The 143,710-nt window shown below is 42.9% G+C and overlaps 3 protein-coding genes across 5 annotated transcripts; all 3 read left to right on the forward strand.

Moving 5' to 3' along the window:
- Positions 1 to 5,377: 5,377 nt before the first annotated feature.
- On the forward strand, positions 5,378 to 36,360 carry PNISR (PNN interacting serine and arginine rich protein). 3 transcript variants are annotated; one of them, XM_050893082.1, is made up of 12 exons: positions 5,378 to 5,431; positions 18,959 to 19,077; positions 20,337 to 20,522; positions 23,023 to 23,246; positions 24,930 to 25,116; positions 25,382 to 25,572; positions 26,768 to 26,905; positions 27,954 to 28,053; positions 28,780 to 28,833; positions 30,134 to 30,304; positions 33,010 to 34,111; positions 34,355 to 36,360. In XM_050893082.1, the coding sequence occupies exons 2-12, from the start codon at positions 18,990 to 18,992 to the stop codon at positions 34,383 to 34,385; spliced, it is 2,472 nt and encodes an 823-aa protein (XP_050749039.1). In that variant the 5' UTR covers positions 5,378 to 5,431; positions 18,959 to 18,989; the 3' UTR covers positions 34,386 to 36,360. The 3 variants fall into 3 exon arrangements, with proteins under 3 accessions (XP_050749039.1, XP_050749040.1, XP_050749041.1); XM_050893083.1 differs by having other exon boundaries at positions 33,010 to 36,360; XM_050893084.1 differs by lacking the exons at positions 33,010 to 34,111; positions 34,355 to 36,360 and having other exon boundaries at positions 28,993 to 30,202.
- Positions 36,361 to 39,231: 2,871 nt separating this feature from the next.
- Positions 39,232 to 46,776, forward strand: COQ3 (coenzyme Q3, methyltransferase). The gene is made up of 7 exons (XM_050893089.1): positions 39,232 to 39,319; positions 40,577 to 40,700; positions 41,071 to 41,223; positions 41,386 to 41,485; positions 43,105 to 43,347; positions 44,523 to 44,682; positions 46,126 to 46,776. The coding sequence occupies exons 1-7, from the start codon at positions 39,232 to 39,234 to the stop codon at positions 46,320 to 46,322; spliced, it is 1,065 nt and encodes a 354-aa protein (XP_050749046.1). The 3' UTR covers positions 46,323 to 46,776.
- A 12,741-nt stretch (positions 46,777 to 59,517) lies between these two features.
- FAXC (failed axon connections homolog, metaxin like GST domain containing) lies at positions 59,518 to 81,493 on the forward strand. Its single transcript, XM_050893088.1, has 6 exons — positions 59,518 to 59,792; positions 60,414 to 60,549; positions 66,069 to 66,265; positions 73,292 to 73,509; positions 79,196 to 79,312; positions 80,883 to 81,493. The coding sequence occupies exons 1-6, from the start codon at positions 59,518 to 59,520 to the stop codon at positions 81,164 to 81,166; spliced, it is 1,227 nt and encodes a 408-aa protein (XP_050749045.1). The 3' UTR covers positions 81,167 to 81,493.
- The last annotated feature ends 62,217 nt before the right edge of the window (positions 81,494 to 143,710 follow it).

The following is a 143,710-nucleotide window of genomic DNA, read 5'->3' on the forward strand; positions in this document are numbered from 1 at the left end:
ACCACAGATGGAGTGTATTTCATCCACCTTAAAGCAGACTGACTGACTAGATGAGGCCTGAAGTTCCTAGTTTTGCTGACTTCTGCAAAACTACTGAACTTAAGCACCTATATTAATCTCCTACTTTTTTGCCTAGAACTACCTCCCTAGAGTACAAAACTAGGAGAGAAACAGAACAAGGTTCTTAACCTGTTATTTCTTATTTTTAATGCTATTTTCAGGAAACTCTTGAGGTGGTCTTCGCTTCCCTTTAACCGGAGTTCATACACTGGACTGCTGAAATCTTCCCAAGTGGACATACTGACTAGGATGCCATGAAAGATGCTAGCAGGATTATTTCCTCATTAACAGCCAGGGAACCTTTCCTTGCTATTAAGGTATTTTATGGAACATGGAGGGAAGATGGCATGGAAAAAAAGCCAATGCCTTTATCCGAGATATCCATCACTGCTGCTCCTGGATGAGGCTTCCTGAGTTGAAATAAAAAGCAGTGTTACCAGCAGCTCCAGTAAGTTCAGCGTCAGGAATAGGTATGAAAATATTATAGAAGGAAACATTCTCTAAAAATGAGAGCAACAGGTGAAGTTATGGCTTTAAATGAAGAAATGATGACTAACGCGAGATGTCATACACAATTTTAGATGCAAGTCATGCTTAGTGTGTCCTTTAAGACACAGGGTGGGGTTTTTTTGTGGCAAAATTTGGCTCCAAAGCAAGTGACTGTACATAAATATGCATACTGAAGACTTGTTATAGTTCCTTATGAGGAAGTGCAAGAGAAGATGAGAGTGTTCCAGGAAAACAGGGGTGTACATCCTGTATTTGCTAAAACATTAAGCATGATTCTAGAGGCTATTTGCAAAGTCTAGGAACTCATAGTTTCCTGCAACTGCCAGATGCACGCACGCTACTGAAAAGCTATGTGTTTTCAGAATTTAACTGAAGGGCTCTAAAGTTTAAGACTCTCCTTAAAATATCTTCTGTTACCAGACCAAAAATCTTTTCAGGCCTACAGCATCTACTCTTCATAGAGCTACACCATATCTTTGTGGTTCCTGCCACCCCCCCCCCCCCCCCCAAGAAAGTGCAGTAGCCTGCTTCTTCATGTGGAATAGCTTAGAAATGGCTTTCTCTTCGTCCCACCCTTCTCTTCTGACAAGGGCACCACTGTTTGCATCAGCCTCATCTGTTCTTTATGTTTTCGGCGTCTCTATACGCCTCTGTGTCAGTCTTTTCTTTCATTGATCCTTAACCGTAACATAATGTTTCCCAGTCCCATCACTTGTGTTCCATGAACTAGCAAAACTCTTACTGGAAGAGCTACTGTACTATAGTCTTGCCTCTCCCTACCACCACACTGGCTCTATCTACAAACTGCAATACAGGTATCTGAGAAAAGCTGTGACTCCTGAGCAGCTCTCTCCTGACCAGTCACAAGACAGTGCCTTTAAAACAATGAGAATGAAAGCAAAGTAAATAGTGCCTCACTCTTCAGTAAGTAAACCTAATTTATGAGTAGTACTTGATTTGCCTGTGGACAACTGGAATCCCCTACAAAAGTTTCGCCAGTGCGGAGGCATCAACAAAGACGGCTGTATCACCTAAGGAGTTAGTCCAGATTATAGAGTCTTTCTCCTCAGAAAGAACTTTGTTATCCTTAGACTTATATACCATTTATGCTAAATATGGCAAAAAGTGATGGGGAGAAGATTTATAATACTAATCTATCTACACCAATACATGTACAGACATCATGTTTGTGTAAGTTTGTTCTCCTAAGAGAGGGCTACAAATACTTAGTGGTGAAGGAAAAACAAACCAACCCTAAATTTCTCTGCCCAAAATGTATGTACTGTAATCGTCTTTGTTTATAAAATGAAATCCATGCAGTCTGCCAAACCTCCCCTATTCCCATCTGCACCCTCTGTGTGTATCAATAAAGTGCTCTTGCTTATGGATCTCAAGTGGTAGCAGGTGAGAGTGGTTTATAAATTCATTAAAAGGCTGAAGTGTCTTAACTTCACCATTTGCTTCTCTTCAGACTTCTTTTTTATACTAACGAACTGAATCATAAAGGGACATGAAATTAATGCATCTATGTTCTCAACCCATTATAAAAATCTTATTTGAACATATTAGTAACAAACTAAGATTTGGAAAGGAATACTTTCTTGAGGAGAAACTTTAAGATGTATTAAAATGGGAACAAAGAGAGCATTTGAATACAACTCTTATGTTAGCAAAAATTAGCAAATCCAATTTCAATTAAAAAGTCATAGCATACTTCACAAAACAGCTTCACAGCAGCCCTGATTAAACAAAAATCTTATATTCCTCAGTTTTCATCAGCTGGAAACTTTTGCTGTGCCCTGTACACATTTATGCATTTGTACAAAGCTTTATGTATCTATGTGAAAGAGATGCCACTAATTTTCAATAGAACTATTTCAGTCTAATTATTTTAGAATGGATTATTTTTGCTTCTGTATCTACTTCCTGTGTCTTAGGATGTCATTTTGCAAGCTGTTTTAGCTGTTTGTACCTCTCCCGTTGGTGTATAAATAAACTGCAGAAACAGTGGGAAACTGATTATTCAAAATGATTCAAAATATTTTTTTGGTAAACTGAGATTATAAAATACATTTTCAGACAGAAGTCTGTTAGTGCAAGTCAAAACACTTCCTTTCTACAACATTATATAAAAAGTCTAAGTGAATTTATTTATTTTAATAAAACAATTGCAATGCATTGTAACTACTTTAAGACTACTTGGTATACATTCCATTTATATAAAGTTATAAATACTTCTGTCTTCATTGATATTAGTAGAAAAAGTATTTTTTAAGTGTCAAGAATGTTTCTTACATCTATTGCAGCTTCCAATATTTTCCCAGTTCAAAATATAAAGGTGCAGTACTGCTTTTAAAAGAAAACAGAAAAGCATTTATTTTGAGTAGGTTTATGACTTCTTAACACTTATCTCATTGCTTTGCTAGGTTAGTTTTTTGGTTTTGAGCTGTGTAACTTGGGGGTCACTACAGTGAACTCCGTAATGAAACCACCATGTCAATGGCAGCCATTCCCTATTTAGCCATTTCACAAAGCTGAGTTCTGATTCTACTGTCATTTGGGGATATCCCTAATATGTTCGTATGTGCTTGCACTTATACAAAAGACAATCCCAGTAATCAAAAAACCTGTTGCTAAGTCCGAAATACTTGTGAGCAATAAATCAAGCATGTTAAAAGTTTCATCTTGTTTTTGTTCATTTACTTTTTTCATCTTGTTTTCATTCATTTACTTTTTTCATCTGTTTGAACTAATAGTCTAACTCTACTCTGCAGGTATTTAAATAACAAGTAATATTTTTAGAATTTTACTACAGTACTGATACATTGTACACTTTATTTGTAGATTTCTAATTCCAAATATTACTAAGCAAACAGGGCGTTAAACACAGACTGTATTTAAAAAACAAACAAAAGTCTGATCAGTTTTCCAATCTATCCTAGGTGCTTTAACAAGTTTCTCAGAATAAACCTGCCATTTGTCTTCTACTCATTTTGTGTTTTCATCTATGTTATATATTATTTGACAAATGTATAAATAAAACATTCAACCATTTGGAAAACTATATTGTTTAAATATAATCTGTATGTTGTACAATTGAGTTCACAAAGCTTACATTTTTTCCCAACTAAAGAGAGAGTATTTTTTCCTTTCATCTTGTGTCACCACTGCACTTGGAAGAACTACCCAGAGATGAGTCCATATCCTTGAACACCTAAGCTACACCACTTGTTTCCCCCTGCCTGACCATCTGTGGCATAGGTTATAGATTAAGAGACAGGTTGTTCCTTTTACAAGAACCAAGTTCTGTAATTCTGTGATAAGACCAGGACCAAGAGCGGGTCCCCCCTCACATCCCCAGTTTCAGCAGTAGCTTAAAGCTTGCCCATCCAGAAGTACCACTCCAGGGTTCCAGCTGTGCGTCAGTTGATGCTGGACAGCCTTAAAACTTCCAGAACACTTCTGTCCATGGAAAGCGTTCTCAGTCCAGCCATTCCTTGTGACACAAAAAGGGAATAGTCTAGAACACTTCAGTTAACAGTAATATGTAGCGTAAGTGGCACCAACAAATCTTACAATGAAATCATTACATGAAGTAAAGCAGAAGTTTCTTGAAGCTTTCAATTTTCTACAGATTTACAAAAGTTAATTTATTCTGTTACTCCATGTGGGTATTAATGTTACTTTATCCAATGATCAAAGAGATTATGGTTGTTTCAGGCATTTACATCAGATGACACTAAAGGAAGGAAAGGCAGTGATCACAGCGGGAAGTAATGTGCTAGCTAATGAAAATCTCTGTTCCACAAAAAGCAATGCAACCACTAAGTCCTTGTCTACAGAATCAACCCCAGTGTTGATACAAGAGGAGCTATTTACCAAGGATGATTTTGGTTCATCTTCATACGTTAAAATACAATGATAATTTCAAGGTAAATCTCATAACTTAAAAGTTAATTTCAATATTCTGAATAAACTACTTAAAGAATTGTCCTGCTCCATGAAAGCTCCAGATATGCATACACTGACCTGACTTACTTAGAATGCCGACACCCTGCAGCTATGCAACGTGTAAGTTACTTGTATATTTCAATGCAGTATCACTGCGCAGAGTTACATCCACTTAATGAAGTAGCTTTATATACTTCTTCATGTAGACTCCACGCTCCGCACTGGAACCATGGATCATACTCTCTGACTAGCAGTTACCTGTGGAGGCCACAGAGCTGACGAGCTTCCCATGGGTCTCCTCACACTAACGCGTGCAGGCGGGAAGGTGAATCCCGGTTGCTTCCCACCGCTCCCTGCTGCGCTCCAGCCCCGCGGCGCCCCGCAGGTGGGTGGGCCGAGGGAGGGCCGTCCCGGCGGGGCCTCGCCGGCGGCACACGGCTGCCGGGCCGGGCGGGGCGGGGCAGGGCCTCGGCGCCCCTCAGCGGCGGCCGTTGGCGGGGCGGCGCTGCCGGCCCGGGTCTCTCCCCGCGCAGCGGGAGGCTGGCAGGAGGGCGACCCCGCCTTCCTCCCCCGCCGCGGCTGCCATGGAGAGCGGCGAGCGACAGGAACTTGTATGGCTGCCCACAGTAAAGATGGCGGCGGCGTGGCGTTGCCCGCGGCCGGCCGCTTCCCACCGAGGGAGGGGGGAAGGGAGGCACCGCCCGCCCGCCCGCGAGCCCTTAGCAAAGATGGTGGCGAGAGGCGTTCGCGTGTTCCAGGCAAGGGTCAACACCGTGACGCGTTTTACTTCCGGGTGAGCGCCAGTAGGCGCCATATTGTCTTGTTCGTGAAGACGAGGAGCGAAAGAGGGGAGAAAGCGGCCGCGGCGCGGTAGTAGCGGCAACGCCTGCGGCGGGAGGCGGGGGAGAGTGTAAGTAGCGGGGCAGGCTGCGCTCGCCAGCGCTCCTGGGGGGCCGGCGGGTGTCGAGCTGACCCGATCTTCCCCTTCGCTCCTCCTCCCCGAGCCGAGCCGAGCCGGGAGGCGTTGGAGGGTGCCGCGCGCCGTGGCGGCAGCTCCCCGCCGGGCGTGAGGAGCCGGCGGCGCCGCGCGGCCGCGAGCAGAAACCGCCGGCCTGGACGAGAAGGGAAGACTCGAGCTCCTCGCCCTCCCCCGCCGCCCGGGTGGCCCGCTGCGCATGCGCGGCGGGGGCGCGGGGGGACGAGGGGCGGCCGGTGCCGGGGAGCCCTCGGGACCCCCCTCCCGCCCAGCGCGCATGCGCCGCCGCCCCCCGCCGGGGAGGGGGGGTCCCCGGTGACCGCCGGGGACGGGTCCCGTTACCTGCTAGTGCGCATGCCCCAGGGCCGCGCGGGGGGCCCGGGGCCGCCCGGCGCCGCCTCTGCCGGGGGTGAAGCCGCCGTGGGTGCTGTCGGCCCCGCGGGGTGACCGGGAGAGGCCCGTGAGGAGCGCACGTATGCGGGCCCGGGGGGGAGAGCACGCAGCTGGCCCTGGACCTGCCGAAGGAACGCTGCTCGTTGCTAGTGAAGCAACGCCCCTCGGTGCGCAGGGGAGAAGATCTACTTATTTAGCCAGTAACCTAGTTAGGAAGCAACACGTGCACCAGGATTTGGTAGTTGACTGTGTCAGCAGCCTGGCTCCTGCAGATAAAATGTCTCTGTGGAATATTTGTGCTGTTTCATGGGTTTTGTGGCTATTCTCATGAGTTCGTTCCACTGGAGGGCTCCAGAGAACTAAAATTAACAGTATCATGGCACGCAGCAATATTTGTAAGATACCTGAGCCTGGTTCAGTAGCTTGGCAAATGCAGGATGTTTCTAAATGGATCCTTAAACAGACCGCAGGTTTGCAAGCCTTTTTGCATTAAGCACTTATCCACACAGATTCTTAGTACTTTTTTAGACAGTCCCACAAAGTTCAGTGTTGAACTAAACTTGGGTGGGATGTGCTAGGCTTTACAGTTAAGGATGGGGCCACAAAAATGGTCAGAGGGCTGGAACACCTCTCCTACGAGGAAAGGCTGAGAGAGTTGGGGTTGTTCAGCCTGCGGAAGAGAAGGCTCCGGGGAGACCTTATTGCGGCCTTTCAATATATAAAGGGAGCTTATAAGAAAGATGGAGAGACTTGTTACCAGGGCCTGTAGTGACAGGACAAGGGGCAATGGTTTTCAACTGAAAGAGGGTAGCTTTAGACTGGACGTAAGGGAGAAATTTTTTATAATAACAGTGGTGAGACACTGGAACAGGTTGCCCAGAGAGGTGGTAGATGCCCCATCCCTGGAAACATTGAAGGTCAGGTTGGATGGGGCTTTGAGCAACCTGGTCTAGTGGAAGGTGTCCCTGCCCATGGCAGGGGGGCTGGACTAGATGATCTTTAATGTCCCTTCCAACCCAAACCGTTGGATGATTCTATGATGTGCTACCCCAGCTGAAATTTACCAAGTTTCTGAAACAAATTACTGTACAGAGTATTCAGCCACCTTGGTTGTTGTTCACTTCTTCTCTTACACCTGTAAGAGTGTTTGTATGTCACACCTGTAAATGTTTGTATGCAAACAGTCTTTATTGAAAGCTGTGGGATACAGGGAGCAAGGGATGCCCTAAAGGATTTGGTTTAAGGCACAGTGTCAGCCACCTTTTAAAGACGAGGAATGGTAGTCTTCAAAACATAAGGCATGTCTACCAGCAGACAATATTCAAGCATCATTTTACAAAGACAGGGTTACAAACAGCAGTCCAGTCCACCTGAATAGCTATATCGTGTGTAGGAGTAAGAAGCCCCTTTCGAATTCTAAAGTCAGGCTGCGCTGAGAGATGGTGCCTCTCGCAGAGGTGACAGATGCTGTGGCTCCCCCGATTGTAGAACACAGCGGGAACTAGGAGCCTCGGCTTTGTCCAGGGACAAGTCGCTGGCATTATTGACAATTCAGTGACGAATCAGAAGACAAGCTACTGATTTTTAATTTGTCTGGGGTGGCAGCAGCAAACCTTGTGTCATCTCTGCTATTATGCCATTATGAGACTTCCTGTATTGTCTTTGTCACGTGACGTGCAAATTCCTGCTCCGAAAGAGTGGTTTCTCCGCTTTTGGGCTCAGAGGTATTGCAGGGCTGAAGAGTCCACAAATTTAGCACAGTTCCACAATTTTTTAGTGGACATCTCGCCATATAACCTGTAGTGGTAGAGAGGACTCTTAACCATGTTTGATTTTCAGTTAGGTGCAGGATTATGCAAAGATATTGTGGAGACAGGAGTGTCCAGTCTCCCTTCTTTTCATGATTGAGGTACATGATGATCATAAGCCTGCCTCTGGCAACAAATAACAACTGTGGGTAGGTTTTATTAAACGTTCTTACTTTCATCACTAGCTGATCTCTGTTCCTTAAGTGATAACTGTATTTATCATTGAGGGTAATACCTGCTCATGAGCAGCAAGGAGTAGTTGTTTGTTTATTTAGTTATTGGTACTATTCATTTTTTGTGCAGAGCATGTTCATCAAGGAGGAAGTTGCAGATGGACAGTTCACTTCAGAAGAAAAATAATGCTGAGTTATATGGCTAATTGAAAATCTAGCATCAGGTCTTCTAGTGGAATGATACGTGCAAAAAATAATCAGATCAGACTTTTTTTTTTCCCCAAACCCAATAGAATTTTGACTCAAACTACTTAAGTTACTATGACGTTTCTGTGATAGCAAATGTTTTAGCAGTGGTTTTGGTGCTTTATGATAATCAAAGCATATGTTTGTCCTTATGTCTTCAAAATACAAAAAAATAAGTAAATGATACTTGAGTTGCCAATATCTGGTCCTTTTGTTCTTTTAAAAGGGTTGGCTTCAGCTCAGTGGATATGTGGATTTAAGTTTAAAATAACAGACCTTGGAAGCTACGCTGCTTGAATGACTCACTGAAGAAGTTTTTATAGTACTTTTTTTTTTTTTTTTTTTTTAATTTGGCCTTTGTTCAGCCTTCTTCATCTTGGTAGCACTGTAAATATTAGTCAGACATGCTGACGTGTGAACCAGGTTCTGGAAAACTTTGTAGGTACCGAACAAGCTGTTTTCTTCAGTTCTTTTTCTGGTTCTGTATTTTGGATCTTGGTTACGCATTTAGAAAGCCTCTGTTCTTCAATCTGAGAAAGAGTAGTTCTGATCTTAAAAAAATGCAGTGGAGTAACTGAAGTTGACTTCCAGCATTCTAGTGATACACAACTGTAAATGGGCTGGAAGAATTTTACACATTTTTTGACTGGACATCTTGCTAACAGATCCCAGCAGGCACGTTGGTGTAGCTTCTGGTTCTCAGGAAGTGAAAAGATGCATAGTATCTGGGCATTAAATACCTGCAACAACTTAGGGTGATGCCCGAGGTGATGTATAGAAGTCTTTGGCCAACTAAAAGTGGGATGGGTGAAACAGAGTAGCAGTCAAGATGGTTATTTTAACTTCTTTTTTCTGATTTATTGCGAATTTAACTCACCCCGTAAATGTTTCATTTTCTGATCAGCAGCTCAGTAAAGTATAGTAGTAAATACTCGTTTTCCCAAACAAAATGGAAGCTGGTATGTTTTTGTCTGAGTGATGGTACGCATTTGTTCTGACTCTGAGTGAATGTGTGTCTGCAGCCCTTCTGTAGTAACTTCTAGAGTTCATTCCCATGTGGGTGCATAGGGTGCAGCACTTTTCCGTACTCCTGGATCTTTTCAGCTGCAGAGGTGTTCTGACTTACATGGATCTCCCCCATTAAGACCACCAGCTGGTGATTCTTGTGGTACCCTTTCTACATTAAATTTTTCTTCTTGGTAGAGGGGCTCCTCCGGGTGTGTGAGGCCATTTTTCCTTTGCACCTCTCTTTTCAGTCACAACTGTTGTGTACAGATTCTTTACAGTAAAGTATTCTTTACTGCAGTGACACAGTCATGGAAGAACTGCTCAGTTTACATTTCCTTCCAGTTTGGAGTACATTGAGATAGGTACTCTTGGGGTTTATACAGTCTGTGTCCTTTATTGACTTTGGACTCCAGCTCGGTTGGATGTCGATAATACCATGGATGAGCTGCTCTGTGTAATTCCTTGGGAGAAACATGTGAACTGTTGAGGTTGTATCCCTAGAGTATTTATCCACTAGTCCTTCCAGCCTCATCAGTGATGTCTATGCTATCGTGACTCTGATGAAGCAATAGCATAGTCAGAGGAAGGGGGAGGGGGCGGAAATAGCTCTCAAGCAGCACTGTTCAGCTTGAACTCTTGGTGGCATTGATCTGATTCCTGTCTTTCTACTAACAGCTTTGCTCCAGGTGTTGTGAATGTATGGTTAGATTTATCCTGTTTGCAACTGAACGGTTCCACGAAATTCATCATGGAAATTCACCATAAACCTTCAGTCACTGTGCTAAAACTTCAGAGCCAGTATCAGCTACCTTGAATGAAAGGAAAAGACCTTACTTTAGAACAAGGCGCTTGCACAAAAGATCAAGAGATGAGGCTGTTGCTTTCAAGGACCTCTGCTTCTGAGACATCTCCATTTTCCTTTAGGTCCATCTTCAGAGCCTAAGCCTATATGGGACAGAGAAGCTCTGCCCACAGAGTATGTGGTGCTTTTGAGATCCTTCTCAAAGTGTGACGTGGATGACTCACTGCAGCCCAGGAATTCCAAAAAGAGCACCAAACAGAGACTGATGTACCTTTGCTGTTTGTTTTGTCTTGAGCTCATGCCAAAAGATTACATAGCTAATGACACTGATTATTTAATATTAATTTGTTTCAAAAACAGTACTTGCAGTTTATTACAAACCAGGACTCCTGCCTCTTGGGGTCCTTCCCTTCAGCTACTCTGTAGACCTAAAGATAGTCAAAAAGTCATGGTTGCAATGGCAGGTTATCTTAGAGGAGGTGGGACATCTGTTTTTTTACCTAGATATCTGACCTATGAATGGAATATCAAAAAGAGTGCGTTATCTTTAAACCCTGGGGTCCAAAGACTAGCAGTGTAGGGGTTCTCAAAGCGTGCATGACAGCTTGCGGCTTCAGCCTCTTTGGTTATTTAGATAATGGATACTTGTTCCAATGCCTGTTTGGAAGGCCTGCAAGACAGGATCTTTAGTCACCAGAAAAACTTCTTGTTGTGCTTTAACCCCAGCCAGCAGCTAAGCACCACGCAGCCGCTTCACCCTCTCCCCTCCCAGTGGGATGGGGAGAAGGATCAGAAAAAAAGGTAAAACTTGTGGGTTGAGATAAGAACAGTTTAATAACTTAAGTAAAATAAAATACAATGCTCACCAATAATAATAATGGTAATGAAAAGGCATATAACAAAAAAAAGAGAAATATACCCCAAGAAAAGACAAGTGATGCACAGTGCAATTGCTCACCACCCGCTGACAGATGCCCAAGCAGTGATCTGCCCCTCCCGGCCAACTCCTCCCTGTTTATATACTGGGTATAACATTCTATGGTGTGGAATACCCTTTTGGCTAGTTCGGGTCAGCTGCCCTGGCTATGCTCCCTCCCAGCTTCTTGCACACCTGCTTGCTGGCAGAGCATGGGAAACTGAAAAGTCCTTAGCTTAAGATAAGCGCTACTTAGCAACAACTAAAACATCAGAGTGTTATCAACATTATTCTCACACTAAATCCAAAACACAGCACCGTACCAGCTACTAAGAAGAAAATTAACTCTATCCCAGCTGAAACCAAGACACTTCTGCAGCTATGTGTTAGAGCTCGGATTGCAAGTAAAACTTGTTAGGCCATCTCTCGTCACATGTGGACCTGCCGTTCACGGATGATGAGTAACATTATTAGAAAGGTGATGAAACAGCCTCTCATCTGCATCAGAAAGCACTTGATTATTGGCTCTGGTTCTGTAGACTCCGGAATCATCTGTCATTAGTCTGCCTGTCTACAGGGTTGAATAAACCAGACTGCCAGATAGTGTCCTGGAGGTCTGGTCAAATGATGTTGATGTCTGATGTAGGAGTTCCTAACCTTGATCTTTTCAGCTCGTGACACAGCAGAAGGTGCCTTCTACTTTCCTCCTAGGGACAGCCTGAGTCCTGGGTTGTCTCCTGATTTCTTGGAGTTGAGGTAATCTTGCTTCTAACAAATATCCTATTTAATTTCATCTTCTAAAGAACACTTGTTTTTCATCGCCAAGATATTTCATTTCCACGAATTTCCTGGGACCAGCCGTTCAGAATCTCCAGATCTCCTCTTCTACAGAAGCTGTTGATGTGTAAGGTGTTCTGCGTAGTTCGGATGCTGTGTAACATTCATACCGGGGAGAAGCATGTTGTCACAATGGTGGGAGGTTCTTAGAAGGAGCAAGAAAGAGTCTGCTAGATGTACTCATCTGGCCAACTAGTTGTGGGTAGTTATCTTCCTGATGTTCTTCTGGAGCTGAGCTAACTTTGTAAGTCTCTGTGTTTCTTGTCTTGGACTATCTGCATGAATTGGAACAATTCAGATTATCCATTAGCTCTATAAAATTTTATTTAGGGGCAGGTCTTGCTTATCTTTCTAGGGGAAATGTCTTGATATTTTTCAGTTCTGCTGCAGCCAGTGTCATAAGGCATGTAAGGAAGATAGCATCTCCAGGATGACAAGTGGGCTTTGTCTTTTGACATTCACAGGACTGAGCCTCACTCCCTAAGACTGCTCATCTCCATTGCTGGGAGATCTGAGCATAGTTACCTCTGCACAAGCGCTGTTGAACTGGATTACGGATTTTATGAGCTTACACTATGAAACTGCTGAGGTAGAGTTGTCCGAGGAATCTGAGCGAGTCCGTTAGAGCTCAAGGTCTGTTGGTGGCCTTGTCTAAAAAATGGGCCCATCTTTGACATCAGTGGGCAACTAACTACAGGAGCCTTCACCGAGCACTGTGCTGTTGAGCATGGTTTCTTGACGATTTCCCTACTTGACAGGGTGGCATTCCTATCGATGTGATAGCCTGTAATTTGCTTCAAGGTAACTGTGTTTTGTGGGGAGTGCTGAGGGGAGTCTCCCAGAGTTAAAGGTGAGCATATGAATTATCACTCAAAACTCTAGTTACTGGTAAGTAGCTTCTAATTGTATACTTTTCAGTGTGTGTGGTGTGTCTGGACACATGATACAACCGTGTTGGAAAATATCTTATTTTGCAGACAAATAGGCAGGTTGAAGGAGATGCCTTTTTTCCTGAAAGAACAGGTTAACACTGAGGTGTAATCTATAGCTGAGATGCACATCACAATCAAGGAGAGGAGTGGAAAGGTGCCTTTTAAAATATCTGTTCTTTCTCTTTCTTAACCTAGCTTTTTGTTGGGTAAAATACTAAAGTATAATAGAGAGTTTGACACCAACTTTAAATTTTTCTGGGTGCTGTTGGCTTTCAGAGGTTGCTATCTGCTGGGGATCAAGGTAAGTCCTATCTATGCCACTATGTCAGCTTTTATCACCAGCAGGGGAGCTTTCACCAGCAATCCTCTCAAAGGTGGCACATTTTAGTACCAGTAATTTGCTGTAATAAAACTTCAGCAGATCCTGCCTTTGAATAAAGTTCTAGTAGGTTCAGCCTTTGAATAGGAATCTTTTTTTTTTTTTTTTAAACATACAACAGAACATATTTCTGAACATGTCTGCTCTTAAAAACTCCAGCAAAATTTTGAGGTATCATATTAACTTTTCATAATCTGTTAAGTACCTGTAACTGAAATTAAATGTGAATTGACGGGGTGTTTTTCCCATGTGATTGTGTTTCTGTATAAAGCAAAAAGAATCCTGAATTGGCTTCTGTTTCTTCATTGGTAAACAGATTTTTAATAGATTCGGGTTCCTGTTCTGTGATCTGACATCGGGGAAGGGCTCTTGAAGCACCAGTAAATGTTCTTTTGTTTATTCGTGTTTGCTAGAGAGAGAGAAAACAGAAAGGCTATATCCAATTGAATTGGAGGGTAGAACAGCTAAGTACAAGAACCTTAACCTATCATCATAAGGGAGGGTAGTATCTGCATTTTCCATTGCAAGTAAGTAGCTGTAAAATGGATCCATTCTTTGAACCTGTTTGCTTTTTAAAACCTGTTGTACACACTGGTGACATTGGAACCAGAGTGTCTTAATGACTTCTCAGTTGATGTACCCCTCTGTTAGTAAGTGTCTTGCTAATGTTTGAATTTAGTAGATTTTAGCCATTATTCATCTTCCTCCCCTTTCAGTGGAAAATAAAGCTTATTCCACTGCGATTTGGATGCTCTGCTATGTATTTGGCCTTGTGTCACTAGTGGGAAGTAGGCTTAGAGCTGTCCATTTTGTTAGGTGAAGCCTCTTTGTTTCAGGTGATGCTGATTTGGGAACTTTGTAAGAAATTAAAACTTGTTTATAGTTCATGTGGCAACATATTTTTGGCAATGCAGATTTTAATTAGGTGGGAGAGGACTTTGATTCTCTTTTCTCCATTATTCCTACTTGGTATGTCTCAGGAAAATGTTTGCTTCTTGTCACATACTTTAGTACAAGAGATTTCAGCTGTTTCAAGCCTTTAAGTTACTGATTTGGTGGGGAAGAGGCATTGTTTGTTGGTTTTGGGTTTGGTCCCTGTCCTGTCCCGTCCCGTCCCGTCCCCAGTATTGAGGGTGAATCCCTTGCAGTAAATTTAAAATTGCTGAGAACAGGCTACATTTTCTTTGCTGTGTTTTGTGCTTTCCAGTTTATGGCACTGAGGTTCAAAAGTGTTGTTTTGGTGACTCTCACATCTGGTTTGTTCATTATCGTAGGACTTGCCTTGGTCTGTTTTTATTTTTGACATCTTTAAAATAGCATTATTAGCAAAGGAAAATGTGAGTGATGTCTGATGGGACAATATTGAGATTCTGTTGAAAAGTTCTTAGATACTCTTCTCAGTAAAGTTTCACAAGCAGTGTACAAAGTTACATTACTTTTATGTAAAAAAGAGTAACATCAAATAGCCTACGTGTGAGAAATTTAATAGATGTGTCTGTATATGAGATTTATTTAGTTATCTTTTAGAATATGATAACTTAAAACTAAGAGCTAAAGCCAGTTTCTTTGCCTCTGAAACTTAAAAGCAGATGAAACCATTAAACACTACAGTGCTTAGCAAAACAATTTGTGAAGACAATAAACGACTTTTAAATGCCTGTAGCCTCCCTGTAGTAAGTGAGAAAATTTTACATCAAGTACCTTTTTCATGTTTACCCTATACCAGTTAGTGAAAATTTGGAAAAAGTACAGGAAACCAAGTGGGGAGCAAAAAAGCAGGGAAGTCTGTTTCTCAGAAAGTGATGGTGTCCTGCTGTTCATATAGATGGAGGCCTTAGAACAAACCTCTTTTGTTCACTGGCTCTGAATAGTGCATATTAAAATACATCATTTAGTTTTCAATACTAAAAGCATTTGAATACATGTGGTCTTCTATTTTAGCCAGTGTATCTTAAGGTTAGTTTTATAAACATATTAAGATGCTCATTTTGTTCCTTCCATATCCTATTCCTGTTTCTGTCCAAAAAATAGTACAACAACGAAGATGAGTTGAAATAAATAGAAAATTAGAAATAGTTTTGGCCAGTTTTCACATGATATTTGAAAAAGGGCTTTTGCATATACAGTTGCATAAAGAAAGTGATGTAATTGCTTAAGTATTTGTGTAGTACATATTTCTGATTAGTAAAGTTTTTACACTGAATTTGGTAATAAGTCCGTGTACTTGAAAGTCAGCATGCTTTATAGTTGCCAACCTATGAAAATCAACATTGCTTCAGGAAAACAGTGAAAGTACAAATGCAATACAGAATTAAAAGCTCTCAAATACAGTTCACAAACTAAAATTAGCAGTTTCAAATGGCAGTGATTTTAAATCAGTCTGCTCTGGATGGCATAAATGGACTTAACCAAATGTTGAAGTTCTTCAAGGTTTTACACAGTTGTTACTTTCTTGTCATACTGTTGTGCATCAAAATAGAAATCAACTCCATGTCTTGACCTCTTGCTTTGCACTTCCCCACCTGATTTCTCTCCCCAAAATAGCAATAATAAGGTGAAATAATCTCTCTGGCAAAAGTTGAAGACTCTAGGCCATATTATATTGCAGAGTGATGGAGAAGCAGCTATGTATGCTAACAACTAAAACCCGACTGGGTTTTTTTACTCGGGCCCTGAAGCCAGCTGGCACTGAATTAAAGTTTCTGACCTTCCAAACCAGAACGGACACGTCCTAGCTGCCCGCTGGGTCCCATGTCTGTGCTGACACCTGAAATGTGCTTGGAGCAGCTGGGAGGAGTGCTAGGTGGCCTGGGTCAGTGCTGCTCTCCAATGGGAGATGGTAGAGTCCTTCGGCACCGCTTCCCTTAAGAGTGTGGACTTGGCCTCAGCGTCCTAGGGCATGAGAACTTGCTGAGAGGGAAGCCAGGAGGGGAACGAATGCTGCTGCTGCTGCCTAAAGTCACTGCCTGTCTTCTGTGTCTCTTGGTCACCTTTTCAGATGCCAATTGATATAACTGCAGAATAATTTATCTCCCCCACAAAAAAAGTTGAATTAATTTCTTTGAACACCTTGTAAAATAGTAAGGTAGTTGCTATTTCGGGGGCAGGTTATACAGAGGAGATCTGGAGGCATTTGTTACCTTAGACCTTCTGATGCTCCAAACTAGTGCTTCAGTTTGTCCATAGTGACGATCAGGGCCTCAGAATAAAGAAGAAAAGGCTAGAATACTAAACGTCCTTTTCAGTGCAGAATCCATGAGAAACAGATAACTGATAAGCATTTTAACAGGTACAAAAGTTTATTACAAGCTAATTATGTTAGCTGGAACATGTAAAAAAAAAAAGAAAAAACCAGAACGTCCAAGATTTTAGGACAGAGATATAGCCAGTCCAGTAAATATAAACCTCATCTGATCCAATCAAGCAAAAACTGTATGTAGGAGGTTCCAATTCAGTTGAATTTGTAGAGGTGCTCTTAATATAGTTGCACTTCCATAAGAGAAATTGATATTTCTTTAACTGTTTGAAAATTTGATTTTTTTGGCATTCAGTTATATGCAAACCTGCCTCATATTATTGGTGAAACAATTTAATCTTCTAAATCTTTTGCTGATTCTATTTTAGTGAAATTTCTCAAACTTTTTCCAAGGTATTATGTATTTAGGTAAAAAAAGTACTACCGGAATTACTGAAATACATTTTTGTTATTGCTAGTGTGATTTAACAGCTGGAAACAAAGGGAGCAGCACCGTGAGGCTGTGCAGTGCTTTGAAGGCCAGTGGTTATCTTGAACCACAATTGGTACAACTTTGTTTTAAGATGTAAACAAGTTTATTTTGACAATTGAAAGATTTGGGTTCTGGATGGAAAGATGAACTGAGGGGAGGAAGAAACAGTTACTTACCTTTTTCTTACTTTAGGGTGAAAATAGTGTGTGAGGTTACTTCTTCGTACTTAGTGTATGAAATATGTATATATGAATACTCGGAGAGCTAGGTATGGCAGGGCCACCTTAAATGTTGCATTAAGTGCATTATTGCCACTCTTACACTCAACTGGTGTAAGAAAGTTACTTTCCTAGGTACAGAGCAGAATATTAAAAAAAAAAAAAGGACAAAAGAAGGACACTGTCTTCACCTACTAAAGGTTTGAATATCATAAAGACATCATTGAAATGGAAAAAACACCATACTTAATTTGGCAAGAAAAGATAGTGAAAATAGTAAAGTAGGTTTTGCCCAGTGTTCCCCTCCTGTTCCCAAACTTGATCTGGTCTTGTTTAAAGCCCCCCAAAAAAGGCTTTGGCAACTGAATTTTTCCGAGCCACACATGTGCAATTTTTGTACTGGCTTGAATGTAAGTGATCTCAAAACAAAGGTAATCTACAGTTTTTCAGATTAAAAATAAAATTTGACAGAAGTATGCAAAATATGAGCTTGCATTCATCTCTGCATGACCCAACACCCCACGATGTTACGTACAGCTTTTTTTGTTGGGCATTTTTGTAGTGTGATGCTCTCTTCCTATGCAGTCATGCAATTATTTGTATGAATGTGTAAGCACTAAGCACGAGATCCCTTTGCAAGCAGGATCCACTCTAATTGCTCTTCTTCTGTCTGCCGAAAGCCAGCTCTTTCTGTGGGGCTGCACGCATCCTGCTCAGTAACAACGGTTGGGGTTATGTTGCTGGCTGGCCACCGGAGTGGCACCGGCTGCTTTGAGCTAGTTTCCTCTGAAGCAGACAGGCTGTATTCATCTATTCTGTGTCGCACTTGGCTGTGAGCCACGACTAGGTCTTGTGTGCTGCTCCTGTGACCTCAGGGAATGAATTTTTCTCTGTTTCTTTTAAGTTTGGAGCGTTTGAAACAGCCTACATGGGTGATGTTTTTATAGCATGAAATCAAGGATTGTGTGTTGAATGGCGTGAGGATACATTCACTGAGAGTGAAAAGCCTGTTGAGGAGTTGTTAACAGACTGGGTAGGACAGAGGGAGTCACACTCAGTGCAGGCTTACCCATACTGGTGTTTGGGAACAGTTCCTGGAGTAAAGTGTTCCCAAAACTGTGCCCAGGCTTTGCCTTCAGAAAAGCTGTTTGGAGCAGTGTAGGTTGCTGCTCTCTGGTCCTCCATGTATAGCAGGTTAAGTGTACGCAGAAGGTACAAATGACCGGAAGGAACTGGTATGCCATTATAGGCATACCTACCTGGTAGACTGCTGTGCCTCATCAAATTCTTGCAAAGCTGGTCCTGGAGCTTTACTTAAAGCAGGTTGTGGAGCTCCCATGCCGTCAGGTCCTAGGGCTACTGCTGCCCGCTCAGTGAGGATATACAACACGGCACCAAAAAATGTTTCTCGTGATTTTAAGGGACCATGTGGTAAATGTGCAGTTATGCAGTGGTATTTTTTCTTCTTTCTCAAATTTGAAGGCATATATTATTTAGAAATTATAAAGAGCCTGTACAACGCATAAAATGCATGTGGACACTGTCTTGTACCTGTGCAGTTCTCCAGTGCAATTGTTAACAATGTGTTTTACCATTCGGTGACTTTCCTTTGTCTCGCTTAACAGCCTTGCATGACACTTGTATAGAAAAATACACATCTTTTCCCTAAGAAACAGGCAAGGATATCATTTAAGTAATGTCTTTTATATTTTGACTTACTTTAAATTGCATTTATTGTCAGATTAGTTCTTATCTTACAAACTTGTCATATCTCTCCTTGAACGTCATTTTGTAGTTAATTTCTTTGTGAAAATACAGAGAAAGCATACTAGGCTTCTGAAATCTTACAGTAATATTTTCAGATATTACTCTAAAGGATGAACCATTTTCTCCAGCTTAAAATATTAAGCCAGCATTGCTTCAGCTTGCTTTGCAAGGCTTAACTATATCTGCAGTTATGTAAGTTTCAGTTATGTGATATTTCATGGGCATCTATTTAAACATACAACTATTATTTTTAGTTGAAATATAGACTGTATAAAGACTTAAAAGATGTGGGATCAAGGTGGACAACCTTGGCAGCAATGGCCTTTGAACCAACAGCAGTGGATGCAGTCATTTCAGCACCAGCAAGATCCAAGTAAGTATATAGAAAGCTTTGTGGATTAATTTTTTTTTAATCTGTTGTCATTTGAATTTTTGAATCTTTGTTATAGAGCATGACTGATAGTTGCTTTTTTGTAGCTGCTCTCAAGATAATACATTTATGATGCTTTTCTGAACAACTAGAAAAAATAGAAAACATACATCGATTCCAAATGTTTTGACATAGTTAATATTTAATATGCAAAATACAGGGAAGCAACCTGAGTTATCCTGGACAAATTATCAACATTTTACCAGTCATACAGATCAACATTTGGACCTCATGTACTTTTACAGAATCTGTATCCCTGTCAGTTCTTTAGCCAAGCTGAATCATTTATTTGAGAAAATCCGCTTTTTATTCAGTGCCTGTGTGGCAGAAGTACTAATGCAGATGTATACACAGAAAAGCTCTCACTGGAAGATTAGTATGATACTTGGTTTAGGTTACAGCAGTGATGATCATGATCATTGTTTGGATTTTTTTCTCCCACCAAAAAAAACCCCTTTTAAATAATAGAAAATAATATACCTTAAATTGAGAGTGAGGTGACAACAATTCAAAGTATCAAGAGAAATACAGAAATGGATAAAAAGAGTGGAGGCTTGTATTTAATACTCGGGCAGAGTGATCAGGCACACTCCTTTTACATTGCTTTCTGTCACTTCAATTTCTGTAACTTCACTAGAGAGATTTCCTGACTTGATAATGAGCAGAAGACATTCTAGTGTCCTCATCTGAGAGTGCAATTTATTTACTTACTGATAGGAACGGTAGTAAAGAAAAAAAGGAGAAAGAGAACTGTAACATAAAATAACATTCCAGAAATCAGGGTTTATACGAAGAGTATACATTGCAAAATGTAGTTTTCTAACTGTATCTTTCTTGCACTTGAATCTTCATGAATTTAGAATTTAAGGCTACATATATTTCTTTCTGATATCAAAATTAGTACACTTTTTTTCGTAAGTGAATTACTACCACCCATTCAGTGCTAATGTGAACCTAAAATAATCTGCCTTATGGCATTTTGAACATACGCAGAGAAACTCTACTTCAGCAAGTATGTACACTGACATTTGCGTTCAGTTTGTTTTACTGTACACTGTGAATAAGTTTTAATGGTGCTCATGGTACTTGCTGAAGGTAAACGTTGCCCGTTTCTCTTGAGCAGTGAGACGTGTAATTGAGAAACAGTGTTAAACTTCAGACATGTGAATACTAACCTTTTAAATTTCCTCTGTTTATTTTAGGCCAGATTGACTGGGCTGCATTAGCTCAAGCATGGATTGCTCAGCGAGAAGCCTCAGGGCAACAGAGTGTAGTGGAACAACAAGGAATGATGCCAAACGGACAGGATATTTCAGGAATAGAGTCTGGTCCAAACAACCATAACAATTTTCAGGGGGATCCCAACTTCAACAGAATGTGGCAGCCAGGTTTGTTTTCCTTCCCATTCATTCCTTTTTTTCATGTAATGAAATTTTATTTTTGTCAGACATTTTTGGGTGTAAATATGCCCTGTCCCTCAGGTTTCAAGATGCAAAACTACCAGTAGCATCAACTAATTGAGTATCACAGCTGCTACTTTTCAGTCAGGTGTTCCACAAAATGGGTAGCAGTACAGGCACAAAGGTCTGATAACCCAACTCAGTAATCTCTATATAAAATAAAGAAATTGGTTTTATAATATACATATGCAAAAGACTTGTTCTGTCCCTGAATGTTGTAGAAAGATAAAATGTGAATTGCAGATATATATTTATATCCCTGGATCTTATTCTTATGTGTTATGTGTTTTGTTGCTTATCCCACTGCACTAGGAACAGCAGCACTGAAGGCAACAGGATGTTTCAGAATTAAAGAGCATCTGTTGGCCTCTCCTGTAGTGTAATACCTGCTTCTGGCATGACCTTGACATGTAGAATGAGTTCACAATATAACTGGCAGATGCTGGCTTTAGGTGTCTTAAAATCTTGAAAAAGGAGATGAGCAAAATTCTGTGTGTAAAATATGTTTTTATTACAAGTTTTCTATACTTAGTATTTGCCCTTTTTGACTTAGTATCTGATTGTCATCTGCATAATTTTTCAGTTATTGTAAGTTAAAGTTGGTTGAACGCTTCTGTTAGTATCGATTATTTTCAGTTCTTTATAACTTCCTCAAAACTTCAGTTTTGGCCAAAAATTCATTTTCTTTTTAAAATGTCATAAAATAACACTGGCAACAAGCATGGGGTAGAGATTGGGTATTTTCTGCTAAGAATTTTTCTGAAGTTGTTTTCTGAAAGATTTGTTATGTCACCACACTATAATGCAATTTGAAATGTGTGAGCAAGGTAGTTAGTAAGCCTGCGTGCATGCTTAGATCTAGGAGTGAGAATAATGTAACACCTTTTCTTAACGGAAAACAGTGTGCCAGTGCATTTTGTTATCGTTGGGTATATCATTCAAAGAATATGTTGTTTTCCCAGTTTTTTGGGACACTGATAAAGACCGTGCTGATGCAGATACGACCCAGCTTCCCTTAATTTAGGCAACGTCATTCTTAATGTGTAAAAGTAGTCACAGCAGACAGACTAAATCATAGCATGCATGGCTAGCCAAAGTTCTCTTCACATATTTACTCTGTTTCTAGAAAGCTTCATCTTTCTCCATATCCTTCCAAGTTTCTTTTTGGATCCAAAAGTCCTTTATGCGCTACTAATAAAAAAGCAAAATGGCAATCTGAAAACCGACTGCGTAACTAGCAGACAATTCATTTTGAAGGGATTCGTGTTCCACAAGTGAAAACAGCATCTGTTGTATGCGACTTGCAAGCTTTCAAGTCAGTTGACTTGAAGTGAACTAGGCATTTAAATAGTGTCAATGTTAACACATACATTTATGAACAATAACTCTTGTAAGCTGTACTTAAAGGATAAAGGATTCTATCCCTTAGAATACTTTAGGAGTATTGACTCTGGAAAAAGATTTGATTAATCAGCTAAACATGACCTACCAGGATGACAGTGAGAGTGAAAGGAGTGATACAATCTTTGAACATACAAAAAAAAGAACAATCAAGTAGAAAAACTATGTTAACCCTTTTTAGTTGCTACAGTAATGGATCCAGTTATCATGCCAATGGGAAGGACAGTAAAAATTAGAAAAATGGAAAGAATTGTTAAAGGACTGGATGAAAGGTAGGAGTTAACCTGAGAGGCTAGGTAGTAATTCTGTTACTGGTGAAAGTTACAAGGTAGTTCTGTCATAGTCTATAAATATCTGTATAGTGGACATAATTTTTAGACTGATTTCCTAAGACAACAAAGCTTATGGCCACATGAGCTATTAATTCGTTCCTTAAGTCCTTTTCACTCTATTAGCCAATTTTAACTTGTGTGTGAGGGCTTGTGACTGTAGCTTATGCTGGGACCTCTGCTAGATATTGGAGAATCCAGGGAATCATCCATTATCAAGACACAAGACTTTGGAAAGCAGGTTTCAGTTGTTCTGCTGCTCACAAAACCATTTGCTTTCCATAATAGGTCTTTTAAGTCTATTATGCAAAGGAATAAAATAGCTCATTACTTTGAAAGTTGAAACAGCATAGAAATAGAGAAGTAGGAGCAGTTCTTTAACAGTTTACACAATTTGTAAGTGCTATGGTGGACTCAATATCACTGGAAATTTATAAAAACAAATTTACAGCGTCTCTGTGTCCATCCGGTTCTGCCCCCCCATTTTTTAGTTCAGCTACAGCTATTTGTATTTCCTTCATTTAGTTGAAGAAATTATTGAGACAGTATAATACAGTCTGTAGGTTGATGATTCTTCATAACTTTATCATCTGTGTTGCTTTGAGGAACCTTGTGATAAATACAAGAACACTGAGTGATTGGTGACTCATATAAATCATACTAACTTGGTACTGAATTGTATTCTAAATCCTAAACAGAATGGGGAATGCCTCACCAACCCCCTCACCCACCTCCAGATCAGCAGTGGATGGCTCCAACCCCAGGTCAAATGGAAATTGTTCCTCCATCTGAAGACAGCAACAGTCAGGACAGTGGGGAATTTGCTCCTGACAACAGGCATATATTTAACCAGAACAATCACAACTTTGGGGGACCTCCTGATAACTTTGCAATGGGGCCAGTGAACCAGTTTGACTATCAGGTGAAACATATTTGTTGCTTTAATATTGTAGACGCGCAGAGTCCCTTCCGTGGATGTGTTCCTCTAATATCATCTAGCGGCGACTTTCATTCTTCAGTTCTACAAACATCTACAGAATCTGTTATCTGCTAAGATACATTTTTACCAAATACTTTACAGAAGAGACTTTAGAGTTTTCAGTTCTGTTCTGAGGCGAAAGGGTTTTCTTTCTATACTAGTAATGAGAAATGGCTGTTGTCTGCAATATTAAAATGAATCACCGTGTTCCAGTATATAAATTAACATTATGTAGTTTTGTGTTTAAAAAGAAAAAAAAAGAAGAGGAGGAGGGGAAAAAAAAGATTTCAGAAATATATACTTAAATATACTAGATAATGTACCATAGGGAACAGTCCTGTATTTGCAGGGAGATAGACTGGATGATCCATTGATCTTTTCCATATCTATCTACTGTGATTCTTTGAATAAACAATGGTATTTCTAAAAAATCCACATCCACTTTTTTCTTCATTCTGGCATATAAGTTGCGTAGCATAATAAATCTGTAGGTGGTTTTAGCGCTAATAATTGCAGGGAGCATTGCACAAATCTTTAAACACAAAGAAGTTTTGGATCTTCCCCCTATTTTCAGTATTTTTCTTTCAAAACTCTTGATATAAATGACAAACTGTACCTGTTAAAACACCTACCTCCTGTTCATAAACAAACCCAAGGCAAGATGGGCAGAAATGTATTTCTGTCTTCCGGCTTACTTTTCTCTATTATTAAATTCTCTTGTTCAGCAATATTTTTAGGAAGTGAACCAATAATTTTCAAATACACTAGTTTATTATAATTTCCTTTGTTTGCTATTGTGGGACCAACTCTTAAAATTCATTTCTCTAAATACAACAGAAAACTTGTTTTGCAGTGAATAACAGAGGGATGCTGGACCTGAAATTGTAGTGGAAGAGTGCTTCTAGCACTAGTGACTTAAATAGCCAATAGAATATAATAAAAAAATATTTGATGCTGTAACTTTCTTCCTAAATGCTCTCCTCTTAAATAGTTTCATTAGGCATTTCTGGACAGCAAATATTAAAACAAAAAACCCCTCATGTATGCCTCAAGACTTGTGACTTTTGGATTGTATACAGCTTGCTCAGAACCCAGGGTCTTTACTAAACTTGCATATTTATGCATTTAATATTTTGATCAGCCATACTAATAACATCCGTGAATGATTACTGGAAAGTGCACAGTGCAAAATTCTTTGGTAATAAAAGCTTGAACTTTTCATTCTTGTCCTCATGTTGTAGCTACAAGGAAAGACTGCTAACATAGCTAGACTTTTAAACCTTAGTTTTGTATACTCTTCATTTAACTGCATGCTCTGATGATGATAAGCTGGCAAGGAACTGCTGGAGATAGATGGTGATTATAGGGCTTAATGTTTAGCACAATACGAAAGGAGATTGGTTGAAGCCCTTTCAGCTTCGTTAGTATCCCTGCTTAAATCTAAGTTTACTCATTAAATATTTAAGGAAAACTTGTTTCTTGGGGACCACAGAAAAAGAGATTGAGAGATCTCAGTAGCCTAGAAATCGTGGATTCCTACTTGCATGGATTTCTGTAGACGGACTTGCACACATGCTGTATTTAGTGTTACCATGTGAAGAAAAATAAACTGCATTACTCTTTCAGCATGGGGCTGCTTTTGGTCCACCTCAAGGTGGATTTCATCCACCTTATTGGCAGCCAGGACCACCAGGGCCGCCAGGTCCACCAGCACCTCCTGCACCTCCTCAAAATCGAAGGGAAAGACCCTCATTCAGAGACCGACAGCGTTCACCTATTGCGATGCCTGTGAAGCAGGAGCCTCCACAGATTGGTACATGTTAACCACTCCTTAATGAAAAAACATAAAAGCTATGTTTTAAAAAGAATTGCAAAATTTGAACACTTTTTTAATATATAAAGTGAAAAAGAAGGGAAAGAAAAAGCTATTATAAATGTTTTTTTCCCCACAATCAGATGTGTGGCTTGTTTGGATTGGGGTGGAGGGTTTCCTTCTTTGGTTTTGGGTTTGTTTTTTTTTTTCTTTTTGGGGGGAAGGTGTTTTTCATCTTACAAAACTGTAAACCTTGCTTATGTAGATGCTGTGAAGCGTAGAACTCTGCCTGCCTGGATTCGTGAAGGCCTGGAAAAGATGGAACGAGAAAAACAGAAAAAATTGGAAAAAGAGAGGATGGAGCAGCAACGTTCACAGATGTCTAAAAAAGAAAAAAAGGAAAGTGAGGAGGCTGAAGAAGGGGATGGCCCACGGTTACCTCAGAAAAGTAAATTTGTGAGTAGAAGGGTTTGCTTTTTGCTCAGGTTTGTATTTCCTGAAAGGTATCAACTTTTTGGTCTCTTCAAAAGAGAGACTGTGTATTCCTGGTTTTCTCTTTGTTCTGTCATGGTTTAACCCCAGCCAGCAACTAAGCACCACGCAGCCGCTTCCCCCTCCCCTCTCCCAGTGGGATGGGGAGGAGGATTGGGAAAAAAAGGTAAAACTCGTGGGTTGAGATAAGAACAGTTTAATAACTAAAGTAAAATAAAATACAATGCTAACTAATAGTAATTGTAATGAAAAGGAATATAACAAAAAAAAAGCAATAACACCCAAGAAAAGACAAATGATGCACAGTGCAATTGTTCACCACTCGCTGACCGAAGCCCAAGCAGCGATCTGCCCTGCCCAGCCAACTCCCCCCTGTTCATATACTGGGCATGACGTTCCATGGTGTGGAATACCCTTTGGCTAGTTCAGGTCAGCTGCCCCAGCTATGCTCCCTCCCAGCTTCTTGCACACCTGCTTGCTGGCAGAGCAGGGGAAACTGAAAAGTCCTTAGCTTAAGATAAGCGCTACTTAGCAACAACTAAAACATCAGTGTGTTATCAACCTTATTCTCACACTAAATCCAAAACACAGCACTGTACCAGCTACCAGGAAGAAAATTAACTCTATCCCACCCGAAACCAAGACAGTTTCTATTGCTTAAAGTAAAATTAAGCTGCTGCTTTGTTGATATTTACTTGGTGTTTTGAAGTTGTTAATGTCTGAGATGTAAAAGTATATTATTTGATCTGTAGTAGCAAAGAAACAATGATGAAATTGGGCTTTTTTCTTTTCTGTATTTTGGGAACATACATGGTCTTGAAGGTTTGAATTCTAAATCAGTAGCTGAACAAATTCAAATACCTGTATTTGCTAAACTGAGCCCATTTAGGAAGCCTTGCATTGCCTTCACTTTAGCAGTTATCTCATTTGATTGCAGTTCTAAGTACCTGTCTGGCAGTGAACTGACAACTATATATTTTCTTATCTCGTGGGTAGAGAGGTATCTGGATGTTTATTAGGAGAGGAGAAAAGACATAGAGTTTTATGGTAACTGTAATACAGATTTCAGTACAAAGTAAATCAAGCTGACTATCATAAATAGAAACTAATGAGCCTGACATCTGAGTTTTTCCTGAAATGTATGATGCTGTTCTTGTAGGACAGTGATGAGGAAGACGAAGATGCTGAAAACACAGAAGCTGTAAGCGTTGGGAAAATCAGCAGGAGTCCATCCCCAGCTCCTCAAGAGGAGCAAAGTGAACCAGAAATGACAGAAGAAGAAAAGGAGTATCAAATGGTATTAGTAATGTAGTTCTCACTAAGTATTTCTGTCTATTTGCTTGTATTTTTCAGGCATAGCAAAGTAAAACATTTTTTCTCTGCCTGATACTGTCAATAAAGGTATAGTACACCATACAGTAAAGCAGGGTTATATTCACATGTCTCTCTATAATGCTGTCTTTCTCATATAGACAAGGATATAGGTTATATAACTCATATTTAGCACAATAGTGAAAGAGTGTAATGACTGTAATCTTTACATTGATCGTTATTAATTCTGTGGTTTTGCGTAACTTGTCAAATTTCTGAAAACTTTTACTGATTAAATTCACCCATCTAAAATCTGTGCTTCAACCGCAGTTCCTGTGAAAGGGAATTTAAGAAATGTATTCTTGCAAGAAAGTGCTAGAAACCGAAGTCCTAGACCAGCAGCAATTTCACTGTGTCTGCAGAAACTTTGTACTTTGAAATCACAGTTATATGTTAATCGTACAAGTGAAACCTTGTATATGAAGGCCCTGAATTCCGAACAGTTTGACGAATATATTTTTGTAAAGCACATGGCCAGACTGAGCAGCTTGGAGAACTAGCTACCAGCATTTCAATTTTTGTAGTAAATATGTAATAATAAAATCATATATAAGTAACCTCTGATGATTTTTGCAGAATTGGGGTCAGTAAGACAGCATACCAGACAGAAATGTGCTCTTTATGTTTTTTAAAGAATAAATGGGGTCAGTCTAAGTACATTTCTGATTTACATATTCATTTGTTGTATCATCTTTGACATTAGGAATCAGTGCCCTGGAGAGCTGTCTGTAATACATGTGGATACAGTTCACATTCAAAATACAAACTGTTCTGAAAGTTTTGAAATCGGGTTAAATTTAAACAGTTTCAGACTTATGTTTTTAAGTCATGTCTGTTGAAAGAAGTCATTAAATAAAACGTGCAGGAGAGTACTTTCATAGCCATCAAAAGAAGTGAAGTTCTATGGATGTAATTTGAATGCAGCATTTATTCGAGAAGTTTTGGCCTTTAATTGTATATACAATTTTCTTCAGATGATGCTGACAAAAATGCTGCTGACAGAGATTCTCTTAGATGTCACAAACGAAGAAATTTATTACGTGGCCAAAGATGTTCACCGTAAAGCAACTAAAGGTATGCCGGTTCTTTTTTTTTTTTTTTTTTTTTTTTTTTTTTTAGTTTCTTCTGTGAATATTCTATATTTGCATGTCTCTAGAACATTTAACCTCCATAGTTATCCCCCAAGAACAATTCCAGTATAATGCATCCAACTTGGTAGAGTTCAAATCCAGTAATCATGTACTGTTGTCCTGTGCAGTGTATTGTGAGTTACTTCAGTTATTCCATTTCTTTCATACAGTTCATTTTAGTTAAAATGGTACCTGTGTGTCAATGGCTCTTGAGTTGTAGCTGTTTCTTAATGCTGTCATCTTTATCTCAAGTTCTTAGCTGTTCAGAAGTGAAAAGAGACGCACTTTTGAGTCCTCAACTAGTAATTCATTTGCTTTCACTATTAACATGTATTGCACTTACATAACAGATTTTTTTAACATAACTGAGTTAATTAAATATGTAACTACTGGAACTTGAAAATTATGTGCAGATGCTGTAACTTGGAAAGTGACTTATGAGTATATATTTGTTTTTTTTTCTGTTCACTATTAAATTGCAGTTAAATTCTAAATCTTCGTGGTCAGAAAATCTAGAAGTGGTTTTAAATGGATGATGCGTTTTTAATGTTTCTTCTCTCCCTCCAAAGAACAGCAATAGTAGTAGATTTAACAATACCATAGACTCATGACTATGAAATCGTGGCTATTTGTGTTAACATGTTGTTCCTGTTGTTGATGTGATACAAAGCTCCTGCAAAACAGCTGGCACAGTCCAGTGCACTGGCTTCCCTCACTGGACTCGGTAAGTATGTTCCTTATTTTTGAAAGGGCTTAAAGGGGGAGTTTTACTCTTGCCTTGCATTTCTAGAAATTGCATTTTGAAACTAGATTTTAATTGCCCAGGAGTATGGGTCACTTTCTGATAACTTTATCATTATCAGCACCTTTGTTTGTTCCACAGGTGATCCTACTGATATAAGTGGGATGGTTTTTGGAGTAAAGGACTAGTCAGTGTGAGTTAGTGAATGAGAATCTTGCCCTACTTTTGAAAATACATAAAAACTTTAGATAAATTTACTTTTCAAAGTATGATTGTTTCAGAAGCACACTGCAGTCTTCAGAGAGAGGAATACTGTTTTATATTTTTCTCCTATTTTGATCCATCCAAACAAGAAGGGCAAGTTAATAGAAGAGTAATGTGGAAGTGTATAAATAAAAATATTATAATCTTTGGAATTACTGTTTTATTGAAAAGCTACATAAGCACAGAGGCTCCCATATCATATATTACCTGAAACAACACAGGAAAAAGAGATTGAAATTCCAGCTTGAGACACAACAGCAAAAGATCTTTCCCAACATGCTTTTTATCATCTAAAGCATACTACAGCAGTGTCAGTGATCAGTTATGTGTTCGTTACGTGGAATTCCAATGAATTAGATTGAATGTTATCATCACAAGTATTCACATGTTTTAAAACTAACTCAATAAAGATCATAAGAACCTCAGACTGAAAGAAAGTAAAATATCTCCATGTCAGATGTTTAAATTGACTTTATCTTTCTTATCAGTCCAGTAGTTATTAATATCTCTAGGGGAGAAGAAAGTCCATTTCTGTTCCATCTCCATACCTGTCAAAGTGCAGTGTTTTCTAAATCAATATAGAAAAATTGATATGGCATTCAGAATTTCTGTAGCCTTGGACTACGGAGGCGGCTGAAGTCATTTCAGAGATGTCTTCTGGGAAAGGTCCCAGGCATTTTCTGTCCGGTTGCTGATACAGAGGCAGGCACTGTTACGATCTCCACGGGGAGCTTTTTTGCCCTTCCATACAATGGAAAAAGTACCGTGATCACAGTGGTTGCTTGCCGAAACTAGACGAGCTGTTCCAGAAGGAGTAGAACCAGACAGTGAGCATCAATGCAGATATGGGGCCCTTGATCACACCACTCAAACAACATTGGCACTTACCAGAATACAGTGACTTCTTCAGAGAAGAGGAAGTGAAGGAAGGGCAATGTTACTCTCCTCTTTGCCCCACAGAAATATTAAGAACAAAGCTTAATCTTTCCTCGTGATAGACTGGACTTTATGCACGCAGGTGGACTGGGTGGTTATGGATCAGGAGACAGTGAAGATGAAAGGAGTGACAGAGGCTCTGAATCATCTGATACTGATGATGAGGAATTACGACACAGAATCAGGCAAAAACAGGAAGCGTTTTGGAGAAAAGAGAGAGAACAGCAACTACTACTAGAAAAACAGCTAGAAGGTAAATCATATAATGTCTTCTTACTATGCTGCTGTATATGGAGTTTACTACTTAGTATATGTAAACTGGTGGGAGAGAAAATGCATTTTAAGCCAAAAAATATGAAGCCAAATTTAGAAATAATGTCCTTTAATTAAAAAGTTTCAACAAAAAAGATGTTTAAGCTACTTGATCAAAAAGGGGTTTGCTTGTTTTCTTTCTAATACGAAAAAAATCCATGTAGTGTTTTCCATAAACTATTCTACTTCAGTGTTAAAAGAGCAGACATGGTGCATATATATCTACATGCTATAGATATTGTACTATATAAATAATAGTATGGCTTTATAAAAATGCATGTGTGTGTATAAAGTATTTTTATTTTTTTTTATTTTTTTAATTAAAAATTATTTTTAATTTTTAAAAAAATTTAGAATTTTTAAAATTATTTTAAAAATTATTAGTTTCTCAGTTGTGACTGGGGGATAAACTTCACCTTTCTGCACCAGACTGCAGTTTATATAAACCTGATTCCTTGAAGTTGTATATTCTAAGTATATGAAGCACATTTCATGTCATCTGAAAAGCTTGCTTTTCTGTTACATAATCTTGAGCAGCGTGCCTTTCAGAATGTACAGTGGGAGGCTGCAGTTTCTTTGAACTTGCTGTTCTCAGTTGTAGTTGAGGTTTGTTTCCATATGCTGCATCTTCATAACTGGGTTTTTATACCTAATACCGGGGAAAGATTTTTGAACCCAGTCAGGTCACACTTAGCCTCTGAGAAGGTGGCAGGCTTGATTTAAAAAAAATTAAATCTGTGATTTACTTCTGCTTCTCCATACAAGGTAAGGTTTGTCCTTTTGTACCAATAATGTAGGTCAAAAGGGTATCACAGTCATCATCTTGAACTGCTGAAGAGCAGTCTAGATCAATAGATGAATACAATGGTAAGAAGTCGTGATCTAAGTTCATAAGCTGGAGGAGAAAGAAAGTGCTGTTACGACAGCATACTTTTTTCTTATTTTAAGATGGATGATTTCCTCCTTTTACTTTTTATTTTAAAGGCCTAGAAATAAGACATATGGATCCCTTAATAAAAGGCTGAACTAGCTAAACTTTTGGTTTCCTTAATATTCCTGTCTCTGAGTGTTTTAAGATTATGCATAAAAGGATAGCTGTATGGAGAGTGACTTTATGGTGGCCTATGACCTCTGTCTTCCTAGTGCAGGAAGCCAAATGTCAGTTTGGGGACACCTCCATGGGTCTATTTACAGAAATATAAATCTAGAGTAAAGAAGCTGATTCCATACGTCCAAAATACCAAAGAATAGTAAACGCAGGGTCTCATTTGTAGCAGTGTTTAGGAAAGGCAGAAGATTTCTAATGTACAGTACAGCATCTTCTAACATACATTGGCTTCTGCTTGTATTACCTAATAACTCGGGGACCAGATGGAATTGTTTTCTGGGTTAGATTAGACCATCAGTTGCCATTTGGATCACTGTGGGTTTCTGGATGCAGTTTTATTCTCTAAGTTAATTCAGGAACTGATGGCCCACATCAAAAGGCCATTTTTTGGCTAAAAATGTTGTATGTCAGTTATTTTTTTCTGGGTTCAATTTAAAATAGGAAGGGGACATAAACTTGGCCAGTGATGCAAAGGATCCTAGGTTGAATAGAAATAAGTAAAACTTTTTTAAAGTTGGAAACCTCTAGAAAATGCTCTGAGGGTCTGAATTTCTTTATTTTGCTGTATGAAAATCTTGGCCTGATACTCATGTTACTTTCAAGAAATGTATTTTTAATTTTTCTGTTGTCTTCTTACCATGTTTATAGTATTTGCTGACTACCAAGCTTACATATAATCCCAACTGGCGTTAACTTTTTGTTTTGTAAGAGCTTCACCATCTACCTGTATTAAATGCTGTGGTCTTAACTTTTGAGCTGAGTCTTAAGCAAAGAATTATCTACAAGTCTCTTTTTTTATGCTGTTCCTCCCTTCCTTGGAATTCATTGACTATAAAACCTGTTAAAACCAAGGAAAACTGTAAATTGCTTGTACTAGTTAGCATTTAGGACTAATATAAGTTATCCTTGGAAAACGCCGTAAACCCGTTATTTTCTTTCAAAAAACAAATGTGTGTCACTACAGCAGAAGGCACTCCTCTAAGACTTTTTTGGGTAGTGAGGCCTACAAAACATACAGGTACAGCCAATGTTGTTCTGAGGTTGAGAGGCCACCCATGCACTGTGTGGGACCACTTCAGACCAGCCAGTGATTACTCAAACCCAGATGAACAGGGCTGGAAGGAAGGCAGGAAGCGTAGGTACCGCTAGTGGAGCACTGTAGGAAGGAGAAGAGGAGAATCAGGTGTGTAGAAGGGTTGCAGGAGGAAAAAGTATGTGTGTGTAAATGAATTCTGGAGTCCTGGTGCTCCAGGATATTCATTTGAGAACTTCGTCTTAAACCACTGAAACATCAAGGACTTCTAAAAGTGTCTGGGTTGTACACTTTTTCTAAACCAGGAGGACAACTTTTCTAGAATTATAAAAAAAGAAAATAACAAGTTGTGTGCTAGGTAGTTGGTATGATGGCAGACAGCATATTCTTATGAGTATTACGAAAGGTGCTTGGAAATTTGGTTTTGCCAAAAGTAACAGTATGGAAATTATTGACATATTACTCCAAATTAATTGCATTTTTCTTTTGTATACTTTTTTCCCAGAAGAAAAGCTACAAAATGAAAAAGTTTCAAAAGAGATGAATGAATTTATCAACAAAGAACAAAACAGTAACTCAGCATCGCAGGAAGCAAAAGAAATTGAAGCAGATATGGTTCATGAAAAGAAAAGATCTCCAAATGCAATTGCACCTGATATAGAACTCAAAAAAGAGGGGAAAGAGAGGACAGGAAGGAGCGGGTCAAGAAGCTCTAGCAGTGGTAGCACTAGCAGCAATAGCAGAAGCAGTAGCAGTAGCAGCACTGTATCTAGTTCATCCTATAGCACTAGCTCAGGTAGTAGTCGCAGCTCTTCGCGTTCTTCCTCTCCTAAAAGGAAGAAGAGACACAGTCGCAGTAGGACGCCTTCACATAAAGTTAGGCGCAGCAGAAGCAGGAGTTACTCCCACAGAAATAGGAGAGAGAGGAGTAGGAGCAGAGAGAAAATAAGGGAAAGGAGAAGATCTAGTAGAAATCGCAGTGCTGAAAGAGGGGAGAGGCGAAGAAATCGGAGTCCTTCGAGAGAGAGAAGCTGGGATAGACGTAGAAGTAGTAGCCGTTCAAGAGACAGGCGAGCTAACCGTGCGAGCCGCAGCAGAAGCAGGGATAGACGTAAAACTGAAGACCAGCGTAGAAGCCCTACTGGAAATAGGCACAAACATAAAAGTGAGGGTAAAGATCAAGAAAGGAAGAAGGAGCAGGGCGGAGGTGTAGACAAAGACAGAAAAAAGAACAGAGAAAGGGAGAGAGATCAGGAAAAAAGAAAAGATAAGCCCAAAAAAGAGGAAAAAGAAAGTAAGCCTGGCAATCATGACGACAGTAGATTAAAGAGAAAAAGAGACAGCGAAAGAACTTTCTCTCGCAGTGATTCAATATGTGTGAAAATAATAAGACAGGATTCCAGACAAGAAAGCAAAAAAATTTCTACCAAAGATAGCAAAAAACGGTCAGGCTCCGAATCTAGTGCGAGGAGTAGTTCTGAATCACCAGGAAGCAGTAAAGAAAAGAAGGCTAAGAAATCGAAGCATATTCGGTCATGCTCCATGGAGAAATCTCAAAGGTCTGGTAAGAAGGCAAGCCGCAAACACAAGTCTAAGTCACGATCAAGGTAGTATACTTTTTAAGTATTTTGTCTGACTTTTTTTTTATTTTTTGATATTCGTCTTCATGTGTACGGCATATGAACTTTTTTTTAAATAAAGTATGGTATTTATTAAATTTTTTGTCTTAGGCAAAAGTAACTTTGGAAAATCTTTTAAAACTATTAATTACTAAGCCTAAAGTGTGTGTGGGTTTGGGGGTCTTTTATTTTTTCCAATTAACTTTTTACCCCTTTTCCTTTATTTTTCAGATCAACGACTCCTCTTCGTCGTAAACGCTGAGGAATTTATGGCACCAGTGCTATGACGTTTAAAAATTCCATGAGTTATTAAAGGCTTGTCTCATTATAGAGGCACATTGTGGCTATGTAGGTGAAACCGGAATCCTTTTTTTATCTGTAAATAGGTGTATTTTTTCCAAATGCTGCTCAGAATTAAATACCTAATAGGATTTCTTTGTATTACATTTTTTCAAGAACGGTAGTGCTTATTAAGAATATAAAACAGGCCATTCTCTTTCAGCTGTAATGTTCTTAAAATTACTATTGAATGTACTGTGATGTCAATAAAGCTCTTTAGTTCATTTTTTGTTTAAAATTCTTGCACCTGAATTTTGTGTTAAAATGTAGAAAGTACTTTTTTAAAAAAAAAAAAAAAAGAAAAAGGCAGCTTTTTTGGTATAATAAATTTTTAAAGTCCTTGAAAAAGATTTTAACGTAAAACACTTGTCAAAATATGTAATCCATGGACATGATGAGATTAATCTATTGGGGGGGGTGGAAGAACAAAGAAAAGACATCTTATTTTTTCTTTAGATATGTGTAATAGATTTTTTAATAACCTTTTTATTTGGACTAGCAAGTAATATATGCTGTGTGTGTAAAATATGGGTCACTGTAATACAAGCTATACTTAAACAGACTGAACCCCATTAGGAATATGTGTGACTAACTGATCTTGTGTGACAGTGTTAAGCTCTGGAACTATATTCCTCACCCAGTTTTCAGAGAGAAGTTTCTGAATGTTAAGGGATATTACATGAACAAGACTCAGTATTTTAGATGTATTTATGGAATATATTTATAAATGGCACTCAGTACACATTAGAAAACTGACAACAGGTTAACTTTACATTTTGGCACACGCATTAAATGTGTAGTAAACACTAAAGCTGGTTATTTTTGTTAGTGTTACGAGAACTGTGATTCCTGTAAAGCTAATACATTGATTAGACAGCAATGTAACTAAATTTTTGTTTTTAATATCACCATGAAGTGAAAGAGGTCACTGATTACCTCCTTCTTCAGGAAATGAACTATTGCTGATAGTAACAAGAGTGTGAAATGATACTAGTTAAAAAAAAACCAATACACCACCCTAGGCCCTTGACTGTTACAGAAGAACGTTAATGCAGGAAAAGATTGGAGATCTGTGCCTAGAAGGTCTGCTATGATACCAGTTGTGAAAAAGATAAAAGGCTCAACATCAAAGTAAGATTTCTTTGATGGCTGTATCTTCTAAGAAAAAAATATACTAGTACAGGCAACTTGCAGGGCATGTCTTCATGAACAGATTAATCCATTTAACTAAAATTAGAATTGAGCTATGCGGCATTTTTGCCAGTGTAATTTTTTTCATAAATTAGATGCAGAAGTAAACTGCTTCAGTGCAAAGAATCACATTTTAACTATACATTTATTAAGCAAGCTAATGGCTGGTGAATACATGCATGTTTATCAAAACACTGTTTACAGATAAATAATTAGTTAATCAGTTATAAATAACATTCCCCTCCTCCCCCAATTAAGTCCTTTTACATAGAGTAAGCAGTCATACCTTTTAGCAAAATGAGGCGTTCGCAACACGCTACTTTTACTTGCATTGGTATGGATATAAATAACGATGTATTGATCCAATCTCAGTACACTGTTGGCTCTTGGTAAAAGTGAGGATTTTTTGAAAAGTAGGTAGCAAAACATTTCAGATGTCTTAGAAGGATGTCTTTTGAGAGAAAGAAACTAGAATTAAGTTTAAGAAAAGCTATTGAGGAATACAGTTTCCATGATGCATTGAATTTGATTTTCAGTTCAGATTTTATATTCTCTGTCTAATAATAAAAAAGATTGTGTATGAAAAGCTTTATATACTCTGCCAACAACTGGAATTCCGTCACTTCCTGTAAATATGAAAATTATTTTTTGACACAAATGCACTTATATGGGTAGTGACTGTATGCCAATAAAAAGAGCATACGATCTCTGTATTTAACTGTTTCAGAAATCTTACTAAACAGCATATGCAGCACACCAGTAATTAAAAATACATCGGTACTATGTCAGCTTCACATACATTAGACTTCTTCGTGTTTTAGTAACTCCCTTACGAATGTTTTTCAATGGTAAAGGCTAAAATAACATCCAGTCTTTAATTCCATACATCTGAAGTGATCTTAAATTAAAATGTGCAAATATATACAAAAATGGGAATGTATCATTTTGGAAAAGTCTAAATTGGGTTGTTGCTCTATTCTTTTACATTTTAAAATAAACACTGCAAAAATATTTCAGTGCACTGCAGGACAGCAAGACATACAATTTTGAATGTCATGCAGCAACATGACATTCGGAGGCAGTTCCCTTGAAAACTTTTTTTAATAAATAAGGGATGGTGTGGAATCAAGTGAAAAATGGTTTCCATTCAAAATGTTTTGAAGATGAATACAACAAAACCAAAGTGAGTATGTACCCCAAGCTACCCATTACGCCATCTAAGAACAAGAACCGGCTGTGGCCATGGATAGGCCAAGAAAGAGTAGTTCGGTAAAATATTCTAACTGTAAAGGCTGAGCAACTACACACTTTTTGAAATATGGTATAATAACTGGTTTGGGAAAAAAATCTGTTATTTATGTCTTTGAGGCCCTGTCTTGTGGGAGAGGTTAGAGTCTAGACTGCTGCTTGTAACTGCTCTTAAAGTCTGTGTTTAATAATAGAACAATGGAATAGCTACCTCTAGTTCAACACCAGCTTATCCTGTTAAGTAAAATACTTGCCCAGTGTGCATGGATTTAATTGCTTGTTACTAAATTTTTTAAAATCACAAATATAAAAGCAATGGCAACATAAGGATTGGCTCCCTCTCTCCAGATTTTGTATTTGCTTTGCTAAATAAATGAAAAGTAATGAATTAATTTGCATAAGTAATATGCAGAAGCACACTTTGAAGGAAGGCTTAGTTTTGTGTCTTAAGGAGACTGTGTGTCTTAGCATAAAGGATTTCTTTGAGCTCTGTTTTTTCAGTAGCTCTGAGGTGTTACTAATGACTCGTTAAGTCCACTGCACCATGAGCTTTGCCAGATGGAAAGTAGGTGAGTAGAGAAGCGGTGCACATACACACTAAGCAGGTTTGCCGGATGTTTAATTGCTGCCGAGACAAGCTTTTTTGAGACCTTTCAGTAGTCCTTATTTAGCTTTTTTAAAAAAAAAAGAATCCAAACTAACTACTAGATGAATTATACTGTATTTACAGGAGACCTGTAAATGGGCAGATTTCAAGCAGTGAGGGTTGTAGCACTGAGCAAGGTCAGTTAATAAAATGGACTGGCATTAGACAGAGGGAAGAGTGAGTCAAACCGTGACTTGGTTATACTGCTCCAAACCTCCTGCTGCCTGGAGGATGCTCCTGCCCCTGGCTTTGTGCGGGCCCTGCCTCCCGCTCTGCGGATGCCAGCATCGGCACGGCCGGGCAGGGAACCCAGCCACTGCGATCCATCTGCCTGGAAAGCACGGGAGCACTGCCAGATCCCCACGGGGACCTGAAAATGCCGAGGCCCGCCAAGGGGAAAGAGGAGGGGAAGAAGAGCTCCCTGTGTCTGTCGGCTCTGAACCTCCAGAGCTGCTCGCAGCGGCGCGTGGATTCGAACCCCTCAACTGAACCTCCGTTCAGGGCCCTGGGCAGCAGAGCCTGGGCGAGGGAGCGGGGAAGGCAGCCTTGTCCCCCCTGGGCCACAGCCCGGACTTTGCCTGCAAACCGTGACACGGCAGCCTCTGCAACGGGCAGCAGCAGCAAACCAGCTTCCTCCAAGAGGAAGCGCTCAGGAGTTTGTCTCAAGCCTGGCTACTTGGGGGCCCAAGAGCTCTGCTCCATGCCACAGCGCAGGCTGTTGGGTATCGCTTCTCTCCCGTGCCTCCCCTCTCCCAGAAGTGAGGAGTCTTGTAATTTGGGCCCTCCCCTGCAAGTCCAGTGTGTTACTTGGTAATAAAAGAGACTGAAAGCTGGTAGCTAATCCCTGTGTCATCTGAACAAGCCTCTGCTGCTAAAGGAGTGTTTTCCTGTTCCAAGACACGCAAGGATCAGGTCCACATGCAGGAGTAAGGGGGCATAAATTTAAATAAAACCACTGCGTTAATTTTCAGCAGAGCTTCCAGGTGAAGCCATGGCGACACGTGCCACGATGCACCGTGGGACAATACGGGTTGGCGTTCGTACAGGCCGGGTCTTGCAGGCAGAAAGGGCGCCGAGCCTGCTGTATCGGCAGTGTTGCAATGCAAAATGCATGGGGACGCTGCAGTGCTTCACTGTTGTGAGGGGAAAGGTAAATAAAGCAGTGTTTCTTGCTGCTTGTACCACATCTTCTTAAGCAGGAATCTTTTTTTAAAAAAAAAAGCTTGAATAAGTGCATGTAATGGTCTGTCCAGCGTTTTGTTTTGCTTCCCTCACATTTTATAAAATAAATATTAATAAAATTTTAATAATACATATTATAAATATCTATAAATAGATGTTATAAAATATTCTAAACGGCAGCGTTGCCCCCGGCCGGGCCCGGAGAGAAGAGGCCCCGCGGGGCGGCAGCGCCTCGCCCCAGCCGCTGAAGCCTCACAAAGTTTAACGCAGCAGCCGCCGCTGCCTCGGGCGGCAACAGCAGACCCGGACCGGTACCGCGGTCAAAGGCGAGCGCTGCCGGGCGGCGAGGCCGCTGGCGGGGGCTGAGGGCCAGGCCAGGCCCCAGCGCCGGGCGGAACCAACCTTCCCGGCGCCCGCCCCGAGAGGCCGCCGGCACCGTGTCGCCGCCGCACGCCCGGCGCTGCGAGCGGGGCGGGGCGAGGGCGGCGCGGCGGCGGCGGCGATGTGGGGCGGCAGCGGGGCGGCCCGGGCTCTCACCCGCGCCCTCGGGCGCCGGCGGCCGGCGGCCGCGCTGCCGGGGGCTGCGGGCGGTGAGCAGGCGGGCGGGCGCGGAGGGCGCGGGTGGGACGGCCCCGGGCCGGCGCGGTGCCCGCGGGCGGCGGGGCCTGGCGGGTCCGCGTCGCCCCCCGCGGCTGAGGTGGCCTGACGCGGTGTCGCTTTACCGGTTCCCTCACAGCAGGGCCCCAGCAAACCTCCCACCGGCTTCGACCTGGCCGTTGCTTCTGGCAGCCCCTGGCGGCGTCCCCCGGCCTCGCCGGCCGGCCTGGGCTCGGCGTCCCGGCCGCGGCCCTGTCCCGCTCCGCCCCCGGCCCGGCGGGTGCCCGGCAGCCTCGGCGGGAGCGGCCTGGCCACCGGCGGTCTGCTGCGCTGGAGCATGGCTGCTCTTCTCCCGCGGCAGAGCCGTGAGCGGGTGCGGTTGCACGCACTGGCCTTCCTCACCCAGTTGCACCGTGTCCATGCTCGCCGTCGTGCTGGTAACGCCAAGCCAGCCTAAGGCCAGCCCGTCAGGCCTTGTGCGGCAGGTCCTGGTGGGCTCTCCACACATCTAACAGAGCTCTCCCAAGGGAGACGTTTTCCCCCTGCCACCTCCTTTGCAGCCCTTCAGCCCAGAGGTATCTGTAGGTCTCTCCATCACTCAGTGCAGCCTAAAATCATCTTCAGGGGGCCATTACTCTGGGCGCAGTGAGGTATTGCTGTGGTTTGGGGATTGTCGGTGACCAGGCAGCGGCTGGATCATGAGTGAGCGTGCGTTTGCCTGGGAGAGCCAAGCCGTACGTTGGCAAAGCAGGCGTGGAGAACAGTTTTCAAGATGGTGTCCTTGGCCTGTCTCTGCACCGTCCGTGGGATTTTCTTCCTTACGTTTCCTTACCGGTTCATACAATACAAAATGAGTGTGCAGCTGTATATTTCTTATTCCAGTATGTAATGAAACAGGAATTGGAGCCCAGTGTTGATAACTATAAGCGTGTGTGTGTATGCACAACTTGTGGTCAGAGTAAACATTTTGGTGAAATTCTCACCGGCTGAAACGTTTCAGCTGCGTGAAAAGTTCTTTTTCATTCAGGCTCTGATCGTACGTATTTTGAGAAGTACTGGGGTGGTGAACTAGCATATGCTCTTTTATTTAATCCCCGTGCACTCTCTAAGTATGATAGTGAGCAAACGTGTAAAGATTTGCATGGTTAGTAGTGTTGTTCTAGAGCGGCATTGTTAAACTAGGGTTTTTGCCTGTGAGCTCTCATAAAGCTGATGTTTTCCATTTGATTGTCTCTCTTTTGTTTATGCAGATGACCATGCTGATCTGTCTTGTCAGACAGGCCTGAGAGGTACCCGTCAGAACTACAACTGGAAAATACAGCTGAAATCCAATAGTACTCTGCCTGTCTCTCATACTGAAATAAAAAGCAGCGTGTAAGTATTGTATCTAAAATAATCCTGCGCGACAAGGACTGTCATTTTCTGTAATAATTTAATTTTACTTTGTGACTGTCACACAAAGTCATTTTTAAATCTCACAAATGTTTAAATGTTTGATGTGGCCTATTTTTGTCTTATTAATCACTAACTTAAAAATTACAGGTATGCAGCCATCTGTTTTGGAAGATGTTACATGTACACTGTATAAAATCTGTTTGTTATTAATCAAGTATAACTAGAGTCTCTAAAGGAACATGAGTTTTATCTTTTTTTTCATTTTCTGATGCAGAATTTGTTTTTCCCATATTTCAGCTGACATGAAATATTGGTATTAGTTTCATGACATTCAGCTTTCATTATTTAGGCTCACTGTGAAGAGACTTTTCAGCACTTCGCACCCATCAGTGGATCCAAAGGAAATGAAAAAATTCCAGCTCCTTGCACATAAGTGGTGGGATGAAGAAGGAGAATATTCAGCCCTTCATTCTATGAATGATATTAGAGTGCCATTTATTAGGTATGGTTTTGAAGACAGATTTTTTTTTATATGTACTATTTCTGCATAACCTCAGAAAACATTGTAAAAGGAAAAACAATTACCATTACTTAAGATAACTGCATATTACATCCACTAAACCATCTTGTGTGTTTGCCCTTAATCACATCCCTTTTCTTTCAGAGATACTCTGTTGAACATGAGTAATAATTATCATCTGGGAAATCCACTTTCTGGCATAAAGATTCTTGACATTGGCTGTGGCGGTGGACTACTAAGTGAGGTAAGAAACAGTGTGCCCTGGTTTCTCTTGTTAAAAAGTGTACAAAGTATTTGAATTGTTTTACTATTACACTGCTTAATTTCTAATCCTCCAAGGAGGAGCTTTTCTCTTCTATGATACATTAGTTACTGAATGTTTTGAGGTGCAGTGCGTTCTACAAACCCCATAGAATATTTGGTTAGTATAGTGGTGGTGGTTTACAGAAAAGGAGAGAATTGGTAATGAGAAATTCTAAAATTCTGAGGTTCATCAGAAAAATAAGATTTCAAACACTGTAAAGAAAAGGAGAGGGGAAGAATGATGTAAAAGTCTTTGAGTATTCCTCTGCGCAGTCACAGTATGACAATGGTTTTTTTCTTTCTGTTTTTTTTTTTTTAATTTACAAGTCTAGGCAAGAATACTTTAATCAAGACAATCCTCGTTACCAAAGAAGTATTTTCTATTATAAACTTGTTCTTACACGTTCATTTCTTTGAATTGCTTATCTTCAGTTTTTTATATTGGGGGTGGGGACTCTTGCCTTTGCTTTGATCTCATGGGAAAAGCATGGAATAGTGTCAAACACCTGAGACATACCTCCCCTCTGTCAGGAGAGATTCTCCTGGTACAGGGGCTGATGTTACAGCTGCTTCCCGAGTAGTCTGCACAAACTTGGGACTGAGAAGTAACTATTTGTGGTGGAACCCTTTGGCCGCACAGGCTCTGAGCAGTGCTGTATCCTGTCAATAGACTGGGGCTAGTTTGTGAATTTAGGATTACAGATCTGGCTGACTTGCTCTGGGAACTTCATCAGCATCTGAAACGAGGTGTTACAAAGGGACCCGAATCTCTCCCCATGTTTTCTTTCTTTTTTTTTTTCTTTTCTTTTATTCTGAGCAAAAATCCTGTAGTCTTGTGAGAGCCCGCTCTCCGACAAGGCTGGCAAAGCTGGTGTGCTGCATCACCTTCTCAGGCTGAACAAACGGTGAATTTCAGGTTGGAATAACATACATGTGGTCATGTTCTGCAGCCTGTTTCAGTTTCAAAAGAGGTGATGGCTGAGGTGTTAACCCATGAGTAAGAAGACACTGTAGAAACTTGAGTGACAGCCAAGCCTGATGCTATCCTAGTAAATATCAGTGTTTAGTTCTCAGCAGTGAGAAAGTCACAGAGATAATCATATATTAAGTAACCATTAAAAAGGTATGAGGATTTACCATTACAGGTGGATGTTGAAGAAAGTAATGACAGTAATTAAATACAGCATTGTTTTCCCCCCTTTAAGTACTGTGTTGATTTTCCCCCTTTGTTTTTCTTCTATCAGAGGGTAATAGTGGAGGAAATCTTTATTTGGTGTAACAAAATGGTTTCAGAACAATTTGTTCTAAAAGACAATTTAAATGTGTATATTCCAGTGTATAATTTTCTAAGAAAATTAACACCACCTCCCCCAAATCTAAGGGTTTTCTTGCTTTAATAAAATTTAAACCAAAATTGCCAGATCAGGGCTCATCATTTACTGTTGTTTGTCTTGTTCTCTGACAGATGTTTTCTGCATCATGTATGTACATTGCAAAGTTGCAGACACCTTTAAGTAAATTGTTTTCATGCAGAGAATAAATTATAATCTGTATTATTAGCCTTTAGGTAGACTGGGAGCTTCAGTTACTGGAATTGATCCTCTGGAGGACAACATTAGAACAGCAGATCAGCACAAGTCATTTGATCCGGTCCTGGCCAAGAGAATACAGTACAAGTCCAGTTCACTGGAGGAGATTGTGGAAGAGTCTATGGAAACCTTTGATGTAATTGTAGCTTCTGAAGTAGTGGAGCATGTGGCTGACCTTGGGACGTTTATCAAGTGTTGCTCTCGGGTGTTAAAGGTAAGAGAGTTTTTGCTTTCATTATTGGGAATATTTATTCTCTTTTATTATTAAGGCTTTCATTTGAAGGAATGTGAAAACGCCTACATCTGCATTCATTTCTCCACCTTGAAGTCTGAACTGTGCTCTAGAGGTGCCTTCTATTCTCCTCCATGAAGCAAGTACATCTTCCCAACTGCAATAACTAAAGTTAGAGGAAATTTATTTCCCCAACCCTGCCTTAGAAAAGTGTTAATGGCATTACCCAGCATTGCAGCGTTGCTTTGCATCAAGACCTTATGAAATCTGGTTGCATCTGATCTCACCCAGGTGAGAGAAGACATGGCAGTGCTGCTGTTGATGGACGGCTGTAGCTCAGACTGCATTGAAACTGACTGTAATGAAGTTTCTGACTCACAAGATTCTATTCCAGCTCTAGCATCACATCAGATGTGCTCCTGGATTGCTTTTAAAGGGTCATAGCTATGCTTAGAGATAATCAGGTGTTGTTTTATTCCTCTTGATATTATTTCATTTGTAAAGAAGGATGGTAGGCCCAGTACACAAGCAGCAGCTTTCCTTTAATCTCTTGATTTATCTTTCTGGTCATCAGAAGGAATATTGATTATTTGAACGGAACGCTTAACTAATTTTCAGCTTGCTGGGGACATAGAAATTATCCTTTATTTCTACCAAACAGTCTCTTAAGTACTTAGAATTCATTTCTGGCTTTGTTTTTTGACCCTGTAATCAATCAAACAAGCACAGCATTCATCAGCCTCAAAAATTAGGCAGTATTGCACATTTTACTCTGGTTTTAATTGAAAAAGTGTTTCTTTTTACAATAGATACTGTATATACCTTAATACCTTTTATTTATCCGTTCCCTGGGCAATGTTAGGTTATAAGTGACTTTGTTAGATGTTTTTTGGGCAAGGAAATGGTTTTCAGACTGCCCAAGACTTTGATTATGTTGACTCTTTGAGGACTACTGAGTAATACTGTTAGAACATTATATTCTTTATAGTATTTAAATGGTATACTTGTAAATACCTATCCTGCGACAAAATTAGTTCTTAACTCTTGCAGCATGTAGACTTGTAGATGGGCAAATTATGTGTTTTAATGTGATGAAATTTACAGTTAAAAAAAAATGTAAATATTCTTCTAATTGAACATTTTAATCTTTTAATTAGCCTGAAGGTTCTTTATTCATTACTACAATCAATAAAACACAGTTGTCCTATGTCCTGGGAATTGTGGTTGCAGAAAAAATAATGGGCATAGTACCAGAAGGAACACATGAGTGGGACAAGTTTGTTCCCCCCGAAGAGCTGGAGCACCTCCTGGAATCAAGTAAGTTCCAGGCCAGACGATGGGAATGCAGAGATATTCAAATGGTCCCGGTAGAAATGGCAAGGGGATAAGCTAGGTGGGGTGAGTGCTAGCAACAATACACAGCTTTTCCTGTGTGAGTTAGCAGTCATGTATTATGAGTATCATTTCTGGTTTAAAGACACTACGGCTTACTGGATTTTGCGTAAAATAAATAAACTAAGTGGAGTCCTAAGAATGCAGAGATTACTCAAACAAAATCACTGTTACAGCTGCCCTCCGTTTGATGGCCTAAATGAAAATTCCAAGGTTTTCCATCCTGTTCTGGTGACAGAATGTGTGCTCTGAGGTGGTTCATACACTCTAGGTCAGGTTTGAGAAAATAACTGTATTTGCACTCCAGAGCTGCACTGCTGCCACTCCATTGTTTGTCATCTTTCCCTTGGGAGAAGGTGTTTTTATTTTTGGTTGCTGCTCCATGTTCTTTATTCATATTATGTTACTAAAAGATTTCTTAAAAAATGTGAAGATGAAACCTACCACAAATTCATTAGTCAGTTCTTAAGAAACTGTATGATACTGATTTGAAGAAATAATTCAGTTGCCCTGGTTTGATTGCTTTTAAAATAGCCAAAGCACTGAGCTGGGAAGAGTTCTGCCCATTGCCCTCCTTCCCTGCAGATGTTTTAAAACCCTCTCGCCGAATATTTCACTTTGCTTTAGTTCACTGTAAAGAAGCTGAATGAGTTGAGCTATTCTCTTGGCAAGGTCTTTTCCTGGCACTTTGCAGTTGCCGTAAGGAACGTGACTAATACCGGTTCACATGCTGGTGGTTCTTTCCGTTCTCCCTTCAAAAGGAGAAGCAGGTACAGTGGAGTGATTTGTTTTGATAGGGTATGTGTTTTCTGCCTTCCCTCATGTATCCTGCTGGGACACAGCAGAGCCGTGCAGTGAACTGAGAGCTGCTCAGCAGGGAGTGCTAAATCACTCTTTACTTGCTGAGTCCTTGATAGCATTCTTCTGCCTCTTTCTTATATTTTCTGTTCCTAAGGGGAATCTGCAGAATCCTCCCAAAGATATGCTCAGGTTTTCATTTTGAAGTGTGTGATGTCAATCTGAAGAATGTCTCCACCTCCAGAAAATGTTACCAGTCACCCAGCTGTGGTGTTGTGAAGTTGGTGTTTCTAGCACACCACTTTGTAGTGGCTCACCATGTAGCGTGCTAATGGTATGTGGCCTGGCACAGAGCTGTTGCTGCTACTGCTAATAGCAGGACCCACTGTCACCAGTGATGCCTGTTGCCTCTGCTTGTGGTGCTGTCTGACAAAGGCCAGCTTGTGAAGCACTGCTCCCCAGCTCAGAGGAAGAAGCGTGTTTCAGACTTGCTGTTCTAAAGGGTTTGATGTTGCAGTGACTTACAATATTTAAGAACATCAGTTGCTTGATGGCTTCTTTCTTTTCTAGATGGCTTTTCAGTCAAGACTGTGAATGGGATGTTGTATAATCCCCTCTCGGGGTCGTGGAGCTGGATGGAAAGCACGAGTGTTAACTATGCAGTGCATGCTGTGAAGTCTGGGGCTCAGGGACAGTCAAGCCCGACAGACGCCCTGTCAGAGATGGAAAGCGAACAGCCCTCAGCCACAGCTGGCACTGCCATGTGACTGTCTGAGATGTGTGGTGATGGACTGTCACCAGGAACAGAAAAGAAGGTTTTACCCAGATGGACATAATAAAACCTTTTGTAACAACAAGTTTGCTGTTTGCATTAATAATGCTTATGCTATTTTTGGCCAAGTATTTTAGGGCAGTCTCAGAAAAAAACAAGTGCCCATTATCTCAGGAATCTTTTAAGATTGAAATGAGCAAAGCTTTTAACGAGTAGGTATTTTTTACAAGAAAGTAGTTTCAAATTGTTGGACAGGGAAATGCAAATTATTCTGTCAGTAGCTTGGAGGAAGCTCTTATGTGATGGCATTTTCAGTCCTACCAGGAAAATTCAGATCTCCATAGAATAATAGCTTAAATGTAGAATGAGTTAAAAAGCACAATGATGTATGATAAATAAAATGCCTTAGGTATTTAAGTTACTTGGTTAAAACACATGAAACTCTATATTATGCCTTCTCCCTGAGAGGAGGGGGGGGGGAAAAAAGAGCAGCAAACCTTTTCTGTCGGGTCATGCTATTTGTACAGTTGACATGAGCTAACTGTGCAGTGGAAGAAGAGTCTCCTAGACCCGAGTGCCTCAGCTGTCATAAGCCTCTTCACCATAAAGGTACTTGTTTCAACTTTCTCCCCCTGCCCAAATAAAGGGAAGTAAAGTTGCAGGTAAAATTTTACTAAGCGACCAGAGCTTTATGCTAGAAAAATGATACATTAGCAGTCTGTCCTAGAATTGAAGTGCCATACCTACTCTGTCTTAAAGTCCTAGTGCCAGGGTAAGGAAAAGTGTTGATTTACAATGAAATAGAACTTTCTGAATAAAATGTCTTGTGTGTGTGTCCATGGCTGTATCTCTTTCCTTCTCTCTCCTTTTTCTTTCAGCTTGTGTATAGGTGGAGAGGTGGCCTGGCTGTGTTTGCAGGGATGCAAATGAAACTTTTTTTTCTTTTTTTTTTCTTTTTTTTTTTCTTTTTTCTTTTTTCTTTTTTTCTTTTTTCTCTTTTTTCTTCTTCTTTCTTTTTCTTTTTTCCCTTTCCCCCCCCTTTCCCCCCTCCTTTCCCCCCCTGTAAAACCCCCATGGTTTTACACATTTGCATTCTTGCTGCTTTGCTGTATCTGCATGTTGCCTTGGGATCCCAGTTTCGTGATGGAGCTCATGATGCCTGGAAGAATATGGTTAATTTATAATGGAAATAATAGTAATTCATAGGTATTAAGACTAAAAAGGATTATCTAGTGTGATCATTTCCATGACAGTAAGTTCTGCTTTATAATATTTCTTTGGGCTGTAGCTTGGCTTTGAGAAGAAGATTCATCTTCGTGTAAAGAGTTCAGTGATGGAGAAGCCACTATGTCGATAAGTAAGTTGTTCCAGAAGTTCATCAGTTGAAGTGGTCTAACCTCAGATCGCAGCCAGTGATGTCTTAACATCTTCATTTTTTAGGTTAAGGACCTCTCTATCAGCTGTAGTTTTGAGTCTAGTCACCCCTTAATCTCAGTCCATTTATCTAAGAGAAAATTATCTCTACAGCTATTACCACTACAGTGTAAGTTTCTGAGTTCGTATAAAATTTTGTGGTAAGCATCTTTTCTGAAGCATGACAGTGGAAATGGATGCAGCATTTCAGTAATGGTTTCACTAATGCTGTCCACAGGAGGAATACATCATTCTCTTTCTGCCTGACGTTCTTCTGCATGGGAGTCTCTGCTCCATTGGTCATGCATGCAACGTGGCGCATAGCGTTCAGGAGAGGAGTGACACTGGGAAAAACGTGGAGCCAGAGCAGATAACCAGCGGTCTTCGTTCCTAACAGTGTGTTTAGGCATGTTAAACTGTGCGGCTTGAGTGAGTTCCCCTAACCAAGTTATCAACTTCAATCTAAGTTATTACAACTGTATGACTGTTTCAAATTTTACCAATGGTGAATTGAAAGAAACAGTATCTGAAAAGCACCGAGACCTGGACAGATTCCTGGGGTAGCCCACTAGAAACATCCCCCGAGGGGGACAGTCCCCCCTTCACCTATTTGTTTTGAGACCTGTCAAGTGAAATAAAACTAATGTAGATAAAACTGGAATAGAACAGCTGATTTTTGTTTGCTTTAAAAGCCCTAAATCCAGATGTTTGTGTGACTAGCTGTTATTGTGGCTTTCTCATCCTTTCCTTCCTTCCCACTTGCTTGTTGCTTGCTTGTAGTTTTTCATTAAAATGTGAGCCGCCTGGGGAAGGAACTGGTTTTTTCACTGCTATTTCTATTGCACTTAGCACAAAAAGCCTTTGATGCTGCTTGGGTTCTCTGCCCAGGCTCACAAGAGGGATCACGTACCTAACTAACAATGGCTGGCATTGAAGCAACAAGCACGTGGACCTGGTTGTCCATGGATACCCCTGTTTTTGACAAAAGCCTTATTGCAAGCACCTGACCTTCCGCTTCTACATGTGTATAGGAGCCCTGTCAATCTGGGAGAGTTTAGTGAGCAGTGTGGGCAAAGGAGTGGGGACCGCTTGAAGAGATCCTTGTACCCATGGCATGTCTCCAGATGTCCCGATGTGCTCCATCCTCAGTCTCTAGCCCTCAGTTTTCCTCTCCTGGTGGAGTATCCTAACTATTCTGGCTGTATTTCGTCCCTCTGGTTAAAACAACCTGTTTTGAAGCTAGAAAGTAAATGATTGCACTAGAGATAATTTTAGTGAGATAACAAACAGTGCAAGAATATCCTATACCTTGCTTTTTAGCTGGTTTGGGTTTTTTTTAATCCTTGCATTATTCATAAATGTGCATCTCTGGCACAGCGTAATCAAATTCAGTACTCTGCCCTGAATACGTACTACGTATTCATGCTGCAGAAACTTTTTTCTTAAAATCTGTGCATAGGAAACCAAGATTTCACGCTTTTCTTAGCCCAGTTGCTGTGGAAATTTAAGTTCTGTCCATTTCAATAGCACCTATTAAAGTCAAATAAATTTGCAAATCTTTTGGCTTTCCTGTTGCAAGTTGTTTATGAGTATGGAGCCATAGCTTTGGTGCTTACAGGAATAGTGGGGATAAGAGGTAAAAAAAGTAATGTTATAGCACCAGGCACGCACCTGGGACTAGGGGTGAGGCAAGAGGTGATTCTTGCCTTGAGACTGGGAAAAATTTGTATTTGGGGCTTGCTCTTTTTCAGCCTCTGTGTTTATTTCCGGTTGTAGACCCTTGACTCTCCTGTTCCCAGCCCTTTGTTTCTGCAACACAACAAATCGGAGCAAGGAGCTGATCTGGCCAAAAAAATCCAACAGAGTAAACAGTGGTGTGCTGGGTGGTCTCAGCTATTCAGCTCTGTCGTGGCTCACCATGTTGTCTCATCTCTCCCCTGTTACTCTGCACGGTCCCGGTCCCAGCCCTTTGCCGAGACTGATGCTTGTCCGAGTTGTAAATCTTTTTTTTTTTTTTTTTTTTTTTTTTTCCCTCGGGGCGCTGGTGGTGTTTGTGCTGTTCAGAGAGCTGAATTTTCCCACTGTCGAGGACTAGGGCCACCCAGGAGGTAAGTGGTGGAAGCGCATGGCCAGGGAGAAGGTGGGGCAGAACAGCCCCTTGAGGGGCAGTAGGCTTTTAGGTTGGCTCAACCTGTCTTGTCGAACAGCACTTTCAGATAATAATTGCACATCAGGCCCAATTTGAGTAGTATGAGAGCCTCAGAGGGGACATGCATTTAATTTCTGTTTTAAATAAAAACTGAACTTGAAGTTTCCATGATGTCCTGTTACGCTGTCTCATTGCCCGTTGTTCCTTGGTGATCCAGGGACATTTCATGGCCATTTTTGCAGGACTTTACAATTTCTTTACATCATTTCCACAAACACCCTGTGTCAGGCTCCTAGGGAATGGAAAAAAGGAGGCAGAAAGTAGTGGGAAAGGAAATGTGTAGTGGCTGTGAGTAGAGATAAGAATAAAGACTATCTTGTAGAAAGATTTTCTGAAAATGGCTTCTCAGATTCTTTCACTATGTTGAAATCTCAGTTTTAATTAAAAAAAAAGGCTTATTTTCCACACACTTCTAAGAAATGCTTGAAAGGAATAATCGCATGCAGTCTAGAGGTTCAGAAGTCAAAAGGCTCAGCTTCTGTAATTAGTGAGCCTGATGAAGCAGACTGGAGGAGAAAAAGTGAGACACAACATGAATCATCACATGAGTGTTGATACTGTAGTTGCAGGGATTTGAGAGGCACCCAGGAGTACCCGGAATGGGGGACAGCATTGAAAAGCCAGAAATTGTAGAAGGAAGAAGAGCGATGCCTGGAAGATAAATAGGATTCCAATGGAGACAAGAAAGGTGAAGCAAAGGTATAGAGGGCAGTCAGGTTCAAGTGTGCCTTCAAAGAGGAACTATTGATGGTTGGGAGAGCGGCTCTGTGTCAGACTGAGGCATAATAGTTCAGGTATTCACAGCCTCCCACTTGTTTTTGCATGTTAACCTCCAGTGCCTCGTTCCAAATGCCTACCCCCTTGCTGAGCTCCTGGGAAGGAAAGGTGGGCTCCTCTCCCTTCAAACTGAATATTGGTCACTTAGTAATCATGAGTAGCTGCTAGCTCCCTCATTCATGGTGCTTCCCATGTTTGTATAGAGGATCTCTTACCCTGCTGCGTGCAGATGTATTCCCACTGTACTTCTTTGCATTTAATTGCCTTTTATGAGGAGCATAAGCTAGAGCTTCTTCACTATGGTAGGAACAACTTGTATCCTAAAACTGTAACACTGTTGACTTGAGTCAGCATTTATGTAATAAAATTACTAACATTATCTTGTTAAAGGGAAAAATTCGGAAGCCCAAATGCATAATTTCTCTTTCCCATCACCTCCCATTTGAAGTTCTCAAACTGCTCAACGGCACTGCTTCTCCCTTACTGCCTCTGCTGGGCTTTACTGAGCCTGTGAGGGAGTAGTAACACTTAGTGTACAATCATCCTTCAGTACCTCTAAAGCAGAGTTTGTGGTTTATTCGGTTCTGTGCTGTCTCAGAATAACTTTCTGTTTTTCCAGCTTGGGGTGAATTTTGTTGCATTGTCTCCTGCTTTATTGTTGTGGTTTAACCACAGTCGGCAGCTAAGCACCACAGAGCCGCTCACTCACTCCCCCCTGGTGGGATGGGGGAGAGAATCAGAAGAGTAAAAGTGAGAAAACTGGTGGGTTGAGATAAAGATAGTTTAATAGGTAAAGCAAAAGCTGCACACACAAGCAAAGCAAAACAAGGAATTCATTCACCACTTCCCATGGGCAGGCAGGTGTTCAGCCATCTCCAGGGAAGCAGGGCTCCATCACACATAATGGTTACTTGGGAAGACAAACGCCGTAACTCCGAACGTCCCCCCCTTTCTTCTTCTTCCCCCAGCTTTATATGCTGAGCATGACGTCATATGGTATGGAATGTCCCTTTGGTCAGTTGGGGTCAGCTGTCCCAGCTGTGTCCCCTCCAACTTCTTGTGCACCCCCAGCCTCCTCGCTGGTGGGGTGGTGTGAGAAGCAGAAAAGGCCTTGACTTTGTGTAAGCACTGCTCAGCAATAAGGAAAACATCTCTCTTTTATCAACACTGTTTCCAGCACAAATCCAAAACATAGCCCCATACTAGCTACTATGAAGAAAATTAACTCTATCCCGGCCAAAACCAGCACATTCATGATGAGTGACCAAAAAATAGTTCTTTTTATGTAATGCACTGTGTTGCCATCATAACCACATATCTTCCCCAGCCCCTTCTCCAATGGAAAGTAGAACGCTGCTTTTATAACCCTTTCAAAATCATTTGATTCTGCTTAGACTGAACAGTACTATAAATTTGAATAAAAATAATATTATTTTCAGATGATGTTTTTGTGATAAAAATCAGCCTGCATTTCCCCTGGTTCGTCCAGGTTATAGGACAAAATTCGAATCATTTAAAGTTTGTGCTAACAGTAGACTTTATTTGTATTGACACATGTCCCATTTTCTTGAAGCAATATAAACGATGTCATGTTTTATTCTAACCAGAAGGGCTGGGATTTCACCTAGGTTGTAAAATCACCTGACCTGTCTTGACTTACACATGCATTAATTGCACAGCCACCTCTCAGTGCATTAGGAATTCAGGATATATACTTTGATCTGCATTTCATTGTGCTTTTATTCCCCCATGGAGTCACTCCAGCAATATAATCAATATTCACTTTTTCTAAAATATAATTTTTTTTTTCTGCTTAAAAGGATTGTGAAGACCATTAGTGTTCCATTAATAAATCTGAAACCTCTGTTGCATCCTCATGAGATGTGTTAACTTCAAAAAAAAACCAACCCTGAAACAACTTGGAGATTGAACTGCTAATATTGCCTTGTACAGTAGTTGTATTATAAAAACTTGCAATAACAGAAGATACAGAAAAAGATGTGGTGTTTATTTTCCTGAATTAGAATAAGCACATACAACCTGAAGACATATAAAAATGAAAGTAAACAAAACATACAGTAAAAGGAGACCTCAGAAGAATGTATCCAACTCACATAAATAACTGTCAAAGTTAGCAGATTTACCCTGAATGCCCTCTGATGAAGCATAGCCCCAGCATTGAAACTTGGGGTTTCATTCCCAGCTTTGCCTTCCAGCTGTTGGAGAAGCGGCAGCTCGGCGCCTCGCCTCCCTTGAGCCACCTTGAAGTTACACTTTACAAAACTAACGGGACCTGGCTACCCCAGAGCCCTGGGGATTCTGCCCTTAAGGGTGCTCCCTGCCGCGCTCCCCAGCTGTAACTGAGGAGGTCCTGACCTGGACGGGGAGTCCACAGCCACCGAGTGCCTGCCATTGCCGCAGGAACACTGAGCAGCGTGTCTCTGCCACACCCAGGGATGTTAAAAACCAGTAAACCCCAATGTTGTTCTTTCTAAACAAAGCAGTGCCAGATTTCCTTTCAATGTCCGAGAGAGGTGCCCCTGTGTTCATTACCTGCCTCCTCACCCCTCCCAATCCTAATAGCGAGACCATCTAACTTCTCGAGAGCGCAAAGCTTTTGAACACCGGGGTGGTTCCCTAATTGTGGGCTTGCCCGGAGGCCTCTGCTCTGCAGCCGGGAAAAATGACCCTTTGCATTTTGAATCACCAGAACAGCATTTCTCAGTACACCACAGTAAGAGAAGTCCTGCCAAAGCTGCCAACAAAAGGTGTCCGCTAAGGAGAAATGTGGGTATGGAGGATGAGATCTGGCTCACCCTGCTACAGCTGCTGACAAAGTACTCTGGAGACACCTTGTTTTTCCCTTCTCCAGAGGAAGCGTGAGACCCCGGATGAACCTAGATGCCAAAGTTTCTGAAGCTGTAGTCAGATGAGATGATGGCCCATGAAAGGACGAGAAAGGGAGGAAGCTACATGGGCTGAAGGACTTCATGGCAGGTAATGGAAGAAACTTCAAATGGCCTGTCTAGGCAGGACAGTATTCCCATGCAGGTTGTGCGCATCTCTCCCTTATTGAATCCTACCTGTAGGTAAGAAAAAAGCTCCTGTCTACAGGGCTACTTGACAAGCACCTTTTTCCAGAACCAAATTCACAATGAACCAAAATCCTGCTATCTGCTGCGGTGCTCATCAGTTCGCCTTCTCAGAGGATGCAGACAGCAGGCCATCGGCCCTGCCGCTGTCTCTCCCATCCCTCTGTATTTCCAGAGCTCTCAGGAGATGAAAGCACAGCCTTGGCCTCAGGGACGCGGCCTCTGGAAGGGGGTCTCCTCCTCCCTGTTTCCATCCCTTCTCATTCTCCTCCCACTGCCTTCAGCTGGGAGTCGGTTTGCAGACAAATGTGTCACGCTCGAATGATCTCGTCTTCACATTTTGTGGTCCTAGTGCCCTGGATTGACAGGGTTTGTACTAGCTAATGGTACATTGCTCTGTTTTGCAGGGTCTGCAGCAGCTAGAGCTTTTATCTCTGTCATTACCACCTTAGGCTAGTTGCTAGCTAATCTAAGGCAGATGCATTAAACAACTCATTTTCCCCCCAAAACCAGTGGTTCTTACTTAATGGGGTAAAATCTGAAGACCATATAGATCTTTTGAAAAGAGTAAATACAGTAAAGAAAGGAAATCTGTGTAAGGAAATCTGCAAAAACTTCATACATCTCTATTAATCAAATACTAACTGAGATGCCAACCAGGTCACAGCAGTATGTACTGCAAATCTTACTTCTTTTGATCAGAGGATGCTGTAAATGGGAGAGCACTTACAAATGGGCAAAAACTGGGAGCCACCACACCAGGCTATGGCAAGCGATCTGTAGCTGGTTCCCAACACTATTCTGCTACCAAGAAAGTTTTAAATGAACGATCTGACTAGAAAAGTGTGTGTAACCGCCCCCAGGACATTATGAGGGTTGTCAGTTGTCCAAAAAGCTTGTAAAACAGTGTAGTAAAATTAAAAACAGCTAAAGAATTGTGAGACTGTAGGTCTGTCAACTGAGCAGCAGACAGCTATACTCAGCTGCCAGCCTGAGTATTTCCACCTGCAGAAAGCAGGAGGTTTTACGCAAAGTCATTTTTCTTTTGTGAAAGCAAGGAACCCTGAGTTATTTACATCATTCGGGACAGTCTCAGGGTATGCATCACCTCAGAAAGTGGCTTTGTTTACCAGAAAGTGCAAGGTAAACTTTGGGGAACTGCTGGAATTGCACTAAATGGGAACTTAGATATAGGTACTTCTGTATAGCACAGAAGTAGTAGTTTAGATTCTGGACGTTTTGCATTTCCTATGTATTTGTACCTTTGTATGTCATTAAAGTTATCATTAACGCCTTTTCTAAACCCAAACCGAAACACAGCATGACCATTTTGCAGCTATACCTTGGCTATTTTTACCTGAATAATTAAAAAGACTTGTATATGAAACTCAAGCTGCCCAGAGAGATCATTAATATTCTAACAAAGCCAATTCTGGCAGCAGTCAGCGATTATTTCAGAAGGATCCTGGAGAGCCTGCCGGTGATGAAAAAGCCTTTTTTCCCCCTCTCATAAACTCAGCCCTCACCACAAAACCCTATTAAATTATGTCTTCTGCAGACAAGGGCTCAGTAAGTTTGGGCTATTTCAAAGAGAAGGAAAGCATTTCTGTACCACCAGAGGATGCCCTGCCAGCACACGAAGCGAGAGCCCAACCTGAGCAGCGGTGTCACTTTGGTTGGGGACAGCCGGTCACCATGCATGGGCACGGCGAGGCGCTTTCGCTTCAGGCAGAGCAACCTGTAAAAACAACCCGTACCGATTAATGGAGCTGTTGAAAGCTCCGCGCTGCCCAAACTCTGGCTGCTTGGAAGAGAGAGAGTCAGCAAGTAGGAGCCATGGTTGATAGCAGTGTGGGAGACGAGCGGAAAATGGGTGGCTCCATTTCTTGAAGCCTCAGGGGAGATTTGGCAAGTGAAGCTCCGCTGTTCAAACACAGTTGGCAGCACTACAGGAAAGTAAAACTCGGGGCGAGGCATTCAGCGTGAGCCCTGGTTTTTAAAAAGCTTAGTTAGTTCTCAGCCAAAATACAGACGGGACAGCTTCTGCAGCGGGACTCCGCAAAGACCCATCGCAACCACCAGGTTCAGACTGCGGTTTTGACACCTGCCGCCAGCTCCGCGGGCAGCCCGCCCTGCTAACTGCAGGCTTTTTTTAAGAGGTGCAATGAACCCAAAGACATTACAGAAAAAAAAATAGATTAATGTAATGAAGATCAAGAGTCTTTATACCAACATACAGAATGAGTTTATTAGTGCCTCCCTGCCCCCAAATCAAACTGCAGACTTCAGAAGAAAAATTTGGCTTGCTACATAACAAAGTAGGCTCAGATTTATGTTAATTTATTTTATTTTATTCTGTTATTTTATTCTGTTATTCTCTCTTCCTTTAGGCAGCCGCACTAGAACAGATTACAGATAAAAGTGTACTTTAACGTATTAGATCTTGTTTTGCTCTGCACGATGTATCTGAGGGATGACTGTTCCAGACTGTGCCGTGCTCAGTGTATGTTTGCAGCCAGCCAGGCATGTGGGTGTATCACTGTTAGCTCTTATTTTCCCCACTCAAAAAAATGAAAAGTTGTAATTTAGCAAAGATGCAGAGCTGGATTCCCACCTTCCCTGAGCGAGAGAGCCAGGTGGCTGTCAGTCCGGCGGGCATCACCTGTAAGCTTCTTTGAGGTGAAGGTGGGAAAACCAGACCATATCTCAGGAACCAGCCTGAGACTGCAGCACCTGTGATGCACAGGAGCAGAAAGCAATACCCCCCGGCAGACAAAGTGCTGCGGCTTGGATTCCTGGGCACTACTAGTAAGCCTCTCTAATACAAGTCATTGGCCACAGGCAACAGTGCTGCCTTGCGAGGCTGTGCACCTTCCCTGGAGGAATGGACACTGCCTTCTTCCACAGCCAGGGAAAAAGCGGGCTGAGGACATGCTCTTTGCTGTTTTGCCCGCAGATAAGCTTGGCTGCCAGACTGCCAGGCCAAACGGATTCAGTACCTGCTGGCAGGAGACTTTGAAATGCTGAGGAAGAGAGGCTGGCAGAGCACCGCTAGTGAGTCAAGTGTGTGGGACAGGTATGAGGGTACAGAACTTGTGTTTTATCCATGTTCTTTATTTGCTGTTGTTAAACTCTGCCTACCAAGATGTGACATTGGGATGTGCACCGTTCAAATGCTCAAGTCTGGTCAGTGCCATGCAGGTCATAACCAACCTCTTAAAATCTGGTTTATGAGCAGGACAGCAAGGCTGCTGGGGTGTCTGTGGGGATCTGTATCTGACATACCACGAGGCACACGGGCTCTGCTGCTGAGGCTTCCCATGCTGTGTCCTGGAGGCACCGCTGTGCGCTGGACCCTTGCAGCCTCCGGGCAACACTGCACCCAGAACAGGAGTAACACAGCGTGAGGTCCTTCTCCAAAAGGAGGGTGGCAGTCTCCTTGCTGAACAAATGTTAAACATCTGACCAGAGTACTGCTGTAATAATCCTGGGGCAACCAGTTTGCCTTACAGTCTCCCTTGCATCTGTACAGCATCTTAATGCCAGCAAAGGCACAAGCCGGACTACCAAAACACAGCATCGACTTTCGGAGCATAAATTGCAGTAACGCTTCCTTCACAACACCAGGTTTGCCTGCCTTGCCCGGGGCAGCTCTGGGAGATGAATGATTTACTCCCTCCTTCCCTCTCTCCTTTCCCTCACAGGTCTTCCCCGCTTGTGCCGGCCACTGATTCAAAACGCAGGTTTTACGATAGCTCATTTGCCTCTGAAAGTCAAGTAGTGGCAGCAGCTGGGATGTGGGTTCCCAGGACCTTTCTCTGCCCTCACAGAAGCTTAGATCCCATCTGTAACTGGATCCCTCTTATCGGTAACACAGCAAGCAATTCCCTTGCAGTAGCAAAAGCTGAGACCAGCTACCAGGCTGTGACGGTCCAGATTTATTAGGCTGTCTGCCACTTGAAACAAATCTTCAGCCTGAGATTTGCAGGTGCTGTAGCAGAGAAAAAGCACTTTTCTTCTTTGTCTCTTCATTGCCCTGTCATAAGAATTTAACAAAACCTCATGCTGCAAATGATAAGCTGTGGCATGAAGCGGCTGCTGCTCTCACTTTCCACTCTTACTTCATTACCTGTGCATCATCTGTAGTGTGGAGTGGCCCAAAAGCTGTCAAGAAGGTGCTCAGCCAGCACCTTGCTAAGGATGAGGGCAAAGGAGCGCAGCAGGTTTCGGAGGGAGCAACCTGTTTGTGGAACAAGATTTACCAGGTCCCTGGGACCTCTCTGATCCCATTAATTCCTGAGAGCGGGGTGTCATCACAGTATCAAACACATGCTATGTATTAAACACGGGGCTGTTGTGCTGTAGCCTGTCGTTACTGAATACCCGTAAACAACAAGTTAAAAGTGAGGAATAAAACAAAATGCTGCAAGGAGCTACCGTGGGAAAGTGTCAGAGCACATCAGCCTTCCTGGTGAGTGCAGGCAGGAGGCAGAGACCGATGCTCTCACTGATGTTGCACAGCAAAACTAAACACAGAACTGGCCACCGCTTGCACTTGGAGAAGTCGGCACACGGATCTGTACTCCACGGCTTCGCTCAGGGCTCTCCTCTTCCTCATCTTCCTCCTTTGTTTAATCTGTCCCATACCCTGAGGTAAAGCGTCTACAAGGCTCTGGTCATAGACCTCGTCTATCCCCTACCAGACACTGAAAGTTGCTCCGTTTGTGTGAAGCATCAGGTCACTTCTATTGCCCCTGGTTGTGTAATAAAATATCTAACTTGTGGGAGCTTTTTGGAGCACCTGTGTACACACCACGGCATTTGATGAAGGGCTAAGTATTTGGGCAGTGGTACTCATCACAAAACAAAAAGGGCACTGTTAAGTGTTTTAGGGTCAGTGTGATGCGCAGAGCCGCGGATATTCGGCAGAACATAACGTGAAGTCCTGCTCAGACCATCACGGGGCACCCAAGGGTCCCGCCGCAGCAGGGAGGCTGCGGGCAAGGGAGCGCCGGGACCCTCCGTGCCAGTAAGATCTGGCTACTTTGTGGGCTGGGGGATTTGCCTTGAAGTCACTTTGCTTCCCTTCCCGCGTGTAAAGGCGTTCTCCTCAGCCACCTCATCGAGCATCAGAAAAATAGAGAGAAAATTTGCCGCGGGACGTCAGGTGTTGGGAGCCGCGTGTGGCGATGCTCGGCTGCGGTCAGGCACTGGGGCGTGACGTCGTGGCGTCTTTTGTCCCAAATACGCGATAAAATACGAGGCCTCTGCTCCTCCGTTAAGGAACAGCGCGGCGATGCTCGGAGCAGCAGACCACGGACATTCTAACAGGACCGGCTCACACGCAAAACCCCAGGCGTGAAGCGCGGTCAGCAGCACGGCTTTTCGCCCTGACTTTTGGACAGCGCTTGCCGGAGCCCCGGCCACCTTCCCGGCCGTGCAGACCTCCCGGCCCGGGCCCGGCGGGGGGGAACGCAGGGGCCTCCGCAAGGGCAGGCCCGGCCCACCCCATCCCCTCTCCTCCCCTCCCCGCCGCCTTGCGCAGCCGCGCAGCGACGGCTGAGGGAGCCGCCGGAGCCGCCCAGCGTGGCGCGGCCCTCCCCGCCGCCGCGGCTGGGCAGGGCAGGGCAGGGCAGGACGGGGCAGGGCAGGTGGGGGGGCTGCGCGGTGCGGCGGGGGATGCGGGGCCCGGGCGCAGCATGCTGTGGGGGGTGGGCCTGGCGGCGCCCCGCTCCTGCGTGGCGGACCTGAGCCGCAACCGCAGCCTGTCGCTGGGGTGGTGCGCGGGGCCCGAGGAGCCGCCGCCCGCCCTCTATGGGGGCGAGATCGTCGCCTTCCCGCTGGCGGGCGGGGGCGCGGGCGGCACCATGGCGGCGCTGGGCTCCGACTCCTGGTGGAAGAAGACGCTGTACCTGACGGGCGGCGCCCTGCTGGCCGCCGCCGCCTACCTGCTCCACGAGCTGCTGGCCATACGGTGAGGCTGCGGGAGGGGGGGGGCTCCCGGCTGCGGCGGCAAGGGGAGCGGCGGGCGGGGGGGCCTGCGGCGGCGGGGCCTGCGCGGGGCCCGGCGCTGCCCCCTGACAAGAAGCGGTGGAAGCGAAGGGCGCTCTCACCGCGGGGCTGAGGCGGCGCTTGGAGGCCCTTACCTGAGGGGAGAGGGCGTTGAGGCCTGGTGGGTTGGTTTCTCTGCTTCATCGTGGTTTTGCCATTTACCTTTTTTTTTTTTTTTTTAAGCTTTTTTCCCCTTTGCAGCAGTGCAGGAGGCGGCTCTGAAGGCGTGTCCTGCGCTCGCCTCCACAGGTGGCCCGGGGCGGCCGCGGGGGCTGGCAGCCCCCGTGCTGGCGCTGTGTAGGGCTCTGCCTGCGCTCGGCTGTCTCTGGTGCAGGGTGAGCCGAGGCTGCTGCCTGCCACGGCGGCTCGAGTGCTTCTCGCTGCCTCTGGATCCGATGAATCAAAAACTTGCAGCAGTCCATTAAGGGAGGGTGTGTGTGTTTTGCCTCGGCCAGCATTTCTCCTTTGTGTAATTCGTGTACTGATGTATCATGCACCTGTTCATGTTTTGTTTTTTTTTTTAATTCTATTTTGTTTTTGACAGGAAAGAGCAAGAGCTTGATTCGAAAGATGCTATCATTCTGCATCAGTTTTCAAGGCCTAACAACGGTGTTCCAAGTTTATCTCCGTTCTGTCTGAAAATGGAAACTTACTTGAGGATGGCTGATTTACCCTACCAGGTACATTGTGCAGTTTTCCTTTACGTTGCAGCTTGCTATAATTGCATGAAGTGGCAAACAGGCATCCCGTCTCTCCTCCCCACCAATCTGTCTTGCCCGGGGAGACGTAAACATACACCTACAACTAGGTGGGTACACTGACACTCTTATGTCTCCAGTTAAATTTGGTGTATAACCTTTAAAGAGATGACTTGAATAACATTGGTCTGGAACAGCTCTACATTTAACTGGCAAAGCTAAGTGAATGTTAGAAGCTAACTTGGCTGGAAATGCTGAAGTGGGAGAGTAGTCTGGAGTTTATATAATGCTAAATAACACCCCAGAACTAAAGCATAACATTATTTGGTCTTTGAATTTCACCATGCTAAAGAGATCAAGATTAGGCAGCTGTAGCTTCTTATTTTCCTGGAGGGTTTCTCTCTGGAGCTCTCCTGGGAAGACGTGCTTGCTTTTTGCTTCACCTCCCATCTCCAGTGCTTCTCCTCCAGTGAAGGGAGACAGGTTTGCTTTTAGAGGTTGTGAGTACTGCTCCTTAATTGTGGCTGGGTGCATCCAGTGCCATCTTCCCTCAGGGGACGAAGCCCGAGCTACTCTGGTGAATGAAAGCCAGGAGAGCAGAAATTTGAATCTAGCAGTCTCGCCTGTTAGCGTCAAGGTTTAGTTGTGACGCCGTGAGTCTGGCATGCGCCTCGTTGTGGTGTCGGCAAGCTGTACAGCATGCAAGCTCTTTGAAACACAGGATAGGTTTCTTTTCTGTTTGTGTAAAGCATTGAGTGCATTTAAGATGATAAAACAGTGGTGATAAATATAACGAGGATCTTAGGTAGAAGAAATGTGTCTCTTTTTTCCTCTTTTTGTTTTCCCAAGGGTTGTAAATTTGGCATCTTACTTTGTCTCAAAGAGGCTGAGCTGTGGGTAAGTTGCATGCTCACCCCACCTGGGTTCAAGTCACTTTTTACTGCTGCACACAAAGGTGTTAAGAAGAATGTTTCCTTTATGTCCAGGGTTTTACAGAGGAAAAACAACCGTATTAAAACTTTGGGTTTTTTTACACATTTACGGTTGATATTTGTTCAGCTTCGTTTGCAATTAAACTCCTTTACATTGGAAGTGAAAGAAAACCTAATTAGTACATTGTGCTTAAGTCTTTACAAGCCTGAGTTTAATGTTCATTGTCTTGAGATTTAATGGTACTCGAATCGGATACTTCAGAGCATTAAAGAGGGAGATTTCCATCCTCTGGGATGTATTGTCCTCATTTAGGCTTACAGAACCTGCAAGATACTGAAGTTTGAACATGTCATTGGAGCAGGAGGACTTAGTGCACATTGCTTCTCCACCCAGAGTCATTTGGGTAGAAATTGCACGTTTGAAGGGAAAACTATTTTGATGAGATCTCTTGTCTTTCTAATGGCAGTTGATGCAGTTCAGAGGTTTGCGATGATCAAAGTTGGTCTGGTGGAGAGTAGTTAAAGAAAGCTGCAGTATAAAACATGGTTGTCACAGGATACGGTCACTTCTAAAAGATAACACTGCGCATTTGTGTTACTCAGGATGGAGTCGTTTAGACAGCTAATGCTGGGTAGAAGTGAGTCACCCAGCTTTTCAGAGAGAGAAGGAGTTCCAGAGGGTTATCCTCCCCTCTTTATTTTCTGTATTTTCTGTACTGATGGTCAGCATTACTTTTTGGTGTTGCATTTCTCTCTATCCCTACTCACTAGCTGTGAGCATGCTGAGGTAGTGTATGTCACCAAGACCACGAAAAGCAACAGTCCTACCTTCAGCGGCTCCCTCTTGTCCCTTCCTGCATGTGCTTTTCTGTGCCAGATCAGGCTGGGCCAGAGCTGGCCTAGCTGGAGCCATGAAGGTTTAGTTTATTTGGTTTTGACCCAGCTTGGTTCCCCGCACGCTCCATGTGTGACACTGCAGGAGCAGGAATGGGTCCCACGGGTGCTGGGAACGCCAAGTTACTGCTTTTAGCTGTGCCAGCTTATACGGGCTTCAGGTTTTTGTGGGGTTACTGACCCTATGTAGGGTTTTAGAGCTAAGTTTGGTGGAGCTAAGCTTACGAGCTGAGGACACAGCTTTTTTTCTGGAAGAGGTAGATTCTATTTCTGTCCTTGTGTTAGGAGTACAGTGCTGTGTTTGGCTCCGGCGGGCGGAGGAAGGTATGGATGCTGCCATGGGATTAAGCAGTAGGGGAGCAGGAGGTAGCGGGAGGGGAGCCAGCAGGCAGTGCCGTTCTCAGCTGGAGTTACGAAGTTTCCTGTACTCGGACTACCTGGAGACTTCTATTTTGTTCCCTCCTGGCTGTGTTACCTGTAGGACACTGACAGAGACATCCGATGGCCCCCTTGGTGGGCAGCAGGGTGGGTGTGTAGGGAGGTTTTGGCCGGACGCGGGAGGAAACACCTTGCTTCCCTGCACGCCAGTGGGGTGTGTGATGTGGATGTGGGCTGTGATGGAGAAGCAATGGCACTCTGGGTGGCAGCTGGTGTTGGGGCTCGCCTCTGGAGACTTGCTGTGGTCATCGCCTTCCTGGGGAGGGGATGCTTCAAAGGGAGGGTTGTGAAACGGAGTGAAGAAAAGGCAGCAGGGTGGTCAGACTGCTTTTACTCTTTCGATTCCTTGTGTTTATTATAGTGCATCAGACTATTGAATAACGTGCTGTGTGTTACACAACATCCTTTAATGGCATATGAGAAGTGGAATGGGGTGACACATTCCTACCTTACTCATCTGAATTTCTCCCAACAGATGCGCTCTTGTAATGTGCTTACATTTTCTTGAAGCTGCCTTTCTAGGTGGGAGTTCTCCATCAAAAATAATTTGGGCAGTCCTACCCTGGCTGGGCTGTCATAGTACCTAGCTGTTTTTTCAAAATGTTTGATACTTTTCTTGATAAAGCTTGCTTTGAAAGAGCCCATTCTGGGTGCTTGTGCAGATCTTTTGGGTGTTCCTTGTTCCTCGTGAATATGAAGAGCTGAGCGTTTATGCAATCTGATAAGTAATTAGCACAGCAGAAACGTGCTGTTTTCATGCCAGGTCTGTGAAGATGGTAGCCTCCTTGGGAAGAGACATGAGTAAAAGTAAAAGCATAAGCAGCAGTAATTGAAAATGTGAAACCTAATTTCTTCTGGATAGTACTATAAAATTACCCCAGAAGTGCCCTATGCCATTCTGTTTATAAATTCCTCTATAAATGAGGTTCTGGGGAGCTCTTGTTATTGTTGCTTTACAGGCTACAGTTCAGTTAAATGTACTATGAGGTATGAGGGGGTATTTTGTTGGGTTCTTTTTGTTTTTTTTTAATGATAATACCATAGCTTTTCCCTGCTTTGCAGCTGGAACAATTTTTAAGTGGAAAATTGATAAATATTTAATGGCAATTAGTAGCAGCCATAAGGATACTGAGGTTTCAAGCCTAAAAATACACATTTGAGAACAGTGGATACAAGAACAGTATAACAGATTTGTCAAGAGACTAAGGTTTTCTCAGGTCATTAGAAGATGTTTCCTATTTTGTTTGATACACTGTATGTAATGAAACCTGAAAATCCTGAGAAGGTTTTTTTGAGTTTAGGTAAACCAACTTTTCTATAAGAACTTTAGCTCTCATTTGTGTTTTTGACAGTGTGATATTAATGCATTACTAACAACTTTTTACGCAATTTATTTATATATATTATATATATGTGCTTGAAAAAATGTGCAGTTTAATAAGAACTTGCTTTTTTTCTGGGTTGCAAATGATATGGACTACAGTAATTGCAATATGTAATAAACATATCTTCAAGGCATCATCTTCAATAACATCAGTGTTTGTGCACAAGAAGGGAAATCTCGTTCTGAAAGGGCTTAACAAAGATTAAGCCAGCAATGCTCAGTGCCATATAGACACACTATGTAGTTCCAGAAAAAGCTTATGATTCTGTATTGAATTCATAATGAAAGATTAGGGAAACCTACTGGTCGGTCTCAGTGCTGAAAGAGTCTTTTTGATGAAGGAAAGGTCTGGAAGGTGGAAGGATGGGGCAGCGCTCTCCTTTGTTTCAGGTGTTCAGCATTTTTAGGGTGTCTGCCATGGACCAGAGTAATAACCCCAATGTCACCCACACATGCAAGTGGGGTGGATTCAGTTGCTTTATTCACCCACGCAGGGATGCAGTAGATGAGACATTATATAATCCGGTGTCCCTACCATGCTGTTTGTTTGGGCAGAAATCCCAGAAAAGGCTACAGCCAGAAGGCATTGTTTTCCCAGCAGCATTACCCATTTTGTCTGTTTTCATCCACAAGGGAAGAGCCTCCAGGAATGGGTTCGTAGTGCATTGCACATCTGCGTTTTGAGCGGTAGCCAGGATGCTTGTGCGCTCAGACTGAGCTGGAGGCGTGTTCTGGTGTACACTCCTTGCTGCGAGAGGGCCTTAATCCATCTTTAGTGGATTCAGGAAGGGTAAATACTTGAGACCCAAGCAGGTCAGTCCAGAACTGCTAACCTGAAACCTGCAGCAATTAGGAGCTAGATCCTGAAATGCTTAGGGTGACTGCCAGAGACTGAGTGAAGAGCCTTTATGGTTTGGTTTTCTGAGCTAGGATTTTTCATTCACCAAATAACAGGATGTGAGGACGGGAATCATAGGAAAGGAAGAAAGTTCTGCCGCGTGTCTCTGCCTTCAGGAGTAAGAGAGAATTGAAGTCAAATGTCTGATTACGTTTTGGAAGCCAGCAATTTCTCTCGTGTTTGTCAGATGCGACATAAATTCTCTAATCTCTGCGTTTCACCTTCTCCAACTGTAAAATGGGGAAAATATACTGCTGCTTATGCATGAGTGCTATGCTGAGCAGATATACCAGTATTCAGCGATGCACTAGTACTGTACTGGTGCTGGGCTCTTGGAGACCCAATTGTAACAAGTGTATCTGTAAATGTATAAGAGTTCTAAGTTACGAAGTTGCAGAAGCATATATAAAGGCAGATTTCACTCCTGCTTAGTGAGGGAATGATATGCCTTTCATTATATGCTTGTGATTGTGTGTGTTTTATCCTTGGAGGTAATGCAAGTATCTGAGATAGGTAGTGAATTAATCTCTATAAAGTACTTTTAACATGAAAAGTGCTGCTCTGTGCAAGAGGCAAACGTAGTTGTGAGTCCTGTGATTAAAAACTTGTTTAGAATAACGGACCCAATCTTCCAGGAGATATGAGCATCTCCAACCTTTAAATAACCCGGGTACTTAAATAATATTACATCAGGTGGGATCCAACATAAAAGTGTATAACACCTTGCAGGACCTGGAAATAATTTTATCTGAATTGTCATACAGGGTAAAGCTGTTGCTCTGATTGAACAGCTACCACTAGTCTAGAGTGTTAATTTAAAAAAAAAAGTTTGTTGGATAATGTTGCCTTTAAAAACGCAGAAAAATATTTAAAAAGCTTTATTCTCATTGAAACAAAACCTGAAGGGCCTTTTTTGTCTGTATGTTTGTTTGTTTACTTGCTTTTTTTTTCGTAGAACTATTTTGATGGAAAACTTTCCCCTCAAGGGAAAATGCCTTGGATTGAATACAATCACAAGAAAGTATCTGGCACTGAGTTCATTATTGACTTTTTGGAAGAGAAACTTGGAGTGAATTTAAATAAACACCTTGGTCCACATGAAAGAGCTGTTTCCAGAGCCGTGACAAAAATGGTGGAGGAGCACTTCTACTGGTAAGTTTGCATGGCGAAGCTGGCTGTGTTCTCATGCTGTCAGATCTGCCCCTCCGCTCGTGCCTGGATGTGAATGCTTATTTTCTCTTGCAGAAAGCTTGGGTACCTAATTATTAATTTCACAACTCTCTTCACCCTAGAAAACTGCTACTGCTCTCTGCATATGCTAGTATGAGCTGGGGGTAACTCCCCTGAGAGTTGTAGTGCTGTGCAGGCAAGGTAAGGAGTCAGGCCCTTTGCCTGCAGCTTTGCAGAAGGGAGCAGCAGTAGGCTGTTCCTCCGTCCTGTTTCATGTGACCTCCGTATAGAAACAGCCTTGTTAATAAAGAGTAAAAAAATCAAGATGACTGAATAAATTTGTGGTTTGGGGGGGGAGGGGAACAAATCCAGCGTTCGGCATGAATCCAGAATATTGTGTTCTTACAGATACTGATTTTAATTATCTATGTGTGTGATTATAATATGGATTATTACCTTTCCTGTAACACAGGATACTCCTGTTAATATGTATTTTTGGCAACACTGCCAGTTGATAGGATACAGTATTAGTCACAGTATCCTGAGAAGCTGAAGTATATATATGAATGGAAAACATAAATATACCCTTGCTGGTACTTTATGCATTTTACTGACACGTTTGAAAATAATACCTGTGATTTTCCCCCCATCTTTACATTTCAGTCCTTTTTAAGTGCCTTTTCCAGTCTGGATTCATAGAAGTAGCAGGTGGACATGGCATCTTGGATGCTGCATTGGCTGCCTCAGCAGGCACAAGGCTTTTTCCCAATAGTTTGCTTTCTAGTGTGCATTTAAGTCCTTGCTGTACTACGTCTTGCATTTATGTTGCACTTTTTTTTTCTTCAAAACAATGTGTGATTTTAAATTGAATGCATTTACGTGCTTTTTCTTTCACCTTGTGATGGAAGATGAGCAGCAACATGTGTACGTATAGTTCTTCAAATAATTATTAGTGCTTCCTGGGAACAATTTTAGCGTTCAGTAGGCAGATTTAAATGATATGGTTTAGAAATGTAATCCCTGCCTTCCAAGAAGTGTGACCTTCACCAGTTATACCCATCTACAGTGCCATAGCCTCAAAATATGACTCAAGTAGCCTGCAAATGTAACTTTTTTTTTTTTTGTTCGTTCTTCCTCCCTCCATTATTATAGCTGCCAAAGGGAAGATGAGGCCTTTTAATCCCCTTATGCTCCATCTGCTTGCCTTAGTGTCAGTTGTTTTGCGGTCCATAGACTTAACTGCTTTAAATGTAACATTACTGATGACAAACTTACACCGCTGTTGTGTCTCAATTACAAATTGTGCTTTCCTCTGTGAAGCTGTTGTCTGTCTGTCCAGGCTCCCTCTGAGCTGACTCGGCACTGCTGGGCATGACATAGGGGAGCATGGGGGACAGGTATTGCAAATTCGGGCGCTGACCCGGGGAGGTGACGTTGAAATGGGTGGACAAAGCTAGACCAAGTAAGAATAGAGATGTGCGTGCCTGGCTGTATATCCCTATTGCCTTTCCTGTTTAGTCACACAGTTGAGTTTCCCTAAGGCATGTATTTTTGCTACAGTGTAGTAGAACATCTAACTGTAAGGCTTCCTGTATGTCCCTGCTGTGTGGCTGTACCAGAGGCTTGCTACGTTGGTGAGGTTACACCATCCTGGTTCTCTGTACTAGGCAAAGCCTGAGCTATGTGGCATCACGGTTGTACCACTGTAATTCCTGGATAACAGCTCTGACCATCCTGTAGTTACACCAAAATAAAATCAGGCTTTAGCTGTGTAGGACCGCGTTTTTCCCTGACAGCATTGCATCTGTGGTTGTGGGATCCCTTCACATCGGTCCTTGAACCTGCCCACTTCCCACCAGAAGCTTAGGGTTTGTTCAAGGTGTCCTCAAGTCCCATGGTGAGGAATTTTAACAGTGATCGCTTCTCTGCAGAATAAGGTTTATAAAATCAAGCCTCCAAAGCAGTGATATAAAATGTGATTCATACCGTTTCATTGCCAGCAGCATGCAAAGTAGCTTCGTCATAAATAAGTCATACTGTAGTACATTTATCGAACAAAGCAGCAGAGTACATCCTGTGGTGTGCTGTCTCTGGATGGAGTTAATCCTGGTGGGTGCTCAGCATTTCCTCCTGAAACGTTTAGCTTTTGCTGAGGTAATTGCTCATCTTCGCCAATTAGTGCCTCTTACAGGTGGAAATTGCTACTCTGGCTGGAGTTGAGAGCAATGCAGGGCTGTTGTGAACCTCAGCCTCTGGACACCCTGCCTCTGCCCCAGGCTGCGATACCTGGCAGGGGTCAGGCAGAAAGACAGCAAGAGAGTGAGTGTACCTATTTTTGTGCCGGGATTAAAGCATATCTCCAAGATGCACAAGACTGATTTGGAGCTGGTGCTGGAGCTCCGGTCCCTGGAGAATGCCATAACTATTAGGCTTTTGCTATGTTTAAATTGACAAAAGAAAAAAAGCCTGCTAACCTGAAGAAGTGTTGGGCCGAGTCAGCAGGGAAGAGATGGGAGCGGACCAATTTTGTGGCTCTCGCCCCAGGTCCTGGATCCGGTGCAGACCTCTGTCATCTGCTGAAGGCTTGCCCTGGGTCACCTCCACTGCCTGCAGTGACCCGTGGGCCCTCAGAAATCAGCAGGGCACCCACAGCCAAATTCAGGAGGCGTTGAGTTTTTGATGTATCTGCAGCACGTTCATGGGATCGGACCTCTGTGTAAGATGGGTCGAAGACATCTGATTCTCACGTCCTTCTGACGCTGGCGTGCTGGGCTCGGCGACACTGCCGGCATTCAAGCCAGGCAGCTCCTGGTGCCTGGAGGGCTAGCAGTCACTGCGAGGTGCTTTCTGACACTTCAGTCTCAGGAGAGGGATCTCAGGTCGGTGACACTAATATGCCTAGTGAGAACCTAAAGCCTTGAATATGCAGCTTAACCAAACTAACCCGTTAGATTGGTTTATCTGTATCGTCAAACACAACCTTAGTGATTTATAAGTGTGTGTGTATATATATACATATATATTTAACTCATTTCTTGCTTTGTCTTTCAAGAAGACCATGTAAACGTCACATATGTGATGAGTGCTTGAAGTACAGGAAAAGCACGGTATGAGAATACAAATGAATCTGACTTTGGTCGGTATTCAGACTTGCCATGTATTAAACATAAAATATGTTTATAATATAAATATGTTTAAATACATCAAGCCAATTGTAAGAGTGATGTGTCTCCTGCTGTTAACAGTGATGAGGCTTGAATGCCACTGGTGGCTTAAAAGCCAGTTGCTCTGGGAAGTTGCACAGCAGGTGGGGTTTCTACAGCTGATTGTGGAATGAATTTGTTATAATCCTTTTGTATATCAAGAAATTCTAGTCTGCACAGGTTCAGATAGGAAAAATAACCCCCAGTTCACATCCTTGTGAACATCTCCCCCTTGCCTTGATGTTCAGATGGTTTGGGGATAATCAGGCAAGCTGCTGTTGATGAGTCACTTTCTCCATTTCCTCTCCTGATTTATGTATTGAGGCCAAAGCTGCTGTTACATTTAGACTTCAGATTTGCTTTGCTACCGCAGCATTGCTCTTTAACGCATTATTGTTTTATTTATACTCTAAGATTTGTACAGATGTGCTGGCACAAATGGGAATGTTAATGTTTCCCAGAATGCTCAGTTCAGGCCAATATTTAAAATAATTATGTCATCCTATAAATACTAACTGTAGCTTAAAATGTATAGTTATGCTGAAGTAGGTTATGTAGACTACCCAATTTCTGGCATTTCTTAACGTTTTGTAATGTTGATAATACTCTAGTACTGTAGTCTGAGCAGGAGGGTGATGGGTGGGATTAAATGCAGAGGAGCATGTTTTGGTAGGAAGCACAAATTAATGAACCTTTGAATAGAATTATTTTAACAAAGTGCTTGTAAAGCCAGTTTAAAAAGCGCTTTTAACTGTCTTTCTGAATCTGAGCCTACTTTTTTCTTTGTTTTTGCGTGCTCAGAACCATAAAATTTTAGAAGTAGACTCTGTGGTTGTCTATTTAGCTGCCTTCATTGCCTGTGTAAATTGGAGATTTGGGACATGTGACAACTTTACTCATTCAAAGTGACAAGCAGATGTCTAACATTGTGCTTGACAGTTTAGCCTAAGCAGGATTACCTAAATCCTGTGCAGTTCTGCTCTTCCTGCATTGCTGTCCTGATCATTAAACGCTTGATCTGATCTCTGCCTCTTCCAGACCCAAAGACCCTCTCCCCCAGAGCAAGCAAGTGAACACTAGGGAAATGTATTTTTGCTTTAAAGTATAGGCTAATTAGCTTGTGGGAAACCTTGTTCATCCTGTCTCATGAAATTAAAACCATCCTGGATGTGGTTGATCATTCTTGGTGCTGTGCCAGCTCGCTGGTGTGATTGGAGTGAACAATAGTGATGGCAAGTCCATAGGGCCGAGTTAGTCTTGTGTGACTGGGGTGACTTTTAAAAAATGCTGCAGCAGAGTCTCCTCTCTTCTTTTTCTGTTTTGTTTTGGCTTCTTTTTCTTGTTGTCCCTCTCCGTGGCCAGGCCTGCTGTCCTAAAACAACTAAGTTGTGTTGCAGAGTTGCCGGGTGAAGCTGGTCAGGTCCATGCTGAGGGTCTTTGCAGCGAGACACACGGCAGTGCTCTCAGAGACCAATTTTTTCTTAGCTTACTCAAGTAATAAATAATAACTTATAGATAGTATTTGTAATTATTTCCCAGTGTTCGCATCAAGACCAGAGTTTTTCTTCCTATTCAGAGCTGTACCTGCCCAAGGGACCTTGTCCTTTCCCAGGCCCATAAAACACGACTACTGAAATGTTCCGCTCTATGGAGTAGCCTTATGCTTTCAGCCCAGTCTTCTTTCCATCCTTCTTAAATCCTGTTTTACCTTTATTCCTGGAGCAAGGCAGTCTTGCAGCACATCTTCTAGCCGAAGTTAATACTTCTGGAGTTTGAGTAGCTGTTTACTCCTGTGCTTGCTGGCTTCACGTTCCCCCTTTTGTGCTGGTGCCTCTTGCTAAATCTGGCTTTGTTTCAAACTCCGCTGTTGGAGTTTGAAACCAGCCCGATGACTTGAGTTGATCCATCCATTTTGAAAAACAAGGATTGTGCAGAACGCCCCTGTTTGAAGAGTGGTACTGAAGTGTGTGAAACGTCAGCAGGATGTTTTTGTCGTATTAATGCAGTACAAGAGGTGGTGGAGAAACTTGTTGAGGATAAAAGCCATCAGAAACATAGCAGGTGCATTTTTGTTCTTCGCTGTTCCTGCATTTGCAGCAAAACCTGCGCACGCCTCACTGTTACTGACTTTAATGAAATCAATTTGAGCAGAAGGCATTGTCCTGCAGTGAACAATTTTTAATAGAACTAAAATGCCTTTCACCCACTCTGTTGGGAGCATTCTAAATTTGAGCTGTTAGTGGATTTTTTTTTTTCAGCTGTTATGCCAAATATTATCCTTTTACCTCATGTTATTAGTAATTCAAGTAAAGAATCTGTGGAAACTTAAAGATTAGAAAATTTTTGTGGTGTAAACGTAATTGTTCCCTGATGGTAGTGCTGAATTCAGCTTCTATTCATGACATACAGGAGTGTGATAAAACATGCATTTAAAAAAAATTCACAGGAGTTCTCCAGGAGATACTGCTTTGGGTTGGTTTTTTTTTTTTTTTTCTTTCTTGAATTAGGCGATCCATATCAGCACTAAGAAAATTATGTCATATTCCAAACTAAAAAAAAAACCGGAGCTCTGATCACATTGGAAATGGAAGCATTTGATTATTAAGTTAATATAATTGCGTACATGAACCTACAACTTTTGATATTTCAACTTTTTGATCTATCTTCACTAGTTTATCATGTCTCCATGAGCGTGTTTTCATATGATCTCAAATATGTACATCCACTTTTAGATTTCTCAGTTTGGGAATTGCTACAAACATAACAGAATACGGGTATCAACTCCTAGTGTTTCTGAGACCCTGTTGGCTTCATGTTTTTGTCATGTCTGCTTTGAGATGTCTTTAGCCCTTTTGTCACCAACTTCAAGGGATGTTGGAAAAAGTCATATGGTCTTTTTGGTTTCTTTGTAATGTCAGAAGATGCTAGGTATTAAAAAAGTTAATGTTTCTTTTTTCATAAGTTTCTTGAGTAGTGACAGCAACAAATCAATTTTTTGTTTGCCTACAATATTAGTAAAGCACAAAAATTCATGTAGGAAACAAATTTCAGCTGGTAAGACAAATTTTTATAAAAAGACCTTTCAAAATAATATATTTGCCATTCAATAAAGCTGAAATACAGCCTGAAATACAACAGAGTCCTTTAGAAACGGCTCTCATAAAATCAACGTTTTGAAGAGAGGAAAAAATACAGGAGAAAACCAACCCAATAACCACCACCCCTTCATTGTTTTTTTTTTATTTTATTTTTAAAATATTGTGTCATTGTTAGTTTCCAAGGAGAGCAGAGATCTTCTGAAAAATTACTGCTACAATATTTGTGTTGGGCCAGAGTTACTGCTTGGCTAAGTTTCAGCAGTATAGAAAGCAAGGAGAACAGGTTGGTGGGAAAGATTGGTTTCTTTCTGGGCTGTTTTGTTGTGTTGTTTTCGCCAGGTCTGTGCAGTCAGTCATCTTAAGCTAATAAATCCTTTTGGCACTGCATTTTGTTATGCGAGTTTAGCAGAATTCTGCAGCTTTTATTTTATATTTCAACGTGAATCTCATTTTCTCTTGAAGTGAGTCATGATTTACTGAGAGAATAAGCACTGGGCAGTCTGTGTAAATGTTGCAAAGTCAGTTTTCTCTGCAGTCGCTCTGAGTTGCATCAGAGTCTACTCTTTACTGGAAACTACCTGTCCATCAGGGCAGTGAGCACTCAGTGATAAGAAAGCTTGCTGCCTAACCTTTGTGTGAGCCTTTGCCAGGTGGTGATGGGCTGTCTGGGTATTGCACCGCTATAACTTATTTTTGCATCCTTCTAGGACTTTAGCTTATTGCCAATGGGTGGAAAATCTTCATGAGACGCAAAAGATGGTTTCGCTTTTTGGCCCCTTCAGCGACTTGCTGAAGTGGATCCTCTGCCATCTGACCAAAGGGATCGTGAAGCGGGAGATGTACGGCCATGGCATTGGCCGCTTCTCGGAGGAGGAGATGTACACGCTGATGGAGAAGGACATGCGGACTCTAGCAGGCCTCCTGGGTAATGTACAGTGAGTTACGTGTGTTCTGTTTGTTCACAGCCCGCTGTCCACAGGATGAAATTGACTGTGATGAGTACTTCCTGGCAGCTTGATCGCGTACACAAATAATCTCATTTTGTCAGTAGGTAGAGTCCGCACTGCTGCTGTCATTCAGTGCCACTCTCGCTCTGGCACGGACAGTGTTTCTGCTGTTTGCTACCAAATTGTGTCTCTAGAGGGGTAAGTGGCTTTCTTCTCTGAGCACTGGGTATGTGTATCTAGAGGAGCAGAACGTCGCCTGTAATTTTAGAAGACCGTTTTGCTATGTGAATTTAGGAAAACGTAGTGTTTAGTTCTGCAAATGAAACCTCTTATTTATATTTTGGGGGGGGGGATCTCATTTTTTCTTCATGGGACTTGTGGCTGTTTGATAGATCGTTATGAGGCTGCCATTTGAAAACTGGACTTTGTTGTATTTTGTTGGTGTTAGCAGCTTTATTCAAAGCTGCTAGTAGGAGATGGGTCTATGTTGTCAAAATAGGTGGTTTTAGGCTTCTTGGTTGTCATGGGTGGATCCCATAGGGTTAGTCTTAAGGTTGACCTCACTTAGCTAGAACCACATGAGCCTCATTTCTGTTGTGTAGCTCAGGCTGAAGTCTGCACCAGAGCTGTCTACACTGTGCTTCTTGCCTTGCAGTCTTCTGAGAGCTAACCATATTGTGCTTCTGTGTAAAATCTGCATTTTGAGGAATTGGTTTGGGGCAGATTGTCGCCTCCCTTGAGCTTGTGTCTCTCTTGTGCAAGGAACCAAGAGAGATGGTACCTGTGTGGCTGCTTTGTTCCCTGTTATGATGGCTTTAAAGAGGTGGCTGAGTGGAGGGTGGGAGGGATGCCTCCCTGCCCTGCGCTCTGGAGGGAGGACATATTGTACATGCTCTAAATAGATAGGTGTGGAGTGGATGGAGGGAGCAAGGTGAGGAGAGCCCAGCAGAAGGCAGAAACTGAGTGCTCGCTGAGAAGGGAAGGAAGAGAGACGCTTCTGGACTTCCAAGGTGTTTTGGAAAGAAAGATACTTGCAGAGGACCTAGATTGGGCTGTGTAGAGTTTTCTGTAACTTTGTTTCCGGAAACAAACCTGCTGTGTTGCTGGATTGGGAGCAAGGTGGAAGAAAGACATGTGATGCATGGGCACAACGGGCAAGGGGGAGATCTGTTGACAGCTCTTCTTCTGTCAATGCTTTCTCATGCTGTATTTTGTTTGTTAACAAAAAAAGTTACCTATTCTAGTGCCTCTTCAAAGAAAATCTCGTTTTGGAGCTTAAGAGGTCCCTTTTCTTTCTGGGGGAGGAAGGGAGGGAGCAGCTCATTTTAGAAGAGGAGGTCTGGGCACATCTGCTGCAGAGCTGTGGCCAGCTCAAGGTGCCCTCAGCTGTGGGACTGCTGTTGCTGTAGCTTCAAGGTTGGCACAGCGTGGCTCCATGTACGGCACAGAGAGGAATGGGGTTGGGACGGGAGCTGGAGCAAGTTCAACCTGTGACTTGGGAGCTCAGCAGGGCCCCCTGGTTTTGTCTAGACAATACTGGCAGGCTGAATGGAGCAGCAGTGGATATGTCTATGCTAAAGTCATCCCTGTCTGCCAAGAGTAGACGTAGCCTTCAAGAGAAAACTGAAACATGTTCCCGAGTACCTGTAAAATCTCTTGGTTTGCTTATTTGAAGTCTGCATCCTTCTGTCTCTGGAGTCTATACTGACAGATTGGTAAAGTTTCGAGTTCAAAGGGATCATTAAGTCATCTAGACAGATCTCTGTGAATCGGACTGCTTGGTTGCTCTTGAGGCCTGTGTCTTTTTTCTGACTGAAGCGTGTCTTTCTAAAAGGCATCCCGTTTTAATTACGAGATTTCAGCAGGTGGAGGTGCCACCACTTTCATTAGCAATTGGTGGCAGATGTTAATCACCATCAACATCTGTTCAAAATCTGACCCTTTTCAAATCGGAGTTTGTCCAATTCCAGCCTGCAGGCAGATGCTCTTCCTAGTTCTTCCCTCCCTCCCTGGGTGGCCTAGGTCATCATCTTGTGAAGGTAAATGCTATAATCAAGCAGTCTTTTGTTTTTGGTGGGAAAAATCACTGGAAATCCTCAAGGATAAGGAGTTTTCTTCACTATATCAATTTTTTTAATTGTATGATACATATGTTATCAGCAGGGGTTTTATTTTTACTTCCAGATTATTGATGAGAATGTTGTGCCTTGTGTACTTCAAAAAGCCTTGATGGGCATCTGCTGTATTCCTGTTATTTTACTACATTACCAGGTGAATTTTGTACGTTTTTTTTCATCTTGCCCTCTGAAACGGATGTCGGATTAATCAGTGTGCAGTTACATGAATCATTATATTTGCCCTTTTGATTATTGGTGCGTTTGTCTACTTTTCTGCAATTGCCTTGATTTTTCATTAACACCAGTGTGCTCAGGTTTTCTCCAGCCAGCTGTTTGTGGTTAGGTGTAGTAACTGTGGCCTCCAGGCAGTATCCTGGGATGGGGACAGCAGGTGGGATGAGGACTTCCAGCCTGACTGGAGACTCTCCTGTTTCACAGGGGCAATGAAAAGGCTGTCAGTCAGCCTATTGCCTGCACAAAGATGTGTGTGAGATTCCCCTCCATGTATATGTGCCTATGTATTTTTGCAGAAGAGGAAGCAGTTGGGATTTTGGCTGTTAATTAGAGGGCAATCCTAAGAGCTTAAAAAGGATGCCTGTCATGCAGAATACCTGCACATACTGAACTGTAGCTGTCAGTCATCAGGCATATCAGATTAATTTAATGCCCCCCATATTTTAACAGAGACCATTCACAGGGCAATAAGAATAACTTATAAATTCCAAGAGCTGCTTCCAGAGAATGATAACTTGGCAGCTGCCAGGTCTTGTGACACTGATGTTGACATTCCCAGTCACATCTTGGGTGCTTTTTTTCTTTCTTTTTCATTTCTGAGAATCATTTTTCCTTCTCCTATGTACCTGTTTCCCTAACAGACTCCTCCACATCTCTTTTAAACATGGAAATTGGAACTAATCCTCCTGTGATGGATCAGCCTGCCCTGTTGGTATCATCTTGCTCTCTGTCCTGCAGTCTTTAGACCACAAATGTAATTTCCTTGTGTTTTAGTAGTTTCCTACTGTCTGGTAGTAGTTTAAGGAAGTGGGGGGAACTGGGCATATGAACTAGCAATACATAAAAATATACATTTTGGTAATTATTTAAAAGATGCAAGTGAGTGAGCAGTGCCCTCTCAGCTGTCTGCCTGCCTCAGGCTTTTGGGTAAGTGGGGATTTTGAGCACGGAGTTGCAGGGCAGCGGCTGCCTAACTGCCCTTTGAAAAGCATTTGATGTTTTGTGGAGGGCCAGGGTGCTCAGAGCTGAAACACAGAGGTGGGACTAACCTGAACGTGAGCCTCTAATGCTAGTTGAAATGCCCTGCAGCAGCCTGCGTGGGCTGTACATGCTGCTGTGGAAGGCTGCAGGTCTTCTGCTGGCCCTGTGTCTCATAGATCTGTCTCTTGCAGGGGTTTCTTGACCCAGTGCTGAAGTAGCTGCTTTTTAATCCTCTGGTGCATGCATTCATAAATAGCAGAGCTGTGTGCTGTCAAATCCCTGGGCAGTACAAATTTGATCCAAGTCCAGTGTGACCAGGTGATTGCATTTCTCTTGGATTAGCCAGGGGATGCAGCGAGATGTTTGAGATTATTAGCACTATGGCAGCCTCGATGTGACAGGCGCTGTGTAATCTGGCATAAAACTAGACACTGAGAGATGGTATTTGGTCTGTCAGAAAGTCTTCTGGAAAAATGTTGCACTGGAATTTTTGGGAACAGATTGGAACTGGTAGAAGGAAATGTGCATGGAGGCTGTGTTGTGCGGTGCAGGGTGACCTAAAGCCAGATTTACAGTTTTATGGAACCACAGCTCTATTGCCTCCTCTTCCCCTTTGTTTCCATGCACCTGAAGGTGCAGGTGTTGTGCCTGGGGAGCCACTCTGTTTGCAAAAGAGTGGGATGGTTCAGCCCTCACTCACTGCCTGCCTTAGTCATAGCAAGATGGAAATGGCAGTATTACTTCCCAGCACAACTTCGTTATGGATCGAGTCTCAGACCCGGTTGTATGGTGCTAAATTCCTAGTGTTGGCATATAACTGTGGTTTGGGGACCAATTTTTGAGCTGTGTTTGAGATCGATGAATGCTAGGCATCACATAAATACTGAAAAGACACAACATTTACCCTGTACACAGTTTTCAAACAATAGATTGATGCAGCCGTGAAAGAGCTCGGGAGAGTTAACTCCATGTTAAAATTACATCTGACAGGCTAGAGGAGGTTATTGTTACTGGTTATTCCTGAGCACTGCTTTGCTACACTATAGTACAGGGAGATGACAGCATTCGTTGTACCATACTCTGGAATTTGATGCATTTTACTGCTGGACAGTTTTTCTAAACTCACTCAATAACCCTAACATTTAATAACCTGCTGAATTACAGGCAGCTTATATTGGGCAGGGGAAGAATATCCTGGGGAGATGGGATAACTGGATGTGGAGAATTCAATTATGTACCACATTTCACAGAGTTTCTAGCTCTTTGGGCCAAGGCAGGGACAGTGCAACCATCTAACGTGATCTCTGCAATACTGCATGTTTCACTTGCGTGCCCTATGTGTGGTCTTTGCTCCAGGTCTTGTGCCTGTGATAAGGAAACAAGTTTACACTGGATGTTTCTTTGCAAACAGTGGCTTTGAAATGTGATTTTCTTCCCTATCTTAGGTAGTTATCCATGTGTTTGTGCTGTGGTGGCCACTTGCGACCATCATGGCATTGGGGTGCCCAGAGAGGTAAGCAGAATAGCGGTGTGGAGCAGACATGTCCTTCCTCTGGACCAGGCCAGTCCCAAGCGGCTGCTGTTTCACTTGCCTGCCTGCATGCCTGACGTGCCTCTGTTTGGTCCCTGCGAGGCAGAAACCAGTGTTTGGGGGTGGAGGCACCACACTGGTGGTGTGTGAGAGGAGCTGTTCACTCCTGCCTATGGCTGTGTCCTCCTCCTGGAGATGCAGGTCATTTCTGAGCAGTCACTGCCAGTCTGACTGGTGCATCGGTTTCAGCCTGAACAAATGGTGGGAGAGGACAGGTTTGGGTACGACGTTCTTTTTTCGTGTGATCAGATGGGTAACCTGAAACTGGATCTGCACGCACGAGAGATACAGGGTGACCGTCTTCTTTCAGCAAGTGCATTTATGATTTTGAGCCATGGTTGAATGATTCTGGGTTTGCACCAAAGGAGAAAATCGTGCTTTCAGGCACCTGCTGGCTGCAGAGAAGATTTTAAATGCAGCAGAACTAGTGCAGTGTGTATGCACTGCCAGCTGTGACAAGTGGAGGAGGTTACTTGGCCGGTGGTGGCTCTGTAATTGGCCTAGTTATAGAAGTGGTGAGCACAGGGGAAGCTGCAGTAATGGATTTCATGTGCTGAACCCTAGCAACAGCTTTTGCACCATATTCAACATGGAATCCCTGTCTTTGAGCCAGTGAACCTTTTCAGCTAAATGATTTCAGTAAAAAAAATATGCTAAAGATGTAACCAGGGAAATTTTTTTTTTTTTTTAATTGGGGAGAGGTGACATCCAGTTGAGAATCATCTGCTATTGTATTTACAGGTGATAAGAAGTACATTATGGGACCACAGGTTTCCACCGTTGATGCCACTGTCTTTGGGCATCTGGCACAGGCCATGTGGACACTACCAGGGACTCGACCAGAGAGACTAATCAAAGGTAAGAAAGCTTAAGTGATCTCTGATGAAAAACTGTTGGTATCATTTGCCGTGTTTAAGCTTGGAGCACCTGGTAAGGACATTTGAAGACTGCAGCAGCACTTCAACTGCATCGCAGGCTGTTCTTGCCTTTGATGTAGCATTTGTATCTGTAATGTTGTTTTCTCTTAAAATTCTTGTTTGTTTTCTCTTTAATGTTCTACACGGTAATTGTTTCTATTCCTGTACTTGATCTTTTCCCTGTTTAACATAGCAAAGACTGAATGCCTCTAAGGAATGAATGCTGGGTAAAATATGAGAAGACAGAAGCACAACCATGAGCCAAATTCTGCTGAACTGTGTAGTTTCATTGACAGTAGAACTGCAAGTGCTATTGTCCGACTGAAATGACAGCCTTTGCTGTTATTGAAGATGCTGGGCAAGGAAAAAGTCCAGCCTGACTTTGGAGTCACTGTGTTTTTGCAGGAATTGGAAACCAACATACCCTCCCCTTCACGCTTTTTTTTTTTTTCTTGTGGGGTGGTATAGGCATGTGAAAGTATCTTTGCATCCCTTTTCAGAATAAAACCATGCAGTATGAAATATGGGAAGAGCTAAGGAGGAAAAGAATGTGAAATAGGTGTAAAAGGAATGAATCTGACCTGTAGATCTACTCTGTGCAAGAGCAAGCTACTAAAGCAACAGTTAGGAGGCATAGATTTGCTCATTATTAAAACTTTGAGGAAAAAAGTACTTGAGATGAGGACTTAAATATTGTCCATACAGTTCTTCCCATTAGTGTCTGGGCAATCACAGACAAAATTCTGAAGGGTCCATGGCTTTCAAGAAGGAGTACTATGTTTGTTGAACTAGTTTGTCTCTAATGAAAATAAAGAGATGGTAATAGATGCAAATACCCAAGCAGTATGGATGATTCTCTGTACCTGTCCAGCTACTCATGCTATTGTGAGTGCAGGTTTCACAAACACATTCCCTTTAATATACTGTTATTTCTTTGTTCTTTGAAGTTTTTTGTAATTTCTTCTCTAAGCACGCTCTAAGCACACATGTATAAGGCATAAGGTACTAAGGCTAGGAACATTATAGGTGAGCCAGTGACGATATAAGAACGTGAGTTTATCTTGCAGACAACGCTGCCATCTGGTGGTGGAAACCCCAAATTCACTGTATTTTAATAAGTGTATATATAGGATTAAATTCTGTCTTTAGAAACCAGGTTTCTGCAAAATAAGCAAGAATTTTACTATGAAAAACTTACAGTATTAGTATTTTGTCTTGATTTATTTCTGTAGAGGTTGAATTTGGGATAGTTACTTTGCTACATGCATTTATATTCATTCCAGTGTAACCCTTCTTGTTGTATGTAGGTTAATAATACGCGTTTTAAGTTACATGAAAGTTACAAACAGAGCCGCTAAGAGGATTGATGGGATCTTGGCATTTTGAAACCTCTTTGGAAGGCACGTGGACAATTTGTTTCCAAACAGTGCTAACATGTTTCTGCATCAGCAGGTGAGTTAGAGCATTATTGACTGGATGTATTTACTGGACTCTGTTGTGCTGTGTTGCAGGTGAACTGATTAACCTTGCTATGTATTGTGAAAGAATAAGGAGGAAATTTTGGCCAGAGTGGCACCATGATGATGATAATACTCTGTATGAATCTGAGGAAAGCAGCGAAGCAAGCAAGACTTACTCCCCTTTGCAGGACTTCAGTTTTTATTCAAGGACAGAAACATTTGATGAGGAAGGGAACAGTATTTCTCAAACCCCTGACACAGATTACACTGGACACTCCCTCTTTGATTCGGATGTGGACATGGATGAGTACAGAGATCATGAACAATGCAAGTGATGCGTACAAGCATCTCCCATTTTGCAGACAAGCTGTTTCTTGGGATCAGTCTGACTTATTTTCTCCTTCAGGTCAGGAAGAGGTTTATACCACTTTGGAAGAGACCATTGTGCTTGACTCAGCTATCACATGCGACCTGGACTATTTCAACCTTATTTCATTTTGTGTAACTGTTCAGGTGGAACCAAGGTAAACAGTTATTTAAAACACACGTGGGCAAACTGGAGGTCCAGAGGGCAACAGGACCTTTTGGTCTACTTTTTTGTTCGTGTTCAAAACCAGATCCCGCAACCAGGTGGGACAGACCTCTGGGAAGTGGAGCATTTGTCAGAGCTGGTTTGTGTTGATATCTTATCTTTACAGGAATGGGTTGAGGACAAAAATGGAAGAGGCGTGACTGGCACACCTTTCTCCCATGAAAGAATTAATTTGGCAGAGTTTCGGGGGGATTTTATTTGATAGCTACCTGTACTCTGGGTGCATATGTTATTAAAGTGTCTGCAGGAAAGAACTGCTCCCACTTCTTTCGGAGACAGTCAAGGAAGGCAGGAGGAAAACATTCCTACAGAAAGGAGCTTTTTGGTGTTTCTTGTTCTTTGCGGAAGATTGAAATCTCTACTATGGAATATTTTTATTCAGAAGGGAAATGTCAGTTTTAATGTATAATCTCCCAAACACTCATCTGGAATGTGTGTTGGCCAAACTTTTTCTGTGTTTTTGAATTATTATTGTGTTTTTACTTCCTGCCACTGGCTGTTGTCTGCTATTGCTAGGCCAGGCTAAAGAATTACGATTTGTTCCTAAAAGTCTGGTGTGTCTCAGCAGTGGGTGCTTTATGCTCTTTACCAACAGACACGTCAAACCCATGAAGCTTGCAAAGCGATTTGGGGTATTTCTAGGCGTGGGATGTTGTGTAAATGCAAGGTGTTGGCCCAGGCAATCAAATGCTTTAGAGCTGCCTAGGAAGGTGCTTCAGTGGGTGCTGGGCACTGTGCTGGCTTACAGTGCACAATCCCTAAAGCCGATGCGTGGGAGGCATTTGAGATAGGACAGCTGTGTCAGTACCGCCGTCTGTGAGGATTTCCAGGTGCTGAAAGCGTGACCAGAATTGATTTTAAGGTGCCTTTGCTAGTGCATCTGTGAATCTGGAATTCTAAATCCAGAATGATTGCACAGGTGCTGACATGCTTTGTGTTTGTGTCTCCCTAAATGCAGGTTAGAGGTGATTTGGATTTACTTACCGCTTTGAAGGTAACCACCTACATCAGAGTTGCTTGGCCATGACTAGCTGGTTTTAAGTAGAGATAAAGCATATAGAACATATAGACAGCTGTGGTATTTGTAAACATGCATATAAAATGGAGTATTTGCCTGCAGACTTTGGTGGTGGCCTGTTTAAAAATATTTTAATTATGACTTTCTCAGTGACGTATAGTTAGATGAATCAGGATCCCTCAGCAAGACTTTTTTATATTGTATTGGTTGTGCCATACATTCTGGGAGCAGACAGGGCAGACAGCTGCTTTAGGATGTTAATTGCTGGTAGTCCTAATAGTCTGGAGCTTGAAATAACTCCAGCTTTCAAAGAATACCTGTCTGTCTTGGATTGTGGTGTGCCTCCTGCAGAGGAAAGCGCTTGCTCTGGGGAAACACCGAGCTAGCCGTGGCTCTGAAAGCAGGGACACACACGTCTGCAGTGAGTTCCCAGGTCTGTTCATGCATGGGAGCCATGGCAGCGAGAGCTGACAAGTTTGGTGAGGTTTGAGATGGGTCTGAATTTGCACCTGTTTCCTCAATTCCCCAGGCACGTCCTTGGAGCCACGTTCCAGTCAATGGTCTCCATTGTTGTGGGCAAGTAGCCTTGGCAAAGTGAACCAAAACAGAGGAGGAGGAGGATATCATCCAGTTACTTGGGACCCTTCTCAGGAAACAGCACAGGAATAGGGCACAAGAAGATAAGTCTTGGGCTTGAAAGCACAGAGGTGATGGCCTGAAATGCCTGTGAAGCTTCATAGCCAAGTCAGGGCAGATTCTGCCTGCAAAAATATAGGGATTGGTATTCTGGATAAAAGGCATCCACATCAAAAAGCTCCTCTTTAAAAACGTTTGTGTCTTGGAAATTCTGATGGAGATGTTCTCATTCACTTTCCCACGCGTGTTTGAAGGCTGTGCTTTCTCCATCTTTTCAGTGTTAGGAGGGTGTGCTTGCAGCAGATGAGTCCCAGCTGTGAATCACAGTTATTAAAAGACCAGCCTGAGTTTAGCGGACAGTATCATCTTTATAATTTGGTGGGCTGACAGATGTGTCCATGTCAGCAGCCCTTGCAACATCCTGAAATGTGGGTTAACCAGAAGTCAGCGACGTCATTTTACCCTCCCGGGTGCACGCAGCCGGATCTGGATTTTGTGTGGCCGCACACAGCGGCGGGCACAGAGACGGGAGATGCCAACACGGTGCACAGCCGGTGTCACGCCACAGCCTCGTTTGTCTGCCAGCACTCAGAGCTGCTGGCATAGCAGGTAGAGCCGGTGCTGCCACACCGCGGAGTGGGGACCTGCTGCCGAGGATGTAGGTGCTTGGCAGGGCCACGGTTATGTTTGCGCCTGGCGTTTTTTGCTTTTGTTTCAAACAAATGGCATGCCTCAGCAGAGGCTGAACCTCACCCTGATCAGCCAGGTAATGGGCTTTGCCCCTGGGGAGGGTGAAGAAGAGAGGATCAGAAGGGGTTGCAGAAGGGGAGGCGGCTTTTTGCTGTCGATCGAGTGTTTCAGGGTGTTAATCAGTGAGGTGAATGTATTTTGCAGCTTGTCACATGCCTTCCCTTTCTGAGGGACTACTCAGGTTACTTTAGAGAAGTTAGTTGGGAGAAGTTAGTTGGCTTTCTCCTCATCACAGCTACTCTCGATAAAGTCTGTGGTTTTGGGTTTGGTCATGTTTCAAACTAGAGGTGAAATTAGGAAACAGCATCTCTTCAGGAATTTATAGGTGTAGTATTTTGTCCAGGTTTGGTAGGAAATCCTTGGGTTTATTTATCCCTTCCAGAAACAAATACTGACTGTTAGACCTTTTTAAAAGGATTTAATCCAAGCTTTTTTCTTTTGGAAGCTAGTCTTGGTAAAGGAAGGGGGGGTGGGAGGGGAGGGGGAAGATGTTTTAAAAAAAAAAAAAAAAAGAAGCTTTTTTAACATCTATGAAAGTGTTAGTTCATTTTGGTTTGCATGGGGAAAGAGAAGATGAGTTTTCTTCAAAAAAAACAGAACAAATTTTTTTGCCTTTCCAAAATTCTGCTAAAAGAGCAATGTTTTCTTAGTCCTGCAGTGTTTGGTTGGTTCCCCCCCCAGTCATCTCTATTTTTTATCTTAGTGCTGAGGGGCTATACAGAACTAAAAATAGTTGGAGAGCATCTTTATTTCCTCTTGGTTTTTTTTTTTTGTTTGTTTGTTTGTTTTTTATTTTTTTTTTCCTCCCTCACTGATCAAAATTGCAAGCAAATCCATCGTAGGGATGCCGGAGGTCCTGTCCACGCTGCTGATGGGGGTCAGGGACATCAGGTGTCTCTGCAGCCATGAAACCTGGGACAGCTGCAGGGTGCCAACTGCCCGGTGGGTGAGCTGGGATGGCTGCTTCAAGCTGGAGCTGGAGGGCGATGGATGCCACGATGTCATGTCTGAGGTGACACGGACCACATAAGGTTTTTCCCTGGCTGGGGCTCCTGCTGCTGTGGCCAGACACTCATTGTGGGGGATGTTAGGAAGGGTTTGGGGACCCTTGTCACAAGAGTCAGGTGTCCGTGAGGTCTATGAGAGCATCACAGCTGCCAGCACCAAACCTGGTTGTGGTCCCAGCTGCGGCCCCAGGCTGGTTTTGGGTAGATGGCGGTGCATGGTCCTGGCAGGAGGAAAGCTAGCTTGGGGCTCCTCCACACTGTCTGGCCCCTCCCAGAATAGGGTAGGGGGCCCTTGGATGGTGAGGGGAGGAGGCAGTGGGTGGGAGAGGAGAGGGTGGGACGCGGGGAGAGTGCCGCAGTGGTGGGTCGCCGCAGGAGGACTCGGGCTGAACCTGCAGCCTCGCTAACACCACTGTTCCAGTGGCTGGGTGGGAGCCCTGCCCTGCTCTTGAGCTGGAGCACAACCACTCATCCTGGTGAGGAGACAGTGCCGTTCTTCCCAGTTACTTTACCTTAAATACCGCCAAAGGCCGAGTACTGCCTTTGTTTCCGTAGTGCTGCTTTAAGAGAACGGATAATTGGTCTGCTCCTCATTTGGCAGATGGGAGTTTAAAGCAAGCCCTGCATTTCTAGTAGAGTTAGATTTGAAGCAGTCTGTTGTTTTTTCATGTGAATTGCAGTGGCTGACTGTGTAACACTCTCTCATGTCAGAAGGGATTAGTTTACCCCTGTCGGACTCATTGGCTCTGTCAGCAGAGCTCACTGTTACCGAGTGGGGGAAACAGATGCAGGAATGTATAGGTCCTACAGAAATCCTACAAATGTGGTGCTTGATTTAAAAACCAAACCGAACCTGATGTTTCAGATCTGGAGGACTGTTTCCATCCAATTATAACACTGCAAGTCACACGTTTTGATCTTTAAAACCTTGGCAATGTCCCTCCAGATCTATATTCTCTTTGAAAAAATATTGCCTGAAATATTTCTGCAGCAACAGTTCAGGCACAAATTTCCCTTTGTCAGTGATGTCTGCTCAAGTAATCATGACAGTTTCATACTGTTTTCATTGAAAGGGCTGTATCTGTCAGATACTAAGCCTTACAAAATATTGCCTGCTGGAAAAGTGTGTTATGTGCAGATTTATGCAGGGCAGCTCACCAAGTGAAATTTCTGTGGCAGGGGATGAATTCAAGTGGGTCTTGTCCTTAGATGTTTGAATAAGAATTTGAGTCTGTTTTCTGACAAGTAGTTATTTAGCCTAACCCCCGCCATCCCCAAATACTGCAAAATTATGAATTAGGCATGTGATCGAAATAAAGCAAACTATGCTCTCTAAAGGTAGAATTATGTTGGGCGGCCCAGTAGTTGGCATATGGAAATGGATATACATAGCGTAGGCGTGAGTCTTGGCCATGTGTGTCAGCGGCTGTGATCTGGAGGAGCACCCAAGTAGTAGTGTTTAATCCTGTGGACCAAGAGGACTGGAGGGACCTTTGAATGACTGCAGTGGGTTTTTAGCAGTTGATTAGTGCTACAGGTATTGGTGTATGCCATGCTATGCTTCGGGTATTCGTTAGTGCTAGGTACACAGCGCGGGGACTCATTTCAGTAGCTGTGGGCTCTGGTGCGGCTGTCAGCATGCTGTCATCCCGTGCTCGTGCTGCGGAGTCGTCTGCGTCCTGGTGAGGAAGGACAAGGATCCGTTTGGGTTTGACTCCTGTACAGAGCATTGCAGCAAGCACAGTTTTGAGCTTACTGGTGAACGTGGGCCATTGTGTTCAGCGGGTGCCCTGTCGAGGGAAGGTGTTCCCCTGTACCACATGGGTTGCTGGTGGGAGTGGGGATTTAATTTTCAGGCCGGTGACCCTAGTCTTTACAGCTTTGCCTTAGCGGAGAAAAGTGTTGCAACATGAATCAGCTCTGTCTCAGTGGTTTTGGGCAATCCTCTCTCTGACCATCGAGGAGGGCTTCTTTTGTGTTCCTTCCCTATGGAAGTACCCTAATGTGAAGTACTTCTCAGCAGAGGTTTCTGCAGCTCCCTGAGGAGTTTGGAAAAGAAATTGGATGTCTGTGTACAGCACAGGAATCTCAGCTGATGAAAACATTCAGTGTGTCACTACAGTGCTAAACTGTTAGTACCATGTACTGGTTGCCCCACTTCCAGATTTTTAAGGCCAGAGGAGATCGTTACAGGCATTTAGTCTGACTCATGCGTAAAAAGGATTGTAGGATTTCATCTAATGATTTCCACATTCAGCTCAACAAACTAAGGCTGAAACGGAGCATATGCTTCCAAAAGGCATTCAACTTTTGCAGAACATTTGCAGAACAAATAGAATTCTGCCCCCTTTGATGTTGCTGACAAAAGTGCCATTTGCTTCAGCGGGGCCAAAGTTTCCAACCAAGCTTCCAAGTGACCCAGAATTTACCACTTATTCCTCTGCCTAATTATCCTCACCTAAAAATTTGCCTTATTTGGGACAGTAAGGCAAACAAGATGTGACCGTTGTTTTTTTTTTTTTTTTAAGCTCTCTAAACAAAAAAAAGTGCTTTTTTAAGCTTCATTGGTCATGTTGATATTCTCACTGGGCACTATGTTTGTGTGTGTTCTTCCCTCGCTTCTTAGTTTGTTCTTATGACTAATCTTTCCTCGAATGTACAGGTTTTTATTTTTCAGAATACTTGAAGAATGCAAGTCCCAAAGTTTTAACGATTGGGGTGTGCAATCCAGCAAGAATAAAGTATATGTAGATGGGTACGGGGGAGGGATATATCCAGCTAGCTGCAGTGTACAGGGTTTAACTAGCAAAATGAAGCAACATGTTGCTAAATGAGGACTCTAACGCTGTAGCTGCATTATGTTGTTTGTCTATGAACTTACATGAGACATACATTATTTTAGCAGTTATTACTACTAGTTTATAAAGCCATATTTAAAATTGTACACTTAATTGTAACATAACTTTAAATTGTGCACTGTGTTGATCCATGTATATATATGAAAATCTGTATATTTTGTCTTTATGCCGTATGTCATTGGTGTGTAAATTATAACTAATGGATCTAAAATACTTTTCTGGTTCATGTCCTTATTCTGAACATGTCTGTGCTTTCTGTAGAGCTGTGAACTAATGGTGTTCTCTTAAGTGTGAGCGCGGGGAGTGCATGAAACTTTAATGGCCAGTGAGTTAAACCCTCATCTCCCTAGGCAAATACTTTAGCCACCAGCATTATTTGGATATGTCACTGCTCGTCTCTCCCCTTGACACTGCAGGAAGGATTTCAGGGGCCAGCACAAGAGGAAGAACTGCACTTAAACTTGGGCGTGAGGAGAGGTCTCTGCTCCCCTCTCTCTGTTCTGCGGCTACTGCTACCAGCGTGAAAATAAATAATCCTGAGAAGGGAACTCCATCAGGAGTGCATAAGCCTTAAGGTCTTTGCCCAAAGCACTGTGCTGGCTAGTTTCATTGTACGATAATATTTTGGAGATTTTTCACCAAGTGTAAGTCCTTAGCCAGACTGAGCATGCTGCCCTGAATGCAGCATAGGGACTGCGTGACAGGAGACGTGGCCTTGCTGGAAGAAATACAGGGCAACAGGGTGGAGGTGATAAAGGTGCAAGACTATACACAGGTGCCTTCAGGCCTCGCAGAGGATCGACATCAAATCCCACTTCATAAGTGATGATGTCAGTGTTGCAGGTGCACTTCACCCACCTGAACATTTGAAAAAAAAAAAAAAAAAAAAAAGACAAGTCAGGCCCACCCTGTAGTACCATTCTGAACAGATTTTTAGCTCCTTTCATTGCCTTACAGTTTTATGGCTGGTGATGTTTATAGACTTTTTCTTCATGAAGGCTAGAAATGTCAATGTATTTAATAAATACAGAGGTCAGAAACATGTACCTAGGTTGAAATACAGGACTTGAAATGTTAAATATTGCAAGCTGAGAAGAGCTGGCAGCCAAAGCTGAGAGCCCTGTCAAGGTCAGGTCTCTCTCTGTTCCAGTGAACTTCTGTCTTGGTGAAATACTCACAAATCTGTTTATCCTCCAGTCCCAAAACGTTTAAATTATGGCATCTAAGAAATATTCTGGATGTTACATGGTCGTTCTGGGCCATGCAGGCACATGCAGGGGCTTACAGCAGCCTTGTTGGCAGGAATTTGGTCAATCATAGTAACTGGTGGTCGGCCTGATCCTTACTTCAGAAAGCACTCCCAAAAAGGTGAGGGTGCCCCTGTTTCCCTGTGAGGAGATGGAGGCAGGTGGTCCAAGAGTGCCCCAGGAAAGCACCCGTAAGGGAACTGCGCAAATAAGTTCCCTGAAAAGCCGCTTAGCCATTGGCCATGTCCTGGGTGGAAATGTTGTCCCTGCTCATTGCAGGGGGATTGGACTAGGTGACCTTTAAAGGTCTGTTGTGGTTTAACCCCAGTCAGAAGCCAAGCACCACACAGCTGCTCCCTCGCTTCCCATCCCCTCCCCCTGCTCCCGGTGGGATGGGGAGGAGAATCGGGGAAAAAAGGCAGAACTCGTGGGTTGAGATAAGAACAGTTTAATAACTAAAGTAAAATATAAAATTAACAATAATAATAATGAAATATACCAATACTACTACTAATAATAGTAATGAAAAGGAAAATAAAAAAAAAAAGGGGGGGAGGAGGAAGGGAGAAAAAAACAAACCAAAACCCCAGTGATGCACAATGCAATTGCTCACCACCCACTGACCAATGCCCGAGCAATGATCTGCCCCTCCTGGCCACTCCCCCCTGTTTATATACTGGGCATGACGTTCCACAGTATGGAATATCCCTTTGGCTAGTTCAGGTCAGCTGCCCGGCTATGCTCCCTCCCAGCTTCTTGCACACCTGCTTGCTGGCAGAGCAGGGGAAACTGAAAAGTCCTTGGCTTAAGATAAGTGCTACTTAGCAACAACTAAAACATCAACTTGTTATCAACAGTATTCTCACACTAAATCCAAAACCCAGCACTGTACCAGCTACTAAGAAGAGAGTTAACTCTGTCCCAGCCGAAACCAGGACAAGGTCCCTTCAAACCCAAACCATTCTATGATTCTAATATTCCTCATTTTCCAGTGAAATTGTTAATAGCTGATTAGAAGTCTCTATGCCAGCTCTGTCCCCAAGCTGATGTCTGTTGGGAAGCTGGGGTTCAATTGCCCAAGGTAGGTACCCAGTACCTCCTGAGATGCCCTGGAAGAGCTGGGGTATGTGTGCAGAGCTGACTGGCAGAATCCAGGGAAGACCTGAGACCAGGAGTGGCAGCTGGAGGCCAGACAGGCTATTTTACAGCATCTGAAATGATGGCTGAATACCTGTGTTCAGGCAACTGAATCCCACCCTGGATAACCACTTTAAAGGGAAAGTGAAAGTGGTGGTGGTGTGTAACTAATATTATTCAATGTCTATATCATGGTAGGGCCCAAATAATCTGACCAGCACGAGTCCTTGCACGCAATGTTCTTCACAGGCTCAGACTGCCTACCATGAGGTTTACAATCCCAGAAAAAAAGTGATGGAACAAGAGTGAGAAGAGAAAGACAGTCTATTGTTTCAATATTTGGCTCTGGATTTGGCCATGTACATTTGATTTTATATTAAGACTTCGATAGGCGTCTCTAGGTGTCTGTGGTGTTGTAATCCACGAAGATCTGCTCCGAGTGGTCCGTGCAGCTGTGGGGCTCCTCAGCGGAGCAGAAGTGTCTGCTCTCGGGTGAGCTGAACTGCTCCCACTGTGCTGACTGTATGGCCCAGATCTCCGTGGGTGACAGTGGAAGCTGAACATACAGCTCAGGAGTGTACCTTACAGTCAGACATCAAAATTAACACTTCTTAATCCCGGGCTGAATCCCACCCTAAAATGGCTGCGTCTTTAGCTGGAAGCCCAGCCATCACCTCTATTTTGATACTTTTTCTGGAAAACAATGTACAATTGCAGACAGGAGAAGTTGTTCAAGGAAACTTAAGGCTGTAACGTTGAGCACTCCACAGTTAGGCAATACCAGAGTTCAATTGCCCATATAGTTTTAATGCCACCTCTTTTTGCATAAGTATCGAGTTGTAGATTTCAGTTCTTTCACTCTCTTACTATTTTTTTTTTTCCTTAAGACCTCTGCTTCATCTCGTGCAGGGGGTAGAGACTGGTGAATTAATGATGAGCTGGTAGTGATTTCATTTGAAGTGTGACCCCCAAGCCTCATTTACTGTGCAGGATTCAAGCCCTACAATGGAAACAGAATGATTAATTTCCTCAGGAGCTTCTCTGTGGCAGTCATTACCATGGTTTCTGGGTGCTTCAAAAATACTAACAAGTTTATTTTCACAACATCCCTGTTGAGATGCGGTAATAGACAAGACTAGAAAGATAGAGTTGTCAAGAGGCTTGAAACTAAGTGCAAGAAACTGGAATTTGATACAGGAAGAGCCAGTGCATGGACTTAAAGAAAGGAAAGACATAAACAAGCAATAGGCATCAAAGATGTTCTTAGCAGATGCACTTTATGTGGGTTAGAGGGTCTTAGAGAAGTGCTGATTACTCTAGGATGGAAGTTGAGGGTCTAAAATAGAGCCTTGTTTGTCAAAACAGGAAGGAAATAATTTAAAGGAGAAATGTGACACAGATAATAAGATTTGGAGAGAGGAGGCATGGGCTGTCACTAGGTAGAGGCCTTTTTTCTGTCCTTCATGGCAAAATCTGGAGTGGCTGGGGGTGTGCTGCCCTTACAGACAGTAGCGAAAGGAGCTGAATTTTCTCTGCCCAGGCATGAAGGCTTTGAGGTTGGGCCACACTTTGCCATTGTTTCAAAGGCAGCATTTGTTTGGGAGCCACCTGAAGCACAGTTATTATCGAATAAGAAGCTTTGATTTCTTGACTACATCTACGCATAGAGAAATTGCCATAATTTCACATACAGTGATTAACCGTGACAAAGACAACCATAATTATTCAGTGTGCAAACTTCACTGCATGCTAACACGGCTCTTGTCGGCATGGCTTCTCGGCACCCCTTTTAACCTGTGAATACAGCATCACAGAAATAGCCAGTGGAGCAGGGAAAGGTGATTGCTCCCAGGAGGATCCGAAGCGCTCGGAGCTGGAGCAACGTGCTCGCTGTCGCTGGGGAGACCTGGGGCTGAGCATAGGAAAGGTTCCCCCTACCCCAGCCTTTCTCTGCGCCCAGCCCTATTTTAGGTCCTGCCGCTGAATTCATTGTCACACAACGATTCAGAACGGGAAAATGTGAAGGTTTGCTGATGAAGAAAGCATCACTGTGAAAGCAGTTGGCTCCCAAATGTGTGCATCTTTTACTCCTGAAAAAGCAGAGGGTGAAGTTTGTGCCTCCTTTCTCCTGAGTTGTTCTGCAAGTTGTGAACAGCCCATGCTTTTCCTCTTACAGCTCCAGAAAACTTTCCTGTAATATTTCAGCTGTAAAGTACTGTTACACATTTTAAAGGTGGGACTGTAGCTATTCTGCCTTCTCAAGCTTAGTGCCATCTGAATAGTAAATATTCTCCCAGCTGTCTTCTGAAAGCCAATGCCAGCCCTGCTATTCCCATTAAAACAATTCAAAAGATTACATTTACTTTAATGTACATGTCCTAACAACTGTGAGTTGGGAAATGCCTGGATTTCATTGGAGCTCATAACCAGCTACCAAAACCCTGCAGAATACCAAGAGATTGTAAAAGTTTGAGGATGATATGAAGAATTTCTAGCTGCTATAACTATTGTTAGTTAATTTATTTGCTTTCTGCTGTGAGGCCCCAAGCAAACCTTAACCGAAGAGGGGAAAAAAGTAACTAAACCTGATACACCATTTATATAGCTATGGATAAATCTGGAACCCACTTGGGGAATCAGAGTGAATAGCAATCTTTTTAAAACCTGCTTAATGAAGTGGTTCACAATATCAAATCCCTTAGATAAGTTGTTAAAGAAGTCTTCAGTCTTTTATTGAAAGCCATGAAAATATTAGTACTTTTACAATGAGCCTAAAAATATGACAAACAAGAACGAATGGTATGATTGCTAACTAATCTCTCCTTGGTTTTGGAGCTGGCTAACAAGATGGATAAAAGTCAAGTACTTAGCAATGATTTGCCTTGTCTATTATTATGGCTTTTTTTTAATCCCTAGATAGATTTCGGAGAGCTTTGGAAACATGCATTGCCTGAGCCAGACAGCATCAGACAAATGTCAGCAAGGACCATGTATGCGATACATCCTGGCAAATAGCCGCAGCTGGTGGGGAAAAAAGAGCAAGCATTTAAACAAATGGGGTAAATCAGAAGCTTTTGATAGGAGGAGGAGGATACAGAAGATGAGCAATCATTTTACACATGCAAACCTAATGGTTGTTAGGTGAAGTTTTAAAATTCTACCTAGTATAATTTTAAAACTTCATGGGGAGGAAGAGGGATGAGATCCACAGGAGGGTGTCTCCACCATGTTTAACACTACAATACCCAACAATAGAGATCGAGTGGCTGCAGCGGGCAGGTTCCCGTTCACAAAGTCTGTATGAAACAGCTTGCTTTGTTGCAATGATTGTTCAGTCCGTCTCGAAGTAGCTCATGCTGGCAAAGAGGCTGGGGAGATTTTGTGATAAACTTTTACCAGTCTAAAGCCAGGCTCCTAGGCTTGGTGGTATCTTGGAGGCTTCAGAATGGCTTCTAGCAGATTATCTTAAAATTGAGCATTTTCCATGCTAATAAGGTGAGAAACTTCTGGATTTGCTGCTGTTATTTGAAGTTTCTTTTTAGCACGAGGAGTAAACATTAGTAGATTCTGTGACAACTTTTACTTGCACAAATATAAGTGCATACTCGTCCCATTGAATTGTAAGTCAGAAAGAGGTTCATTCATCATCTAAAGTAAGCAGTTTCTCAGCTCTACAGACAATCTTGTATTCTGTCTTTTGGTGGCTGAGGAGATAGGAAGAGGGAGAAGAAACCGGGGTGATGAAGGAAATGATAAATAAAATACTTAATATTCAGGTAAACATGTTTATAAAATCATAATTTGTACAGCCCTGATTACAAACATCGATGATTAAATTTCACGGATACCAAAACATGGCTGGAATGACTTGGAGGAGACACAAGTCATTTATTTTGGCTTGAGTACTTCCCTGCAGCCTGCTAGATGCTGCCCTCCGGAGCAGCCTTTCCATACGCACCATGCCACTCAACAAGGCAAAAAATGTTGAAGCAGAATGAGTTGTCCTGCAGCATTTCTGCTTACAAATCTTATTAAACTTTTCTGTTTCCATCTAGATGCAAGACAGAAGGATGCTTCAAAGTAAAAATATTTTTAGGGAAAAGAGTTTGAGGCAGCCCTGGCCCAAGCAGCAGCCTCACACCATGCCCCTTATCTGATTCCCTGCTGCTGGGAGGCGCCAGGGCCAGTTATTAATTGCACATCCCCAAACTTCTGTGCTGGGGTTAAAATGACAACTTAGGCATCAATCACCCTGATTTTGATCTGGTATAACAATGCCCCAAATAAGGAAAGGCCCAACAAACTCCCCTTTTAGCTGTTTTTTCATTCTTGCTCTGTGTGTAATCTCCGTCAAACAGAAGTGCCATTTTTAACTGTAATCTAAAGCCTATTTGCCTCCGTACCAGAGTTGAGGGTAGCTCATGTCATCAGGCCACTGCAAACATAAGCAAATGAAGCTTTGTTAGGTAAGTAAATATTTCTTCTCTTTGACATGTGAATGAAATGAAATAGATATGAGTGATTGACTGACACCGGAGATGTCAGACCCCTCGAATGTCTCCCTCCTGGCCTAGTTTAGTCAGCATTTTGTTCCATACATATTCAAAATATCATTAGTTTTTGTTTATCCAGAAGTCTAAATGAGAGAACCATGTTTGTAATTTGAAGTGCTGATCCTTCCCCTCCTTTAACCTCCCCATCCTAAGCAGGGTATAGTCAGCCAGTTTAACATTCAAGCCAAGTGAATCAGGCCACGAGCTTTCAGCGACACAATTACATCATCTAACGCAGATATACCATGTTTCTAAAACATCTAGTGCTCTCTACTTGGTACTTCATCTCTTAGCAGCCATATATGAGGAAGCGGAAATAAATCATCCGCTTTGCATTCAGCAAAACATCTTTGTGGAGGACTGAAGTTGAGCTTCTACCTTATTTGCCTTCAGTTTGCTTCTGCAGTTCAACCTCCTCCTGGTTGTTCTGACGAGTCTCCGGCAGAGCCGGCTGCTCCCGCACGCGGTGATGTGCACCCTCCTGTTCGTGCAGTTTGCCATCTCACTAGGAGAGGATCCAGCAATGAACATTTCGACCATAAATATTCCTGTTTTCTTTCCTGGGGAAAATTGAAAGAGACTCTGAAGAGATCTTCTGGAAGAAGCTGCAAAAAAGACCCTGGCATCTTTCTTCGAGGGGTTGCCCATGTGGCACTGTTGTTGATTTTAGTTATGTATTGTTACTAGAAGAGAGACATGAGATGTCCCATTCAATCTTGCTGTATTTATACTTCAGGGAAACGTACATAATTCTGTTGTTTGTGCCCCTTTCTTCTCCTTTTGCAGAATCCTTGTTGATGATCAATTGCTGTCAGCTGCAGGGAAGGTCCCCGATGCGTCCTGAATCATTCCTCTGCAGACACCTTTCTGTGTTTGCCTTGATGGATACGTGGTGGTAGTGCAGTATTGCCGGCATGCTTGTATGACTCCTGGATCCCCCCATGGTGACAAATCTGTCTCCTTTGTTTCTCTAGTTTCCAGTTCCTGAGCACCTAGTCTTCCTTTTGTGGTGTCTGGACGTAGCTGTCCAAGTGCACTTGCTTTCTGGAGATGCTATGTTGTGCTGAAACAAATGCCTCTAGGCTTCGCTGTGTGTCACCAACTCAGCCATCTCTTCTGTCTTCTGGTGGAGAGGAAACCAGGGCCCTTCCTTCTTCCTCCGTGTCGGCTACTTACTGTGGAGCCGTATTTAAACAGAAAGACTTGTACATTCTTCAAAATTCCATCCCCTTGGAGGTGCTTAGGGGTTTCCTCACAACCGCAGGGTGGCCGCGGTGGGTTTGGGCGGCACGGGACATCCCTCCACCGGATTCCCCTGCCGCTGCATGAGGCAGCTGCCTGCCACCCTGCCCTGGCGGGGACATCCGCAGCAGAGAAGCTGGCCCTTAATTATCACATCCACACTGACACCGCCTCTGTCGGCAACCTCTCCTTCATCTGACCTTCAGCACTCGCCTCTGTGCTGACAGCACATCTTCCCATTATTTTCATAGAAACACGACGCACCTGCGCGGTGTCGGCGGTGTGGCAGTAATTCAGCAATTTGTAGAGTACTGATTGGTGAAAGTGGGAAACAGCTCAGGCAAACAGCAGAAATTCTGAAAAACGTAGCCAATTTTTGGTTTAGGATTGTTGAACATCTCTTAAACCTCAATCGTATACGCGTTGACAACAAATACATCACATGCCAAAAATGCTGCTGGATCAAAAGCCACAAAATAACGATTCCAGTGCACTCGACAATCCCAATCCTGCCCCTTTGGCAATGGCACAGGAAAATGAGTAAGACTTTGTAATCCTATCTGCGCCCGATCCAGGAATTTTTCAGGGACTCTTGTGTTGTATTAAGGAAAAATACAGGGTTAATCTCAGAGAATAACACTATTATAGCAGGAGTTTTTATTGAATTTGTCACGAGAACGCACTATTATATTTTTCTAAAAATCGTAGAGAACTATTAATAAATTATACTTTCCCGTGATTTTTAAATTGTACACGTAACATACCTTCTGGTTTTTTTGATTAATATTCTACCACTATTTAAGTTAAAAACGATCTTTCAGCCAAGCATTAAGTGCTGGGGAAAGACAACATAAAGACAAGCTACTAATTTGGCAAATGTATTTGAAGATGAGGCCCTCCTCCGCTGCCAAGTGCTTTGGAGGTGCTTTACACACAGCCACGGGAGGGCAGTGGATGACTTGGATATGTGGTTTCTTTCTAGTTTTTATCTTTTTTAATCGTTTCGTTTCCCTTCCACCGAGCTCCTATCTTGTCAAGAAATAAAAATTTGACGCTGATGCGAGAAAGGGGATTTGATTTTCATTTCCCTCTGTGGGTTTGGCACATTTTCTTCATATTCTTGTTAGTTCAGCTTATCATCAGTGTGTGGAGAGCGTGTGATACCATCCCTGGTACTGCAAGCAGGGCAAGAGGGGAGCGGGGGAAATGTGTTTGTACAACTCCCGTGTTTACACAACTTTCAAGGTCAGGACTTCATTCCAAGAAAAAAAATAACGGTGAGCCCACAAACAGTTTAATGGCTATCTGTGGTGCTCACAAGTTCTCCTAGATGCACTTTGAATTCTTCCTTCTTCATTGAAAGACCTGACCCATGCTCAGCACAGGGTTCAGCCAACAAGCAGTTTAATAACAAATTAGAGCTCTAGACCCTCCTGTGGTTTGCTAATGGGCTGGTGTATCTTTTTGCCTTAGCGTTTTGCTAAGCTAGCAAAGGGTAAAACTTGTAATTATAATCAGAATTAAACGTTTTTGGTAAAAACAAATGAAAACAGGTCTCCTCGTGATCAGTGTTAGTGGCCAGAGGATCTCTGTGATGGACAAAAGACAACTAAAAATGTCAGGACAGGCTCTCCAAACTGACCCTGTACCCCGATCAAAGGTATAGAAGTTGGCAAATACTCAGGATCAGAGGAAGTCCAGCCTAGCAGCAAGCAGAAACAGCCGCATACCGGCTGGACAAGCGCTCCATAGAGACCAAATACGAGTTTTACAGTTCACAGCAGAAGTGATGTTTGAAACATTTGGAAGCAAGTTAGGGAGAACAAAGGCTGTTTCTGTGGCACGCTGAGTGCGGGGAGGAGAGGAGAGCATCCGCAGCCTGCCAAGGCGGTATGAAATATATGCCTGTGTCTCAATATGCCAGAAGCTTCTGGGCTTTATTCCCAGAACTCCCACTGGCGTGTATGACCTTATGCTAGTCACCCACGCTTGCCATGCCTCAGTTTCCCTATCGCAAAGTGGGGACAAAAGTACCTCCGAATGGCTGTCAAGGAGCTGATTTTGTAAATTTTTTATGCTAGGGAGAGGGTGTCTATTTGTATTTGGGTAGTACCAGCTCTTAGGCATTTTGGAGCTTTTTGGTATTTGCAGTAGAGTAGCCAGTCTTTGTGTTGAGGCATTGCAGAAAAAGAAGGTCACAGCAGAGGCAAAACTCACATTTCCCCAAGTACAAGCTCCATCAGCTAATTATAGAAGAACATCCCCTAGTAGCTGACAAGGTAGGAGCTCTGCAATTTGTGCCGAAGTAGTTTTGACTCTGTAACAGACAGTGTATAGATATACTGGCCAGATGCATACCAGTAGGTTATTGACCCATCATTTCAGCTGCCAGGTTGGCTGGTCACCAGTTCCCGATGCAAGGTTCAGTGTGCCTACGCTGACAGGAGAGGACGCTCAGATGGCACTGGAAAAGCAAAAGGAGCCTGACCCTTAACCGTGAAGGGCAGATGAGAAACCACAGGGTGACTGATGAAAATCTCTATTTGGCCAGCCTGATGCTTGCTGGGTCAGACTCCACATGCCCACTGTGAATGGATTGGACTCGCTGTGTAGGTACATATGTGATTTCTCTCTCAGTGGTTTTACATGGGTTTACAAATCTGGCTTATTTTGCATGGGACTACGGCCTCCCAGATCCGCCTTGGGTTGCAACACATTTCTTTCAGCTGAAGGCTTGGATTACAGTACATCCAAAATTTTTTTTCCCTCCTCCCCACCCCACTGGGAGGGGGGAGGGGGAAGCGGCTGCGTGGTGCTTAGTTGCTGGCTGGGGTTAAACCACAACACATGTAAACTTCGAGAAGCAGGATTTCTCCATACTTGCATTGCTTTCACTATTCACCTATATCAAACTGAGCCTCCAGGCTCATACCTGACAGTGGGGTGTGTGTGCAAACCCACACGCAGCCCACCAGTAACTGATTTTTGGGGGAGGCAGGGAGAGCATTTCTGTTATTAGATTCTTCTTCCCTTTTCTGACTGGTTTCCTCAATAGTCAGGGCAATAAGTTTGTTGACAGAAACATCTCCCGATAAAGTAGGTTCTAAATTACTTTTGTAACACAACAGGAAGGAATTCAGAAACCGTATCTGCGGAGATGCTTGTTCGTGTTACCTCCTCTGAGCAGCGAATGCAGCATGGGGGTGGTGACCATTTCAACTGTTTCAAATACTGAATATTGCATACTGTCAGCTGGTTCCTTGTGACCTACCTACCAATAAGTAGACATTTCCCTTTTTTTTAAGAATTATTTTTTTATACTTTTAGTATCTGGAGCTTTCCAAAGCATCTCAACAACCAGTTCTAAAAACTCAGCTCCTTGCTGTGAGGTCTTGGCAGCCCACTTGGCCTCCAAGATCACTATTTATAAAGTAGGAACAATACTCTCTCATTTTTTTCCTCTTCTGAGGAAAAGTACACTGGAAACTGTGAGTTTCCCATGTCCTGAGATAAAGAGAGACATACGAATGCCTACGGTAGATATTTTTTACTTTTTCGTATTGAGTGTTGTTATCTTGGGAGCAATGTGTAAGAACATAGAGAAACGGTGCCATGTAGCAGTCCGGAAACCTGCTGCAGTGCATAAAGGTCCCGCCTGGAACATACCTACAGAGTTCCCATTGAAGGAGTACTGATGTCTCTCCTGTAAGAAACAGGTTTTGCCGCGTGGAAACAGAATTACTGCCTATGGCGGGTAGGCCTGTCTCAAGTGAAGGTGGAGGGAAGTAGTACATAGAAACGACAAGTTGTTTCCAGAGCAGGATGTTAATTTTGTCTTGCAGTCCCAATCCGTAATGACTTTTAACCTTTTTCTCTTTGAGTCTTACCTGTAAATCATTCAATTACACACCAAATCTTCTCAACTGAGTTAGGACAGTCACTTGGATTGTGGGAGACAATACCTCGAATTCCTCCTCTAATTCAAACCCAATCCAAACTCAAGTGTTTTCCACTGGACTGCTGTGTGGTCTGTAGTGACGTGTTCCCAGTTTCTTCTGCTGAAGCTGTTCTGCTTTGCGTGAGTGCTCTGTAGGTCCATAAACACGTTCGAGGCAGGGATGTGCTCTCCACAGTCCCCAACACAACAGCTGTAGGTTCAGGAGGAGGACAAAGAAAATGGATTGCAGGTTTGTGTTCAGCCTCGTCTGCCCTCCCCAAACAGCATCCCCCACTGCCATTCTCTGAGAGACAATAAGGGCCAAGAGGGACCACTGGGGATTTAGGGCACTGCTCTGAACAGTGGAGGGTTTCAGTTCAGCTCTCTGCTCTCACAGAAGCACAGCCAGCCCCATATCAATGCACCCCGACCTCCATCAGTGCCTTCAGCACCAGGGCACAAAGTCCTCCCCATCATGACCCGCCCCTTCACGGGAGGTATTTTTTGACAGTGACTTCCCCCCAGTGATCTAGCCTTTACCAAAAATGACTCCAACTGCAGCCGAAATTCACTGGAAATGCTGAAAAAATATTGATCTGGGTCAACTCGAAGGAACATTTTGGTTCTGAGAGTTGTTTCTGTTGCTTGTAGAGCTGAAAGCCAAATGATTCTCCCAGGCTATGCAGTGGAAGTGGGTGATGGAAGGGAAGAGAGGGACATGAGGTTACCAAGATCAGCTAGTCTGCACTAAAAAAGTTTTGAGACAAGTCTGGTTTTGTTGCTGTTGTTATTTTTAAGCCACTAAATAAACAAGAAATATTAATGACATCAGTAATACCTCCTGGACATATGCCTGGTCATTAACTTCTCTTCTTTTCCTAAGCAAAGGCAACAGCATCACATTGTGTTGATGTTTTTTCAAGAAAATATCACTAGCAAATAATCCTCTTAAGGAAGTGCAAGTGGCTGAAGGCAATGCTTGGGGCTAAAAAACACAAAATGGACTAAAACCAAAACAACTGCTACCCTCCATGCTACTCTGCTGCTGGGCCACCGTCAGAATACTAATACAAAGAAGTCTGGTTAGCCAGGCACTGGCTCACAAAACAAAAGGTTTTGACCACTTTTGATTGAAAAAAAGCTATGTTTGATCAGTGAAAACTGTCATATCTTATAAAAGGTAGAGGATAAATCGTGTAGCAAATAATTATAGTGTCAAAACAGTAGATCAAGTCCATCCCTGCTGCATGCCAGTGGAATTCTGATATGTTTGACCAAATTTATTCAGTAGTTTCACCTGCTATGTCAGCCCCGGTTCAACTTCCAACAAAGGTGGTGCTAGCTGGTTTCCAGTGGGCCTTCAAAAGTTTTTTCGAGGTGTTCCCAAACTTGATTGCCCTACATAAGCCCAATTTTAATGGAGAAAATTTATAAGGCCACTGAAAGCTATGTGCTTTGCAGTCTCTTTGTCTTCACATCTGAAGAGGGTTCTGAGGACTACCCTTATGCAGAAATAGGCCCTGCTGACTATTACGACTTCCTGAACAGTCACAGATGCATCTTGAGAGCCTGAAGATAAGCTTTACAGGTGAAAGCTGCAGAGGAAGAGTAGAAGGGATAAGGTTTTCTATTATCTTGAATTGATATTCATCACCAAGCCCATTTCAAGTGAAGATTGCATTTAACCTTCTTGTTTTTAAACAGTTTTGTTTATGCTCCCCAGTACTTAAGCGCTGCCATTTGCTGGAGACAGGTCAGAGCTCCAGGCAAAGTTCTTCATTTCTGGTGCTGGGAGCTCTCTTAAATTTTCATTTAGATATTTGGACAGTCTCAGGTTCCTCTGGGCTGTTTGCTCAGACGTGGTATCTAAAAGCTACCCTCATTACCTGGTTTTTTCCTCCCCTTTGTAACATTTCCTTTGATTCTAAATCGAAAAACATCCTCATCCTCTAGAACTTCTGATCCTGCTCTGTCAGATTAATTTCTTACTGTGTAGTCAGTCCTGGGGCTTCTTCACTGCATCCCTTAATTTTGGTTCAAAAGAACCAAACCTTGGTAAGCTCCATGTTTGTACTGCCCAGCCTGAAAAAGCTGTCTCACCTTTATCTTTTTTTTCTTTGCTTATTGCGGTGGGTTGACCTTGGCTGGATGCCAGGTGCCCACCAAAGCCGCTCTATCACTTCCCTCCTCAGCTAGACAGGGACAGAAAATATAACAAAAGGCTCGTGGGTTGAGGTAAGGACAGGGAGAGATCATTCACCAACTACTGTCATGGCCAAAACAGACTTGACTTGAGGAAATTAGTTTAATTTATTACCAATCAAATCAGAGTAGGATAATGAGAAATAAAACCAAATCTTAAAAACACCTTTCCCCCATCCCTCCCTTCTTCCCGGGCTTAACTTTACTCCCGAGTTCTCTACCTCCTCCCCCTCAGCGGCACAGGGGGATGGGGAAAGGGGGTTGCGGTCAGTTCATCACGCGTTGTCTCTGCTGCTCCTTCCTCCGCAGGGGTAGGACTCCTCACACTCTTCCCCTGCTCCAGCGTGGGGTCCCTCCCACAGGAGACAGTTCTCCACAAACTCCTCCAACATGAGTCCTTCCCACAGGCTCCAGCGTGGGTCCCTTCCACAGGGTGCAGTCCTTCAGGAACAGACTGCTCCAGCGTGGGTCCCCCACAGGGTCACAAGTCCTGCCAGCAAACCTGCTCCAGCATGGGCTCCTCTCTCTCCACGGGTCCACAGGTCCTGCCAGGAGCCTGCTCCAGCGCAGGCTTCCCACGGAGTCACAGCCTCCTTCGGGGGCATCCACCTACTCTGGCGTGGGGTCCTCCATGAGCTGCAGGTAGATATCTGCTCCACCATGGACCTCCATGGGCTGCAGGGGGACAGCCTGCCTCACCATGGTCTTCACCACGGGCTGCAGGGGAATCTCTCTCTCTGCTCCGGCGCCTGGAGCACCTCCTCCCCCTCCTTCTTCACTGACCTTGGTGTCTGCAGAGTTGTTTCTCTTACATATTCTCACTCCTCTCTCTGGCTGCGATTGTGCAGGTTTTTTTCCCCCTTCTTAAAGATGTTATCCCAGAGGCGCTACCACCATTGCTGATGGGCTCGGCCTTGGCCAGTGGTGGGTCTGCCTTTGAGCCGGCTGGCACTGGCTCTGTCGGACTTAGGGGAAGCTTCTAGCAGCTTCTCACAGAAGCCACCCTGTACCCCCCCTGCTACCAAAACCTTGCCATGCAAACCCAATACACTTATCAAACTGCACCCTTCCTAAAATGCTCTCCACTCCTCAGGAAGATGGGCATGTGACACGTGATTCTGGCTGAAGTCTGACTGCAAGAGAAGCCCAGTGGCAACAAACTGATGGGGTTGTGTTGTTGTATTTTTAAGGTAGGAGTGGATTACTTTCTTAATTTTGTTTTCTGTTTTTTCTCATTTCCTGTCGTTATCGCTAGAGTTCACATTGCACACAACTCTTTTGGTTGTGCTAGGTCTACGTGGAGTTTCCACCAGAGCAGAATTTGAGCTGGACTTTTCAGCCCATGCATGGCCAATAGTAAAGTTGGTGGCACTGGCTATGAGAATTATGAGCTTATTTCCCTGGTCCGATTACAGAAAGATAAACCAGTCCTCATATATTATGAGGCAATTATATGAGCTAATGATCAAGTTTTCCTACTCAAATTGTAATAGTTATGCTTTTTATTTCCAGTCAGAACAAAACTGACACAGACTCTGGCCAGGCCAATAATGATTGCCAGTTCCCGTTATACCTTTAAAAGTTGAATAATATATGTAGCACTTGCAGTGTTTTAGTGGCACTTAACGTAGTCAAAGAGCTGAACAAGCAGTATTGCATTTCACACTCATTTCTGTCAAGCAGGTGTTCACAGCTGCCATCCCCACCAGTATTCCTGCAATGAAACTAAAGTCTGAGGAGAGAGAGGGGTGAGTTTTTAGCTCAAGCACATCCATGCAGTAATGCAGCTCTCTGTTTTTCATACTGGAGTGAGATTACATCCATCTGCACCCAGTCATGTAAGTGTGCCTCTCATGGCTGCTCATGTTTCCCTTTCTCCTCTTCAGTCTGGGTTTAATGGGGTAATGGGGAAAATCTTGTGGTTTGAGGTTTTTTTTTTGCCGTCTGCATGCAATTTTGATTCTTTGCAGTGAATGCAGGTACATGAGCTGTTAGCCTGAGTCTTCCTGTGGTTTACAGCAGAACTATGTATATGCCGGAGTCTTCCTAGGTAAAAAGGCAGGCGGCCAAGCTCATCTCTGGAGAAGCTACTGCTGGGGTTTGGACCACTGCAATGCCAGCTGCTGCAGGCCCCTGCTATGCTCAGCATCTCTTTGGGTCCATTGCACACTGACCACCCCGGGCCACTATGTGCTGGGTTCACAATCTTTTCCTTCTCTGTCTTCTGGAAAGGGAAGATGGCATTAAACAAAAGGAAGACTGACTGGGTGAAGTTCATCCAACCTAATTCAGCTGTCTTAAAGTTAGATGTCTAAATCAAAGCTAGTTCCCTTATGGCTTTTAGATGTCTACACTGGAATTAGATCATGAAGGCTTGCTTTGGAGTCCGATGTATAGAACAGGTATCTCCAGAGAGCATTTCATAACATCTCAGACAAGGCACCTACAACAGGTGGCAATGAATCACCTCTGGAGACTTCTGTTCCCTCCTGTTGATAATTAAAAAAACATAAATCAACAAGGTCAGGCTTTGCCATCTTTTCAGCCCTGAAAGTTAGGGCAGACGGATCCTTTTGTCAGTGTGCTAGGTTCCCACATCCCATCTTTCAAAATCTTGATCTTTCCTTGCTACATAATTATATCCTGTCTTCTGACACTGTCCAGGCTGCACTTTTTCTGTCATGGAGGTGAGTCAGTGATATTATTTTATTGTTAAGATCTTTGGGGCCAAGCATAATTGCACCTTTTTCTCTTGTATGTCTATAGTTATAATCAATTTACACTCTGGAAGAGCCAGGCTTAAGACATGCCGTTATGAATATCTTAATGCATTGACTGTGGTGTCTATGGTTATAAAACCAAAAAAAGAAATTCTTCCACCTGCTGCAGAGGATTTGCCATATTCAGTCCTACTTATATCAGCAGGTCATGCTTCTCTCTCTCTCCCTTTTTCCTTTGGTGGGAATGTCAGAATTTGTTCTGTATCACTTTAGCCTTAAAGCAAAAGAAACCAGACTTTAAATGTATTTTTGGACCTTGTGTTTACAGAAAACAAAATGAGTGACATAATGAACGACTAGTTTTAAGTAGATCATACTGGGAGAAGGATGGCAAAAATAGCTCCTCAGCAGCCCAAGGCCCAAGTACCAGGAAGTATATGCACAATCACATGTCACTGACCCAGGGTGTAAACTTTTCCTTGTTTGGATGTAAATTTTCAGATATACAGGGAGAGAAATCAGCTACTCTATTTTATGCCAAGAAACAATGGAGGAGGGTGGACGTGTCAACTCGGGCATAGAGCAGAGCTCAGCTAGGAAGTACAGGGGGCCCGCTGAAAACTAAGACCAGTGAGAAAAAGTTCAATGACCTGAGAGAAGAGATTATGCTAAAAAGTACGGTGTTGACAGTCAGGTTTTGAAAAGAGGATTTATAAAAGAAAATAAATTGCTTAATAGATTGTAACATGGAAAGTGATGTTTTCTGTTCTTAGTGAATACAAGGTACCTTATATTATTCCATCTAATACAGTTCATTGGAAGGAATAATTTATGCTACTCATGAATATTGTTGGGATCTCAGTTCAGCATAACTAAGAAAATAATTGGTATAGCCTAAGAGTTCAGTGGAAGTGGCTGATCAATATGTAACTATAGCTGAAAGGATTGACAGGTTGGCCATGCAAAGAATGGGGCTGAATACCAAACACATTACAGTCATATCTGACATGTCATGAAGACACAAATCATAAAATATGACATCATCCAGAATTCTGGTCTAAGTTCTGCTTCCTTTGTCTCAAAAAGAAGTGTGAAGCAGAAGCTGCCATCTCGGTAGCAGAGGTGGTTGTAAAAATAGAAGGTGCTTCCATCTGAGTTGTGGTTGAAATGACTAAGATGGCTTAGTTCGGAAAGAAGATAAGGAAGTGGGAACATATTGGCAGAATATATAATACTGAAAATGGAGAAAGTAAATAGATTGCATATTCTTTCTGGTAATGCCAGATGAAATGAATATCTAAACTAAAAAGCGCTATTACTACTTAAAATCCAAAGAAACGATTTTTTAACACAATGCAAAATAAACTTGTGACGCTTATGGTGGCTAGATATCATAGAGCTCCAAGCGGTTAGCAGGATTAAAAGCAGATTACACATTTACTATTAGGGCAATTACACATAACTAAGAAGTCTACAGTCACATTAGATAGGATGAAAAATGCAAAAGGGATATAAACTTTTTTGCCTCAGTGAATACAGAAGCCATTCAAGAGACAGGGGTTAAGCAGACACTTCCTCCAAGAGCAGGTTTCTCTTTAATTGTCTGTATGAAGATGTCTTGCATCTTTCTTCATCTGTCACTGGACATTACCAAACTTTGGTTATTTGGCTATTCTATTTTTATGATGGAGATTAGGGGAAACCTGATCAAAACTGGTGAATGTGGCAACTGTATGGCATTCAGGACCAAAACAGATACAACAGTTGCATAAAATGTAGACTGCTTGTAAGCCTGGTCAGAAACTAACTTATTTAGGGGAGGAAGAGGAAGAGTTTGATGAACTGCACAGCCAAGAAAATCTAAGAGATGGAAAGAAAACGACAGGAAACATGATGCTGCAAAAAAAAAAGGGAAGAGAACTCATTTTCTGGGCAGAGCGTGGGCTGGAAGAGGTGTAGAGCTGGGACTGAGGAAACTTTCTGCTTGATTCCTGCCCTGCTCAGGAAACAGGGCATTGTATACCTGCCTGTAAGTAAAAAAGGATTCAAAGAGATAGCTGACTGCATCATCAATTTTAACTACTCCTAATTGCCAGAATACAGGCTAATTGATCTGGACAAAGAAGTAACTTCTGGTCTGTTCTGCTCTATCCAATTCTTTCTATTCTATCACAATAACACTAGCTTCAGTGTGTCTATACTAAGCTTCTCCTAAGCTACACTAAACAATGCCTATTTTAATTTTCTTTTTTTTTTTTTAAATTTTGTATTCTTCCCAGGGCAGAGAGCTGTGGAGGCATCTGTTGTAGGGTCTTTCAGATTTTTTAAAAGGTACCTTGCTGATAGTGTTAAAGATGACGAGGATGGTGAAACGTGCTCTGAATGTGGATCAGGGGAGAATTAGCAATGGTTCATCACTCCTGTGAGAGTTCATTCGGCTGCCACAGATTGGCCCATGAGAATATTTCTGGAGAGATGAACTTTATCTAATAATAAAAAGTCCGCTGACCTGCTCTCATGTCGCAATTCCTATAGCATGAATAATTGCACCCTCTTGTATAATTGGCAACATTAAGAGTGCTAAGTGAAATAATTAGGAAAGAATCAGATTTCACGAGCACACCATGCTCTTACTTTGAGGATTTTATTCGTACCTCTTCCCCTCTCCTGGATAGTCACCACTCTGCTGCGCTTCTGCTGGGAGACGTGGGCAAGCAACTGCCTCGGCAGCTCCTGCCAGCCTGACTCTGGCAGGCTGTCAGCAGAGCCCCCAGGATAATGCATGGCATCTTCAGCGTGTCTGGCCTTCGGCGTTCCAGCAAATGTGCGGCGAGATGCGAGTCCGTGGCACGGAGTTTTGCACCAGGTGCCTCTGGTGCCTGGAACCGGGGTTTTCCAGGGCTGGAGGTAGCAGTGCGCTCCCAGGCACCGAGGAAACGAATCATTCGGTAATGGCAAGGTCCCTGTTCCACAAATTAATGAAGATTGATCCTCCCCTCCCAGATCTCTTAAAAAAGTGACAGTAACACATTTACAGGAGAGCAGTCATTAGAAGCTGCCTGAGTGTAAGGACATAGTTTTGCGGTGGGTCACGTAGAGTTGGTGGGAGCGTGCCATCTTTGCTGGGTCAGTCTGAAACCGAAAGAGAAAAATCCCTGACCATCTGGCAGGATGCAGCTGGCACCTGGGGTAGTTTAAGATCTTTTTGCTGGTTGCAGGGCAAGGGAGAGCTTGCCACAGAGCAGTGCGCACAGTTCCCAGACAACCCCAGGGAAAATCTCCAGCGATGTGTTCCAGCTTCAACTGGGACTGATCCGTGCATATAACATGTTTGACAACCATCCGCTGCCTTAAAAAAAAAGAAAGAAAAAAAGAAAAAGAGGAGAAGAAAACCCACAGAAAGACAGGAAATATGAACTGCTGAGATGTAACTTGGAATTAGGCAAGTGTGAAATGTAGCATGACACTTCTTAGGTCACATGTTGGGGTGGAAATCTGGCATACTGAATCATATGATGGATGCAGTCACGTGCACTGGATCATGCAAGAGCCGTGTCCTGAAATAGGCCAGGTTGCAGGCCAGGGGAGCAGGACCCCGCAGGAGACACACTCCTCATGCCCTGCGCTGGTGCCGCATCTCCCCAGCAGCCCTGTGTGACTGGCAGTGAGGGGCGTCACGCAGACCGGGGGCTGGGAGAGGTGGTGGTGCAGCACCCGCGCCGCCATCTGGAAGGTGTTGCAGCGAAGCGGGAGGAAGGGGACACCAGCTGAATAGGTCTCACGGGAAATATCTGGCACCCCCTCCGCTAGGAAAAACAATGTGAGCAAATCTTGAAATTAGTACAATCCAATCATAATCTTGGGGAATTTCTGGAGAAATACCGGAACCGGTAGTTAAACCCACCCCTTGTGAGCACAGAAGATAAGGAGATGGGAAGGTGGCCGAAGAACAGGTGACCTTCTCAAGATCCTGCATTGCCACGGGTTTGTGATCTTTGCTGCTCTACAGCTGGCCTCTGACTGTCTGATGCCATTTGGGAGAGGCCAGAGGAATGAATGACAGCAGACAGTTGTCCTCGGGTCCCGTTCTGGTGTATCTTCTCTAGCATATTGTCCCCGTGACTTTTCTTTTGTGTGGGTCTCCAAAACACATGTATGCCTCTCACACATAGTATCCATTTCTCCTACACCCCTTCCCCCATTCACTAGATAACCCCCCCAGCCCCATTTCTCAGTGTAGCCCCCATGTTATACTGGAGTTCACCTCCCCAACTCATTCAACCTTAAATGTTGACGTGCACCAGTTGTTCTGTTGGTGCCTCGTTGTGTGCCAGCATTAGCCTGGGATTTGCTTTCACAGGCTTTGAGGAAGAGGCGTGAAGACAGGGTGGACAGTGAGAACAGACAAACAAACGTGGCAGAACAGGTCTGAAATGGGGACTAACACCACGGGTCTTTGCAGACTGTTAAGCTGCAGCTATCACTAGTCCATACCCCTCTTCAGAGCATCTGCTGGGACGATACTGCAAACGAGGTTCCAGCCGCTCTTTGTTATGCCAACTATTCCTGCAACCCAGTCTAAATACAGGTGTCTTTTTCCCTTATGATCATTAATTTCCATACATCAATATAAACAATAACAAAGATTAAGGGGGAAAAAAAATTTCTAGTCAGCTAAAATATAAGGGGAGGGGGAATTAATATAAAGAGGGGGTTCCAAGGCATGAAGGCATCAGGCTGCCTACTGGGAATGGAGGAAATAAACACCGCTACAGAAGAAGATTTATAGGGAGATTTCTAAATGTGCTCAGCTGAAGCTGTTTCAGAAAGAGAATGGATCCAGTCTCTTAAGCTAGGCTTTAAGCTGGATTCTCCCTGTCTTAACACTCTTTTATTTTGGCAATTATAACATTTGTGTTTATCCGCACTTCTCAAACTTCATGTAATCTGAAGAGTTTGCAGTATCACATAGTATGGCTGACTCAGACGCTAGAAACAGCTTATGTAGTGAGACTGTGTAGAGAGATATTTAGCATTTTTGTCACATTCTTTTCAAAATGTCACATAAACAAATAATTTCTGTATTATTATTGTTTCTACCAGCAGTAGTTGATGCAATACCATTGTGCTCTACATCCTTTTTGATTTTGCCATTCTTACATGGAATAGAGAAACCAGAAGGGCGGGAGCCACATAATACTCAATGACGACTTATCACATACTTAAACCAGTCTTCTGCTTTTCACACATTAATAATATAGACTAATTGCTATTTGTAGTAGCAGCAGACAATTCTGATTAATACACAGTGAGCTCATAATCAATTAATTTTGATTTTGTTTTACTGATGATTAACTAATGTGTAACTTGACATTAAAAATTAGAGGTGTGCTGGACATTCAAAACATCATAGCTTTGCCAATATTTGGAGGGTATGGCTGGGGCTACCTTGCCTTAAGATCTAATGGAGGTGCATACCATTTCTGTATAGCCTGCTCTGACTGTACAGAGAAACTCACTGTCCCTGGTGCCGTTAGGTAGGCTGGAAAAGTTGAGCTCAATGGTGCACAAAGGACTCATAAAGTAGGATTGCAGAATGAAGAAACTGATGCTTGGTGGCTGGGACTGGCCCAAAACTTTCCTTCCAACCTGTTTTCTTCAAATGGGAAACTGGTAATTTGATGAAAAAAAAGTAATTTTCCTTGAAATTGTTGCTTGTAAAATAAAAACTATAAACTGCTTTTCTTCTGGCAGACAACTGAAAAAAATGGTTTCTAGATTCTCAGCAAAATTTCAAAATTCTGGAACAAAAGCTCCCACTGTCTAATCAGCTCCCCATGGGCCTGTCCCTCCTGACTCCTGGAATAGCTCCACAGTAGGTCAAGCAGGACAGCTTAGGAAAGGTCATGTTTTGCAGATGTCCTCTTTCATCTGGGTGTAAGATGCAAAGTCTGACAAGTTGTGCTTCCATATCACTTTTTTGCCATGTCACACTTATGCCTCGGTCAAATGCTGCCTGCTTAAGTTATTAGCATTGTAAACTCTTATTATGTTCGGCATGCATTTCATATGTCATTGGCCTCCAGCTGTTGGTGCTAGCGTAGGAGAAGGTGACTTGACCCTAGGTGGAGAGGAGGAGCGTTATGGGAGACCCTTGGAGTGAGACAGCCTGGGAAGCTGTCCAAGGGCATGCATGTGTAAAGAGCAGCTGTGAAAGGTAGGAGTTGCGCACAGAACCATGCCCTATCACTCAGATTAGCAATTTCCTTATCGTTTCACACTTTTCTACAATATCAGCCGAGATCACAGTTGATGTGGTAGTATAAGCTAGCCACTAATGCATTAGCTGCTGTGTGATACCGGCACTTTCTGAGCAAAACCAGACTGCGTGGTGGGTGAAGAGCTAACAGCCAGCCCAACCAGTGTGCCTCATGTTGATAATTCAAGGGAGGGACACATTTCACTTTGGAAAAATAGCACTGAGGACAGGCCATTTCTCCAAAGGGAGAGGAGTTTGGCTGCCTCAATGGTAGCAGAATGGCCGAGACTTTTTAATGTGGAAGAGATGTTCCTTTGACTCAGCTGGAAGTCATTACAGACTATGGAAAAGGAAATTTTCATGGAGGGAATCTACATGGAAAGACCAGGAAAACACAGCTCCAAAGGGTACCTTGACAAACAGAAAACAAATGCATCCCAGGAGGCAGGAGGTAATGAGAGAAGGAAGTTGGGAGCAGCAGAAGAGCCAGGAGATGCTGAATGGCTTTGGTCAACACATGGTGACAAATCTCTGTTTTTAACAGAGGGAAAAAAGGGCAGGGGATGGAGAGCAGGCAGGACAATAGTAAGGCAATACAAGGCCCTTTCACTCCAAGTTTCCCCTGAGCACTGAGGTGCAGAAGTTGTTCTTTTCTGTTGTCATTAGCACTGTTGCACAGTTTTCAGGAGCAAAATGACTGCTGGAGATCTCCCCAGAGCGGGCCTCTTTGCAGTAGAGGATGACCCTTTGTATAGAGTTCAGCTGCTTGGTAAAGTACTTTGGGGGGTTTTCAGGAGCACAGCCCAGAGTCTATAGGGAATGGAAAGGGGGAGCATTTCTGCCACTAGTAAGACACTGTGACTGCAGCTATGGGAGCTACGGCAGTCGGGGAAAGAGACAGGTCTCGTGTTCTTCCTAACACTAGATCAGACCCATAGATGACATGCTAAGGATGCTTTAGCACTAGCTTCTTTTCCATCTCTTTCAGTTTGGCAGACTGTATGTTTCAGAGTATTTTTATAGCTTTGGTAGTAACAGCATAGTCATGACGTAGTAACCAGAAGGCAGAAAGTGGCTATTATGGGGAAACCTGAAGATCATTCCTTTCCAAAGAAAACATTTTCAAAGTGGGAGAACAGAAAGCCAGTGAATGCATGCTGTGTGTCACACAACTCTGGGTAAAAGGCTTGCACCTGAAAGACTCAGCATTTCTTACATTGCACATATACACATACACATGCCTAATTAATTATATGTATATGCATTTATGACTCACACGTGTATGTGCTTAAGTACATGGAATTTCTTTTTAGAATTATTATTTCTAGGAAAAAACCTAACCACACTGACAGCATCCTATAAACGAAATCTGTTAAAACCAGAGATGGATGAAGATCTGAAATGCCCAAATGCCAGAATGACTTGGGAATGCGGCCGCTGCCTGCAATCCATGCTGGACTTTTTGCTTTCTGGGGAAGAGGCTGTTCCCAGTCTCCAGAAGAGGCTGAAGGAGGACTGCACTGCTCCCAGGCCCTGGGGAGGGGGGGACAGGGCAGTATCTGGGTTTCGTTGCTAATTGTGTGAACTGCAGAGTTTTGAACCCAACTGAGCGCCACTGTGTTTCAGGTTACACAATACAGCAGAATGGGATGCGATTGAAAAGGCTACAGATAAAATCAAATGTGAGGGAAGGATGAGAACACGTCCTTTCTTCTAGCCATGACTATTTTGTTGTGTCTGTTATCTAACCCTGTAATTAGGACGGCATTCAGAAAATGCGAACAAAGTTGGTATTCTTTTCATAACCCCCAAATCTTTGCATTGCTGCATGAAACTTTTGGCTTCAGCTTTTCCCTGTTCATTAACCATGCCAAAATTTTTAATCTAACACCACTGTTAAAGAGTGGCAGGCTTCCAGGGAAATATATCAGCCAGGCTTATTAATTTCATGCCAAGTGCTGGAGGCGTGAATGTAGAGAACGCTGTTTGAGTTTGGATAATAGGAATCAGGCAGCTTAAAGGCAGGGGATAAAGATCAGGAGCCCTGTGTCTCAAGAGGAGGAGCAGGTGCAGGCTGCAAGCAAGGCCTTCAGGCCCAAAGGGGCAGCCAATGCTTAAAACAATCTGCGGCGCCTTTTTTTTTTTCTTTTTTTTTTTTTTTTTTTTAATTTGGCATGTGCCTCTCACAGCTTAACAGACCGCTGCGCCACAAAGAGTGGTAAACAGAGAAAGGGAAATTAAAAAGGGAAGTCCCATGATAGACAAAAACAAATTAGGGCAAACAAATTACACAGAGTCAACAAATAAACAAGGGAACATCTGTGAATATATTTCTTGGATTTTCTGATTCTGAAAGCAACCTGAGAAACAGTGGAGAGATGTATAAAATTTAATCGGGGAACCAAGGCTCTCCTCCTCTTCCCCGGCCCCTCCTTCCCTGGGAAGGTTGAGTTGCAGCAGGGGATACCTGCGGCATCGCTGGGGACCTCACTGGCAGGGCTCATCATAGCCTCCCCTGTCCCCATCCCAGTCCCGGTCCTGCTGTTCCCACTGGTGCCAGCCCCGCAGGCTCCCCCAGGAGCGCTGGCGGCGGCCGAGGCACCCTCCACCGGTGGTGGGATGGGACGAGGCTGCAGCCACGGCAGTGCACGAGGGGTTTCCCTTTCCTTGCTGCTTCCCCTGGACGCGAAGGCTGGGTCTGTGTTGCATAGGGGAGTCAATATTTTGTCCTCCAGCTCTTTGATATATCACTTGTTATGTCCATATACATATATATGTACATATGTACATATGTATATATGTATATATGAATACATCTAAATAGAAATATAAACGTAAGTATCTATATAGTACATACATATATCTTTTTGTATAGAGATATAGAGAGAGATTCACGGATACAGAGATATAGACACACATCCTAAACATTTTGGGCTTTCTCTTCTGGGAGATTTTGCTGAGATGACTCAGGATCTGAGATCATATAATTATAAACCTGAACTCGGGTAGAAATTCTGAGACAAGCTCTTCAGAAATGAATCTGGTGAATCAAAAAAAAAGCCCCCAAACAGCTGTATTTACCTTTTATGCATACACTATCAGAAAAAGACATTTACTTACCATTGGTTGTGGGGATGTATAAAAAAGAAAATGGAAGAAACTTGAATTTAGCAAACCAATTGTTTGTTTTGGCTTCTAGAAATTTATGGATTTTTTTCCTTTAGGAAAGTTCACAGAAAGGGTCTGCAATCAGAGAAATCCATGCAAGGGGCACTCATCTGAGAGTCCACCCAAGAACACAAAACAAGTATTTCATTTCTCTCTGGTCCTTCACGTGGCTCTGAATAATTTTGTTTCCCTCTCTTATATCTATTACACTAAAAGATGCTTTCAGAGGAAATTATTATGTGGACAAGCACTCAGAAGAGATATATCAATAGTGTTCAAGTTTTCTATGCAGCCCTTAATTTACCCCCTGCATAACAAGCTTTAGTCATAGCATTGCATAATATTTTTCCCACGGGGCTGTGGCCTTATTCTGTACATGGAAGGGGCAATACTTACTTAACAGGCAACTATTCAGCACTTTGTTTTTGACTTATTCTGTGTGTGGTCTCTGTGTGCTATTCAAACTCGGCTCTGCAGGCAGAAGTTGTTAATTTTCTTGGGGTTTTGCTGTATTGTCCACCACAGGGTTTTCACGGTGCTTCAGAAACCTTGTTTTGTTTTCATGGCTCTCTGGTGAGGGTGGTGATGGTGACAGTGCTGTTGCTGTCTTATAGATGAGGAGTGGAGGCAAGGAGGAGCTGACCCCCTTCTTTCAGGGGTCAGTTTGAAATGCATGGGACCTGGGCTTTATTTTCCCAAATCGCTTGTGTTTATATTGAAGCATATACCTATAAAGTAATGCATAGTTACTGTTGACACATCTTTTCTTGCGAATCTCTCCCCACCACTCTGCTAGTTTCTGATAACCCAGCTCCTTGCTCTGTTTGTCCCAGCTTTTGTTTCAGCTCGTTTTTCTGTCTTGGTCTAGGCACACTGCAGTGTGGCTATTGCTCTAGCCGTATTTTCCTCCCTAACTCTTGGTCCCTCTTTGATTCCCTAACACCATTTACTCTCTCCATGGTTTTTGATAGACGCATCTCCTTTGCCCTTAAAGTATTGCACAAGGACACCACAGAAAGTACAGGAAAAACAAGTCTCATCTTGCTATAGACCCCAGTTAGTTACAATATTGAAGGAAGTCCCCGTGTAGTCCCATACAGCATCATGTCCTACTTATGGGAAATTCATCCAAAGGCAGCAGTCTTTTCAGGTGAGTAAGCCATAGCAGCAGCTTTGGGCAGTGACAGTTGGGTGGGCATCTCCCAATCACTGGTTTCACTTTTGATGTAACTAACATCAATTAAAGAGGTCCAACTAAGTAACAACAAGTAACTTCAGTAAAAATGAAGAACTTCCCTATTGCTGGTAATTTCAGGGATGGATCTACAATTATATTAATTGATCAGCAGTCCTCTGGGCATTTGAAGGCATCCAAAACTGTCCTGACTAAAACAATAAAAAATAAATAAATTCAAGACTAGCCAAAAGCTGAAGCAGAAAGCACAGGGCATGGATAGAGGATAGTTCCTGCCTTACAGACTGACGCTAGAACTTTCCCCACTGATTTAGACGCTTAGCTGCTCAACTTTCAAGAGCAATTTTTAAATGCAAAATCTGGGAGAGAAGTTAGTATTCAGCTTGCTCTGAGTAAAACATATTTATCTGAAAGGAAAATCACATTTTTGAAATGCACTTTCTGCCTCACAGCTTTCATGTGGCTCGGTATGCAGATCAAACTGAGTAGGTGCTGGATAAACATGATCAGTAAAGGTTCGTATCAGACCGATGCACACCAGGCTGGTGGCTTCCAGTGTTATCCAGGCTGGTTATACCATGCAGAGAGAGAGAAAGGAGATGAGGCAGTGAACACTGTCACTTTCTTTCTCTGTGATCAGGCTGGCTTGGCCAGGTGCTGTAACAGAAATGCTGAAAAAGTTGAAGAAACTTTTCTTGTCTAAGACTTGCTAAGAAAGGGAGCTGTAGGAGGAGAAGTTACAAGAGAGTCTGTGCATACCAACATACTCCAGGCACTTATGTTCCTGCACAGTCCTGAACACAAGAATGAAAAGTTTCATTAGGAAAAATAAAAGAGTCATCCAGAAGCTTAGTGTAGACTTTCAATTGAAAGTTTTAAATGGCAGGGTTTTGTACTAACAGTGTTAGTTGTTAAAAAGCTTGGCTAGGCTCCCTTTATTTTTCTTGTCATCCTTCCATCTGACTGCAGATAAAAATAGCCCAGAAGCTTAATGAGTTTTCCTGGTTGGCCTACCCAAGTCTAAGTGGAGAACAGGAATTCAGGGTGAATTTGTCTTTGAGGAGTTTTGTACCTTGCCCAAATGGTGTCTACCTCCTTGGGATCATTGCAAAATCCTGCTCCGTCTCAGGGGGGCATGATGAGATGTTTAATGCCATCATGCATTTGCAAGGCCCTTTCTGTCCCACCCAGACAAGGCATGTTCCCAGTGCCTGGTGCATACTGGGACATTGATTAATGCAAGCTGACTGAGGGTTCATCCTCATGGATGGGCTTTGGGAAACATGTGGTCCGGGCAATCCTTTGGTATGGAGAGCACATATCCAGTCTTTGCCAAGAAGGCTCTTCATCAAACAATGAAGACACATTTTGCAATTTCCATTTGCTCCCAGTTACTGGAGGCAACTATAATGCACATCTGTATCTCCTTATGTAGTTACGACAATTTCCTCTTCAAAATAGGTCTTGTCTCATTCATCCATATATTTGTGGTCTACTGGTTATGGTTTTCTTTGCCTAGACTTCATCAATGCAGAACATAAATTCTCTCTCCCGTCTGCTATAGGAAACATATTTCCTTTGCAAGGGTTGCTACAACTCTAATTTAGACGAACTGCCACTGTATCACTTGATAAGAGAGAATTCTGTGTTTAATACCTGTTTCCTGTTAACTTCATTTGCAGCACCAGATTGTGTATGTACCTTCAAAATTCAGATCTGGGTCCGGCTTATTTTCTTCTGAGGACCGCTGGGTTCACCTGAGGCATATCTGCAAAATGATTTAAGACATGAATGATGAAGCAGGAGGTACTGTGTCTCTCTTGCAACTATAGGAGCCTACTAGAGTCTGTAAGTACTGGGAACACACATTCACCTGATTTCAGGAGATGTCTAACAACTATATGTTTTTGGCTTCCAAAGAAAAGGGTTAATTGCACTAAGTCCACATTTAAAGCATGTTAGCTTGCTTCTAAGACTGAAAAATTTGACCATAACCAACTAACCTGAAGCTTCAAATGTTGAAATTTAAAATCTTTAGTGTTATCTGCATGATACTGGTTTCCGTATCTTCCCTTCCCTCCACCCCCAAAGTATTTGAACACATTTTGTTCAAATTTCTTCTCTTTCCCTTAACTTCTGGGCAATCTCAGGAACTTCAAAAGCTAAATAACACCTGTTACAAGCAAGTCCCATATTCCCTAGGGATGATATTAACTTGAGTCACCTATGGTTTTACAAGTCTATCAAGCACTGCAGTGCCAGTTGCAGTGGAGGTACTACCTGCTCGAAAGGAGCATAAAGCCTCCAGTGGTATTAAGGAAGATGGCAAAAAGTCACGAGTCTTTCTCTCCAGATACCTATGAAAACTCTCCTGCTAGCATATAGCAGTGTGCCAGGAGACAGAAAAGTAACTTCACACATCAGACAGCTCCAAAATTTGCCTTTCCAACGCACAGCTGTGAAATGAATGCCACCTGCACTGGCCCATGTTTCCTCATGGTCATACCTCAGCTGTCTACATGGCACTACTTAGCTCTCCAGCTTCTCTCGTCTTCTCTGGGCCTCAGTGGCAGGAGGCTGTGGGAGGGAATGGAGGGATAGCAACAGAGATCCTGGGCATGAGGCCTTTGGGAAGGAGGTAAATCCCATTGCAGGAGAGGGACTCAGCCTCGGGGTGGAGCTGGATGGCTGTCAGGATCCAGTGGAGAGTTTCGTGTTGTAGCTAGTGGCTTGTGGAGGACGTGAGGTTGGCTCACTGAATGCAGAGACAGCTGTAGCTCTGCACAGAGTTGTCATGATGCATTTTAAGAGGACTTCAGACTGAGGAAGAGAGACGTTTTGTAGCAGATCATGACTTGTTCTGCCTCGTTCTTTTCTTAATCTCACTGCTGGTGCAGGGTATTTTTTGATGGCCATTTGCAGAAATTCTTGCTTGATATTTATCATCCCATTCAATCAGCAGGATTTGATAAGAGTGTAAAAGTGCCACATATATGTATATATACTATATATGTAGGTAGATAGGCATGTATATCAGCTCATGTATGTATACAATGATTGCAATGGACTTGCCACCTTGCTTAGTTATTTGAACGGTGGAGGCTCACAAGATCCTTAAGTTGCTATACAGTCAAAGGTTTCCCACACTTCCTTACCTCTCCATCAGCAAGGCTACTCGGGGAGTAAGGAGTTACTCTCAGTGAGGAAAGGGATTGGATCTGGCTCTTAGCCACTCATGTTGACAGCAAACACCACTTCAAAGGCTGATTCCCAGAGTGGGTCACGAAGGGAGGCAAGGATTCGGTGTTCTCTGTACAACTTGGTGTAATTGTACTCCCCCATTCCTCTGACTTCACCTTTATTTTCAGCAACACATGCTCACAAGGAGTAGTACTTATGAGTTCAGCAGACTCTCTGTAAATGTGTTACTCTGATGTATGTGCATCTGCTTTAAATGACTTTTCTAAAAAGAGATCTTTCTTTGTTTAACAATGGTAGTGCTTGTTTACAGGACTGCAGCACCGACCTGAAATGCAGGAAGGGTGGTGATGGCGTCTATCTCACTGCATTGCTACAGATAACTTAGCTTCTTGCTTGTTCACAATATAATGCAATTGAAACAGAACAGTTAGTATTTTAGATAGATACCTTGAATGCGTCGGAGAGCAGATGAGCCTTTGCTGGCATTCAAAAATCCCATTACTGGCAAACGTTGGTCAACCCAAACCCATGTTTGGAAACCTTAAAGGCAGAAGGCCAATGAGAGGCAACTGCTACTTCCCAGCTCAATAGTCAACCCACAGGTTGGAGTTTCTCCATCTAACACATCTGCTGTTCAATTAAACAGGAGGCCAAACCGTCTGTAATATCCACAAAGAGCAGAAATTTACTCCTTTAAAAAAAAAAGTGTCTTTTATGAGCTGCTTTCAGAAAGACTAGAAAGCATCTTCACAATTCATTAAAGAAGAAAAAATTGTATCAGAAAGTGGCCTTGATGGCAGTCCACCTGATTCTTAAGTGTTAAAAAAATAATCGTGACAAAAGATTATTCTTAAATTAAATGGGTGGGGAAAATGATTGTATAAGATGAAATGACACATAACTGGAGCTAATAAGGCCTGAATCATTCTGGCTTGATTCATTAAGCCCCTGAACTGAATGTCAGTATGCTTTTTTCTATACTCAGTGTTAAATTCCAATGTGAAGTATGGTCTTCTCAAGAAAGGTGTTTTACCTGGAAATTAATGTACAAATCTAGACTGGCGGGCAGATGTTTTTACGAATCAGACCTTAAGCTAGATATCAGACTTTGGTAAAACTTAAGCTGTATGGACACAGACATTTTCTTTGATTCATAGTTTGATTAGTTTAAGAAGAAAGATTAAAGCAGGGATGAATGGCTGTGTTAATGAAAGCTGATAGGTCTTGGAATGGGCTCAGTTACAATGTTGATCTCAGTGTCTCAAAAATGTAATGTCATTATCCAGGATTAGAGATTATAAGTGAGAAAAAATTTCTTTGTGTAAATAAATTTGTTCCCAAACTCTCTTGATTATTAGATTACACTAAAGACTTCAACACCACTATGTATAAAGTATTATGAGACAGGCAGATGAAGAAAACAAACAAGCAAACCTTTTTTGAATTAACTGCAATATTTTTTTCCTCCTTCAGCCTATTCTCACCCCATCAAGTGTGGGCTAATTTCAAAGATTTTATCAGAAGTGATTCTGGGCTGCAAGTAAGGGTTCGTAGGCTCCAGGTAGTTTCTCTCTGCCTGCAAGCTTCATAACTTGAAAATATTTCCTTGCTGTCTCTGACTGTTTCCACGGGACCACAGGGCCAGAGGAACCTCAATGACCATCTTGTGTGACCTCCCTCTGGACACAAGTGAGGCTCCCCCCCCATGTCGCTATGCCTAGGCAGCTCCTACATCTTTAGAAACCTATCCAGTCCTGAAATGTAAGCTTTGAGGGATCCACAAAACTTCACTCCATGATTCTTTTAGGTGTTAATAATGCTGCTTTTAAAAAATCTTTTTCTACTTTTTTCTTTAGCTTTGGCTTCTATCTCCTGGATATCTTTTTCTGCTGAATCAAAAAGCCATGCAGCATCAGAGATCACTTCCTCATGAAGGTGCCTGCTTACAATAGTCAATCACTTCTTAAGTCTTTTTCTGGTTAAAATAATATAACTAAGACTCTGGAGTCTTCTACTATGAGAGAAATTTTCTGAGCATTTACTAGGACTTGAGATTTTTCCCAGTGTTCCCAAGTTCCACTTGCTCAGAGCCTCAGCACTCACGCCCCCCATCTTCCTGGCTTTGCAAGCTTCATGAGGCAGTTCTTCCAGCAGATTCATAGCTCGAGGCAGGTGAATGGCTGAAAACCACTGATCTAACTATAGCTGATTTTCTTCTGAGAGCAGCTAGGCAACACACTAATGAAAAAGAGAGACAAAAATCAGGATGTACTATGTACCTCATTCACTGTGTATGTGTTCCAGGTGTTCAGGTAGAAATGGACAGTCTGCCAAACTGGCCACATCTGGTTCACAACAGGCATCATTTTGAAAGCTCAAGCTGGATTAAATACAAAGTGAGGAGGAATATCTAGAGGTATTTCAGGTTTCTCATTAAGTTAGTCCTATGACAGTTTCTTTAGATGCATCACTACTCAAGGGTTTAATACCCGAAGTGGAATCCTGCTGCATTTGAGGAAGTTTTATTTTGTATTATATTACCTGTTCCTGCAAGGGTTATGCAACGTAAGTGCCATTAAAACATCAAAGACAGAGTTGTCTTCCTTTTGAGAGTTTTCCCCTTCTGTTTCTTCTGTTCTCCTTGTTGCTTCAAGGATCGCTACAGTTAAAAAATTGAAGTCTGGATCTCTTTTCATTACAGGAGAGTTTGTAAATTCCATCTAGGCATTTCTTAATTTGCATTTGTCATCCTTTAAGCTAATTTTCAGTGCTGCAAAGCAACTTTAAATATTGTTTGAAGCCCTCCATTGAACTCTTCTTAACATGACTAACATAACCTTCCTCTACTCTTTTACTTCGGTCTGATCAGTGTTTGTTATCACCACAGAAGGCCAAAAAAGGGGGAAAACTAACTTTGTTTCTGTGCACAAAAATATCATGAAACTCTTAAATGATATGACTTGGAAATGTTTTCAAGCCTCCAAAATTTTAGATTATTTAAAAAAAATAAAAAAGGTGAGCTAAACAAACAAAAGTTGGAAAGAGTGAGATGAAAGAGGGTAAATCCACAAATTTCCCTGTCTTCCATACCTCTGCAGCAATTAAACAGAAAACCCTTTAGCAACCAAGTTACATTTTCACTTTAAAAACTCTTCAGCAAAATATAACCTTGCAGCTGTAAACATATGTCTGAATAATTATTCTGGCTTTATATCAAAAAACCCACCTCTGCCAGAGCAGACAGATTTTAATTTAGCATTCCCCCCAGAGCTCTGGAGGGCAAGGTGGATGATTGAGAGGGCAAGGTGACTTGGCTTCAAGGGCTATCTTTATTTGCATGAATGAGTAACCGTAAAGCACAGAAAATATCTTTAAGTAAATTCCGCCTGTCACTGACAGTGATCTAAATGGAATTATAGTTGCATGAAACTCTCTTTTGCTAATATATATATTTTTTTCCGAGACATTTCTCCCCCCCGCCCATTTTAAAATGGTGCAAAAAAAGATGTGAGAACAAAACAGGCATTATCAAAGAGCAACCAAGAAACATGATTAAACACAGCAACAAACCTTTCAAACAAATGGAATTTTACCACTTCTAAACCATGCTGGATGGAAGGTATTGTACCTATAAGCCTCCTATTTAAATCCCCAACAGCTACTGCAGAACCCATGGCAGCCAAGTCTTCTCTGTTGTGGTCTGCTGATGTAGCTCAAAGGCATCTTGGAGAAACCCCATCCCAGGTGATTGTCTAGTTAAACCTATTTTTAAGACTGGGATTTTAAGTCTTTTTAATCTGAGATTATACACAGGAACTAGAGCTGAGACTGTTCAGCCTGAACAAGAGGGAGAGTGTAAAGAAGGGAGGGTGTAAAGAAGCCAGGCACTTTTCAGTGGTTCCCAGTGACAGGACCAGAGGCAATGGGCACAAACTGAAACACAGGAGGTTCTCTCTGAACATCAGGAAACACTTTTTTACTATGAGGGTGATCAAGCACTGGCATAGGCTGCCCGGAGAGGTTGTGGAGTCTTCATCCTTGGAGGTATTCAAAACCCAGCTGGACATGGTCCTGGGTAACTGGCTCTAGGTGGCCCTGCTTCATCAGGGGGGTTGGACCAGATGACGTCCGGAGGTCCCTTCCAACCTCAACCAGTCTGTGATTCTGTGAATATTCGCTCATTCAGGCTATTTCTTTATTTCAATGAAGGTGATAAGCATTTCTGATAATTATACCATACCAGTCGTGCAAGTTAAGCAATGGAAATTAATATTTCTGGAGAAAAAAAGATCTGTAAATCTGGCCTACTCAAAGACAGAGTGCAGGAGAGTGCTTATTACAGGAAGCAACCCCAAATCCTATTGACTGAAGTCCTGTGCTTGGGCTACAGAACTGTCCCCATGTCATACATCCTAAGCTATAAGGCTGGCTGGGATATTGCAAAAAAAGTTGAGCTGCATTGTTCTGAAATAGATCGCTATACACTTCTGCAACTTCTGTGAGTGGTTATCCCAGCTATTCTTGTAAGTTCTCTCTCAGCCAGAAAAATCCATGTGTAATAAGTATGGTAGTGCTATCACACTGATTTTTTACTATTTATTTATCACCTACCCTGATAGGTTTCCAGTTTTGGGGGGAGAAACTCTTGCACTGGAAAGTTTTGCCAATGAGCAGATCCCCAAGATGTGACATCCTTTGATGCACAATTAATTTATGACTGAGATCTTCCTCTCTCTATATCATTTGCTGAGAACTTATTGAATAGAGTGTGACAGTTTGGCCATTTTGTGTCTGAAAGTTGCAAGAGGGAGGTTTTGTTGTAATCCTGAATATGACCGACATGTGGGAGCTAACGCAATCTACCTGACCGCAGCTGAGGGGGAACTACTACAGGATGCTCAACACAAAGGCACCCTCACCTTGACTTGCTGCCTCCTCAGAGAAGTTTACTGGCTTTCTGCAATGGCTTTTGGAGGAGAAGGAAAAGCCTGATGGTTGGAGATGTTCTCAGAGCCCTTCTCAGCTTCCCTGGTGAAGCTGCCAAGCACAGTTTGACATCCACAGTGCCACTGCTTTTCGCAGGAAACACAGAAGTCAGCTAGAAGGACGACAGGCTGGCAAGAGTGGAGAAACTACCCGGTATTTAGAGCCAGATATGATAATTATTAAAGGCCAATTCCCAGAAAAAATATGTATAGTTAGCATTTTTCACCACATGGATTAGTAAGACTAGGGTCTACATGTACAAATAGCCGTAACCTTGTAGGTGTTTTGCAGTGAGATTTGTTAGCCTGGTGGTCTCACTTTGACTGGAATAATTTTTTTGTGCGACAGTTCCTAGCTTCTTTTTGTTTGGTCTGCTGTATTTAATAGCTCCCTAATTCCGCTAGATTAATAAAAGAAATTTGTATTTAAAATCTAAAATAGTTCATATTCAAAGCCTCTGCATTTTCACAATTTTGCCACGCTCCATCACAGTTTAGGGTCATTTCAATGTTATTCTTCTCAGCTCTGTGAAATGTCACTCACAATGGGAGAACACTGGGGAATACTGCTAAGGACTTGTCTACACGGGGAAATTTATTGGCAGAATGATGCTGGTATAATATGAAAGTGGTATTTCATTGGCATTCACCATGTCACTACTGATCCGGGATATTTAAATGACATGGTAACTTTGAAAAACCTCTATTTGATTATGTTATGGAAAGCAATTGCATTTTTCTTTTGTGTGCACCTCTTAAAATAAAAATGATTTTTACAAGGTGTTTACTGAGTTAAGTGGAAGTGCAGCAAGCAAAATTAATTATAAAAGATGCAAGATTCTGAAAATATACTACTGGTAAGAGGAAGACCAGAAAAAGCATCAGTCCAGTCTTCAATGGTGAGGAAAAGCTAACAAGGAGGAAGCTAAGGAGGGCAAAATTTTTGGTATTTCCTTGTATTTCATGAAGGATTAAATGAGATGACTAAAACAATTAATGCTAGTTACTAACACCTAAGGACTCTGGCTAGAATAAGAAAGAAATTTTTATGAAAATAGAGACATTTCAAATCAGCTGGACATGTCAGGGCTGAATTTGAATAGTTTGGGAGCTGCATGAAGGAGCTGAAGAATTAGCAGAGCTTTGGGAAGGGGATGTGCAGCTTCAGAAGAGTGGGTGATGGTAGCTTGGGGACCTATCTTCTCTTAAAAACAGAAGAAGGGGGAATCCCAGGAATTAGACTCATTTTAACTTAATTCTTGGACATACATGCCAATGGATCAGCAATTTGTAACCACCTGGATAAAAACAAAAAAATGCCCAACAGCCAGTAATGGCCTCATCAAGAATAAAATACATCAAGCCAAGGTAACTGACTTATGGGCAATAGACCTTATGGATGAAGGAAGAATGATATGCAGGATAGATCTTGATTCCTAGATGTCATGTCTCACATGACAGTCTCATGAGCAAATCTGGAAAACATGACCTATGATCAGACAGGTGGATGGCTAGCTGGAAAACTGGCCAAAGAATAGTAGGCAACCCTTCACTGCCAGACTGCAAGGCTGCACTGAGTGCCCTCCTCTGTGGTTTGGACACTCTCAGACAGATTTAGAGAAATACCAAACTGGGAAACACTTCAAGTGCATTGGTGGGCAGCGCTAGACTTCAGAATTATATTGAAAATTTGAGGAATTTATCTGCAAAACAGGGTGGATCTTGATAAATGCAAGCTCCTACACTTCCATAGCGTAATTGACTGCAGAAATGCAAGAAAGGGAGTAAGTGCCTAGGGAACAGCTCAGCAGCAGAAGAGTTGGAGGTTGTAATGATGAATGTACATCCACAGCATTACATAAGCATAATTAAAGCTACATATTAGATGTTAGTATGCAGATATTCAAATAGCATGGTGCTCGGCACTGGAGACCAGTGTTAGGTACTGTATATTCAAGAGAGAATAGGAGCCAGGGAAGGGCAGCAGGAATGGTCACCGGCAAACACGACCTTTGGAGGAAAAATTTCAGAGTTAGCTTTGTTTCATCTGAAGAAGAAAAAAAAGTAGGGACATAGGCCAGTTTTAATGCACAGTAAGCATAAATGGAAGGTATTCAAGTGCTCTGGGTGTCCTTTTGAGATCAGATGAGCAGTCATGGAGATGTAGGTTAGACACTGGGAAGAAGAGTTTTCTGCCCACAAGAGTGGCTGAGCATGGTGGCAGGGTCCACGACAAGGAATCAGGGGGTGGGCTCTGAGACCTCCAGAGTGATTTTCTTCCATTCACAGTGTGATACATCAATATACTGAGGGTAATAAACCATCACTGACTTGCCGTCCTTGTAATCGTGTCAAACATCTTCAGTTTCTCCATGAAACAGGAATTACCTCAAGTGTCTTTTGCAAATTTTGTGCACTTCCACTCTGAAAATTAAATTTCTGAATTTTATTTGTATTTTTTTAAATTTTTATACTCTTTACTTTACTTAAATGAAAACCAAAATATGGATTGAGTGAAGTTGTAAAGTTTTAATAGAAATCATTAGTTTTTGCTGCTTATCTGGGAGTGAAACTTCTTTTGCTAGATCAAACTCTCTTCTGTGTGTGTATTTTAATAAACTGGTTTGAAACTGTTTTATTAATCCCCAAAATAGCTTAATTAAGTATTTCTAGGCTAACAGAAGAAAATTGAAAGTACCTGTTCTCAGTCACACATCATGTTTATTGTATTAAGAAGTTAGTCTCTTTAATTTGTGCTTTTATGTGACATTTTAAAATGTCAATTTGCCGTTAAGATAATAATTAAAATACGCATTCATGCTCTGACCACGTAAATATGTAATACAGTAAGTAAATATTTGCATTTAAATGAAATTCAAATAAACACAAAGCAGAATTTTTATATTCCAAATTACATTCTTACATCAAAATGCTGATTTTTTTTTTAAAGGAAATTTCACTGAACTGGCTATGATTTCCCCTGCAGTTATTTGCAGTCAAAACAACCTTTTCCTAAGCCATAAATTTTCTGACCATTTCTGCTTCTAGTGGAGGTGAGTCATATGTATTGAGAGTTAGCCTTTTGTACCTTTTAATAACAAAAACTGCATTTTAATCATATCCTTTGTATTCTTGCATTGATTAACTGGATATATACTGTACTTAGTAAGCACTAAATGACTGTTTCCATTTATTTTGCAGCTTCCTGGAATTGCTGAAGAACCCATTTGTACTTACTGACTTTTTTACTTTTTTTATTTTAATGTTCATACTGATTAATAAGCTTATTTTTAAAATACAGGCTGGGCACAGTTTCATAAGGGAAGAGCACATATGGTATATTAAATTAGGCTGTTTGTATATTTTTTCTGTCTCTGTGTGTATATATGTATGTATGCGTTTGCAAATACTCAGGAAAAGATAGCTCTTTTTACCAGTTCTATCTGAAATAGCAAAAACTGAAGAAAAAAGGTTCTGCAAGGAGCAGAAGACGGACCCTGAATCCTGCAGTTAAATCTTACTCACTGAATAGTATTCCAGTACCTTGTTGTGGAAAAGGCTTCCTGAAAAAAATACAGATGTTCAGCATTCAGTAAGAATATGATTTCTCACAGTACCAGCTCTTGCTGCTTGGGTTTGTCAAGGAAATTAAGAGCTGAGATGATGATGGGATCTGATAGAGGGAGAGAAGAAGGCATCCCTGGGTGCCTGGGAAAGCGTTAGGAAAATACCTTTCTTTTCTGCTAGCAGGATCTGTGTGTCCCCAGATCACCAGTCCTGAATGAGAAAGAGTAAAGCAGAGCCAGGAGCACCATTTCATTGCAGCTGGTTTCTGAATTGATTTACAAGGAAATGTGTCAATTGCTTGCAAGAAATGTTAGCGCATTTAATACTGATTAATTCCACTAAGGACCTTTTCCAAGAGTCCTTACACAAGCCGCCTCCCTGCTGACTAGATCTGCAGGTTTAAGTCCAGGGTATGGTCTGAGTAACACTGGTTTTTCTCTGGTCTCCCAGTGAAATGTCAGTGAATTTTAATAAAATTATTGCAAGTAAGAAGTTAAATCTGCAGTTATGGTACCCAGAATAAATTGTTTCAAAATCAGAGCTGTCTGAGTAACTTCAAGAGGATTGGGCTTCTTAAACAGAAAAAAAATATCCAATATTCTGCTTCTTTTGCAGTTTAGGGCTCTGCTCAAAGGCATGGCAAACAATCCTTACCAGGAGGCCTCTCAGGACCTCTGACTCTCTATTCCATTTAAGTCCTTCAGTGGAAACCCTCAGGACGCACATTTTGCACTCTCTCAATCACCAGCTCCCAGGAACAACATTATGTAGACGATGCCCTGTGCTATGTTAGCAGCAGTATGCAAAAATGATGTGATTCAGCTTGTTTGGGCGAGCAAAGATACTGCAAAGTTACTGAGCAGTGGTGCTATAGGGTGATAACTCGGTGAAATTGAAGCATTTAACCCATGAAGGATAATTAATAGCACCACTGGATACTGATTCTTGTTTTTCTTGTAGTTCCAGATGGATTATACCTTGAAGGGCAGCAAGCATTTAAACAATGTGCATTAGCATTACACATCACTAAAATCTAAGCCTTAGATATGATGGACTGGGAAAAATCTCCTAAGTAAACTTAATCATTGTTGTTGCTATTATTAATGCTGGGAGCTAGATCTGTATTTAACTATCCCAAACTTTAATATGAATTTTAACTTAAGCAACCACTTATATTCTCACCTTATATTCTTTCTTATCTTTGGCCAATTCAAGGAAGTGATATAATGTATATCATGTATGTATCTTATGGTTTAACTTTTTTTATAAAGAACACTGTACATAACTATTTGCAAAGCTTTTTCTGAAAGTTTAAATAATGAGTGAAGAACGACAATTATTTCCCAGGCGTACTTTTTTTCTTCTAAAAGGGTTTATAAAATAATCCCAGATGGCCAAAATCACACGTTTTCTTTACATGCTATTCCATGTATCACAGAGGTAATTGTGGTGTTTCAACGGTAAGAGTTGTTGTCCAGCTGGGAACTTCAAGATCTTGCAAGGGTGATGGACAGCAAAGCCCTGCAAGGTCTGGAGGCGAGATCTTCGCTTTTTATAAGGTATCATGATGGAATCATGGAATAATTCAGGTTGAAAGGGACCTCGGGAGGTCATTTAGTCCAGCCCCCTGATTGAAGCATGGGAAGATATGAGACAGCAACCTATCTTCAAGCAAATGTAAGAGTGAGGCCCTCTGCCCCATACTTCATTGCCTATGACATCAGATTGTTATCACCAACCTGACCGAGGGTTTTGGCAGGTGGGTGATTCACCACCGAGATCTCCAGGCTCATTGTAAATACTAACATGCTGCTGAGCAGCCACTGTAACTTTTTAATTGCTAGTGCTATGAGTCAGATTGAGGGCCACTTTTCAGGTTGTAAAAGACTCCTTTTAACTGCACAAATCCCGTGTGCACAGGGCACCCTTACACTTCCTTATCTTTGAAAAATCTCCTGACATCTAATGTGCAGACTTGGGGTCCCGGCGCTTTGCTTTGCTTCTTGCTCAGCTTCTGTGTTGTGCCTGTGCCAGAGAAGCTGAAAAACCTTTCCCAGCCCTGCTTCATATTTCATTTGCATGTATATGGACCCCTTCACGGTCTTCTCTAGAGATGGACATTAACATCTAGGACTGTGGAGACAAGATAGTTTGTGATTTCTACCAGATATCCCCCCCCTACGCATCCGAAGACTGCACTGTTTTTTTCTGCAATACCACTGCTGTGAGAGCTTTTGTAGAGGCACTTGTCTTCAGTGGCTCTAAATCCTTTTCTGAGGCCCTGTGGTCCCAGGCAGAGCCTGCTCTCTGATCCCCAATGTATTACCTGAATTGCGCAGCATTCAGTTATCTTAAAATGCATGTTGCTGGCTTGCAACCATCCATCCAGGCAATTCCCGTCAGCCTGTAACAATAAGCTGCTCTCCTTGTTTACCACTCCACCAATCTTCGTGTCATCGGTGAGTTTTACAAGATTTCATTTTATCATCTGGGTTGCTGATAAAAATTGAAATGGGCTCCTGCCTGCGAGCCCTCTCTTGTAGCAGTGACCCTCCTTCGTATTTCCCCGCAAACACTGGCGTTTAAGCCCTGTTATTAAGACCTGATACCTGCTCTGCTTGTCATGGGTTCTTTCTAAAGGAGTTCAAGGCACAGCTTTAAAGCAAAGGCAAAGCAAAGCTGTTTAGAAGCTGAACTGCAAATAGCAAGTAGCCCAAAGTTACAGAAACAAATATTTTTTAAGCTGCAGAAGTGGAAATGTCTCTCTGCTGTATTCACCTGTGCTCAGTGTTCTGCTTGGCTCCTTTTATGTCTGGTAGTATCCCTAAAGCTGTACAGTAAATTCCTTTTAATGATGGCTTGAAGTGTTTGATATCATCTAATGTTTTATAAGAAACACCCAGACCAGAATACAAGTCTTGGCAGGTTAAAAAAAAAAAAAAGAAAAGAAAAAGACAGAGCTTTTAAGTTCAGTTTTTCAGATTGCTTTAGAAACATTTCTCTTAGAGATGCGCATTGTGGCTTTAAGGTTTTGAAACCACGGCATCTAGCTTCAAGGGACTCTTGATGTTTGCCAGAGCATCCTCATCACTGTCTAAGCTCTTTCTTCTGGTCTCCCTGTAATGCCAAGGAGAGAGGAATACAGAGTATTTTTGTTTCCACAGGTAGATACATGCTTACTCAGTTTGGTGTCTGTGGCACAAGAGTGCCCTGTAGGGACTGGTTAGATTTCATCCACCAGCGTGTATCCCCAGGGAGGCAGAGTACACTTCCCAGGCTCTCCTCACTGATGGGACGGGGTAATCTGAATTTCAATTGGGCATTAACTGCTGGACGAGTGACACCACCTTGCGGAGAGACAGTCCAAGATTTGATGAAAATAAACCTGCAGATATTACAGAGCGCGTCCCCCTGGACGAGATGCAGGATCCCCCCGCCTACAGCTTGCATCGTCTCGGTAGCCCCCTCCCCAGCCCCATGGGTGCAGCATCTCTGGGTAGGAGTTAGGCTCAGGGAAAGCACTCATCCTTATGGCCTCTGGGCACCTCCCAGTCTCCATGTATTCCTGCTCACAGCCAGCTCGGGGGAGGAGGCAGGGACCTCCTGTTATCCCAGCTGTGCAGGCAGGGATGGGGCAGCGCAGGGCTGAGTGGCTCTCCCAGGGGTCCGGCGTGCACCCACATGCCGCAGGGTCCCATCCCAGCTCCTGTCACACTGGCCAGGTCAGGAGGCCCCACAGACGGAAGGGGTCCTGGCTTGTAGGCACAGTACTTTTTCCTGTCCTTGGTTAGCACTGCACTATTACTTAAATTCAGTGTTGCCCAGAAATGTGGCTTGCTTTAATGATTATTTCACTGGGGGAAATGTTTCCTTTTGTCCTTTACCATGTTATTTTGCTGTATTTTACAGAGCATCCCTGCCCCTTTCAGAGCACACCAGCTCCTGAGGGTGGACTGAGCCTCCTTTTAAGCAACATTTTTTGCCCGACACTTCTATCTGCACCCTGCACTCCCCACGCTTGCTACCTGCACCCAACAGCAAAGCTCAGGTGAAGCCATGTGCTCCTGTGCCCCCGTGGTTACCCAAAAAATCATAGAGCCGTGGCTTTGGCTGAGCAGGATCTGCCATACTGAGAGAAAGACCAAAACCCGGCAAAACCCAACAGCTTTCCCCAGATCCCTGCTTGTCAGAAGAGGGATGGAGGCGCGTGCGATGCTGGCATGCCGAAGGGGAGATGAGTGTGCTGCCAAGGAGCTGAACCCTGTGCCTCTGCCCCGTGCAGAGGGATGTGTGCGCAGTCGTCCTGTAAACCAAACAACATGTGCTCCGATAATGCAGAGCTAACGCAATTTATGGGGTTTCAGCGATGAGCTGCGTTTGGTCTAAAATGTAAATTCAGAAAATGGGGAGGAGGGAAATATATACATACATATATATATATGTACATATATATGTATTTTTTTTGGCTTGCACTCTTGCTTATCTCAGGCCAGTTAAAAAAAAAAAATCCCCAAGTTTCTATTGGACTTTGGATGAAGCAGAAACAGCATATTTTCCCTGTCTCTCCCAAAGCATCACACCCCACTTTGGGAACTTCATTTATATGCACATCATATGCAATTTGACTGACTCCTACTGTACCTTTGAACAGATCCAATCAGATACCCATATGCATGTAAATGAGGCTCCCAGAGCTGCGCTCTCCGCGCCGAGGAAGAGGAGTTAAAGAGCAGCCTCTTCTTGAAACTTGTTACGGTGACAATCTCATCCTGCAAAACACAATAAAGCCTTCCCCATCCCCCCATCCCCCCTCCCCAGCCCTTTGCTTTTCTCTCCGTTGTGCACGTCAGGAGTATGCCCTGTAACTCACTTTTCCAGGCTGAGGTAATTTATTTAAACATGGATTATTTGAAAAAAAAAAAAAAAAAAAAAAGGGAAGGGATACAGGGTTTGATTTTAATCCCTGCTAACACAGAGGAAAGAATGCTTGTGTCACAACTCAGTGAGTGTAAAAATTAAAAAAGGCTGAGACTATTGTTTGAAAACAGGCAAAATAATTAAAATTATTATGGAATAATCATATATCACACAACAACCTCCCACTCTTCTGAGCAACAATCCAAAACAGCTTCTCCAAAGCAGGCCCAGGGGCAGAGGTTCTGTATATCATTCAAAGACCATCTGTCATTCAATTCCTGTAGCCCCTTTCCACTATTCTAAGGGCAGGCTGAAATTTAGTCCTGGCATTTCTTTTTCCATTTGCTAACAAACAGCAGTGATGGCAGATAAATATGGCAAACAATAGGCGTTTGTAATGAACTGGAAAGGGATATGGATTTTTGGAACCAGCACCAAGAAGTTCCCGGTCCTGCGTGATGCTCTGGGGACCCCCAAAGCCTGGTTCTGCCATGTGGCTGCACAGACAGACATCTGCAGCCTGCGTTAGGCTTTCAAGAATTCAGCCAACCTGCTAAGGGGCTGATTTAAATAAGATCAAATTTTTTTCTTTAAAAAAAAAAAAAAAAAGGAAAGACTGAAAGCTAATTCCATTCCAGGGTAGGATAAAAAGGGACACAAAAGGATCATCGATATACAGCACAAGCGATGCAGAGAGCGCCCTGTTCTAACACTAATCTTTATTTTTTTAATTCTCTGCTTTTCTTAACTCATTCAGCATTTCCTATTGATTCTCATAAGGAAAAGCAGCAACGGATCCTGCTTTCATGCTGCTCCTTGGGAACTCACGCCTGTTAAATGCTGTTTAAACCAATGCTCATTTTATCTTTATTTATTGTTTGGAGACTAAAAATGAAGTGTGATTGCGCAGAGCTGAAGCTGAATGACAGAATTACTGCTGCACCCCCCTTGAATCGATACTGTTTCTTTTCACAAATTAACTCTCTGGGAAGTACTCAGTTGCTGGGATCAGAGCGATACTAAAATGCTGCCGGAGAGGAAGGGGGATGCGGGGACGTGGTGCCCAGCCCACGCCTGCTGGCACTAGCCTCCCCTTACCTCCATCCTGCCTCTGAGGAGCCACCTGGGCAACAGGAATGCCTGGGATGACCCAATCCCTCCTCATGTGCAACAAAAGGAGATGGAGGGAGAAATAAGGAAAGGGGGGAAACTGGGCTGTTTGAGGTTCATGAGATGTGAGGACACCCTTCAGCACCCAGCCTAGCAGCAAGGAGTCTTGGTTTTTCTGGGTTGGTTGGTTGGTTCATGAGGAAGGGCTGTGTGGCCTCTCTTTGAGGTCACAGCCTCTGAGATTAAGGTGGGCCACAGCCCAAAGGGGTTTTGGACATCGCTGGCTACCCAATGCACCATTCTGCCCGAAGGGAGTTACCAGGAAATCTCTAATGCATCTTATCAGGCAGAGATGGGGACACGGCGGTCTGTGTCCCCATCAGCTCGACACTTGGCTGTGGCATCATGCCCCATCTAGGAATGAAATGGCACTCCTGTAGAAACACGCCTAGCACAAAGTGCTGTAGCCCATGGCAGGGCTTCCCGGGCCACGGGCAAAGCTGAGCTGGCCTAGGCGGATGGGTGGAGGAGGAGAGGGCAGTGCTCTGGCCAGTCTGGGGTCTCCTGTCCCATTGTCCACCCCAAGCATGGGAGCCGAGGAGAGGGGAGCCTGACCTGACTCCCCGTGCCCCCCAGCACTGCTGCTGCCCTCCGCACTACAAAAAGGAAAGGCCGAGTGAGGATTTGGCCATTAGCCACCTCCACTGGTTGCCCTTTCCACCTGTGCCTAGGGTTGGTCTACCCGTACCCATCACCCAGTGTACCCTCCAGCAGGTGCTCAGCTGCCTTCGCTGGCTCTGCCTTAACCCCAGGTAGAAGTCAAGGGCCAGCCACTTTGGTCTGCCCCAGCTGGGGTGAACAGAAAAGGCTTGCAAATGAAGGAATTTTTGCAATTATTGCCTTTTTGCAGTAATTTTCTTGCACACGTACAGCCCCATAAATGAGCCAAGCTTTCTCCTGCATACTGGGAAGGGAGAGCATGACTCCTTTGATGCTGGCTCTATTTTTAGAAGTTGGGAAGTCTTGGATACAATTGGAAAGGGTAGAGGGAGGGCATATATTTACCCAGATATAATGTGGGTCAAGTATAAAACTGGACTAGAGTTTCCAGTTTTAATATAGACCCTAAGCAAGCCTCTTAATAGCTCTCTTTTGGTGTCTCTAACTATAAAGTATGGATAATTCTTAACAACAGGTGTGCTATCAGGATTAATTAATTAATGTAATGTAATTAATGAGATCTTGAAAGCAAGGTGACATGAAATGCAAACTAGCACTATAGCAATCAGTCACTTTTTTCAAGTTGATTGTCTTTGCTAGAAGTAAAATGCCCATTTAGAAGAGCTTGTAGCTGCTTGTTTCAAAGTTGAAAATGATAAGCAGCATGTGTGAAACAATATGGTCTTAATATTGTACTTTGTTAAGAACTGATGACTTTTTTAGATGGTTTGCAGATGACTGAGAGAGGACCCTGATCTCCAGAGCTTTCTATGTTGCTTTTTTTAAGCTTTTGCCCAGGCCAAGTAAAAGCAAAGACTCAATGAGACATGAGTGGGACATAGCTGAGTGGAAAAGAATTTTTTTAAGCTGAATTTTACTGAATACTTAACTTTCTCTAGGTGCCAGGAACAGTCTCTTATACAGGTTAGACAGTCAGATCCTGAGAGAAGTCCTTTCTCCGAAGTATAAGGCTTTGTATTTCTGCCAAGAAGAAGAGCTGTATGCTGCTGAAAAAGCTGTTGGCACCAAGAGAAAAAGTAATGTTAGATGTTTGGATTAGAAGCCATGACTGGAGCTATGGAGGCTGTTGAAGGCAAGACTATTTAGATGGTGGGGCTCCAGATGAACCTAGGAGCACCTAGGAGCACCATGCAGCAACATGCCACTGGCACTGTCAGACATATTTTCAACCACTCCCCATGCAGCAGAGTTTCCCAATTGTCATTTCACAAAAATATCTAGGTGTGACTGTGGCTTCTCAACAAGAGGAGGAGAGGCCATCTACGAAGAAAGGAGAGGACCGGTCTGTCTCTGTGGCTACCCACCAGTCAGTCCTGAGACCTGCTGGTTTTAACGTGGAAAAATGCTTGTAGACAGCAATGTATATGGGTATTTTGGTACTGGGCATGGTATAAGCAGACCGATAAAACAACTTGGTTTTCCTATGCTTTTACATTACTTTAAAAGAATAACAATGAGTTATTGCTACTTATCTATGCTAAATGAGCCAGAGATGAAACTTCAGGCTTCCTCCCCAGTCCCCTGGGCCATCTAGATACCTCATGATCATTTTCAAAGGGTATAATTTACATGAGATTTTTTTCCTGCCTTGTGAGCCATAAATTTATAGGGAGCCCCTCTGAAAGACTTACTGCTTTTGTGAGGCCTCAGATGAAGTCAATCAAGCCAACTAGTATAAAAGCCAAACTCCCAATTAATTCCGTCCCTGAGGACCATGTTGTTTGCTGTTAGATTGCAAGGTCTATGGGGCACGGGCTATCTCTTTCCTGGGTGGAGAGGGCCCGTGTTGGATGGGGGGCATTTTTCAGTCCACGGCTTGAGTAACGTATGTGCCCTCTAAGGAGGTGAACATCGCTCTTGGTGGCGTGAGCGTGCCATGCAAGCCCTTAGCAAATGATAAATAAATAGCTGAGGGGTTAGTTTCCTTTTCTCCTCACTTGCTACCCTCTCTACTTGCTACATTCAATTATTTTTGGAAGCTGCATAATAAACAAAAGTTGTACATTTCAGTGTTCCCAGACCAGATTAGAGAGGATTAAGCATCAAGGGGTGGCAGCTGGTCAGTTTACTGCACATTTTTAATATGGAAATGTTTCTAAATGAAAAAAATGAAAGATGGGAGATGGTAGCAAACTCAGAGTCTTGCACGTGCTCCCCAGAAAGCTGGTGCCTCTGTGGGGAGGGGGTGAAGGGCAGGGAGGAGCGAGGATGGGGCAAATTCCCAGAGCCGGTGTAGGAAAGAGGCCAGGCTGAGGCATTCACAGCAGAGCTAAAACCGGGATAGTTTAAGTCAGCGGCCGCAAGAGGCCCTGGTGAACGTCAGGGCTGTCAAAATATTGGCGCTGAGTCCTGTGCTTGCATGCGGCAATGCGGCGGTGGCAGCAGTGGTGGTGGCAGGGCACCCTTCCCCGGACCCTCGCTGCCAGGACGGGATGCTCAGCCTCCGAGCTCACCCGCTCCCTGACCTCTCGTTGGAGACCGGCCACAAGAGTGTCAATTAGTGCTAATTGTGAGGGGTTTCATTTGTCACGTGGCCACCTGTCTGCCAGGAGCTGGGCTGAGACCCCCGGCAGACCCTAATGAGCAGCTGTCAGCCCCCAGCCACGCTCATGCTCTCATGCCCACGGCTGCGTTCTGAACATGCCTCAAGGTGAAGGCGTATGGACCTGGTTCCTGGGAAAAATCTGTGTCATCCCCGTCATGTCTTAAGTGTAACCTATATTTTAAGGGAATATAAATGTGTCCTTTTTTTTTTTTTTTTTTTTGCTAATTAAATTACACCCACCTCTGTAATTCCAAGATGTGTATTAAAGAGTGTAATTAAATGAAAGCTCAAGTCACTAATTAGAACAATTCTTGAAGGGATACATTCTCCCAGTGACACCTGTCTAACCTCTATATATGAATGATATGCATCTTGGCATTGCAAAATATGTGGTAACCCTTATGCAAGATTTTTGTATAACAAGAAAAAAAAAAGGGAGGAAAATATCTGAGGTCAATCTGATTTCACCACCGTGCTCTTTGCTGAAAGGCTTCATTTGGCAGTGTATCTTCTGAACTACCCCAGCAGGGAGACAGCCATTCATGTGTGGATTGAGGGTTAACATCAGTGTGGGAAACCTTGACATAAAATCCTGCGATGTGCCAAGGAGGGCTGAGGGGATGAATTTAGCGCTGCAGCCCCAGGTATGGTAATTCCCAGCACTCCTTCTCCCCCCTCTTTCCTGTGAGGCTCTACTGCCTTTATATCTCTTCCTGGTTCCATAAACATCCTTTAAGTTGTTTTAAAAACCAGTTCTATAACCAAAATGCCTCTGCTTGTGTGTGTGTGTGTACGTATAAGCAAGGTTCCCTGATGCCCAGTGTAAAGCTCCTGTTTCGGAGAAGAGCCACAGCAAAAGTCTGTGGCTGTGGCCTGGCTCAGGGGCTGGCAGCAACCTCCTGAGGTTTTCTGTAATTGCTAATGTTAAGGGCATCTGAAACTCCTACCTAGCGACTCCCAACTCCTGCTTCACAGCCGTTTGTATGAGGGGGAGCGCTGGTGGACACGACTCCTTTTGCCCTGCTTTCATGTTTCTTCTGGTGCACTGAGGGAGCTGAACGTACACGAAAGGGGAGGCAGGAGCTGGTCTGTAGTTCCCTCATGAAATTTTAGGGAATGTCTGGTAACGCTGTTCCAGAAACGACAAGGAAACTTCTGACAGTCAAATGAGGTAGAAATATCTGTGGATGAGCATGGACCAGACACCGACCCAACAGTCCCAGACACGGGGAATCGATGACCTTGGCAGAGGTGGCGATGACACACTGTGAAACTCGGCTTACAGACAGGGGATACTGGCTGCATTCGTTATGCAGGGCAGCCATCTCACTGGGACCATGTTCGGAAGGAAAAAAAAAGCATCTCTCTCTGCCTTTGCTTTCTTCCAACAGCATGCCGAGAATAGCTCTGCAGGGACTGAGCAGGGGAAAGCTGATTACACCTTTTGATTGATGGCGCCTTACATATTTAGAGAGATTTCATACAGGAGCCTGATTTACTTGTGCCTCAGTTCTAGAGATGGGCCCAGAGCAAAGCCCTGGACTCAAACACCTCAAGATTTTAGGAAATTCGGAACAGGATCTGAATTTTCACCTATAAATCGCCTTGTACCATTTCTTCCTTTAACCATGAATCTACCCCCTGCTTCTATTTCTTGCTCCCTAAGGCCCCTTCTTAACAAACCGTCTCCAGAGTAATTCAGGATGCTGAAGCCATTGATCACTGTGTAAATCTCACAAGGCTGAGCACACTCCCGCCCCGTGCGATGCGCACTGCTCGGACTGTGGCCGTGCCCTCCAGTTGGCATGGAATTGCCCCAGACAGAGAAGCAAGCTTTGTCCACGGATGGTCTCTCTTACCTGCAAGATGGCATAGCGAACATTAATGAGGGGGCTAGGGCTGAGATTGTTTTCTGGATTTGTTATTTATAAAGTGTCCATGTCCTTGCCTTTTCTTTACTGTAAAATGCCAGGTGATTCCAAATGCCACAAAGTAGAGACACTTTGTAACAGCAGAGAGCCCAGGACAGTCCTTAAAATAGAGGGACAATTACATGCAAACACACAAAATTATATATAGAATTATACATTTGAGTATGTAGATTAAAAATATTGGAGTGAAGACAGCTGCATCATTTACAGATGTATTTTATATCTAATTATTGAAATTAACCCTCTTATACTTAATTATTACTGTAATGGGCTGACCGAAACACTTTTTTTGTCCAGCGTGGGCATGGGACCAAGTATTGAAATAAGTATGGAAAATGATGGCTGAAAAATAATGGTAAAAGGTGATTTAAAAAAGGGTTAAAGTGGGCAGTGTTTGCAGCCTTAACTATCACCATTGCTACCTTCGTCCAGCATAATAAACGCAACCCTTAACAGTATTAATAGTAACACTTGTGCAGTAATGTGTGCAGCTGGATGCCAGTGTTTTTACAAAATACTCCCCACATGAATACAATGAGGCTAGATTGCAAACCCTTTATCTACGAATGCTGTAAGGCTGGTGAGATATCTTATCTACTCACCGTATATTTTCTGTCCTTTTACTGTGGTGGCTTTTTCACTTTCCTTGCCAAACTTGTAAAAGCATCAATCCCCCACTGTCTTCCTTGTCCCACCTATCTGCACTTTTTGGTGTTTCTTGGAACCTGCAACTCTAAAATATGGGGGAAGAGACCATCCTTTTAAGAATACCTAGCCTTTTAGAAGAAAAAACTACTGGGAATTTTTAAAGAGAACAGTTTTATATCAGTTTTTCAAATGAAATGTATTGAATTTAGTGACTTAGTGACTTTTCTCCAACATTGCTGAGCATCCACATTTGAAGCTGATGGAAACCATGGTTGCTCAGAGACCTCAGATAAGCAGCCAAAACGTAACATAGGCTGAAATTCTTCTAGTCTTATTATGGGGATGCTAACTTATTCCCAAATTCAAATTTCTGTGAGCTAAAGCAAAGTCTGAGAAAGAAAGTGTTTGATTCAGTTTAGGTGAGAACTTGGAAGGCTGGTAGAAAAGCTGCCTCCAGTAAGATGGGAGATAATCAGAGCCTGGGTAAAGATTTTGCTCTTCAGAGGCTGCTGACAGCCCACTGCTGAAAGAAAAATATGGAAAGGAAAATATGTCTAGAAATCCAAACCCTTCATCTACAATATTGCATCAGTAATATGGCCCTGACCCGAGTGGCTGGGAGGTCCAGGCATGGGCTGGGACATGGCTGCTCCAGGGGCTACAAAAGCACTGAAGAAGAGAGTTCCTGCCCTGGACTGCAACATATAGAAAAAGGGTCAGGAGACACATAGGTACAGGTAGATGCAGGACTGCAGGACCAGCAATAGTGGTCATCAAGAAAAACAGTGCTGCCAGGCAAGGTGAAGGAAATCAGGTTTTGTTGTGCTACGTTTGGAGTGGAGATGAAAGAATGAAAACAACCCCCTTGGTGCCAGACCATACAGAGCTCGCCTTTCACCTCCTGCACCAGTGTCCTCGGAAACCAAGTAGATCTGGGCAGGATTGAGAGAGGATTACAGGTCATTTGTCTATCGATATCACTTGTGAGGGCACCTAAGGATAATGCTGCCAAGGAACAAGGAGACAGCTATGGGCAAAGACTTTGGGAAATTTGGCCAGTGGGAGGAGCAGTAGGAGGAGCAGTAGGAGGATGGAGGAGGAAGACGAGCCACCAAACTCAGGGGATACTGACTGTAGTCATGCGAGTAGGGCACAGACTCTCTGAAAGTCTTGGGAGGAAAGACATGGGGATTGATCACTCGCATCAAAGGAATTCGATAGATCAAAGAGGATGAGAATAAAGAAGGGATCTTGTAAATGTAGCTGTTGCAAAAATACTTCAGGTAAGGGGGGGAGCAAGGCTTTATTGCACTCCTCTATGCTGTAAGTGCTTCTTTTCCAAATCCATGTGCTTTTGCATGACTTACACATCCTTTAGGTTCTCTTTTATGAGCAAAATCTTGCACAGCTAGACAGGTTCTTAAGCAAGATGGGCCCAATTTCTCCCATGCCCACACTATGCAGACATCGCTGAAATCAGTGAGAAGTGAAGGCATTTGTCCGAAGGCAGACTGGGGCTTCCAGCTCCGGAGTACAGAGGTCCTGGTCAGGCTTCTTTGTTTGAAAGCCGAGCTCAAGCAGCTCCATTTTGTCTTCTCTTTTTCCATTTTTTCTTCCTTGCGTTCCTGTACCGCTTTTAAAACTGAACTGTGGAAGATTTTTAAACATTTGATATGACATCAAGGGAAGAATAGCTCTGTTGATGGAAAAGAAACAGTGAGAAAAAAGTATCTTCTTTTTTTTTTTTTTGACTGAGAATATAATAAAAGCCTAGCCCTGGTGCGATGCACTGGTATTCAGCATGTTTTCTGCTGTGAGATGACAAGTGTGGGGTGGGGGGTGAGGATGGAGTTTCAGCTAATTCCATGAAACTATGCTGATTATCTGAGGTGTCAGATGTATATGTGTCAAGGAGCATTTGAATCTTCGCTTCTTGTCAGATCATTTTTAAAATCAGGGTGCCTGGGGCCCTTCTCATCAGCAAAAACAGGATATAAGCCTTCCCCTCTTGAAGATGATTATCAGTTTTAGAAGAAGTACATTTGTATACTTTCAGAAGTCTGCTTGAAATGTAACCAGGAAACTCATTTGGGGAAGGAGACAAATGTCAGCCCAAATTCAAGGCTGAACTGCAATGCAGGCTTTATAAATTCTGCCTTTAGAAGTAAAGACAGTGGGTCAGCTTTTGGGGCCAGGGAAGCTGGTATGAACTAGATTCACTGCTTACATTTACAGAACGCAAAAGGTAGTAGATATAACTCTGCTGCCTGGGAAAGGCAAAAGTTAAAGTGGTAGGTGGTCTACTTGAGCCAGTATTTCCTTGCAGGATTCTGCGAGCTGCATTTTTGGTAGATTATACTTTCCTGTCTCTTGGATGTATGACTTAGTGACTCTTGTAGTTTCCGATGGTCAATTTGTGGAGGGCATAAACTCCACGTGAGTTTAAAGGTCCAATTCTTATCTGTGCCGAGGTCTTGGTATATACTTTTGATGCCCGCATTAGGCGTCGTTACAAGGACACTGTTTCTTGCTATGCCCACTTTAAGACTCCTATGGCAGATGGGCTTCTCCATAACTGCCAGCTCAGGCAGGTCTGAGACCCCTCTCCAAGCGCTCAGCCCTGTGCAGAGGGTGGAAGTGTCCATGCTACCGTTTGGAAATGCTCTGCACTCGTTTCCCACAGGTAAATGATGATGCACAGGTCCAAACTCTCACAGAAGATGTTGCAGGCTACCTGTTGCGGGCAGAGACCGGTGGCTCGTGCTATCTGCAAAGAGCATTTTTTCCTTGCTTCGATTCACCTTCGAATTTGACCAAAGATGAATCATGAAAATTCTTCTTGTCCGTCTTAAAAAGCTTCTGCATGATGAAGTAATATTTTAGACTCTTCTTCGGCTGCTTGGAGCCAATTTCTTCAAGTTAATAAAATCTACCCAGAAATAGGTATCTTTGGAACACCAAGGCTGCAGCATCTCGCTCCTAATGCACTTATAGCAGGTGGCATAAACAAGCCCGTCCATCCCCTGTGCATGCGCCCCTTCCCAACTCAGCCCACTCGGGCCTGGGGGAGAGTGGGGCATTGCTCTGCTACTGATAAACCAAGGCGCTGCCTTCAAACCTTGTCCTAATGAGTGTACAGGGCACTGCTACCACTCTTAAAAGTGGAGAGTTGTCATTTTGGTTGTGTCCCTGCCTACCACCTTCTATCTGGGGGTCTTTGGATGCAGTGGGGTTTCTGTCACAGCCACTACTGGTCCATATCTTCAAGGAGGTCTGACCTTGGAGGAGGTTGTGTTGGAAGGAGGAAGCAAACCCGTGCGGGAAGCCCCAAAGGCAGAATTGTTCCCCTGCCCTCTTAGGGGCCGTGCTGCCCACGCACTGCCCATGCGCTGTTAGGAAGGAGCACGAGGGTAAAGTGTCCTCTCCTACGGTCTGGGTCCTCCCATGCTGCAGAGGTTTGTCGTGGCTTGTTTTATACGGCAGCTACCTTTCCTCTAACTTGTCTTGCACCGTCAGTATGTCTTTGTACAGAAAACTGTCAGCTTTTCTTTTAAATGCTTTTGAGTACTGAAGATCATCCCCTATTTTAAGGTTTTTTGCTTGTTAGAGCAACTGCACTTTCTTACTTACATTTTCTGCTCCCTCAAGGTCTCCTATTTACAGACAATCTGTCTCTGGAATGATTCAGGGTGCTGAAGCAGTTGATCACTGTATAAATCTTCACAGGCTTCACAGTATATGCAGTAAACATGTATGACTCTAAAACTGCATTGTCCTGGCACTGCAGATTATTACTTATTAAAAAATCAGTGTTTAGAAAACATTAGACCTTGTCATTTGGGAACCGGATGAAAACACCAAAACTGGTTGTTCAAAATACGACATTTTCTGAATTTATTGTTCATGCTGCTTGCCACACTGATAGGCTTGGAGGTGGATACCTTTTGTATCTCGCCAGAACAGGCACTAAACCAGCAACGCAATTTTGAATTTGTCCACAGCAATGCAGCCTCCAGACTGCTTCACGAGGGTGGAACCAGCCCAGGAGGAAAGGCCACACCGCGAGGGCCGGCAGCGATCGCAGCCTGTCCCGAGGCGGCGGAGCCAGGAAGAACAATAGGAGCGGGCTGCATCTGGCAGCCGCCGTACGCATCTCCTCTCACGGTCACTGAAATACGCGGCTTGCTTTTCTTTGTCGCGAGGCTCAGCCACTACATGCCTGGTCTTCTCCCAGGTGAGAGGACCCGCGGCACGGGACAGTCTTGTTCACTCCTTCATCACCCTCCTTATCTGGCAAGAATTTCAACCATTAGGTTACATATTTTGTGAAAATGAAGAAGGTACTAAAATTGCTGACTAATTTTTCAATGATGGTTGAAAGGACACCTAGGCTACCTTTGAATCTGTGATCCAGGGATAACAATCTCTTATCACTTCAGGTGGCCACACAAAAATAATCTCATTAAATAATTGGTCAAATAGAGAAAACTCTAATCCTGTGGTATGGAAAAAACTGTGGAAATGTTTCACATGGCGACATACCCTTTAGCACTGATTTCTTGCGCTTAACTCTGCCAGGGTCATTCATAAAAGTGCCCCTGTGTGACAGCTCTGTTGGGTAATACGCCCTGAGATGCCTCCACAATCTTTCTCTTAGAGGAGTGGGAGTCAAATCTCTGTCCACTAAAGGGAAAATACAGCGATCAGTGGTGG

The sequence above is a fragment of the Gymnogyps californianus genome, chromosome 3 (genome assembly GCF_018139145.2).
Source record: "Gymnogyps californianus isolate 813 chromosome 3, ASM1813914v2, whole genome shotgun sequence".
Lineage (NCBI taxonomy): Eukaryota > Metazoa > Chordata > Aves > Accipitriformes > Cathartidae > Gymnogyps > Gymnogyps californianus.

Bases quoted from the DNA above. Each gene is read 5' to 3' on its own strand.
- PNISR (XM_050893082.1), top strand. From the start codon at position 18,990: ATGTGGGATCAAGGTGGACAACCTTGGCAGCAATGGCCTTTGAACCAA. The intron at 20,523-23,022 runs GTTTGTTTTCCT...AATCCTAAACAG, and splicing joins CAACAGAATGTGGCAGCCAG to AATGGGGAATGCCTCACCAA. The intron at 28,834-30,133 runs GTAAGTATGTTC...TTATGCACGCAG, and splicing joins GGCTTCCCTCACTGGACTCG to GTGGACTGGGTGGTTATGGA.
- COQ3 (XM_050893089.1), top strand. From the start codon at position 39,232: ATGTGGGGCGGCAGCGGGGCGGCCCGGGCTCTCACCCGCGCCCTCGGG. The intron at 39,320-40,576 runs GTGAGCAGGCGG...TTGTTTATGCAG, and splicing joins GCTGCCGGGGGCTGCGGGCG to ATGACCATGCTGATCTGTCT. The intron at 44,683-46,125 runs GTAAGTTCCAGG...TTTCTTTTCTAG, and splicing joins GGAGCACCTCCTGGAATCAA to ATGGCTTTTCAGTCAAGACT.
- FAXC (XM_050893088.1), top strand. From the start codon at position 59,518: ATGCTGTGGGGGGTGGGCCTGGCGGCGCCCCGCTCCTGCGTGGCGGAC. The intron at 60,550-66,068 runs GTACATTGTGCA...TTTTTTTCGTAG, and splicing joins TGGCTGATTTACCCTACCAG to AACTATTTTGATGGAAAACT. The intron at 73,510-79,195 runs GTAATGTACAGT...TTGTATTTACAG, and splicing joins GACTCTAGCAGGCCTCCTGG to GTGATAAGAAGTACATTATG.